Source organism: Peromyscus leucopus, chromosome 5 (assembly GCF_004664715.2).
Source record: "Peromyscus leucopus breed LL Stock chromosome 5, UCI_PerLeu_2.1, whole genome shotgun sequence".
NCBI lineage: Eukaryota > Metazoa > Chordata > Mammalia > Rodentia > Cricetidae > Peromyscus > Peromyscus leucopus.
This window is the reverse complement of record NC_051067.1, coordinates 119,540,030-119,683,479: the sequence shown is the minus strand read 5'-3', so window position 1 is coordinate 119,683,479 and position 143,450 is coordinate 119,540,030. Positions and strand designations below refer to the sequence as shown.

At 48.8% G+C, this 143,450-nt stretch overlaps 3 protein-coding genes across 4 annotated transcripts in view; 1 reads left to right on the top strand and 2 right to left on the bottom strand.

Annotated features, from left to right (window-relative positions):
* Window positions 1–38,840, bottom strand: part of Bco1 (beta-carotene oxygenase 1) — a 39,752-nt gene extending 912 nt beyond the window's left edge. Inside the window, exons 1-11 of the mRNA XM_028875696.2 lie at window positions 38,625–38,840; window positions 36,788–36,916; window positions 29,853–29,982; window positions 27,515–27,662; window positions 25,332–25,479; window positions 22,223–22,446; window positions 18,548–18,805; window positions 9,204–9,309; window positions 7,470–7,564; window positions 5,755–5,866; window positions 1–3,297 (exon numbers count right to left, since the gene is read on the bottom strand). The exon at window positions 1–3,297 is cut by the window's left edge and continues 912 nt beyond it. Of these exons, the coding sequence (XP_028731529.1) occupies window positions 3,068–3,297; window positions 5,755–5,866; window positions 7,470–7,564; window positions 9,204–9,309; window positions 18,548–18,805; window positions 22,223–22,446; window positions 25,332–25,479; window positions 27,515–27,662; window positions 29,853–29,982; window positions 36,788–36,916; window positions 38,625–38,733 (1,689 nt within the window). The 5' untranslated portion in view covers window positions 38,734–38,840 and the 3' untranslated portion in view covers window positions 1–3,067. The remainder of the gene's footprint in view (window positions 3,298–5,754; window positions 5,867–7,469; window positions 7,565–9,203; window positions 9,310–18,547; window positions 18,806–22,222; window positions 22,447–25,331; window positions 25,480–27,514; window positions 27,663–29,852; window positions 29,983–36,787; window positions 36,917–38,624) is intronic.
* LOC114697446 (40S ribosomal protein S24-like) lies at window positions 11,274–11,877 on the bottom strand. Its single transcript, XM_028875700.1, is given in 2 exon segments — window positions 11,274–11,675; window positions 11,812–11,877. Coding segments are annotated over 2 exon segments (468 nt in total).
* A 12,513-nt stretch (window positions 38,841–51,353) lies between the features above and the next one.
* Window positions 51,354–141,633, top strand: Pkd1l2 (polycystin 1 like 2). Of its 2 annotated transcripts, XM_028875695.2 has the most exons (44): window positions 51,354–51,648; window positions 52,365–52,529; window positions 52,936–53,121; window positions 58,190–58,300; window positions 62,037–62,184; window positions 65,478–65,707; window positions 68,382–68,786; window positions 69,342–69,419; window positions 70,217–70,266; window positions 75,218–75,335; window positions 77,305–77,512; window positions 78,521–78,641; window positions 79,469–79,610; window positions 80,636–80,812; window positions 83,628–83,773; window positions 84,382–84,573; window positions 85,528–85,659; window positions 87,573–87,755; window positions 88,061–88,063; window positions 89,727–89,851; window positions 91,041–91,161; window positions 92,562–92,693; window positions 93,500–93,719; window positions 94,878–95,071; window positions 100,403–100,633; window positions 103,809–103,910; window positions 104,246–104,424; window positions 106,181–106,327; window positions 109,045–109,244; window positions 110,266–110,471; window positions 112,762–112,978; window positions 116,544–116,772; window positions 119,316–119,520; window positions 121,045–121,138; window positions 123,041–123,178; window positions 125,310–125,495; window positions 127,137–127,464; window positions 128,321–128,454; window positions 130,139–130,266; window positions 132,277–132,437; window positions 137,812–138,022; window positions 138,927–139,028; window positions 139,496–139,627; window positions 141,317–141,633. In XM_028875695.2, the coding sequence occupies exons 1-44, from the start codon at window positions 51,354–51,356 to the stop codon at window positions 141,476–141,478; spliced, it is 7,374 nt and encodes a 2,457-aa protein (XP_028731528.1). In that variant the 3' UTR covers window positions 141,479–141,633. The 2 variants fall into 2 exon arrangements, with proteins under 2 accessions (XP_028731528.1, XP_028731527.1); XM_028875694.2 differs by lacking the exon at window positions 88,061–88,063.
* Window positions 141,634–143,450: the final 1,817 nt, after the last annotated feature.

Genomic DNA, 143,450 nt, shown 5'->3' with positions numbered 1-143,450 from the left:
CTCCTTCTTGGGAACTTGGCTACCCTCAATTTGTTCAGCCATCCACATCTACCTCTATCCTAATCTCAAGCTGCAACCTCCACTTGCAGGAGCAGCCCTCTGTGAGTCCCTCAAAGGTCTTTTCAGGGGGCTCCAGAAGTCCCACCCATCCCAGATGCTTTTGTCAATCACCAGGGAATTCTTGTTCATCTTCATCCTGCCTGGATACAATGCTATATACCTCTGAGATCCTGTGACCAAGAAAATACTCTGCTTCTTGGCTGGGACTCAGCCTTGAGGGATGCTTCTCAAGATGTCCCTGTGTGATAGTGGACATGAGTGTAAAGGGAAGATGAAGCATTGGGGTCCTCGAGGTGTCTCTCTGCTGTCAGGTGGTATAGATGGCGAAGGCTTTTTCACGTGTGTCCTGATTTGCCACAGGAAAGACTTCTGGGCATTTAAAAACCACCCAAGAAATCTTCAAACAGTATAAGAAGGGACCAAATGTGTTTTGACTTATCCTGGATCAGCAGCCTGTCCCAAGCTGTGAGCCCTGCACCCGTAACTTGGTCCTGAGGAAACAAGTGTGAATCAACAGTGGGAACGTGGCCCCAAGGCATGAAGGTTTCTCATGAGCTGATTTGCCCAGCAACCCGTCCAGCTTTGTCCCGGCACTGGACTCACACCGGAGAAACCTGCTGTGGACGCAGCCAACACCTGTGAGCCCTCACCGCACCTGACACTCCGGGCTTGGAACTCTCCAGGAAGTAGCTCTTGATGAGAGCAATAAATGAACCCAGAGGTTCTCTCCCAGAACTTCCTGTTTGTTCATCTTGCCCACCCACACGCTTCATAACCAGGAAGGCTGGGAGGAGAATGAGGACTGTTTTTGTGATCCTTTGGAGAAAGGAGTGTGCATGGGGTTCGGATCGAAGTGCCCTGGCCTGGGCCTGTCCGAAATGTAATAGGATTATCGAACACTGGACCCAGACAAATCGCATACCCTGTCGGCAATCTTCAGTGTTTTTTCGAAACTGAGACAGCAGGCTCTGGTGTGCCAGCCTCCATCACCAGTATGGTATCCCAGCTGTCATCTTAAACAAGGTCAACAAAACACCTCCCCGCAGAACTGGGCCCTTTCTTGAGAAGAGGTCTGGGTGCTGTTTGGCAATTGGGAGCATAGAGGTGGGGACACATTGCATTCCACTCTTCCCTCAGACATCCAAAGCAGAAGTGTGAGTGGGTGAGTGGCTGTCCCATTTGTCACAGCCTTTCTGCCACCCAAGCCCAGGCTCTGATCACGTCTCCTTTCGTCCCCTGTAGCTGACCTTCCCAACCTGCCAGGGGCCGAAGGACTGAGATGCCCGCAGGACATGGTGGGGAAGGACTTCACTCTGCCACCTGCTTTAGGTACCCACTAGACTCGAAAGGCGAGGCTCAGATCTCCAGGGGGCTCCCAGTAATCAGGTGGGAGGCCGTTTGGCTGGCTTGTTTCCAACCTCCTCCATCCCAGTCACTATCTTGCATGGGGACCGCCTTCCTCTGCCCCCATGTCTGGTCCGCCTTGAAGTACACACAGTTCAGGGAGGGTGTCTCCTTTCCCTTCAGATGCTGATGTGCTCTGGTTTTCAGGCCAGCCTGGCCTTGGTCCTCCACCCCGAACTCTGGCCCTTTGGCCATGGTTCATCTGGTCAACACCAGGTCAGTGTCCCCCTCCTGCAGAGAGAGGGCCCACTCAAATCTGTCAGTCACTGATCATACAATCGGGCCTCTTGCAGGCCAGGAAAGGTGAAGTCCCACAGCCCTATTTTATGGGCTCAGGAGAACTCACAGAGGCAGCCATATAAAAATCAAATGAGCTCTGAACAGACTTTCAAGTTGTTTTTTTTTCTTTTATATCCTGTGTGGGATGACTGCAAAGCACCGTGCCCTCCTGGTCACATGACTTATAAACAGGGCGTGGCTGAGAAGGCCAGAAGCCACACCCACAACCTAGTCCTTTAGAAAGGTGGGGGGGGGAGAGGCAGATGGAGGAAGGAGCAGTGATGACCCCCCACCTTTCCTCACGTTCACGACTGCTTGTTCTAAGAACAGTGATAACACGGTTAATGTAATTCCTGATTCATGTTCAAGGTCTTTTGCATGTATATGTGTATGCACGTGTGTGTGTGTGTGTGTGTGTGTGTGTGTGTGTGTGTGTACATATATGTGTAGAGTGAAGTGGACATTGGGTATTTCCCTCCATCCTGCCCCACCTTATTTTCTGAGTCAGGGTCCCTCACTATTTGCTGAGTGTGCCAATTCAGTTAGACTATCTGGCCATCAAGCCCCGGAGAGCTTCCTGCCTCCGCCTCCCCAGAGCCTGGGTTATAGGCACATGCTGCCATGTCCAGCGTTTATGCGGGTAACTATGGGAGGGGGCAGGGGACCTGAACTTAGGTTCTCACGTGCAGCCAGTGTTCTCGCCAAATGAGCCACCTTCCCAGTCCCTCGAGGCCTTCAGAAGAAAAGAAAGGGCTTTCTCAACTATACCAGAACCGACTGCTAAATACTTCATTTTCCCACAAGGATTCTAATACAATGGAACCAGAGCTGTCTTTGTGAATCATTGTGGAATGTGCACAATAAATAACAGCAAGATGAAGCACCTGGCCACCTCCACCCAGAGAGAGGTGTAAGCTTACGCACTGTCCCATTGCCGGGACAAGGTACCTGACAGACACTATGTAAGGAAGGGAGGGTTAGTTTGGCTCTCAGGTGCAGGTCCAGTCGATCACGGAGAGGAAGCATCATGTCAGGAGGCCGCTGGTCGAGCTGCATCCGCAGTCAGGAAGCAGATGGATGCTGGTGTCCAGCTGGCCTTTTCCTTTTCACTCAGTCCGTACCTCAGTTTATGGGATGGTGCTGCCCACATTCAAGGATCTTCCTTGCACCGTTAACCCAGTATAGAAACTCTCACAGACAGGCCCAGAAGTTTGTTTCCTAAGAGATCCTAAGACGCTGTCAAGTTGACAGTGTCAACAATCACACTTACTGTCCCCAGGTCCCGCCAGTGAAGTCTCTCTTCCTGTGGCCCAATCCTGTGCCATCAGGCCCGTGGGGTGACAGGGGCATCTGAATTTTCATCCTCTGGAGTCTCGGCAGGGGTCTGCTTCACGGCACTCCAGTCTGCATCCGGGATAAATAAGCCATGCAGGTCTAGGTGCATGTCGGCATCAACAGAGGCACGAGCCAATTCCGTAAAATTCTTGGCATCCAGAATAAGCAAAAAGGGCGACTTTTGGGGGTCGGTAGAGACAATGGCTGATAAGATGACTCCTACAGGGAGACGAACAAAACCCAGTTAATTCTCACAATGTACATTCTGACAATGTAAGGCAGGGCCTTCCTGCAGGTTAAGGCAGCTACTCAGCCAACGAGCTCCATCCCGGCTCCTAAGAGATACCTAACAGTGTTCAAAGTATAGCTTTGTGTGCCCTCCACCTGGAGGGGGCCATTTCTCCGAGGTGTCTCTCTGTCCTCTCTCAACTCACTCTCAACCCTAACAGGAGGGAAGAGAATACAGGACATTCTGTTGGCGGAGGAGAAGTCCAGGACTGGAATGAGAACACTACTCCAGGATGGCCACTTTGCCTTGCTGAACCTTATCTCATCCCTGCAGTGGAGATCATTCCTCCCAGCCTCCAACCTCATGGAGTGCGAGGAGGTCTTCAGGGTGGGTTCTGGAAACACGTTCTTCATTTTCGCGTGTATTGAAGAATGGCCCCTTTTCTATTGTTTGAATCTGAGTATGGAGAGACCCAGCCAGTTCTGGGAGGTCACGTGGACTAAGATGGGCCACTCAGCTGAGCGGGGACTTCTTGAGTTGCAAAAACATTTGCATATTTGTGCTGTTGTTGTTTTGTTTTGAAACACGTCTTACAAAGTAGCCCAGGCTGGCCTTAAACTCATATCTCCCTCCTCCACCTCTCCGGATGCTGGGATTACAGACCACGTGTTGCCATGCCTTGCTCGTGGCAGCACTGGAATGAATCCAACTCGTCTCTTGGTTAGATTGGCAACCCCAACTTTTGCCTGTGAATCGGAATGTTCTCCATCCTCTGTACTCACAAGGTACAGTGGGGTTAAGGAAGCTTTTAGTAAGTGCCCGAGAGTCCTCCCCAAAGGACCTTGGGGTAGCCTTACGTGGGTGACGTCAGATTGGCCTGGATTCAAATCCAGCCTCTGCATACGGGGTGCATGACTTTGGTCAATTTGCCTCACTCTGAGCCTCCCCTTGATGAAATGAGGACAGTGTCACCCCACACCCATGGAGAGAAGGCGTGAGAAGCAGTTGCCCCGCCAAGTAGGGGATTGGTCTCAGTAGGAGTGGGTGCTAACAGTCCCTTGCCTCGGAGATGGCGGTGACATGGGATCCCCCTGCCTGTGTGCCAGGCCACAGTCTGTAGGAAGCCAAGGCCAGGTGGAAAGCCACTCCCTCCCACCTGAAGGAAGAAGCTGGCAGCCTCAGTGGGATGGCCTGCCCTCCCCTGCAGGTGTGGGCAGCTCCATCACTGGCTTGGCCGGGGTGGGTCCCCACCCATAGTTATTACCCTCCCTAGCATCCCCAAGGCTGTGGGCAGGGCATCTTTGAGGCAAAGGGGGATAAGATGATTTGGCTATGTGGAAACCAACATTTCCCAGGTCCTATGAAAACTTCCCATGCTTGTATGAGAGGTCACTTGAGATTTGGGGCCAGCTCTTACAATGAATTTTAAAACTAAAGCTGCACACCCTAAGAGAGAGGATGTCACTCAGTAGAAAGATACAGGTTCTGTGTAGTAGAAAGTTTAAAGACCTTGCCCAAAGAAGGTCTGGCCTTTGTCACAGTCTTACCTATGAGACTGTTTTCAGAGGCTGTGGGCTATGCCAGGTATTGTATTCTAACACTGTCATCCTTCCTTCCTTCCTTCCTTCCTTCCTTCCATCCATCCATCCTTCCTTCCTTCCTTCCATCCACCATCCAATCACCTACCTACCTACCTACTTATCTATCTACCTATCTTCTTGCTGTTGTGTTTTGAGACAGGGTCTCAGTAGTTTGAATTCTCTGTGTAGATGAGAATGACCTTAGACCCCTGGTTGTCTTCTCTCCATCACCCAAAAGATGAAATTCCAGACATATACACCATGCCTGGCTGACAATGTGATATATGATGGATGCTAGGACCACATGGTCCCTGCTTGGCTTCTGAGAAGCTGAACACTGAGGTCATCTGCACAGGGTATATCAATCATGCCATGTGAGTGAGCCATGATAAAACCTCTGGATACAGAAGCTCAGGCATGCTTCCATGGCTGGAAACACTTGGTTGTCAGAGGTTGACACTATGGGCAGATCCACTGGGAAAGGATGGCCCAGGGCTCTGTCCTAGTCTCTCCTGCATCCCATCCTGTGTGTCCACTCCAGACTTTTGTTAATTTTAGTCTGTAATCGTTCACTGCGATAAGGCATGGCCTTAAGAATAATGGCTGTCCATGAGCTCTGGGGGGTCCTAGTGAATTACAGAATGTGGTGGTGAGAGCCCACGACCCTATGGGCCTGTCCTACTGCACTCGAGCTCACACTTGACATCAGAAGCAAATGTGGTCTTGGGCAGTTTTTAATGTGGTTTTACCACGGACACACCTAGACTCCTCATCAGGCCACCCACCTGTGGGATGCTCCTGGATGGTGCCTCTGTTTGATGGGTGATCAGAAGTGTGGCCACACGGGCTCCCTCCCCCCACTCTTACCATCATCCTCATCCTTGGCACCTGGCGTGGGTACAAACAGGGGTTCCGCCGGCCAGCAGCACTCCTCACCCCACGTTAAGGAGGACTTTGTGAGAATGTCATATTTCAGTATCTGTATATGCAGAGAAGAGGACGTTGGGATCCCGTGTCTGCAAGCACGCTGACTCCCTGGGAGCAGGAGGGCATGAAGGCCAGCAAGGGGAGACTGAGCCCTTAAACCTATACTTGTGACATCACCTCCGATGACACCTGTCCCAGGCAGCACAACCATAGAAAGGGAAGAGCCAAACATCCCCCTCCCCCTCCAAAGTCCAGTGCAAGTCTCCTGGCCCACATCGGGCTGAGATCCTACAATCCTGAATTTTTCTGGTATTTGGCACTATATCACAATGTTTTACATTATATAACTAAGATGTTTAGTGCCACTAACTGAAATATGATACAATTCTTTTGTTGCTTTGAAAGTGAAAGCCCTGGACTATGTCTGGAGTTGTGGTGAAGCCCCTGCCCAGAACCTGAGATTCTGGTTTGAGTCCCAGCATCCAAAACAAGAACTAAAAAAACAAAAAGACAAAAAAAAAAAAAAAAAAAAAAAAACAAAAAAAAAAAAAACAAAAAAAAAAAAAAAAAAAAAAAACAAAGCAACACAACAAATGAAAGGGAAAATTTCCACAAGCTCTCACAGGCCCGTTCCTGTAGCAGATAGAGTTAGTGGGAGTGGCGGAGAGTGTGTTGTGTGTGTGTATAGACCTTAATTTTTGCCCGTCAGTATTTTTGTACCATAGATATTTAAATTTTTAAAATTATTTTTAATTTATTGTTTTATTTTTACTGTATGCTTTTTTTTTTTTTTTACAGTTAGTGTGTGTGGAGGGGCATGCCTCATTGCATCATGCCACCTCACGCATGTGGCAGAGGACAGGAGTTGGTGCTCTCCCTCTTACCATGTGGGTTCCTGGGATCACACTCACGTTGTCAAGCTTGACGACACACCCCCTTACCCACTGAGCTACTACTATCTCATCTGCTCTGCATTTTTTTAAAATGCAAATAAAAATATTGAAATGAAAGAAAAGTGGTGTGTGTCTGGCCAGCACTTTGGACAGCACCAGACTATAGTAAATACTGACAGTTGCTTAAAAACAAAATGAATCCTAGAAGTCCCAGGAACACCCTTCCTGCTGGAGAAGGCAAGCTGGCTGCTGGAGGCAGCACTCCCCGACGACTCCTTTGCCCTCAGGGCCCACCACAGTGTGCCACATAACTGGGGCTCACAGTGGAGATGGAACACAGAACTCATATGGTGTATGGATTACATTGACAGATTTTCGTATGTTGAACCATCCTTGCATCCCTGGGATGAAGCCTACTTGGTCATGGTGGGTAATTTTTTTTGATGTGTTCTTGGATTCGGTTTGCCAATATTTTGTTGAGTATTTTTACATCAATGTTCATGAGGGAGATTGGTCTGTAAAAATCTTTCTTTGTTGTGTCTTTGTGTGGTGTGGGTATCAGGTTAACTGCAGCCTCATAAAAAGAGTTTGGTAACGTTCCTTCTGTTTCTATTGGGAACACAGAACCCATACTTGAGATTCATTGCAGCTGACTTCCCTCCTGAATCCCTTTTCCCAGTCTTAAGCTTTGCAGGCATTCAGTTGGGTCCAGAGAAAGCCAGTCTTCTCGCACAGGGACTTGCAGGATGCAGGGGACAGTACCTTGGTTGGGATTGGACTCCACTGAACCTCAGCCGCAAAGACGTAGCGATATGGCTTCCCGTTGTGAGCATAATTTATCCGAGGGAGCTCTAGGCCTTGAAAAGACGGGACACTGATGAAACTCCATCACTGGGGAGGGGAACTTCCCCCTTCATGCCAAACTGGGCCTTGTTCCATAGGAACAGTTCCCAAGTACCACCCCTGACCTTGATTCAGACCCAGATTACATCAAAGGTGGTCACAGGTAGGGAGGGACCTCTGATAATGATGCTGGCCCTGCCAGAAGGTTGGGGGGGGTGAGGTACCATAGACCAGGGGGCTCTAACTGCCTAAGTACCTGTAATTATCCACGATAGAAATCAGAAGTACAGATTTAAATCACAGGCTGCTGCAATTTTTAAAAAGCGCTCTAAATATACTGTGTGTGTGTGTGTGTGTGTGTGTGTGTGTGTGTGTGTGTGTAAGCAAACATGGGTATGAAAAGAGACTTCAGGAGTGGGAGGAGTGTCATTGCACAATCTAAAATAACTCTGGTTCCTAGGTTGGTGCAGTCCCTGGGCAAGCACCAGGGGATACTGAGGCAACAGGATCACGGCCAGTTCAAAGCCAGCCTGGCCTGCAGAGTGAGATCTTGACTAAAAAAAATAAAATAAAACAAAATCGGTAAATCCTATTATAATATGTATAAAAAAGGATGTTCACAAAGGATTTTCATAACATGGGAAATGTCTGCGTGATCAGGTTAAGTGTCAAAGGCTGGTGCTAGGGCTGTGTCCCTTATGTCACAAAGAGAGCGTTCAGAAGCATTGCTGGGATCAGGACTGCCTGCTGGCTGACCCTCCATCTCGCAGCTTTCAGTATTTCTGTTGCTTTTCCGCCCAGTCCTTGTGCTTGTTTTTATGTTTACTTCAAGACAAGACCTCTTAGAGCCTGTGCGGGCCTTTAACTCACCATGGAGTCGTCGAAGAAGACCTTAATCACTCCCCCACCCCCATCTCCCAAGAGCTGGGGTCCCAGGCATATAATTTGTTTTTTTTTTTTTTTGTTTGTTTTTTGAGACAGAGTATGTGGCTCAGGCTAGCCAGGTACTCACAGCAATACTCCTGCCTCCGCCTCCTGATACTGGGATTACGGGCATGTACTGCCACACCCAGCCTCATTGTACACTTGGAAGTATGAAATGCCGATTTCTCTACACCAGGCTTTGTGCCACGTCCTGTGGTACACTGAGCACAGAAACAGCCCTGTGGGACAGTGGCACTTCCCGGAGAGCTTGTGGCTGGCTCCTGTTTAGGGTGAGGGCTATTTGGCATCCAGGGATGTTTCTGCACATCCTCTAGTACCAGCACTGCCCTACCGCAAAGAATACCTGCCCCGAATGTCACCAGGGCTGATGAACGTGGGCCTATGGGTGTGGCTCCTGCCCTGTGGCTGGCACTCTGTGTGTAGCCCAGCATCTCCCAGGCCCAGTGGGAGATTCCCACTTTGTGGGACTTGTGACAATGTGGAGAAACAGGAACCTACCATGCCTGTTTAATACATCACAGCCATTTGCATACATCAACTGTGCATGCCATCCATCCAAGGACCAGAAGTGTTGGAAGCTATCCAAGAAAAATCCCCAAATTCTTTTCCTGGGGTCTCAAGAGCCTTCCCTGCTCTTCCCTGTTCCTGCATAGAAGGGTATCACAGAGAGGGGCTTTGGGCATCTCTGTGAGAAAGGATGTATTCTACCTTCATAGAGGACCTCGGGCTGGCAGTAAACATGGCTGTCTTTCTCCTTCAGGGCTGTTGCTCTTGTAGATGCCACTTTGATTAAATTTGAGCCCACTTCTGCATTCTGAAAAGAATAAGTTAAAAACAACAACAAAAAGAAAAGGTTATTCCCACAAACCCTTGCTTTACCATCTGCACTCGAACAGAGCTTCAAGACAGAGCACCTTGCTTGGCCTCTCAGTAACCACAGGAAGCAGCTGTCTCATTGCTGTTATTCTCAATTAAAAATAAGAGGTTCTCTGGGCAGTTGGGGGTGCACGCCTTTAATCCCAGCACTCAGGGGGCAGAGGCAGGTGGATCTCTGTGAGTTTGAGGCCAGCCTGGTCTACAGAGGGAGTTCCAGGACAGCCAGAGCTACACAGAGAAACACTGTCTCAAAAAAAAAAACCAGTAATAATAATGTAATAATAATAATAATAATAATAATAATAATAATAATAATAATAATAAGGATTGGGGCCTAGCTTTTCCAGAGGACCTGAGTTCGAGTCCTAGCAACACAAGGTGGTTCACAAACATTTGTTAACTCCAGTCCCAGGGATCCAATGCCCTCTCCTGGCCGCCAATGAGGCACTCTATACAGAAGTGCACAGACAAAAAATGCAGACAAATCACCTCCTGTACACATTAAATAAATGCATTTAAAGATGCAACCATCACTTTAAGAATAATGAGGATTGGCAACAGGAACAGACTCTCCCAAGACCACAGAGCTGGTGGGCAATACAGTCAGGACCTACCTAGGCTCTTCATCTTTTTTTTTTTTTTCTTTTTGGCTCTTTATCTCTTTAAGGGAACATTTATATGCTCCAAAGAGTATGTTTTCCCTTTTCAAATGCTGGGCGATTCACCTGTTAAAAAGTTGTTTCCATCATCCAATGGGTGTTTGTGTGGCGTCTACGGTAACAGATATGCTCAGGACATAACAGTGAGTAGAAACTTTGGACAAACTGCACACACGGTCTGAACCCAACCAAGTGTGCTAATGGAGTACACTAGGATGAGAGTGTGAGAAATCTCACAGATATGAACAACAGAGCAGGTGGTGGAGGAGACTCCCCTATTTTCCACATACTGAGCATGAGACTTTGGGCAAGCAGTTAGCTTCTCTGTGCTCCAGTTTCCTTCTGTGTATCATGAAGATAATAGTATGCACGTCTTCAACTGATTGCAAAGATTAAGTGACATCATCTGCCAAATGGTTTGCAATAGGACCCAGATAAACACTTTGTTGATGACGACATCTTTGCAGTGACACAGGAGGTCTATGATATAGTACTCACTCTCAGAGAATTCATTCCAAACCCTCAATGATGCCCTGAAACTCCGATAACACTGAACACTTGGTGTAAGTGTTGCAACCAACAGCATTGACCTGATAACTGAGACAATTACAGAATGACTAACAGGTGGGTAGCATATGCAGAATGGATACTTTGTACAAAATGATGTGTTACGTTCTGAACAAGTCTGAGATCTTGGACTGTTAATCAGAACAGCATGCAATCTAAGAATTGTTTCTTTAGAGAGGGCCTTTCTTCCTTCCTTTTTTTTTTTTTCTTTTTTTTTTTTCTTTTTTTTTTTGAGACAGGGTTTCTCTGTGTAGCTTTGAAGCCTATCCTGGATCTTGCTCTGTAGACCAGGCTGGCCTCAAACTCACAGAGATCCTCCTGCCTCTGCCTCCTGAGTGCTGGGTTTAAAGGCATGCACCACCACCACCTGGCTAGAAGGGGCTTTCATTGAGTATTTGTGGAGCACACTTGATTCTAAGTCACTATATGGGTAGAAAGAGAAACCAGATAAAGGAATACTAGTATATTATTATTACTATGTCTGATTTCTCTGTCCAATTTTTCAATGTCATTTTTAACATTAAAAAACACCTGTTTCTTCTTTTGGGGCTTGTGTATGTGTCAACTGTGTGTGTGCTTGTGTATGGAGGCCTTTGGTGTCTTACTCAATCACATTCCCATTTTATTATTTGTCTTCAAAAGGCAGTTTTAAGTTTTTAGGAATCACAGCAGAATCCTACGCCTTTTGCTTTTCGGCAGCACCAGCAATGGCCTTTGCAGCCGTTCCCCCCCCCCCCATCTTCCTCATTCTCTTCCCACTTTCCTTTCATTGCCTCCTGGAAGTCATCTTCTAGAAAAGCTCAAGTCTTGCAAGTCTGTGTTTAGACTCGTTCTTCTTTGCATAACCCAAAGAATCATTGATCACACCGAAGCCGGTCATCTTGACACCACCAAAGTGGGTTCTGAATTCAAATACGAAGATGATAGCTGGTGTTGTCTCGTACATTGTGGCTATCTTTTCCTGCATTTCTGTCTTTGGTACTGTTGTCTTCCCAGGAACATCAAAGACCATGTGTTTCCTCTGAAGCAAAAGGTTAGTCATGAACTTCCTGATGAGGACCGTTAGATCATTACTGTGCTATTCATGATGGGGGGGTCCTTGAGCATCCAAGGAGGAAAAGAAGACTCCACCTCTTTCTTTCTCTCTCCCCCTCTCTCTCTTTGATACAGGTCTTACTGAACCTGGGATCCACCAATTAGCTTTACTGGCTGACCAGACAGCTTTCAGATCTGCTTGTCTCTACACCTCCAGAGCTGGGATCACAGGTACTCAGTGCCATGCTTGTATTTCCTGTGGATACTGGGGATGGAGCCCAGGTCCTCACGCTTGCATAGGAAGCACTTCAGGGACTGAGTCATCTTCCCAGCCTCCCCCCGAATCCCCCCCCCACTGCAACAACCTATTTTAATGATAGCAGCTCTTTTGCTGGGAAAGTGAGAAAGTGAGCCGCATCATGGTAGCTGAATTGAAGGGGTCCTTAGAGGTTATTCATCTAGTTCAGTCCCTTGATTGTTAGAAGAGAAAGCAGAGGCCAAGAGATGGGAATCACATCGAGACTCTCCCAGAAGCAAGAGCATTTGGGGCAGAGGGCAGAGCGAGGGGCCCTTTCCCACCCTGTAGGTCTCAGCTCAAATATCCTCTTCCCTAACCACTCAACCTGAACCTGCCATGTCCTGGAGGCAGCGGTCACAGGCTCTGTTTCATTCATGAAGCTTTGCCCTTCCTTGTGGTCATTTTCTCCGTGATGTCGGAGACCAGATTTTCTTCAGTGCATGGCACCCAGGAAGTGAATACATGAGTTAATAAGTCCCCCCTGCCTCCACAGCCCCCCCACCCCCCACATGCACTTTCAGTGGTCAAGGGACAAAGAACATGCCTGCTCTGCAGTTTGGTTGAAGAGTCTAATGAAACCCAGTCTGTGAACCAAGCAGCCCCACGCTGGGTGCTCTATAGTGGCTTACACTGTGCCTGTGGCTTGCTAGACACGTGACAGCGGCACCCCGCACCAGCCGCTCCCCGCCCAAGGCATGTCCAACCTTGACTCACAGGGAGTTGGTCTCCAGAGACTGTTCTAGCTCCAGCCTGAAACTGGTCAGACTGGTTAAGGGATAAACTTCTAATTTTCCACACACAGCAGTAACCTAACATGACTCGGCTGCTTTCAGCAGTCAACCTTGCTCAGCGTTGAGGAGAAATTGGCCAGAATTTAGTGAAAACCCCAGAATTTAACTTGCTTGTAATCCTGATGCCAGAGGGAACTTCCGGGGTGGGTGGGGGTCAGGGGGAGCAGTGAGCTCAGAAATCTGCCCACCTGCTGCCATGGAAGCACCAGCTTCCATGTGGAGTCAGAATTCCTAACTTGCTATGTGAGTTTGAAAAGACCCTTCACCCCACTGGGTTGGCTTTCCTGTCTATAAATGGGGTGCTGGGGGGAGCACAGTGCTTTCTGCCTGATCCCAGAAAAGTTATGGTTATGTAAGCATCTGGTCCCAGGCCAGAGGCACTGTAGTTAACAACAGACATGAATTCAAATCCTGACACAATCCCAACGATGAGTCTTTGATGTTGGGCAAGCTACTTTCCCTCTTAACTGTAGACTCCGGGATAAAGAATAACTCAGAGGGTTGCATTATGAATTGGCAAAGCGGTTAACAGTCCTCAAAATTTGCAGGGCCTGGAGCAATAGCCCAAGTTGAGGCCCACGGGCCCTAGGCCCAAGTGCCGCAAGCTGATTACGTGAGACTAAATCACTCTCCTACCCAGACACGTGGGCCTTTGTCATGGAGAACTGCTCTGTCTAATGCACTAGGACTAAAAACAGCCTATTTCAATGATAGCAGCTCTTATTTTTTTCTGAAAAGAAGAGAAAGTTCCTTGCATTTCCATAGTTGGATTGCAGGGGTCTTTAAAGATGGGCCCAGTTCACATCCCTCAGTCTATAGCAAAGGAAGCTGAGGCCGAGAGACAGAAATGACTCAGAGAAGAGCCCTGTGTGGCTACTGAGACTTTACAATAAGGTAAAGTGAGGTTGAAAATTCCATGGACCCTAATGCTGGGAACATCTCGAGCACTCCACTGCCTCACTGGTGGTTGGCAGCTACTGTGATGGACAGAGAACATTCCAGCAGTACAGCAGGTTCTGTCTCATAGGCTGCCCTGGAAGGAGGAGTAGGGCTTTAGTTCCCCGCCAGATGAAATGGCGTGGTGAGAGCTTCCTACTCCAGGCTCTGCCTGGAGCTACCCAGATGCCCCACCCAGAAGCCTCAGGCCCAGCCAGTCCTAGAGACCTCATAGGCACACCGGCAACAGTCTGCTCTTAGGGGGGAAAGAGGCAGTCTCTCCATCAGGTTGGTACCCCGGTTAGCCTAAGCATGGGTAGGTGCGATGGAGAGATGCCTTTCTTGTTAGGCATGACCCTTTGGCCCTTCTTATCTTATGGAGAAGGGGCCATGCTGGAGGCAGAAGGGACAGATTGAGGCCTCTAAAGTGACAATCTCAGAGAAGCTTCCTGTCGCCAAAGTCTCAGAGCAGAAAAGCTATTGGCCACAAGACCCACACTCAGCACACCCTCCATGAATACTACTTTGTCTTAGCCTCAGAGATTCATGTCTGCATTTGGAGAGAAACCCCAAATCTGCTGCTCCAGGATCCGAAGCCACACCATGTAGCTTTAGCATGCCTCCTCCTTGTGACAGCCTCTCTGACCCATGACAGCGAATGCTCACAGACCTATCTCTGACGCGCTGCGGCACCCTTCAGGGTGAAGGCAGGGCAGCTGCCCCACTGTCTGGACATGCCTAGGTTCCTCCCTGCCACTCCTCCTCCTCCTCCTCTGCAGAGCCCCACCTCAAGAGCCCGCAGCCCTATATAATCAGCAGGGGTTGGGGGGGGGCATTCCACACTGTCTTCCTTTGACCTCAGCTGGTCTGAGCATCAGGGGTGACCAGGAGCTCCTAGACCTCTGAGAATAATCTCCCATTTTCTGCTCTGGGTGTAAAGCATGGCTCACTGGGAAACGTTATGAATGCTAACAGGAGAACTGTGTCCTCTTAGAGACTTTGCTTCATGTTTTTCATTCATTCATTCATTCATTCATTCATTCATTCATTCATCTATTCATTCATTCATTCCCCATATTTAAGAGTTTTTAAATGCAAGGATGACCTGTTGCAAAAAGGAGTCCCTGCCCTCTAGGAGCCTGTATCTCAGCAGCAAGAGGGGAACCAAACAAGCTTGTCACGTTGGAGTTGAGTGTCACCCTAGGGGTGCCACAGCATACACACGCCCCTGAGGGGGTGATGGCACAGAGGCCCAAAGGATGAAGGGCTCTCAAGGCCCAGAGAGCCACTTCAGCATGTATTACAATCCCTCAGGATTCTCCAGTCCATTGGTACAGTAGCAGGGAGGTCCGGCTGACACTGTCCTGAGTGTGGGCTGGGAAAGAGCTGCAGATGACGCCGAGCTGCCACTAGGGAGAGTAGAGAGCACTCCAGGATAGGCCGGCGGGGCAGGCGGAGGCGGCATTGATGGGCAAAGGCCCCTGAGTGAGGGCATTTGAGAAGGGACAACTTTCCTAACCCAAGGTTAAGATGGAGCCAGGCCCTGGGAGCAGGGTGTGTGTGTGGCTGTGTCCACCTACCCAACTTTCCCATTTGTGTCCATCCAGGCAGCTGAGTGACTTGAAAGCCAAGAAGCCATCTTTAAGGGACAATAAACAGCAATTAAGCAGCGTGGCCAGAGCCACCCATCCGAGAGTTTGCTCTTCTTTGCTGATTTCAAAGCACCCGGTGGCTACAGGGTGGCTTTTAAAGACACACGCACACAAACCATCCAAGCTTGGTTCTGAGGAAGTAGCCATTTCTCCCCTGTGATCAAAGGGTGTAAAACCTTAGGTGGGGGCAGGGAGAGAACATGTCCCTCTTCTGGCATCAGCCCTGGGCTGAGTTCAGCCTCGTGACTCATGCCCTGTGTGCTCTGTGACACCCTGTTCTTCCTGGACCAGAAGACAGTCCTCAGTGTTGCGTTGTGGCTTTCCCAGTATGAAGGGTGCAGAGGCCAGGGATGGGGTGATTTTATGTGGTGCCAGTGACCACCCAAATAGCCCTTATCATGAGGGTGGGAAGCTAATGCCTTCTGATACTTTTAAGTGCCCTCCCCCGCCTACATTTTAGTAGAACTGTGAAACAATTGAACCTAGGGCCTCATGTGTGCTGGGCAAGCATACTGCCATGGAGCTATACTAAACCTCTGTCCTGATTTTTAGATTTATTTTTATTTTGAGGTAGAGTCTCACTGAGCTGCTTAAGTTTGTTCTTTAAACTTCAGATTTTCCTGCCTCAGCCTCCTGAGTAGCTGGGATTACAGCACCATGAGTCCTACTTCCCTCCTTTTTTTCCAATGAAAACAACAACAAAAAAAAATCTTTTAAGAAGGTCTCACCAGTTCGTCTACTGACCTAGGCTTGACCTTGCAACCCTCCTGCCTCAGTCTCCCGAGTGCTGGGGTTACAGGCATGGGTCACCATGCCCGGCTGTTTGGCTCCTTTCTTTCTTGTCCAGTGTCACAGCAGGGATCAAACTCAGAGCCTCACTGGATAAGCATTCTTCTTACCCCTGACTAACACCTCTGTCCTGGCTAGGTTTATGTCACCTTGACACACATTAGAGCAATCTGAAAGGAGGGAACCTCAGTTGAGAAAATGCCTCCATAAGATCTGGCTGTAAGGCATTTTCTTAATTAGTGATTTAGTGGGGGCGGGCCCCGCCCATGGTGGGCGGTGCCATCCCTGGGCTCTATAAGGTGGTCCTGGGTTCTGTAAGAAAGCAGGCTGAGCAAGCCATGGGGAGCAAGCCGGTAGGCAGCAGCCCTCCACAGCCTCTGCATCAGCTCCTGCCTCCAGGTTCCTGCCCTGTTTGAGTTCCTGTCCTGACTTCCTTCAATGATGGACTATGATGTGGAAGTGCAGTCAAAAAACAAAAACAAAAAACAAAAAAACCTTTCATCTTCAACTTGACTTTTCGTCGCAGCAATAGAAACCTCAGCTAGGACAACCCCCAACCCTAAATTTATTTTCCAAAGTCAGGCCTTGGGAGGAGGCAGCCCTAACTGGAACTACAGACCCCCTCTGGACTCTCAGATCTCATTTGTACGCTCCTCTCCACTTTACAGCAGACGGTGCTGCTTTCCCTGGGGAGTGACATGTTCCCTTTCACATGGCTTAATTACCAGGGAGTTGATTAAAACAACAACAAAGATGTTATGGATGTGAAATGTGAGTTATGTGAGATGTGGCACCAGCTACGGCAGAGACACATGACAGAGCAAAGTGTTAGAGAGGAAAGAGCCAGAATTTGGAGACACACAAACCTGGGGACAAACTCTGACTCTTCTGCCCCATGAACAGGAGTTGGGCTGAATCCCTGTACTACAGAAACCCAGAGGTGAGGGTGGGAAAAAGCTCCCTGGGTTGTGGAGAACTGCTCTCCAGGTGTAAGGCCTGCAGGCTGAACAACCAAATTCCTGTCTCTTCACAGTTATAGAGACACCTTTAGGGACTGGTCCAGGTTCTAACCTTGCACTGTGGCCTGGGACACATTCCTTTATCTCTTTGATTCTCAGTTTTTTCAACTGTAAATCAAGGCTTTCAACCTTTCCCATAAATTGTTTTGGTCATTAAGTGATGTAAAATAAACAAAGAGATAAAACGCACAGCCAAGCACCTGGCACACAGCTCTCCTTTAGTTAAACGGGAGCCGCCACATTTTAATTGAGTTCAATTTGGTTCCATTTAAATTAATTATATCATGAAGTCAGTGAGTTCTGGGGCTAGAAGCTTCCTTCTGCTCAGAGCCGTGACAGCATCACCCTGATTGAGGAGGACTCCTGTCCTGGGGGTCAGGCACCGTGTTAAGAACGATAGTTCATCAGCAGGGAAATCATGCAAGCTGGCAATGATGGATCCCTGCCCTGGACCATTAGCTGAATATTTAAGATGAGAGCATAGAGGTGCCCCAGTGTATAATTAATATAAAAGGCAGAAGGCAAGGCATCATGCACACACTTGGCCACGAGAGAAAACGGCATGTGGATACACACTGCCATAGGGGCAAAGCAGAAAACACCGCTGAGTGAGAGAAGCCAGTAGAGCCTGGCCGGGTGCCATCACAGTCTGCCAGCATAATGTGTTTGGACAGGCGATGCCTTGAAGGCTGGGAGGAGATCCATGGTTGCCTGGGGTCAGGGGAGAGTTTCTGGGAGATGGTGGCCAAGGGGTCAAGGGTATGGGATTTCTCTAAGGGTGGGAAATGTTCAAAACTGAGGATGGGGATGGATGCTCAACTCTGACTATAGCAAAGGGCGATGAATTGAATAAATGGATGAAGTCTGTAGTGTGTGGATTATCTCTCAATAAAACTGTTAAAAAGATGCAATTAAAATATACATATACACATGTGTATGTATCTATACACATATGTAATATGTATCCAAAGAGACTGGAGTTGACACAAACGCATCCACAGTGACCATCTTGCATGGTGGGTTTAATGAGGATTATTCGTTTGTTTGAGACAAGGTCTGGCTATGTAGTCGAGGCTGACCTCAACCTCCCCAGTGCTGGCAACACAGCCTATGTTACCACTCCCAGCCAGGTTGAAAAGGACTTTCCTTTTTTCTTACTTATATTTTCTAATGTTTCTACAGAACATAGCTGCTTTTAGAAAAACAATGAAAAAAAATTTCAAATAATTCAGGGCTGGGGCAGGGATATATTGCCCAAGAAGAATTTGTCTGTTATGTGTGAGGCCCTGGGTTCCATCCTTTGTACTTCAAAGCAAAGCAAAACAACAACAACAACAAAAACAAAGCTCAGTTAGTTCATTTGGAAATTCAGTGCCAAGGAAAATTTTCGCCCAGGTTCAGGGCTGTCCAGAAAACAGAGAACACACTACCTTGTCCACATGGAGGGGCACAGCAAACCTCCTGAGGGTGGGCATTGAGGTCATCTTGCAATTCTCCTCGAAGTTCTGGTTCAGGTTGGCCAGGTAGAAGAGCTGATAGAGGCTACTGTCCTCATAGGCGATGACGTCAAACAGGACACAGCCATCCTCCTCATAGGCGTTGACATGATGAAAGACCACCATGGGGTCCGTGTAGAACTTGGTTGGCACAGGCTTTCTGGTCCTCTGGTCGATGATGTGAATGTAAGTCTGAAAGAAGACACCCTCCCACTGGTCAGCTCACTCTCTGTTATACGGTGACGCCACAACACCCAGGCCTGCCCTCACTTGTGGCTATGTGGATAACCCTTTCTCCATTCTGAGCCCTGTACCCACCTCAAATGCCAGGAAGTGCTATTCACAATGGCTAAATTGTGAAATCAGCCAAGCTGTCCATACATAGATGAAGTTTTATTTTCCACATTTATGTATTTTGTGTATGTGAATGAAAGTAGAGAGTGAGCAGGGGATGAACAGAGTCCAAGTACAGGATACTGTTGAGTGAAAATATCGGTATAAATCCATCACTTTATATGATGAGTGTTGGTTAATAAAAGTGAAGACAAGGGGCTGGGGAGATGGCTCAGGTGATAAAGAGCTTGCTGTGCAAGCCTGAGGACGTGAGTGTGAGCCCTAGCACACACGTGTAAAAGCCAGGAGTGGTGGTGCACACCTGGAATCCCAGTGCTTGGGCTGGAGCAGAGACACCCAGATCCCCCATCCATGGTGCTTTCTGGCTTAATTAGCAAGCCACAGGCCAGTAAGAGACACTGTTTCAAAAAACAAGGTAGGTGGCATCCTAAGGTATCACAGACATGCGCGCGCGCGCGTGCGCACACGCGCGCACCCCCCCCCCCCCAGGAACACACATACACAATTAAATAAGTAAAAATCAAAAGAAAACAAAAAAATCCTGCCAAACTGACTGGCAGGTAAGAGCCTTCAGTGAATGGAACCACCCTGTGGCATTTCTGTGACATCCAGGCCACAGGAGGGCAGCTCTACCACCAAGGTCCCCGGGCAGCCTTTGGGGAGGGTCCCAAGAGTGTACTGCTGTGGTTCTAGTGACAGAGCCGCTCCCTGGGAATAATCCTGCTGGTGGGACCTGTAGGGGTGCAGGGCGGACCTGCTACGCGCCGACTCCATCGGAGGCTAGAGTCCTCAGACTCCGCTCTTCGGTCCCCTCTCCTGCACGGCACGGGGCAGTGCACAGCCCACTTCCCAGGGCTGCTGGTCACACCCACCCGACCTGTCCTCAGGGCTGCAGTGGAGTAGGGCCCATGTCTGGCTAGGGGGCTGCATCTGCCCCCCGTGGCCTGGCTGTGTACCCCAGGCTAGAATCACCGCCCCCCCCCCGGGGGGGGGCGGTAATTAGCTAGCTCTGCAGGTCAGTTGTCTGATACAACACCCCCCTCTGTCTCTCTCTGTCTCTGTCTCTGTCTCTGTCTCTCCCTCCCTCCCCCTCTCTCTGTCTCTCTCTGTGTCTGTCTCTCTCTGTTTCTCTCTCTCTCTGTTTCTCTGTCTCTCTGTCTCTCTCTCTCTCCCTCCCTCCCTCCCCCCTCTCTCTGTCTCTGTCTCTCTTTCTCTGTCTCTGTCTCTCTCTCCCTCCCCCCTCTCTCTGTCTCTCTCTGTGTCTGTCTCTCTCTCTCTGTCTCTGTCTCTCTCTCTCTCCCTCCCTCCCCCCTCTCTCTGTCTCTCTCTGTGTCTGTCTCTCTCTGTTCTCTTTTGGCAGGTCTGGCTTCACTTCCTTCCTGAAGGCGGAGGTGGCTTATTTGGGCTGGTTGTTTTCTTCCCTCTCCCAGAGGCCCGAGGAGAGCTCTGACATCATGAGGGGTGGGGAGTGTCAATGGGGACAGGTGAGCATGGGGGTGATTGGTTTAGGCATGGTCTTCCCTGTGACCCTAGCCCCAGGCCAGACACTTTTTTTTTTTTTAATAAAAGTGTTTACTCTCAACTGACTTCGAGAGCCTGGGACCCTCTAGCCCAGGGCCTCCCCAGAGCCACAGATTTCAGGCTTACAGGTCTCCAAGCTCCTGGCAGTAGGAGAGCTCTGGTGTCTCTGGAGATGCTGTAGGGTATGTATTCAACTTGAGCTGGCTTCTCTGTCCTGTTCATTCATGCTACAAATACAGAAACCCTTCTGAGTACCTGGCACTTCTTTGGGAACCATAGAGACAAAGTGACGTAGAGACAAAAAGCCAGTCCTCTCAAGAACTGTGTAGATGAGTGAGGTGGAACCCACAAGAAACATAACATCTGTAACACATGAAGGGCATGCTCAAGAAAAATGCAGTTGTGGTGGGAACTAGGGAAAGCCCGTGTGGGATTTCCTGCCCATAGGCTCAGGAAAGAAGGCTTTGGGAGCTAGACCAGTGAGGGAGGAAGCCATCTTATTCCAGGAGAAACAGAAGACGCGGAGGCCCTTAGCAGGGTGTAGAAGGGGACTGAGGTCTGGTGAATGGAGCCCTTGAATGTTATTCTGAGAAATATGAGAAACTGCTAGAAGGTTTAAGCAGCAGTGGACCTTATCTACCTCATTCTCCTCCTGACGAGGCAGAGGATGGGCCTTAGAGGGGGTGGCTAGCCGCCACATTTGCACCTGTAAATGAAAGTGGGTGTGAGTGTCTGGAAAACTCCAGTGTGGACAGTCAACGGAGAAGGGTGACTTTCTCCAGATGGGGAGCAGGAAGGGAGAGGAGGAGGAGGGACGGTGGTGGTGGGGTCTGGTGAGAAGGGGATTTAAAAATATATATATATAATTTTGAAACAAGGTCTCATGTAGCCCAAGCTAGCCTTGAACATGCTGTGTAGCTGAGGATGACCCTAAACTCCCAATCCTCTTGTCTCCACCTCCTCTGAGAGCTGGGATTACAGGCATGCACCACCATGCCCAATTCATACAGTACTGGGAATTGAACCCAGGGCTTCATGTACACCAGGCAAGCACTCTACCAGCTGAACTACATTTCTAGCCCAGGAAAGGGATTTTATATTCGGCTTTCTATACTTATTATTTGAACAGATAACACTGAGAATTACCGGACATTTGTCAAGAGTAGCAACAGCAAATAAATACATATATAAGTACATATACATATATATACTTATCCATTCATACATGCACACACATGCACACACTCATGTATGTACACATGCATGCATGGAACACTCATGTGTCTCTCACTGAAGGAGATGTTTCCACTCAACATCTGTGGAACCCAGGGTTATCCTGATATCTACGCTCACTGATACCCCGACTCACTATGCCAACATAGTATGAAAAGAGCAGAGGTGAGGTGCTGAGTGGATGACAGAGGCTGGGCAGGCCCTAGCTATGGATAGGGTCTTGGTCCTATAGCGAGCGGCTGTGCATGTGGAGATGGTTTGGGGTGGGGGGAAGTTTGTTTGCCCAAGATCACATCCTGTTCCCAGGACAGTCTGCATTTAGGAGTAGGGATGTTCTCACTCAGGACCACTTTAATGAACCCATCCCAGCTCTAGAACGCTCCAGACGGTGGCAGCTGCCCGCGGAGCCACTAAACGGTAGCTAATGTTCTGCCAGCATCCCTCAGGGTGGCCTCCTCCTCAGTGATCCTGGCATGGGGTAGATAGACAGGAAGGTCTCACCTTGTCCTCCCCGTGGAAGGACATGCAGGAAGCCCAGCTCACCCCCCGCACATACGCGGTGGCCATCTTGAGGATATCCAACTTAAAAGGCTGCTCCAGAAAGATCACGTAGTTCTCTGTGACGCCAAAGCTGTGGTAGTAGCTGGGGGAGAGGAGCGAGCGAGTGGGGATGGAGCAGAATACTTCCATGTGCTTCAAGGGGCTCTTCCCTTTCTTCTTGGTGCCTGGAGAAGAGCAAACCTGAGAACGTAGCAGGACAGCACTATCACCTACATGCCAACCGTGTCCTCAGGAGAACCTTTGATGAAGAGCCCACAAGACCAGGTACCAGGACTTGAGAGACTCACCCTAGAGCCCACTTGCCAGAGTGAACTCTGGGTCTCCAGCCTGAAAAACCACTACCTCACCCAGGGAGACCCTGGGGATCCAAAGGTCCCTACTCCAGCCTGGGGAACTAAACTAAGCCTCCCGCTGCTTTTACAAATACAGTCTTACGCAGAACACGGCCACACCCACTGCCTTCTGTGCCGGCTGACTGTTTCTGCTTCCAGGGACAGTAGCCCAGCTGAGCCTCTGTGACTGACACCAGGGAGGTGGTCCTCAGGACCTTAAATAGTTTCCTGATGGTCATTTGGCAGAAATAGAAGCTGCGGAGCCCTGCCGCGGAACCATGTTTCTCATGTTTGAACGTACCTGTGAATCTTGGGATGGTGATTAAATGCAGAGTTTAATGTGTTCCTGGGGCCAGGCCCCAGGCTGCATGTCTACCAAGTCTCCCAGGGCACGTGAACTTCCCAGGCTTAAGCCCCTGTGTTTTGGGGGGAGCCAGCACACACAACGCGTTCCACGGGATTTCTACCCATTGTTCTAACACTACCCATAACAAAACACACAGCACAGGACTAGCTAGCTACCCATTGTGAGGCTCCTCTGTGTCTCAGAGGGGAAGCAGGTGTGTGCGCGCATGCACAGGCCCAGAGGACGACCTGAGCTGTCTGTCATTCCTTCTGAGGCATGTCCTCCCTGCTTTTTCCCCCGACAGGGATTCTCACTAGGACCTGGAGCCCACACATTAGACCAGTGAGCCCTAGGAATTCACCCATCTCTGCCTCTCCAGTGCTAAGATGACTCGACTGGTGTGTGTCACTACATCTGGCTTTCTACACAGGCTCTGGGGACCAAACTCAAATCCTCACACTTGCAAGGCTAGGTTCTCCTGACAGGGCCGTGCCTCCATCCAGCCGTGAGGGACTTTTACACCTACTGTGCCATTTAAGCAAAACTGTGCCATGCCCACTTCACACACGGGCAAATGAGGTGAATGGTCTACGATCCAAGTCATGGCCTTGACTTTCTATGTTACTAGGGAGAAATACACCCAGAAAAGCAAAAAACAAAACAAAACAACAACAACAACAACAACAACACACACACACACACACACAAAACGAGGCATGGGGCAGGGGTGGGAAGGTCCATGCCCACCGCCAGTTCTAACTGCAGTTCACAAGTTCACAGTTCACAACGTCAGTTCTCCTGGCACTTGAGGCCATTGCTGTGTGTGTGTTCTGTTTTTTGAGTCCTTTGTGAGCATGAATCAGCCTTGGGCACAAGGCTTCCCCACCCAGTCCTGGGGCTGATTTATAATGAGATCCCTGTCAATGTCCCCACCTCTCTGCGGCCACCTGTGCACACTGTGAACAGCTGGCCGGTGGGAGGGGATGCTGTGAGGTTGTGGGCTGGTTTTCTCCAGCAAGGAAGAACACGGATGAAAGGCCCTGCTCTGGGATGCAGAGCAGGGATGCCCCTGCACCAGCAGGAAGTCGAGACTGCCTCTGGCATGATGGCTGGGCTCCTGTAAGCCATGTGACCCACACCATGTCACTGTCACCTAATCTGCTGAGCCTCACGGTCCCTTGTCATATGAGGTAACAAATAAAAAATGCCCAGAAGACCCCAGCTGACACTCTAGAATGCAGGACTGGATCACACATCCTTTGCCAGCCCAAGTAACTTCAGTTTCACTTAATAATATTCATGCCACCCTTTGACCTTGGGGGGGGGGGGAGCTCGGGTGCTGTGTTTCCAGCTTCTGGCACAGCCTGATAGTTTTCTACAAACTGTAGGGGTAGGGAGCAGGCAGTGACTTTCAGGGTCACAGACAGAAACTCCTCGCCTAGGCCAGAAGGTCAGGTCAAACACCCTTTAAGGCCTCATCGGCTGGGTGCGGCAACCAGGAGGGTCCTAGACAAACATAGGTTGGGAGCCTCACCCTCTTCCCCCTCAGGAACATGCAATCACTGGCTTGGGCTTTGCTCCAGGACCCGGCCCTAAGAGGAGGAGGAGGAGGTCCAGAAGGCCCCGGGAACAGGGTGTGGATCTGGAGTGGATCCCAGCAGGGCTAAGCACTCCAACTCTAAGCCCTGGGAGCCTAGCTCCAGGTTGGAGGGGGTGGCATGATCTTGGCATATAAAAGTTTGTCAGGAGACTTTGAAAAATGACTAGTTCATACCTAGAGAAAAAGTTAGAATATGCTAAATTGATGGATGGATAGGTAGATGATTGAGTACACAGAAGTGGATAAATGGAAAGATGGATGGATGGTTTAGTTGGTAGGTGCACAGATGGGTAAATGGATGGTTGAGTGACAGGTGAGTAGATGAATGGATAGATGAATGGGTGGATAAATAAATAGATGGATGGATAAACGAATGGTTGGATAGATGGGTGGATGGATGGGTGATTGAGTGGGTAGGTGAGTAGATGAATGGGTAGATGGATGGATAAATAGGTGAATAGACGAGTAGGTAGAAAATTAAATAATGAACTCATGAATTGGAGCCTAAAAACCAAGAGGTTAAAAATAGTGACAGGATTTCCTTTATCCGAAATAACCTCAGAAATGTCTCTTTCATGTTAAAGGAGGAAACTGAGCTATTCCCAAAAGAATTTTTTAATTTGCCTGAATGACAAAACTGAATTTAAGGTCATCTGAATAATCTGTGAAGGAAAGTTCTGCACTGAGCAGTGTGTCACAAACACAAATCGGAACTCATCAGAAAGGATCTCTCAATTGTCTTTGATTTGTTAGACTTCCAGGGCCACCTACCTGGTGCTGCGGCAGGGATCTTGAATATTACATATTTTGTCCGTCCTTTGTCCACAATGGATGTGCCCATGTTAAGGACATTTCCAGCTGCATCATAATGAGGGTGTGAGGTTGCCAGGTTTACAGCCACATACTTCCGGTAATCAACCTGTAAAATACAATAGCCACTTACTCCATTTTCAGAAGAAGAGAAGATGGAATACCATGAGCACCTGACTAAGCCTAGGTCTAGAAAGGTGGATCTCCTGTATATCTCCTGACTGAAAATAAAGGCATAATTTGCCTTGAAAGAGATGTCTTAGCCAGGTGGTGGTGGTGGTGGCACACAACTTTAATTCCAGCACTCAAGGTAGGCAGATCTCTGTGAGTTCTAGGCCAGTCTGGTCTGCAGAGATAGTTCTAGGATGGCCAAGGCTACATGATGAAACCCTGTCTGGAAAAAATAAAACAAAACAAAACAAAAAAAAAGAGATGTCTAGTCTCATGACCTGATGTGACCTTGCATTAGGAGGTGCTTCTGCAACTAATCAGTTGAGAGAAGCTAGTGAGCAGGCTTGCGTGCATGCGTGCGTGCGTGCGTGCGTGCGCGTGTGCGTGTGCGTGTGTCTGTGTCTGTGTCTGTGTCTGTGAGTGCCTGTGGTTCCCATCCCATATTCTGGTCTTGTCAGGATCCTCAGCACAGTGACAGGTCATAATCCTCATGACAGAAGGCTCCAAACAATGATCAGGGCAGGTAGATTTTCATCTTCCCATTTCAGCCACTGCTCTGTGCTGATCCCATTAAGTCATTTAAATTCACCCCTGCTGGAGCCCACAGAGGCAGAGAGGCAGCTAGCTCTCCAGGCCTCTCATGGTGCTACTCTGGAAACAGAGGCTATAAAACCATTTACTAAAAATCATGAATTCTACTAACAAGTTGAACTATGAACCCTGCTCAGAACAGACCACAGACAAAGAACAACAGGATGGCCAGGGACTAGCTGTTTGCCCTTCTTCTCCAGAATAACGCAGCCAGCCAAGCATTAGGCAGGACTCTGGCCCTTTGGGTATTTCCCAGCATGCCTCAGTTGGGCCCTTGCCACCTAGTTTACACGGAACGGGACGTAATTTCCCAGCTAAGAAAAGTGTTCAATTTAGCAGATCGTTCAAATGCCTTATGACAACATTGTGGCTTTGAAGAACCAACTGGAGCAAACTGAAACAGGGTATATTGATTTTCACGAGAACATTGGCCCAGTGCTTCCCAGGAAGCGGTCCTGTCTCCGGTGCCCTTGCTCTCTGAGTAATACCTCCCTCTGCAGGTCACTGTGGGTAGAACCTCTGGGTCCTAAGAACTATGGTTCTGAGTGCCTTCCAAACAGACAGGAGGAAGTTCCTAACCCAAAGGGCCGTGAATGGGACCTCACTTTGCAGTAGCATATTTGAATGTGTAATCACAAGATGATGTCATACCATAAGAGAGCAGGCTGTGACCTCATGACTTGTGTGCTCATAGAACATGGGAAATCGGAGCACACAGACACAAAGGGAATAATACCACGGGACCCAGGAGATGGAGACTAAAGTGATGAGTCTATGAGCTGAGGAACATTGAGGATTGGAAATAAGTTGAGCTGGGAAACACAGGAAGGATACTCCTCTACAAACTGTCAGAGCCTGGCCCTACTGACAGCTTGAATTTAGAATTGTGGCCTCTATAAATGCAACACAGCAAGTCTCTGTTATTTTAAGCCAGTTTGTCTGCACCACTTTTAGGGATGGGGATATGTTCTAAAGATTTATTTTTAAAATTGTGTGTGTGTGTGCATGTGTGTATATGCATACATATGAGTGCAGTACCCATGCAGGCCAGAAGGGGGCACCCAATTCCCCTCAAGTTGGAGCTACAAATGGTTGTAATCCACCCAACCTGGATGCTCAGAACTGAACTCAGATTATCTATAAGAGCAGTACATGCTTTTAACCACTGAGCCATCTCTCCAGCCCCATGGGGACACATGAGAAAGGCATCCTGAGGAGATTTCACTGCGTGGACATCATAGAGTTTATCCAATAAGATGGCTAGAGCGTCAGTAGGTGGAATCATCTTTGGGACCCCCATCATGCATGTGTTCCCCCTGGGGGTGGGGAGTGGGCTTCCTTTCCTGGGTCCGAAATGGATGCTGACTGTAAGCCTGTGATACCTTCTCCAGGGTCTCAAGAGTCTGGGGGTTGATTTTCCTGATGTAGTTGGTCTCTGTGGTGGCATAGAAGTCATCTCCGCACTTCATGATATTGATCAGGCAGTTGTCCGTGAAATCGGGGATGGTGTGGGACAAGTAGGAGAAAGCTCTGCGAAGAAAGGGGGTTGTGTTAGTGGCTGTGTCTGGGGAGCCCTGCTCTCTGCGACCCGCCTTCTCACCGTTTAACACGTTCTGCTTCAGCGATGGAGAAAAGACTGTGGGTCTCAAGGGGTCACCCGAGGAATCTGGAGGACTCAGGTATCAGGTTCCCCACACATTCCACAACCTGGACTCACCAGCAAGTGAGGTGCTGGGGCAATGTGGTCACGTGACACTCCTCCCGGGTGTCAAAAGTGCAGGGTGTTCTTCACCTTGAGCCAGCAGGAGCTGATGGGCTCCCAACTACTTTAAGCAGCCATACAGATATCAGACACGTACCCATAATACCCACCCCAGACCTAGCAAAAACAGTGAATCTCTGCTTTGGCAGAACCTGAGTTTTCACTGAGTAGCTCAAATTTGTCAAGAAGTTACATGTGGTTTTTTGTTTTTGATTGTTTTTCTTTTGAAACAAGGGTTCATTTGTCCCAGGCTAGCCTCAAACTCGCTATGTGCCCAAGGATGTCCTTGAACTTCTGACCATCCTGCTGCCACCGCTTGGCTAGGCATGGTCACACACACGCCTGCAACCCAAGAGCTGTGTGAGGGGGAGACAAGAGGATTCTCAGGGACTCGCCTGCTCAGCTAGCTCTGTCTTCAGTGAGAGACTCTGTCCAGACATAGAGCATTGGTCCATCACATCTGGTTTAAGCTTGTGCTGGGATTGAACCCAGGGCTTTGTGTAAACACTCTACTACCTGAGCTACATCCTCAGCCCTGGAATTAGTTTTGGCAAAAAAGAAAACAAACTCATGTTAGTTAAGACTCATGGTTCATTTTGCCAAATTGCAAACAGGAAGAAAGAGAATCCAAGGCGGTTTATCGGTACAACTGGTAACACTGAACATAAGTGTTGAATGGTGCTCCGCCTAGCGACCGAGGAGGTAACTGCAGGGATCCCGCTCAGGTGTGGATTTGAAGTCCTTCCAGCCCACTCCCTTTTCTCTGTTGACACCTCCCCAGCTCAGCCTGTCTGCAAGGGCGACTCGCCCTGTGGTAGGGACGGATGATGTCAGCCCTGGAAAAGCAGAAGCAGCCTTCCTATCTTTGGCCAGCCCACCCCGAATCTTTCCACAGCTCTCTGTCTGAAGTGTGTCTGACTCTAGCCAAGGATTTAATCGTTGAGTGTGTAACACATGCATCTGCTTCATAACCCAAATGGATTCAGGTGTGTCCCAGAAAAATCTCCCCACCCTCTCATTCGTCAGCTTCCCACAGCTGATGGCTTTATGCCCGGTGGAAGCAAAAAGACACCTAGACTTCGTTCTTTTTTTCTCCCTGAACAGAGAACACATTGATGAACCTTGCTTAAAAAAATGTGTGCAGTTCAGCACATGTGTGTGTACAGGTGCATGTACCCATGTGTGTGCACAGTGGGCCAGAGGAGACATCAGGTGTCCTGCGTCTCACTTTCTACCATACTCTCTTGAGGCAAGGTCTCTCTTTAGAGCTGGAGTTCGGCTGGCACTCTGTAAATCCCTGCAATCTATCTGTCTCCTTCTCACACTATGCTAGGGTTACAGGCACGCTTGTGACTGTACTTAGCAGTTCTGGGGATTTGAAGTCAAGACTTCACGCTTTCTCTCAACAAGTGCTCTCACCCACTAGCCATCTCCTCAGCCCTGCCCTGACTTAAACAAACAAACAAACAACTTTTTAACTTAATGCCTCTTAGAATGTTTTTGTACAGCATGGCCAGCAGCCTCACTTCTTCTCTGCCCGACTGGGGCATTTTTGTATGCCTTTTTAGTGTCATGTGATCAACCAGACTTCTGGCAATGACGTTTGGGTTGTTTGCAGCTTGTATCATAACAAATGACGCAGCCAGGAATAACTTTGGCCATTTGTCATTGCAGACACGAGCAAGTGTATCTCTAGACCAAAGGGAACACACATTTGTAATTTTGATTGATAATGTCCCAGCGCTCTCCTACCAGCTGGGCAGGAGAACATCTGACAATTTGTCAACTGCCCTTGGCCTCCAATGATCACGAATCACACAGCATCCACGGTCACAGGTCAGCCACATGGAGTTTATCTACCCTGAAGAAAACTACTAGAGGAGAAAATATGGGCTGTTTTGACCACCAAAGATATCAAAAAAGCATGACATTTGCTGAGACTCAGAAGGGGACGTTACTTGGAGAAGATGTTTTTGCAGGGGTCTGGGTAGGCCATCGTTCCGAACTCGGACACCACGATTTTGTTGGCCTCGATGTTGGCGCAGTAGGTGTCGCTCTGCAAGTATTTGCTCCTGTAGAAGACTTCCCCTGAAACGGAAGAAGCAGACGCTGGTCAGCCTGGCACCTTCGGGGGCTTTGAAGTTGGTGTCAGCCATTCTAGGAGCTTTCCTGGAGGGCCGGAAAGAGGTTTGTCACCCAGACAGGCCTCTTCCATGAGAGTGCATAACTACAGTAAAAAGAGAATTTGGAGTGTAAGTTCATTTACATTAAAAAATGTGGTGGTGTCGCCGAGCGGTGGTGGCGCATGCCTTTAGTTCCAGCACTCGGGAGGCAGAGGCAGGCGGATCTCTGTGAGTTCGAGGCCAGCCTGGTCTACCAAGTGAGTTCCAGGAAAGGCGTAAAACTGCACAGAGAAACCCTGTCTTGAAAAACAAAACAAAACAAAAATGTGGCGGTGTTATGGTGCGTGCATGCTGTGTGGGGGTGTCTTATGTAGCCCAGGCAGACCTTGAACTTACTATAGCCAAGGATGACCTTGAACTCCTGATCCTCCTACCTCTATCTCCCAAGTGCTAGGATGACAAGCCCATGCTGCTAGGCCATGTTTATGTGGTGCTGGAAATAAACCCAGGACTCTGTGTATGCTAGGGGGGCACTCTACTAAGAGCTGTATCTCCAACCCACACCACTTAGAGCATCACTGGAGACTCATAAGAAGATGGTAAGTGTGCCTGTTTACACCCCATTTCCACACGAGGGAACTGAGGCTCAGGAACAGTCACCTTGCCCAGTATGGCCTAGCCATTGGCAATGCCTTCCACCATGGTGGTGTTTGTGTGGGAAAGACACAGATTTGGAGCACTGGTTGGGAAGGCTGTGCTGAGCCCTGAGGCCTCATTCACAGCTGGGGGACCTACCTTCAGAAGCCAGTGTCAGCAATCTCAGCCTCCTGGAGAAATATTTCGTATCTGTTGCATCCAGGTGTAGGGGAGTGACATAACACCCAGTTCTGTGTATCCACAGAGGGTCAGAACTCCCCCAGGCCCATCATCAGGACCCAGAACCACACTAGCTCCCTGCATAGAAGCAGTGTCTCCTTGTTCAGCCGTAAGTGGGACAGCTATACTACACCCTTTCCCCTCAAGACTTGGGGAACATTGAGGAAGAGTCACCACCCTCAAGACTCGGGGAACATTGAGGACGAGTCAGCACCCTCAAAACTCGGGGAACATTGAGGACGAGTCAGCACCCTCAAAACTCGGGGAACATTGAGGACAAGTCACCACCCTCAAGACTCGGGGAACACTGAGGAAGGGTCAGCAGAAAAAGTTTTTGAGCTGGAAACTGGGGAGGACAGAGCTGAAACAGGGTCTTCTGGACTCAGTAGACCTGGGGCACTCACAGACTCCACAGCTATGCTAGCCTGCATGATGTCAAGCCAGTCAACATGTGCAGAGGTGACCTCACAAACCCTCCCCCTCCCACTCCCAGCTGAAGAGCTACTGGCAGTTGTTAGCTGCAAGCGGAGTCCGTTCTCTGTAGAGGTGTGATCCCTGTAGGTGTCCCAGGCTCCAGTGGACGGCCCCACACCTATGCACATAGGGGCCTTGTGATTTAGACTCAGTGGGTTATAAAAATAAAATAAAGGATGGGGAGGGGGTGATGGGGGAAATGGCTCAGTGCATAAAGTACCTGCTGGCAAATCTGATGACCCAAGTTTGATGCCCAGAACCTACATGGCGGAAGGAGAGAACAGACCGCGCCCCCCCACCATGTCCTTGGTGCATGCATGCACTTGTGTTGACACACACATACACACAAATAAATCAATATAAAAAGAAATGTCCTGAATAAACAGAAACTAACATTTCTGTTAGTTGCCAAGCAACAGCAACATCAGAGAAGTTATAACACTTTGAATGCAAAATTTCTTAGCACATAAAGTACAAATGCAACCACAGGTCCATTCTCACCCAATAAAACTGACGTGTCGAGAGGTTAAATGTCTTAAGTTATACAACTAGTGCGTAGTCAATGGATTCCTAGACTGGTAATGAACATAGAAATGGCCCCTCTTAGGCAGGGTCTTAACACAGCCATACAGTCAGTTTGACTCTACTAAAAATACACTCCATATGCGCAGCTGGGTAGAGTTTTATGAATGGACCATCTCATACAGGTGATATCTCAGTTAAGAAAGGGGATATGAGGCCTAACACCCACACACCGACAAGCCCTCTCCCTGATAATCCTTCAAATGACTTCTAACAGCACCAATGGCTCCCCCCCCCCGTATATTTTTATCTTTCTCCAAAGGACTGAGTATACGTTTCAATGAAAACCACGTCCGTTCTCCACCTAAGGGGAAATGATGACCATGTTAGCAACACGAGCCGTCCTGAGATTGTGGCTGACTTCAGGTAGCCCTCTCCCAGCTCCCAGAGTCAGCATTTCCATGAGATGCTGTGAGGCATCTGGCTGCAGGGTACACAGCATACATGTGTTCACCTTCACCATCAACTTCAGGATCATTCAGAGACACGCCTCTGGACAGATCTTAGAGGCTGTCTCCGGAGAGGCTTGACTGAGGATGGAAGAGCCATTCTGAATGTGGGTAAGAGCACCCTGTGGGCTGGAGTCTTGAGCCCGTGGAAGCAGCATGGCGGTGTGCTTCTCTCTCCAGCCACCAATCTTTCCAAGATGAACTGTGAGTCCAACAGGAATTCTTCCTTCCACTGTAAGTTCTTCCGTCAGGTATTCATCGAAATGATAAAAGTGACTTACACAAGTGTGTTGGCTGCTGAAATTCTGGATGGTCAAGGAAAACCCTTGATATTTAAAACTGGAAGCTTGCCTGGAGGGTGAGCCTGGTGTCGGTCTCTAGCCAAGCGCCGCACGGCACCAAGACCCACTTTAGAGCCAGCCTGTCCTTCTTTGGTCACTCTCTCTGGATGCCACCCTCCACACGCACTGGCTAAGGGCCTTTGGGCCCCAGTGCTTGGCTTGAAAGGTGAATTCTTTTCACTTGAAATGTAAACTCTTGGGCCAGGCCACCCACTTCCTATAAACAGGGAGCTGTGGGATCCCAGAGTACTGGAGGCCGGGAGAGAAAGTAGCTCTGGAAATGCTCAAGGCTGACGCTGGACAACGAGTGTGAGATTAAAGTATATCAGCGACTGCCTACCCTGCTCTCCTGAGCCCCCGGCAGCCGCATCCCATCTGAAGGGACAGAGTAAACAGCAATCTTCTGCCTAGTGTCTTCAAGAACTGGGTCAAATCTGATAGTTTTGTGATTAAGGTAGGCATGAGGGTGTGTATCCACATATACATCATAAGCCAAACACACATGTGCACCCACACACTCTGACACACACCACACACACTTGTGTACACCCATCTACTTCAACACACAACCACACACACACACACACACACACACATTCTGCAACATGTGCTCACACACATGTGTACATACCCACATACTTTGACAATGCACCATACACACTTGTGTGCACTCACACACTCCAATATACACCACACATACTGTGTATACCACATATCCTGAAACACACCACAATACTGTGTGTCTACATACACCCCAACATACATCACACATACATGTGTACTCCCACACCCCCCAACATGCACCACACATACATGTATGCACACACACTATACACACTTGTGTGTACCCATACACCCTGACACACATCACATGCACATGCACACAATACAAACCCCTGTACACATACCACACACACTCTCACACATGCATGTGCATACGATTATTCAAATCCTAGTGGGATGACTTTATCTCCTAGAAACAGTCTCTCTGCTGACAGAGACCTGGCATCACTCACCATCACTACTTTAAACAAAACTTTCTATTTTGAAGTCCTTTTAGATTTAGACAAAGGAACCTATTCTCTACCCTTCTCCAACTTTCCTCTTCTCTGCTCCTTCTCTTTTACCCAGTCTTTGATGGATTTTATTTTTATTTTTAATTTAATTTAATTAATTTTTTTTTTGAGACAGGGTCTCACTCTGTAGACCAGGCTGGCCTTGAACTTAAAGTGATCCGCCTGCCCCTGCCTCTCCAAGCATTGGGATTAATGGTGTGCACCATCATGCTTGGTCTTTGCTGTTTTTTAAAGCATTAACTTCTGTTGGTCTCTGGGGAAGACCACAGACCTTTTGTCTGCCTGTTCACTTTTTAAAATGTTTATTTATGTGTGGGAGTGTTTGTAGGCATGTATGTATGTGACACACACTCATGCAGCTTCCATAATGAGAGGGCATCAAATCCTTTGGAACAGGTATTATGGATGGCTGGAACCATCACGTGGGTGCTGGGAACTGAACTCAGTCTTTCACCAGAGTAACAAGTGCTCTTAACTACTGAGCCATCTTTCTAGCTCCTCTCTATTTCTTCCTTCCTTCCTTCCTTCCTTCCTTCCTTCCTTCCTTCCTTCCTTCCTCCCTCCCTCCCTCCCTCCCTCCCTCCCTCCCTCCCTCCCTTCCTTCCTTTCCTTTTTTGGTTTTTTGTTTGAGACAAGGTGTCACTATGTAGCCCTGGCTGTCCTGGAACTTGCTCCGTAAGACCAGGCAGGTCTCAAACTCACAGAGATTTTCCTGCTTCTGTCTCCTAAGTGCTGAGATTAAAGGTGTGCACCGCCATGCCCATTGTGCCCTACACTTCCTTAGAGAAATAAGTGGGCTAATAAAATGATCAGGTGGTTTGCAAAGCATGAAATACCAACATAAAATGCCAGTAATCATATGAAAAGATGTCCAACCTCACTAACCATCAGAGGAATAAAATTCAAAGCTACACTGACACTGCATCTCACCCCGGTGAGCTTGGCGGTCGTGAAATCGAGTCCTGGCCAGGATCCACTCCTGTGGGAATGAAAACTAGTCCAACCACTTTAGAAGTCGGTTGGTGGTTTCTCAAAAACCAAAAATAAGGACTGGAGAGATGGATCCATAGTTAAGAGTGCTTTCTGTTCTTACAGACGACCTGAGTTCACTTCCCAGCACCCACGTTGGGTGGCTCCCAACCACCTCTAACTTGAGCTCAAGGTGATCCACCACCCTCTCCTGGACTCCTTGGGTACTGCATTCACATGCACATACCCACACACAGATGCAGTAGCATACACATAATTAAAGATAAATCTTAAAAAAAAAAAACCCACAAAACTAAACTAAAACTAGATCTACCATGTGACGTTATACCACTCCTGGTATTTACCCAAAGGACTCTAAGGCAACACATCCAGGGGACACTGTACACCCATGTTTACTGCACCTCCCTTCACAATAGCTGTTATGGAGCCTGCCTAGGTGTCCGACAACAGAAGACTGGGTAAAGAAAACACGGTATGTGTATACAATTCAATTTTCTTTCAACTGTAGAGAATGAAGTTGGGTCGTTTTCAGGAAGATGGCTGGAGGTGGGATTATTATATAAGAGAATTGAGTCGGACTCAGGGAGATAAATATTGTATGTTTTCTCTCATTTGTGGCTCCTAGATATAGTTACATAAAATTACATATGTATATATATAATATATACAATATATAGATACAATTATGCATGTATTTATATATATATATGGAGAGAGAGAGAGAGAGAGAAAGAGAGAGAGAGAGAGAGAGAGAGAGAGAGAGAGAGAGAGAGGATGTAGAAGTGAAACTGTCTAGGGGAACAAGTGGGGTAAGAGAGAGGGGGAAAAAGAGCATATAGAGGGATATGAGGATAGGTTCAACATCTGATACATGCCTACCTGAGAACTAAAATAAAAGGAACAAAAATCTACAGAATGAAAGTTCCACCATAAAATGCACAAAACAAAATGGACAACAACCTGCATTTCCTTCTTTACCCCCCAACCCCAATTTCTCCGCACATGCGGGGCGGGGGGGAGTTTGGGGGGACGCAGACGCTGACATCCCGTGTTTCCACCTCCACTGTTACACAATGGGGGCGGGGCAGGATGGTGACTGAAGGCTTCAGAGGAGATGAGAGGCCTGGGTGGCAATCTGAAGACACTTGGAGGGTTGGGTGGCAGACGTGGGAGGCCCTGATAGGAGGGGGCCCAGGACATGACGGTTAGGGCAAGCACTGTGCTCAGCTGGCTTCTTCTCAGCCTGCCCTCCTCCTGTTTGGATCAGAGGCATGTCTGAGTTCCCAGCCTGTCACCTTCCCTGTCATTGCTTATCCCATGGCAGATTCGATCCTAAGTGGAAATGACAGAGATCCTTGGGCATCTTCCCAGAGGTGTTGGCAGTAGGCTGGGTGATGCTCTCCCCAAGATCAGCCTGCATCCGGGCCCCTGCAGAACCAGTGTGGTGGAAGGGACTTGGTGGGCCTTACTCCGTTAAAGCATTGGGGTTACCTGACTGGGCATGGTGGCGTTATAGAGTCCTTGAAAGAGGGAGACGGGGGCGGGGGGGAGGGGATGGTCAACGAGGTTGTACTGATGAGTGGAGAGAGTGAGAGAGAGCAAGAAGTGGAGGAAAAAAGAGGAGGAGAGGGTGGGAAGAAGAAAAGGAGGAGGAAGATAGGAGAGGAGAGGGGGAGGAGAAGAAAGAGAGAGACAGAGAGGTTGAAAAAACATACAGGATGCTATGAGACAGGGATGGGGCCACAAGCCAAGGGCACAGGCAGCGTCTGAAATCTTGCGAAGCAAGGCAATGGGTTCTCCCCAGAGCTTCCAGAAGGAAAGAAACCCTGCCAATACTTTGACGTTACCCCCAGTGTGATCAGTTTCAGACTTCTGACACCCCCTCCCTCCAAGGAAAGAGAATAAACTCCTGTTGTTTCAGGCCCTGGAGTCTGCCTTGTGTTTGTTGCCACGGCAACAGCAAACTCATGCTGGGGTCTCACCATCTCTGATGGAGAAGCTGTGGAGAAGGGCCAGGCCATCAAACCAATGGTTATATTTGCTGTCCCCAACTGTGTGCATCCCAGGTCCATTTCGAAGCAGGGTCCCCTGCAGCCATGCTGGAATTGTGCCTGTTAAAAGATAAATGGTTTAGTTGCCAGATGAACTCTTTAGATTCCACGACCAAACTGAAAAACTCCAAAAGAGGGGGAAGCAGGGGAGGGGGGCTTTGGGAAGAAACTGAGTGCCTAGAGTTAATTACTACTCATTGTCTGTCCATTTACTCCACGGTCCTTTCTAGAAATGGTGCAATAGGGCTGGTAGTTTGCTGACATTGAGGATGACCAAGAAGAATAGATGCCATCCCAAGCCTGAAGTTGCTCACGGTCCATTAAGGAGATGAAAGAATAGATGCTCCAAACACACTTTGCTAGGGGCAGTGCTGCAGCCCAATGCTGCCCTACAGTCTTGAGGAAGCACATTTGCCTCACTAAGGCATGGAAGAATACTCTAGAATCTAGGGGATGGCTCCAAAAGTACTCATCACCCAAGAAGGAGGTGCTGAGCTTGGCTCCCAGAACACATATAAAAAACCCAGGCGTAATGGCACATGCTTGTGACCCCAGGGCTGGGGAGGTGGAGACGGTAGATCCCTGAGACTCCTCAGCCAGTCTAGCCAAACGGGCAAGCTCCAGGCCAGGGAGAGATCTTGTTTCAAAAAAACGAAGTGGATGGCATCTTGAGAATGACACCCAAGGCTGACTTTTGTCCTCAGTGTGTGTGGAGTTCAGAGGACAACTTTCAGGGGTCAGCTCTCTCCTTTCACTGTCCATGAAGAGCAAGCCATGGGGAGCAAGCCAGGAAGCTGCACGGCCTCTCCATGGCTTCTGCATCAGCTCCTGCCTCCAGGTTCCTGCCCTGTTTGAGTTCCTGGTCTGCTTCCTCCGATGATGACGAACTGTGATGTGGAAGTGTAAGCCAAATACACCCTTTCCTTCCCAACTTGGTTTGGTCATGGTGTTTCATCACAGCATTAGTAGCCCTGACTAAGACATCTGACTTATGAAAACTTGAGAGGATCTGGAAAGATGGTGCAGTGGTTAGGAGCACACACTGCCCTTCCAGCTCTAGAGGACCCGAGTTTGATTCCTGGTACCCACTGTAGCTCATAACCACCTGTAAGTCCAGCTCCAGGGCATCTAACAGGTCTGGTTTTCCCAGATACCTCTACTCATATTTACATACCCGAACACAGATACAGACATATACGCACGATTTAAGATAATAAAAGCTTAAAAACGTGAGGGGAATACACTCAGATAATGATACATTAAATCTGCCTTTTGTATTTAAATATTCACCTAAATGTTGTATACAATTTAACATAGATACATTGAATAGTACCATGATAATCACAGAACATATACAAAAAAGCTGGGAAGGTTTCCATCAACGTCTAAGGTAATTCCTCAATTAAAAAACGCCACCTGAGGGCCAACAAAATGTCATAGCAGGTAAAGACCCTTGCATCCAAGCCGGACACCCGGCTTCAATTTCTGGGACCCACATGGTGGAAAGACCCCCACTCCTGTAAGCTGTCCTTGGGTCTCCCCACTTGCACTGTGGCTATCAGAGCATTCCCGGTATCCTTTGGGAGACATGGAGAAGGAACGGCTTTCTCCCTGGAAACTGAGTTACCCTGTGCAAACACACCCAGTTTACCACAGAGATGGTTTTGGGATCTTGGCTTATCTTGTCCCCATAAATGGGTTTCCAGGCTTCCAAAAGCAGCTTATAATACAGAAAAAAAAGATGCCCATCTAAACCCAGAAGTCTCACCTGTCACTCTGGCTGACACTGGCTCCAGCTGTTCTTTCTTATTCCTGCCAAATATCATCTCCATGGAACTGGAGGATGGCAGTGAGGAGGATGTTACCGGAGTGGACATGATGCCCTGTGTGCTCCTGTCTTCCTGCCCTCTGTTCCTTTACATCTGTTCCTCCACACTCCCTCTCTTCTCTGCCTCCTTCTTCTCTGAAAGTCAGTGTTTCTGCCTGCTGCCAGAAACTGCTGGGTAATTTATACAACGTTTGGTCAAAGGTCAGTTCCCAAGCCATGTGTTACTGCTAATCTTTAACCCTGTTAGTGTTTTTCCAACTCTTCCTCTCTGCTTTCACTTTTAGCTTAACCAAGGAAGGCTCTGCTTAAAGTTGACAGAGAGGATTCGGTACGCTCTGCTGAGTTAGGTTGCCTGAGCTAGCCCATCCTGAGAACTGGATGTGTTTATGGTTGAAGCAGGGAGATGATCAGGATCAGCCAAGGCTCTTCAAACTAGGGGACCATCAAATGCATTGATCACACTGCTGCATGGTGTGGGTTGGTGACATCTTCACCTTCTGCAAACACAATTGTGGCAGGTGTGTGTGTGTGTGTGTGTGTGTGTGTGTGTGTGTGTGTGTTTAACCAAGGGCCTAGTTACTTCTCACTCTTAAAAAATCATATGAATGGACACTTGATTGGTTTTCTTTTTGGAAAAAGCGCACAAAAAATGTGTCACATTTAAAAACAAAGACAGGGAAGAAAAGGCTTTTTATCAAGAACCAAAGAATAATTAAAACACCAAACAACTTCAGGGCCTGGGGACATGGCTTGTTGTGTAGGCATGAGCACCTGAGTTCCCCTGAAGCACCCACATAAATCCCAGCACTGGGGAACAGAGACAGGAGGATCTTTGGGGCTTGCTGGACAGCCAGCCCAGCTGAAACCCTTCAATTCAACTTGGGCTGTCAAGAGGGAGAGGCCATGACTGTCTTTGGCTCTAGGGTGTCCCTGACGTTCACATACCCTGATATGATGCCATTGCCTAAAACCTACATTGAATTTTTCAGAGCACTGGGTGGGAATTGAAATCTTGATTCCTGCTGCTCAGAGTGATGCCCTCAGAGTAACAGAAGGCTAGGATCAAGCTGGGTTCCACACTGCACGACACGTGGAGAGATCTCCTAAGCATCACGGGACACCTCACATGTGTACAATTTCTATGTTTTATGTAATGAAATAGAATTCTAAAATAAAGATGATTTGGGGTTGGGGAGATGGATTGGTCAGTGAAGTATTCGACTTGCAAACATGAGACCGACCTTGAGTTCAATCCCCAGAACTCATGTTACCTGAGTATGTATTATATTATGCCTGTTTATAATCCCGGTGCTACGGAGGTGGAGGCAGGCGGCTCCCTAGCTGTGGGCCAACCAGTTTAGCCTCCTTGGTGAGTTCCAGGCTAAGGAGAGACCGTGTTTCAAAAATAAATAAATAAATAAATAAGGTAGACAGTGCCTGAGAAGGCAACTGCCAAAACTGCCCTCTGGCCTACACACGTGATGGCATACCCACTCACCTGCAAACACACAGACACAGACAGGCAGACAGACAGACAGACAGACAGACAGACACACACACACACACACACACACACACACACACACGATTTGGGGAGAGAGAGGAAGAGAGGGGTCCATGGTGCCTGCCTTCACATACCCAGCTGTGGAGGAGGGTGGGGGCTGAGCTGAGAGCCACCATTCAGGGTTTCGGAGAGTTCTAGAACAGGCTGTGCTTCCTCCCCTGCCTATGGAGAGCTTGCAAAGTGCTGGTGCTGGGCTGGGCTCCAGACCCTCTGACTCAGAATCTCAGCGGAGCCAGAGGCCAGTGTTCTAGTAACGTCTCCAGATGACTCTGCTGCGCACAGCCGGAGCTGAGGAGCCCATCCGCAGGAAGAGCCGGAGTGCTTGACTGACACTGGCCTGGAGTGTCTGCGGGCCTGGTCACGTTCCTCTCTCTGAGCCTCCTTTTCCCTAGCTCTGAAGTGGAGTGCATTGACGTCAGAATCCCAAAGCCCATTATCTTTTCTCCCTTCTCTTAGAAAGCACTCCTCTCTACCCCACATTTTTAGTAAGTCCCTTGATAACCTATCTGTTTATGCTGCTGTCATATCCAAACACATGCATGCATCCATGCCAGAATTATTTATTCCACACTGTGAAAGTTACATCCTTGTACAGGTATCTGGGATACACCAGGAGCTCAGGGGAAAAAAAAAAACGACACTATTGGGTGAGAAGAGAAGGCTTTCTGTTAAAAGATAGAAGACTTGGGTTTGAAGCTCCCAGCCTGAGCTTTAATAATTGTGGCCCTTGCGTGATGACCTGGGTTCAATCTCCAGGGCCCACATGGTGGAAAGAGAGACCCGACTCCCACAAGTTGTCCCCCAGCCTCCATGTGTGCACTGTGCATGTATACCCTCCCACACAACAAATAAACCAAAAAGTAAGTACACAAGTAAATAAATAAATTCAAAGATAAAAATAAAAAAATAACTGCAGCCCCTTGAGACCTCAATTTACCCTGCAAAGCATGGAAGCCAGTTCCCATGTTAGCAGCACGTTGTGCACATACAAACATGGCCATGCTCTTTTTTTTGTTGTTGTTTTTGTCCCCACTTTACAGCAGTGGCCATCACCCACTGAGCACTCTCTATGAGTCAGTTCTTCAGGGGAGCCGTAGGGGCAGTGCCTTGCCCTGGCCTGACAGACCCATGAGATGGGTACTCTCAGCAGCTGGCATTGAACCACCGTAGCTTAACTCTGTCCGAACTTGAGTCTCTACTTCCTCTGGGATGAGAGAGGAAGTGGCTAGGACTGGACCAGACAGGCTTTGTAGAAATTTAAGTCATAAGCAATGAGATCTAAGTTGGGAGACAATGTCCAGTGCAGGCACTCAGGTGACAGCCAGTCGCCAACTGTGGCCGTTCAATTTGAATATAGATGAATTGCAGTGAGGGATGGGGATGTTCCCAGGTCCAGTGCTTGCCTAGTGTGTGTGTATGAACCCCTGGCTTTGAGTTCCAGCACCACATAAACTGAGTGCGATGGTGTATGTCTGTAATCCCACCACTGGGGAAGGGGAGGCGGGAAGTAGGTGTTCTTGGTCAACCTTAGTTCCATAGAGAACTTTGGTTCAGTCTGGACTACATGAAACTCTCTCAAAGAGAAAGAAAGAAGGACTCATAATGGAATTAAATTAAAAAGTCACTTCCTGATTCATACCAACCATGTTTCAAGGGATCTGGATCCACCCATTGGACGGTCACAGAATATTTTCAGAAAGTTCTGTTGATAGTGCTGAGCTAACAGAAGAGCTATTAAGATAACATTGACATGTGATTAAGGGGGCAGAGGCAATTATGACTAACCCGTAGTGTAGGGGATACAATGTCTAAGGCCAAGAATGACAGAAGTGTGCATTGGCCCACACATTCAGTCACTCATTCATTAGTTCCACGAGTATGGGCCACTCCTGTCCAGCGAGAGTGGACAGAGAAAAGGAAAGGAGTGGGAAATCCACAAGCCTGTAAGTGCACGGTGAGGACAAGGACCAACACAGAGGGCCTCCACGAGGACCAGCAGGAGCCGAGACCTGCCGGGTGATTGATTAGGTGCAGCCCACTGGAGGAGATGAGGAGGGAGGTCCTAACAGAGGAAGAGCTGGGCTATCTCAGGTGTCCCCTAGCACAGCCCCCACACAGGGGACTCTGACCATGAGAGGCGTGTTGTGAGGCTGTAGCAGGAGATAATGGCTGACAGGAAAGGAAGGGAGAAGGGAGAGGAGAATTGTCAACAGGTCAAAGGTGTGAAGGCTGGCGTTGCTCAAAGGGAAATGAGAAGAACAGAGAGGAAGACGCATTGCACAGAGCGTCTCATGCCAGGACCTCCCGTAGGTTGTTTGATGCAATGTCTTAACTTAGGCACGACATATGTGGGCCGGCAATGGCTCAGTGGTGTAAAGGCACTTGCCACCAAGTCTGAGGTCAATCCCTGGGACCCACACGATAGGAGAGAACTGACTCCCAGAAGTTGTCTTCTGACTCTACATGTGATATTTGGCGCGCGCGCGCGCGCGCGCGCACACACACACACACACACACACGCACACACACACACACACACACACACACAAACATAATATAAAAGCATTTCCTGAGAGTCACGAACAAATGTCCATTCAACCCAGAAAGGATCATGTGATTCTAGCTTGGTGAGCCCATGATTTTAGGAGTGTGGATGGGCCCCCAGCTACATCACCAAAGAGCTCTGTGAAGCATGGATGACAGTTTCCCTTAAGATGCTTGGACAGGCTCCGCACTACAGCTAATCTTCTACCTTCTCAATACTACTGCACCACCCGAGATCACGTGCAGCTAGAAAAGAATTGCAGGCAGTTGGTAAGAGGGTGCAGGAGGGAGGGAGTGCCTGCAACCTCAAGTGGGGGTAGGTGTCTAGTGACACCCAACCTCTCCCTCTGTGAAGGAACGACCACAGCCTGACCTTGCTGAGGACTGCTTGCAGGTAGACACAGCTGCTCTAAGATGGCAATGGCAGTTATGCTCGGAGGACAGAAAATCCCAGCAGTTGGGGATCGCTTGGGCTTCCTCCACAGTCTTGATGGACAGACAGAGAGGTCTCACTGGGATCTGCCTCTGCAAGAGGCATGGCTTGGCATGTACAAAGCCCGGGTTTGCCCTGGAAGGGGCAGGTATTCACAGGGGTAGCCAGCAGCCTCCACCAACTCCCTTTGGAAGGGAAATTTGAACCCTGGGGCTAACGGAAGGAGATTCACATTCAGTGACCTGGTGTCTGCACTCTGCATACATCACATCTCATCCCCTTATAGCCAGTGCTTTATGAGGCTTGTTGACTTGTGCTTGTGGATGGGGATCATACTCCGTGGTGAAGTAGAGAGTTTGAACATAGGAACAGTGGGAGGGGTGGGGTGTATGTACGTGCCCGTGTGTGTGTGTGTGTGTGTGTGTGTGTGTGTGTGTGTGTGTGTGTCCCATTTCATGGGACAGCCTATCCCACAGGATGGATTCACGAGGTTAACAAGTATACATGGCAGGCTGGGGAGATGGCTCACAGCAAAGGGCTGGTCATGTAATCATTAGGATCTAATCCAATGCCCAGAACTCACATTAAAAAACTGGGTATGAAGCTGAGCAGTGGCGGTGCACACACTTAATCTCAGCACTAGGGAGGCAAGGCAGGCAGATCTGTGTGAGTTCAAGGCCAGCCTGGTCTACAGAGTGAGTTCCAGGACAGCTGGAGGGGCAGAGACAGGGGGATCCCTGAGACTCACTGGCAACCCAGACTAGCCTAGTTGGTGAACTCCAGGCTAAAGAGACCCTGTCTCAAAAATCAAGTGGAACATCACCCAAGATTGACTTCTGGCCTGTACATGCGTGTACTCACTCATATATAAGCACATACATATTGCTAAAATTCCTTCCATGGGGGAGATGCCCACAATGACAAACCCAGGAGCCGATCCACCCACGTTCACTCTGGGGAGCCAATGAGTGTATCAGGTTGAACATTGGGTGAGGGGTGACAGTTACAGACAGGAGGGTGGGTGACCTTAAAGTGGCCACCCTGGAAGGTCTGTCCCCAGGATGATGGTGCTCCTTCCTCTAATCCCCACCTGCATCCTTTTGCCTCTCTCAGAGACCTTGAGGCCATGAGCAGTTAGGGCATAATTACATACAGCTTGTTGGGAGGGGGGTGGATACTCAGCTGAGGGTCTCACAACCCTCCTTGTCCTCTGCTTCCAAGAAGGGACATCGAGAGTCAACGAGCCCTGCTGTGATAATCTTTTTGGGAGCAGGCCCATCCTGAAGATTGTGGCAGCTGGGCTCAGAGGATAGTCCTGTACAACAGCAACAGCAATAATAACACACACACACACACACACACACACACACACACACACACACACACACACGGTGTGCACACACGCGCATGCACACACAGGAAGTAAAAGTTGAAATCAACAAAAAATACAAACTGTGTTACCAAAAAAACCCAACAGTCTTATTTTGCAACTCTGTATCTCTTTCTAGAAGTCCTTGCCCATCTCCAGTGACTGTCTCCTTGTTGGAGATAGTGTTATCATATCTAAATTACTTTGCAGTTTTCCAATTAAGTTAAGTTCTAGGTGGTGCTGCTAATTAGGCAGGGCGATAAGCTGGGCAGATAATGTCCACATCTTGGTTTTCAGGTTTAAAGGTGAAAGGCAAAGTCCCCACAGAGGTGGCAGTTTGCCGTATGGAAGGAGAATGGTGTGTGTGGCACACAGGAGGTGTTCAACAGATACTCAGTGAATAGACACGTGTAGCTCATCGTGCTGTGGCCACTGTACGTGGGTCCTTGGGTGCCCTGTACAGAACACCACAGACTGGTCAGCTTAAACACAGGAACTGATCTTCCACTCTGGAGGCCACAAGTTGGAGATCAGGGGTCAGGGCCATGATCTTTTGGAGGGTTTTGATGATTGTCCCTTCTGGGTCTCCCAGCTTCTACCACGTTCCTGAGATCTTGGTGCTCCTTGGTGTATAAATGCGGTGCTCCAATTTCTGCCTCCACGGCCATGTGGCAATCTTTCTTTTTTTTTTTTTTTTTGGAACATGGTATTTCTCTGGTTTGAAACTTGCCAATTTTGCTAGGTTTGCTGGCCAGTGAGAGCCAGAGATCCGCCTGTCTCTGGTGTCCTTGGCACTTGGATTACAAGCAGTCCTCACCACACCCAACCACTGTCTCCTTCTGTATGATTGGTCTTTCAAAGTCCAGGTTATCCTGTGAAATCTGCCAGCAAACACACGCTAGCAAGCCTAGAGGGCTCATCTACACAGGGGTCTTTAAAATACACACACACACACACACACACACACACACACACACACACACACACACATACACAGGGCCAATGAGATGACTCAACCACCAAACCCAATGGCCTGAGCTTGATCTCTAGGAGAGATAAACAACTCCTGTAAGCTGTGTTCTGACATCCACATATGTGCTATCACACACACACACACACACACACACACACACACACACACACACACACAACGTAGGCTGGAGAGATGGCTCAGCAGTTAAGAGCACATTCTGTTCCCAGAACTCACATGGTAGCTCATTACTACATGTAACTCCAGTTTGAGGGACTCTGATGCTCTCTTTTGTCATTTGCAGGCACCAGGCTCACATGTGACACACAGACACAAATGTAAGCAAAACACTCATACATACAAAATAAAGATACACTTTTTTAATGTTAAAAATAATCAAGAGAATTCCACTCACTATCCCAATGGCTGAGGTTGGTACCAGTTGCTCTTCAGAGATGGTTCCCAAATATTGAATCAAAGAAAACAGGAGGGCACCCCCAAACACCACCTAGCTGGGAAGCATGCTTCCTAGGACCAATCCACCAAGGCGAGTCTTGAAGTGGGGTTGGTGACTCAGCCGCAGTGGGGAGTTAATTGGTTTAAATGGAGCGTTGAGTTCATGGCGAGAATCACAGGGGCGATCTAGCTAGGTGGTCTCAGTGTCCCAGGTCTGGCAGTATGCCTGTGTGAATACGTCACTCCGATCCCTGCCAGAAGTCGGCCCCAAAGACAAAAGATTTCTTCAGAGGAGAACCCAGGAGAGCCCAGCAGTGGGCTGAGGAAGTGAATCAGGGCAAGTGATCATCAGTAACAAAACGATGACAGAGCGAGCGCTGTGACATTATAAATGGCCCTTAGAGGTTGCTGTCTGTAAGACACTGTAAATAACAATGGCAAGAAGACAGCCAGGGCCAGGCGGTGGTGGCGCACGCCTTTAATCCCAGCACTCGGGAGGCAGAGCCAGGTGGATCTCTGTGAGTTCCAGGCCAGCCTGGTCTACAGCAGGAGATCCAGGGCAGGCACCAAAACTACACAGAAAAACCCTATCTCGAAAAACCAAAACAAAACAAAAGAAGAAGAGGAAAAAGAGGAGGAAGAAGAAGATAGCAAGGATACATTGTTAGGTCATACGCTCCCAGGCTCTGGAGGTGTGCATGAGTATGCCTCACGTGAGTCTGGAGGGAGTCGTTATCAGTTCCCTTCCCCAGGGCAGTGATGAAGTTCCTGACAGAAATACCTAAGGAAGGGAAGTGTTCCTTTCAGCTCACAGTTTGAAGGTGCAGACCATCATGGTGGGGAAGTCATGGCTGCAGGGGCATGAGGCGGCTGGTGACTTGGCGTCCACAGTCAGGAAGCAGAGAGAGGTGAATGGGGTACCCAGCTCACTTTCTCCTCTGTGTTTGATTCTGGACCCCAGCCCATGGGATGGTGCTGCCCACATTTAAAATGGGTCTTCCCCCTGTCAATCAACCTAATCTAGATCATCTCTCCCAGACACACCCGGAGATTTGTCTCCTGGGAGATTCTAGAACTTGTCAAGCTGACACTATTAACCATCAGACACGGTAACTGTCTGCTAACTCTGACTGGTCATGTGTTCTCCTAAGAGATGCTGACTTCTGGTCCTTCCGTTCTGTCACACATGAGGAGGGAGGCCAAGAATCCAGTGTTTGTCTGCAGAAGCCCCCCATAGGGGTGAAGTTAGGGCAGGGCCTGACAGAGCCCTGTACAGTGCCTGAGAGAGTCATCTTCCCAGGTGAAAGGGTTTGTTCAAGATGTTTATGGTGGTGTTTTCTGGACAGCAAAGCCAAACAACGAACAGGTGAACAAGAACCCCATACATACAATCGAGAGAAGAGAGGCTTGGCATCACCATGGAAACAACCGTGACCAAGATCTTTAACAACATGGAGAAGACTTGCAGACTGTGCTGGATGGAAATGCAGAGCACAATGTGGGACACACACACACTCGTGTCTGGGTAGCACCTGTCCTCCAGAGAACATATACATGGACCCCTCCCTGCCCCCTATGAGGCAACATCTTAGGGTGATGAAGAATCCGAGAGACTCTATGATCAATAAACAGTGGAGAGTCTGCCAGTAATTTCTGGGTCTCCTCCTGCTTAGATTGTTTGCAATAAATCCTCACCTGTGTTGGTTTCAGGGGAATGAAATACTGGGGCCATGGAGTGCACGTATTATAATGGTTCTTTTTGCGTGTTTGTGTATGCTCATGTACATGGGTATGGAAACCAGAGGACAACTTTGATGTTGCCCACCTCTTTTTTTTTTTTTTTTTCCTTTTTTAGACCAGGCTAGAATTCTCTCACTGACCTGGAGCTCACAAAAATAATCCAGTCCGGCTGGCCAGTGAGTCCCAGGTGTCTGTCTGTTTCTCTCTCTCCAGGGCTGGGATTATATTCACATAGCACCATGCCTGTCTTTTTTACCTAGGTGCTGGGGACCAAGCTCAGCGCTCACATTTGTTGGCAAAGGATTTCACCCATGAAGTCATCTCCCCAATGCCTCTTTAGAGTTCTCCTTATGGACCCAATGCTTCATTTAAAGCAAACATGCTATCTTTCTTTTTTCATGTAGCTGAATCCACCTACAGGCTTAGATGGCTGACCGGGTCACTAGAAATATGCTCACATGAGGCCAGTTGTGTCCTGGTTTACCAGACATGTGGGCCTCACAGACACAGAGGCTGAGAGACATTGAAAGCTGATAAACCCGCCAAGATGAACCCCAAGGCTGATAGCCTACACTATCAGAATTCAAAGAATTTGAAGATGGAATTTAGCCTGCAGATTTCTACATGCCATCTGATGTCCCCAAGCTCATCTCATTAGAAGTATAAACTAGGCCTTTCCCCAGGAGATACACTATCATTGCGTGCAGCCTTTCACATAGTTTGCTGATGGAAGTCACCAGAAGTTTGGCCTCTGCAGATAACAGGCCAGTTCTGCCCAGTCTGAATTCCAGCCTCTGAGTCACGCAGTGACACCACATGCTGTCCCGTTCCCATCTCTGTCCCTCCTCTATCTGGCAGCGCCACTCCTAGGACTCTGTGAGGTTTGTAGGAATGGGGGTGGAGGGCAAGGACCAGCCCCAGAAACTGACAGCTGGGGCCAAGTGGACATCCCCTGAACCCTCCAAAGAGCCGGTCACAGGATAGATGACGTTAAAGAGACGCTGTCCCATGCCCCAGGAAATGCACAGAGAAGTGGAGCCTGACTCTCCTCTACCTGAAGATGCAGCCGGTGAGGTCTATCCCTGTCAGGGTTGCAGAGACTTAAAAAGGAGAGCAGGATGAGGTGTATCCAAGCAGCGGCCTAGGCTGTGTGCTACTGAGGATGGCTATGAATGTGGTCCCGCATAGAACCATAAGCTTTGGGGCCAGCAAGATGGTTCAGTAGATAAAGGAGCTTGCTGCTCAAGCCTGATGACCTGAGTTTGATCCCTGGAATACATGGAAAGGTAGAACTGACTCCACAAAGTTGTCCTCCGACCTCTACATGTGTGGTGGCGTGTGCACCCCCACACTACCACCACCACCAGCACCAGCACTAGCACAGGTACCAGCACCAGCACCACCACCACCACCACTAAATTTAGGGCCAGGAAGATGGTTCAGTAGAAGGAAGCTTGCTACCATGTCTGACCACCTGAATTCAACCCCCACCCCCAGGACTCTCATAGATGAAGGAGAGAAACAGCTCCCCAAAGTTGCCCCCTGACCACCACACTCAAGCTGTGGTACACGAATGTGCACAAACATGCACACAAAGTAAATAATAAATAAATATAAAATTAAAAATACATAAATCTAAGGCAATATAATTTTGCTTAAGTATTGTATGATTTTTCTTTTCGCAATATTTTTATATTTTTGTGACACACTGAGGAAGTTCCTTACTGATGACTTTTTTTTTTTTTTTTTTTTTTTGCGTCTGTTTTTATGGTATTGGGGATGGAACTCGGGGCCTTCCGCTTTCTAGGCAAGTAAGCCTTCTACATCCCCACCTGAGTGTGAGCGCTGTAGACTACAGAGTCATGTGACAGTGTCAAAATGGTGGAGGTGCCTGTGCGTACACACCACGACATGGGTGAGCCCAGAGAGCGTGACGCTCAGTGAGAGAAGCCAGACACAGCACGTGACGAACTGGAAGATTCCGTTTGCAGGAAATGTTCAGAACGGGCAAATCTAGCGGCAGAAATGTAGGTTTGTAGTTGCCAGGGGGTGGGGCGGGGAGGATGGAGATGAAAGACAATAGTCACCTTATGGATGGGGAGACACCTCAGTTGGCAAAGTACTTGCCACAGAAGCGTGAGGACCTGAGGTCTGCTCCCCCAAACCACGCTAGGGCTGAGGGTAGAGATGCGTGTCTGTTAAACCCAGCACTGGGAAGGTGGAGACAGGAGGATTTTTGGGGGTGGGGGTGGGTGGTCACTGGCCAGCCAGTCTAGCCAGTGAACTCCAAGTTCTGTGAGAGGGTGGGAGGCTGGAGAGACGGTTCGGTGAGTAAAGGCTCACGTGCAAGGAGGAGAGAGCTGCTTGTTCGCGCTGTTCTCTGCTCAAGCCTGATGGCTTGAGTTTGATCCCTTGAAACCATGTAAAGGTGAAAACCACACACACACACACACACACACACACACACACACACACACACACACACACACAGAGAGAGAGACAGAGAGACAGAGACAGAGAGACAGAGAGACAGAGAGACAGAGGGGAGAGAGAGACAGAGGAGTAGAGACAGAGGAAGGAGGGAGGGAGCAGAGGTGTAACAAATGTCTTTTTTAAGGAAAGCTGGGGCAGCAGAGAGAGCTTGGCAGTTAAGAATGCACACTGCTCTTGACCTGTCCCTACTTCCCAGCTTGCTGTAGGAGCGCTGGGATTAAATACGCACAGCGCCACCTCTGGATTATTACAGTGGTTCTGGGGATCAAACCCAGGCTTGTGTGTTTCTGCTCTTACCCACTGAGGCCTCTCCCCAGCCTTGGGAAGTAGTATTGAATTAATTTGTAGAGAGTTAGTAGGTAGATAGGAAGGACTGAAATATTGTCAGGGGCCAGACTAAACAGAGCCTTGTGTTCAAAGATAAGACATTCAAATTTTAGCCAAAGATCCTGGACGCTCACCAGATGGTTTAGGTGATGGGTGAGGATGGGTAGGTCTGAGTTTTGAACAAAAGGTTATATGATGACATGAAATAAATTTTGTAGGGATGTTTTATCCTCCAGGAGGTGTAAGTGATAACATGGTGAGTCAGAAGGGGAACTGTTTGTCCCATCAGCTTCTGGCCACACCAGGGGAAGACACTTATCATCTGGGCACAGATGTCCTTCCTCACAATGGGATTGTATATGGGTACCACTCTGTATGTGTGCCATCCCATAACTAACTTTCATGCCAGTTTTATCACATACCTCCCACATGCTGATGGCTTTTCTGGGAACATTGGGCACTCAGGTAATGGCAAAAAAAAAAAATGGTAAAAATAATCTATCAAATTTGCATCATAGCAACTTTATCTTTCTCTGGAAAAAAATTCTAATATGAATCGGTTTTCAAACAGGCATTGAACAGAGTTGTGTGAAGCCAGACACCTTCATCCCTGAGTCTTTTGTCTCATAAACCAAAGAGAGTTATTATTTGGTGCAGAGAGGGGCGGGAAGATGGATGGTGCTTGTGGGGATGGCAGAATATGAAGGCGTGAGGAACGCGCTCCATTCTGCAGTGCTCCATTCTGCAGCCCCGGCTGTGGTGCTAGGATGAGCATGGCAGGTGTGGTGCTCCTGGGGCTTGCCCTGAGCACTGGGGCTGCTGGGGCCAAGTTAGAAGGAAGCCACCTCTGCTTAAGGAGCCAAGTGTTCTTCAGAGACACTTGCTACGAGTTCGTGCCGCTGGGGCACACCTTCCCCGGTGCCCAGAGCTGGTGTGAAGGGCACGGAGGCCATCTGGTCTTCATTCGAGATGAAGACACCCAGCAGCTCCTGCAGAAGCATATTACCCAGGACCGAGACTGGTGGATTGGACTCACAGGACCCTCGGCCCCCAGTGAGACTGTGGGAGGTAGGTGTTGCGGAGCTGTGTCTGATGCGAAGCTTGTGCTAAAAATTCTTACCGCTGCTTTTGACCCACAACTCCCTGGGGCAAATGAACATGTCCTAATTTTCATGGTAAGGAGACCCTTCTCTTTAGTCGTTGGGTGGATCAGGTAAAATAATTTATGTACAGTCACTAGCAGAGAGACGGTCTAAAAACATGCTTGTATTCCTCTTGTTCTGGGGTCCATGCTCTCTGGGGCATGGCAGAAGCCCAGGGAGCCTCAGGGGGATACAGATGTGCCTCTGTTCATTCTGAGGGGAAACCTTCCCTGGAAGGTTGCCGAGTCTCACACCCGAATAGTTCCAGCCATCTTCTCAAGTCTCTAGAAACTTCTGAAGCAATGCAAACCACTTCTGTGTGAACTCAACCCATGCCCAGACACATCTGCAGACACCCTGCTCAGGAGTCATCTACCTGTGAACATCATGGCATGCTCTGGGCTCTGCATTTTGCCACGCCTAGGTAGCAGCAACTTTTACGGGCTTTCATTATGGGTGTCTAGTTATGTCTGAGTGTTTGAAACTAGTGATGAGGACACACCCATTCTCTGGCATATGAAAGAGAAGCATTGATTGAGCACCAATGGCATACTAGGAGTTGAGTTAGGGCAAGCCCTTCACATAAGGGAGGATGGGGGGGGGGACACCTTCCAAGCCCTGCTGCATTTGTTTCCAATCCAGGCTCTGGGACCTGGCTGGACACTACAAATGTGATCTATAGCAACTGGCATGGAGGGCAGGTCACACCCGCCCCGGGGACCTGTGGCTACATCAGGAGTGGCCCTGCGTCTCAGTGGGCTGCCTTGGGGGACTGCACCCAGGCCTTTGCCTTCATCTGCGAGTTTGGTGAGCTGGTCCGGCGGGGGCCCTCTCCCTGTCCCTCCCTTTCTCCCTGCCTGCCTGCTTCTCTCCCTTCCTGCCTGCCTTCTTCTTCCCCCTTCATCCCCAACTCTCTGTCCTTCTCTCTTCATCGACCTCCATCTCTCTAAGTTTCGTGTGGCCTTTCGTCCTCCTAACTCATTCTCTCTGTGTGTTTCTCTGTGTGTCTCTCTCTTTCATCTCTCTTTGGTGTTGCCTCTCTGAATCTCTCGTCTCTGGGTCTCTCTACCTCCTGTTCCCCCCCTCTCTATCTCTCCAGGACTCCCCTCCTCTCCAGCCGGCCCCACTCCCACCCCGTCCTTGTATCTCACAGTCCTGACCCAGCACTTACCCAGCTGTGTATTCCTAAGCTGTCACTTTCCCTTTGTTGCAGGGGTCGGCCGCAGCCTGGCCTGTGAGGGCCACAACGCCACCATGCACTGTGGCTCCGGAGAGGTCATCCAGGTCCAGGAGGCTTTCTACGGGCGCCAGACCCCCTATTTTTGCACCCAGGGCATCTGGCCTCCCTCAGATCTGGAGGGGGAATGTGGCTGGGTCAGCGTCAAGGATGAGGTGGCAGGTAGGCCCCCAGTGCTCCATGGCTCTGCTTGAAGCAGAGGGCAGTTGCTGGTCTTCTAGACATATCCTAGGGTCCTGAAAGATTCTGATGTTCTTCAGCTATGGCCTGGGCCTACTCTATGTGGGGAAGCCAGCCAGTCTCTGTCCACAGCGCCAAGCTCTTGAACAGGACATTGAGGCAGGCCCACCATGGTCATCAAACCCAGTTCCTGGGTCAGGAAGGCTTCTGATCCCCTACCCTTCCTGGGTGTGGAGAATATCAACTTAATTAACCCAATTTCTGAAATTATGAAACATTTCAAACTCTCAGGCAAGAGTAAAGAGAGCTAGATTGTAGATGTAACCAACAGTTTTATTAAATAAGGAACACAGAAACAATGTAAAAGAGAAAGCCGAGAGGTCAGAGCTCAGAGCTAAAATCTCACCCTTCCTCCTGCGGTGTCCCAGCTTCCCGAAAAAGAGCTATATCCTGTCTGTCCGTCTTTTTATAGTATTTTGTTTTGCCTTCTCATTGGTTGTAAACCCAAACACGTGACTGCCTCTTCACTGTCTGAATGTACAGCCCCCCAGGTCTTAAAGGTGTATGTCTCAAATGCTGGCTGTATCCCTGAACACACAGAGATCTATGGGATTAAAGGCATGTGCCACCACCGCCACACTCTTGCTATGGCTCTAATAGCTCTGACCCCCGGGTAACTTTATTTATTAACATGCAATCAAAATCACATTTCAGTACAATTAGAATACCACCACACCTGTCTCAAGCAAGTAAACAAGCAAAGAATAAAGAATGCTGTGAGAGGCTCCCAGGGAGCCACTGCCCACCTTTGTCCAGTCTTAAAACCACGTGACATTGTAGGATTAGCTGAAGATTTAGTCATAAAGAATTCAGCATAGGGCTCTCGCACAGCGTCCCGGGCCTGTTGCCGCTGGGAACTCGGTGTTTACTAATCATGCGCCTGGTCCTCGGTCCTGCCTCCTTCCTGCACATCCCTAAGCCTGTGTCATCTCGGTTATGTAAAAATGTTGTCTTCTGTGTGTCATTCTGCAGCATGTTTTTTTTTTTTTTTTCAACTGTTAGCTTTTTGCAGCGTCACGCTTAACATGGTTTTGTTTTTCAAGATGTGTGCTCTCTCTTGGTTGGTGGTGTTCTAGGTTATTTAGCTTGTCTTTTATACAACTCTTCCTCTTCTCCTTGCCCCACCCCCACCCCGTGTGTGTAGGTCAGAGGATGACCTTAGGTGTCATTTCTCTGGGTTCATCTACCTTGTTTCTCTTGAGACAGGGTATCTCACTGGACTGGAGCTCACTTACACTAGGTTAGACCAGGCTGGCTAGCCAGTGATCCTCAGGGACAGGTCTCCAAGTCCCCAGTGCCAGGATTATAAATTTGTACCACTACACACTGCTTTTTTTATGTGGGTTCTGGGGGCTGAACTAGGGTCCTTGTGTTGGCACCGTGGGCACTTTGCTGACTGGGTCATCTTCCTAGTCCTTAGAGCAGACATTTCTGATGCCATCTCCTGTGTATGTGGCAGTTTCTCTAGGGCTTCCCCCTCCCCTGCCCCAAATCAGACTAAATCTCCTCTGATCCATACTTACTCCATCAAAGGACTCAGTTTTGGGGCTTCCTAGGGCTTCCCCAGGTTTCCTTGTGAGGTCTGCAGACCCTTCCTTTATCCAGGAGGTCAGGGAATCTGTTGCAGTGACCACTGTCCAGACACCAGAGACCTGGGCAGGGAGGTGGTCTTAACTCCTCAGCTAATGAGGACACATCAGTGCGTGGCCAGCCTGGGAGCCCTGGAGCCACGGGCTCACCCTCTCCCGGTTTGCCTGTTAGCATTTCTCCTCTGAGGCTTCGTCTCTAACCAAAGACCTGTGATGATTGTGGGGTGCAGAATGCTCCCTGAGCCTCCTCCTTCTGGGGAGATCATGTCTCTTCTCCCTCGGAATTCCCCTTTGCTCCACTCCTTTTTCCCCTACATATTCATGTTGTCCACGTGGTAGAAAATACTGAAATCAGTTGCAGTTCTCAACAACTCTCTTCTGAGTTCCAGCGCTCCTGGGCTGTGTCCTCCAAGATGGAAGGGGCCTAGCTGGACAAGCCAAGGGGGGCTTCCTCCCCACAGTACACTGGAGCTGGGCAGGCTGCTTCCCCAAAGGTTCAGCTGTAAGTTGTGGAAACATGGCTACCACACCCCAGAGAGCACATTGGAAGGGAGACTTGGATCCCACTGGGAAGGGTGAGAGAACCTAGCCGGGCCCCAACATCTGATTGTATTTAAGTGACCGATCACTCAATCATCCAGTGGCCAATAAACATTTATTGAAGACCAATAGTGCTATGTACTACCCTGGGCTCTGGATAAATCAAACTATCTGCTTTCAAAGAGCTCAGAGTCCAGCAGGGAGGCAGATAAATGCTGCCCTGCAAGGGGGCAAAAGGCACTATGCATTGACTCATGCAAAATGTGCTTTATACCCACCACGGGCCAGCCGTGTGTGGAAGACCCAGCAGCACACGGAACATTTAAACTAGTTCCGGGCCTTTAGAGACTACCGTCCACGGCTATGGGTGCTCGTAGGAGTATGTAACCAGACGGAGGGACATCACCAACTAGGCCTCCTTGGGAATTATGCTGAGAGCTAGGGGCATGCTCAGTGCAGACTGCCTGTCTAGCGTGTGAGAGACCTTAGGTTTAATTACTAGAAATATCTCCCACAGCCATTTCCCCCCTCCTCCCGCCTCCTCCGAGAAAGAACCAAGACTTCAGTTTTGAGTCGGATGCTGTGGCCTCCACCAACTGTCCCAGCAACTCAGGAAGTGGAGACAAGAAGATTGTTTGAGGTCAAAGATTAAGGTCAACCTAAACAGCAAAGTGAAACTCCACCCATCCCCCCTCAAAAAACATTAATCAGTCAGATGTGGTGGTGTACCCTTTTAACCTCAGCTCTTGGAAGGTAGAGGCAGGTGGATCTCTCTGAGTTCAAGGCCAGTCTGCTCTACACAGAGAGTTCTGGTCCAGTTAAGGTCTTCCTAGTAAGACCCTGTCTCAAAAAAAGAAAAGCATAGAAACAAAGGAAGGAAGGATGAGAGGAGGGAGGGAGAGGAGGAGAAGGGAGCGGAGGGGGAGAAAAGGGAAGGGAAAGAAGGAAAGGGAGGGGAGGAAATCAATCATCAATCAATCAATCAATCAATCAATCAATCATGTTAGGTCTTTCAACAGAGGGTTTTAATCCAGGGAGCCGTTTTCCAAAGCCCTGGCAGTTCTGAGAAACCAGACTGCTTCTTACATCTCCCTAATCCCTAGAACAGTGGGGGTGATGTGCGGGGGCTCAGAAAGCCACCCATGAGGCACAGGGACTTTGCAGATGTTCTTAAGGTCACCAGTCACCTGACTTGAGGATGGAGAGGTTCTCCAGGACTGTCCAGTTGAGATCAGTGTAAACACACAAGCCCCTCTATCTCTGGATGGAAACCGAAGGAGCGGGGGTGGGGGGGTGGTGGGGGGTGGGGGTGGGGGGGTGGGGAGGGAGGGGTGTTGCGGGGAAGAAGCCAGCGAGGTTCCAGGTGGGAGCAGGGCACACGCACTGTGGTGGCTTGGAAAGGCCTCATTCAAGGATGAAGGAGAAACTGTGAGCATCTGAGGACTGGACTCTGCCTCAGGAATGGTATTGGCCGTAGTCTTTCCCAGAGCCCCAAGAAGGGAAAGCAGCCCAGCCCAGCCCACCCAGCTTTCTGACCTTTAGAACGGAGACGCAAGAGTCTGTGTTGTTCTGAGCCACTGTTTGAGCAGCTGGAGAGGAACGTGTGTCCTCCACATGCGCTTGGACTAGGGAGTCTGGGAAATGAGATTGGTTGTAATGTGCCACAGAGTCGGGTGAGGAGACATGTGGGCAAGGAGAACAAGGGCCTATTGACTGCTTGACTCCCCAGAGCAGGTGAGAGGTAAGAGGCTACCCGGAAAAGCACAGGTCGGGGGCTGGGGAAGTGGGAAGGGAGGGTGTGGAGTCCTGCAGGAAGAAGGAATTTGGTGGTCCAGGGAACTTCAGAATGTGTGGTATGTCTCCAGCACACAGGGAGACAGGAGATCCATCCAAAGAGCCAGGACCTCTGCCCCCTCCTGCCCACCCCCCACCCCCACCCCACCGCCACCGCCGCCCACAGCTAGGAATGGATGGAGGCTGCTGGGCAGGGGGAACCTGGAAGTTGTTTTTAAAGCCACCCCAAGCTGCTGTGAGTGCCTTGTGTGTGCTAGAAGACACAGTGAGGCTGATTATCTAAAACCTAGATGGGGTATGCAGGCAGCACAGGGGTATTTGAGAACTGGAGAGAGTCTAGACACAGAAGCCAGCCTGGTGGTATTGCTCACAGGCGGGAGTTCAGGATGCTGTGACATGTCGGCCTCGGACCACTCTGTGTCCTGAGGTCCATAAGGCTGAAGGAGAGGATAAGAGAGGAAGGGCCCCACGTGGGGAAAGAAGAGGGAAAGCAGTGTCGCAGACATGTCAAAACTGAGACCTCAAATGGGGGGGGGGTGTCAAATAACAGACATTTATTCTCTAACAATTATGGAGGTCAGAACCCAAGATCAAGATACCATGCCCCTCTGAAAGCCGTGAGAGAGAAGCCTTCCCCGCCCCCTCTAGCTGTTTTCTGGTATTCCTTGGTGTCCTTGGCTTATGGGACCATCACTCTCTATTTCTGTTTCTACAATCTGTAGAGCAGAGAATCACGCCCCCTTGGCTGCTTTGAACCCCATGGTTCAAATAGTGAAGAAAGGAGGAATCCTGGCCCAGGATAGTTTCTGGAGACTGGGGGCGGGTGGGTAATGTGTCTTGCTGGCAAAACAACCACATGGACATTTAAATATGTCACAGCTTAGAGAAACACACAGGTGGCTTTCCTGTCCTCTTAGTTCTAGCCCAGGGTCTGGAGGTGCCCACGGCCATTGGGTGATCATGTGGTGGGGGAGTAACTGAGTGACACATCTGTGAGGCTTTGCTGAGTTTCTGTCCTCTTGTCTCCAACACCCTTCCCATCTCCGTGCAATGTGGATGTCTCCCAGGCCAGTGCCAGGGGCTGCAGGCATGCCAGGTAGCAGCAGATGGGACCTACTTTGGAGATCTGTGCCCGACCAAAAGCAGCTACCTGTGGGTGCAGTACCAGTGTCTGGAAGGTGAGTCTCCAACTGGGTGGGCATGGGAACTTCCTTCTTATTTCCGCTGCATGCCAGCCTGGAGTTACACCCCCCCCCCCCGCCATGTGACAGATCGGCTGTGTGCAGAGAACGTCCCTACAATAACTTCCCTGTATGTAACCAGATGTTCCTGCCTCCTGGCCTGCTCCCTTGGTCCCTTGGAGTCGCAAGCACGCATGTGTACATGCACACACACACACACACACACACACCCTTTTTTTAAAAATAGAATTTTTGAAAAATGATTTTTATTTTATGTGCATGAATGTTTTGCTCACATGTATGTATGTGTGTCACATGCGTCTAGTGCCTGCAGAGGTCAGAAGAGGGTGACGGATCACATGGAATGGCAGTTACAGATGCTGTGAGCCACCAATTAAGAGCTGGGAAACGAGCTCAGATCCTCTTTAAGAGCAACAAGAGCTCCTAACCACTGAGCCATCTCTCCAGCCCTAAAATTAAAATCTTAAAAGTCATGAAATAACTCACATCATCATAATTTGTAAAGAAAATTTATAATAAAGAAGGGAAAATCTTACCCTTCAACTTGAAAGCCCTATTCCTCTTAAGGAAATGCTATTAATTATTGAGAGGATTTTTCTCTACTTTTAAAGATGTTTGCAGACATGACTATGAGTGAATAGATATGCATTTTTGAACTGAAATGTAATCATATAGAACATTAATCTTTGGCTTGACTCTTTTCATTTTATTTCCTAAAACTTGTTCTATAGACCACGCTGACCTTGAACTCACAGAGATCTGCCTGTCCCTGCCTCCTCAGTGCTGGGGTCAAAGGCGTGCACCACCACTCCTGGCTTTGTTTTCATTTTATAATACATCCCAGACATGTCTCTAAGTCACTTCCCTACACTCTGAATGGCTGCGCGGTATTGCAGCATTTGACCATGTTAGAGCTCCCTTACGGGTGGACACGGAGGCTGCTCCCAGCTTTTCTCTGTTTCCTGTCACACTGAAAAGTCCGCCCTGGTGCACTCCTCTCTTTAAGAAATCCTTCATTAATTTCATTCTGTTCATACTCACTCCCATTCTCTTTTATCTCCCTCCCACTCTTTCCCACCCTCCTTTTCCTCTCAACAAATCCTCCTCCACGTTCATGCCTTTACATTTTGGAGGAAGGGCTGGCTTGGTTTTGTGACCCACTGATTTTAACCAGGGCCTTGGGTGTGAGCATGGCTGTGCCACTGTCTGTCTATGCCACACGGGAGACAGTGACTCCCCTCACTCAGCAGCCTTCCACTGCCCATGGCTCCCTAGTAAAAGTTGGGGTCCCACGAGACTCTTCACATCGTGTGATTGAATGCTGCTCAGATGGTGGTGTGCAGGCTACTGTCACTGTGCACGTCTGTCTTGACGTAAACCTAGGATCATTTTCAGAAAAGACATTGCTCATAATTGGAATGCTAAGTGCATTTTAAGAGCCGGTAGACAGGACTAAATTACCCTCCCAAAGAGATGCATTAATTCACTTTCCTACAAAGAAGGATGAGTATGCCAATTTCCCTTAAGGGTGAGACACTGCATTGTGCCACCCTGTGACGAATCACTCAGAAAAGCAACTTCTGCCCGGGGCATGAGCAACAGGGACCTGAGGGAAAAGATGAGTCAGAGCGGGCAGGGTTCCGGTGACGTCTAGCACAGCAGAGCGGAGGCTGTTGGAGGGCAGGTACAGAAGGGGAGGGTGCTGGCTGACAGGCTTTACCCATGAAACAAGACAATGGGAGAGTGATTCTGCCTCTCCTATTGTTGGGGAAGAGCAGGCCATAGGCTGTGGCACCTCCTTCTGTTTGGTGGTTTTGCTAGTGGACAAAGAGTGTCTTTTGGAGATCTGTCAGCCACGGTGTGCTACTGAAGTCTGCGGCTTAGGGCAGATGTGTAGGGTGTGGTGACCACATTTCATCCTGTCCCTGTGAACCAGTGTGTTCTGAGCAGAGCCCTCCTCTGACTCACGAAGACAGAGTCAGTGCCCCGCTCCTGTACACAAAGGTCACAGCTGTACCCTGAGCACCCCTGACAGGTCACAGCTGTACCCCGAGCACCCCTGACAGGTCACAGCTGTACCCCGAGCACCCCTGACAGGTCACAGCTGTACCCCGAGCACCCCTGACAGGTCACAGCTGTACCCTGAGCACCCCTCACAGGTCCCACTGCACCTGAGCACCCCTCACAGCTGAAAGTGAGACTCCAGTGGCTTTCTGCTCCTCTCCAGAGTCTTCCCGCTCAGAGTTCAGTGTCCGGGCCCCGGAAGGCTACAGTGTATGGTTTAGCACAGGGCTGTGTGGAGCCCCAGCTAATTCTCTCACCCCACCCACCCCACCACAGCTTTGAAGGCCAAGCCTTATAAAGTTTAATACGAAGTGGCTTACAGCGACCCATCTGCTGCCTTAGCCAAGTAGAGTTTCTTACAGGAGCATTTTTGCTTTACTGGTTTTCGCCATCATAAAATAGATCTGGAACATTGGTGTCCTGCTTGAATAAATTAGGGTGTATTATGCAGCTGTTAAAAAGGAAAGCCCCGGACTGGAGAGATGGCTCAGAGGTTAAGAGCACTGGCTGCTCTTCCGGAGGTCCTGAGTTCAATTCCCAGCAGCCACATGGTGGCTCACAGCCATCTATAATGAGATCTGGTTCCCTCTTCTGGCTAATAGGCATATGTGCAGACAGAAGACTCTACACAAAATAAAAATTAAAAAAAAAAAAGATATCTTGTTAATAAATAAATAAATAAATAAATAAAAAGGAAAGCCCAGCTCTAGGACTGTCACACACCCCAATCTCTGATACATTCAGTTACCATGCCATGTATTTATACCTGTGGTTATCCATGCCAGGTGCTGCATAGGAAACCGCCTGTGCCATCTGTGCAAATAAAGGAGCATGCCTGTTTGTGTGTGCTTGTGTGCCTGCAGCTCCCTCTGCAAGGCAGCCCAGGACTGTGGTGACAACGGCTGCCACTGAGGGCTGTGTGTGCTTCCAGGGGCCTGAGGCGTTTGCCTCGTATGTGAGAGGCCCCGGGTTTGATCCCCAACACCACCTATACCCAGACATAGTAGTGCATGCTAGTAATTTTGGCATTCAGGAGGCTCAGAATTTCAAGGTCATCCACCACTACATATTGTTTTGGAGGGCTGGGATATATAGACCCTGTCTCCAAAACAAAGTTATGTGTATAATTTAAAAGGCCAGAGAGATGGCGCAGCAGTGGAGGCTCTTGCAGCCTGACGACCTGAACTCGGTCCCTGAAACTCACATGGTGAAAAGAGAGAACTGACTCTTGCAAGCTGTGCTCTAACCTTCACATACATGAACATACATGCTTGTGTATGCAGGCGTGGGTGCATGCACGCTCATGAGTGCACGCGGGCACGCGAACACACACACACACACACACACACACACACACACACACACACACACACACACCAAACAAGAAGATAAATAAATCTTTCAAAAGTAAAAATCATCAGGAGGCAGTGGCAGGTGGGTCTCTGTGAGTTTGAGGCCAGCCTGGTCTATAGAGCGAGGTCCAGGTCACCTAGGGCTTTGTGAAGAGACTCTGTCTCAAAATAAAATAAAATAATAAAATAAATGCCTTATATAAATAACGGCCACATGGGTGGAAGGAGCTGAGTCTTAAGCAGGAACCCACACCTTTGGTTCACAAATTCACATTACGTCGCGCTTGGGTCTGCAGGCCTGCGGCTGGTGGCGCCCGATGGGAGCTTCGTCTTGGACAACGTCACCGTCTCCCTGACGTGGCTCCTTTCTCCCTACACTGGAAACTTGTCCTGCGTACTCAGCATGGGGGATGGCCACACTTTTGACCCCTACTACCCTTCCAGGTAAGAGTGACCTCTGACCCTCAATGAAGGTTGTATTGGTCAGCTCTTGCTGCACCACAAGCCACCCACAAGCCTAATGACTGGAACCGTACTTTTCATTTCTCATGGTTCTGGGGAAGGCCGGGTGGATTTCCTGGCTGGGCTTACCCTGCAGGTGGTGACTGACCAAGGAAGGCTGCACTCTTGAGATCACCTGCCCCATGGTCAAGTGAATGTCCACTGAAGGCATGTGCCGATCATCATCACAAGGCCGGCCTGGGCTCGATCCCATGTGTGACAAGGGGATTGCAGAATTGAGAATCAAGTGTTATGAGTGATGTCGAACTGTTTTTTGTCAGATCGGTGTGATAGCTCAGCTGTAGGATGCTGCCAGGCACAGTGTGCTCCGGCTCCATCCCGGCATTCTGTGTCATCCTCCCCTCCCTCTGATCACCCGAGCTTGGTCACACAGTCCTGGTTTGCATCACCGCGGGGGGCCCCCCCCCGCCCCAGTCTGTGTGCTTCGGGCCATGTCCTACCTCTCCAGGCCTCAATGGCTTTGTCCATGAACACAAGATGATAGGGCTGGGGAGAGCTCGGTGGTAAAGGACCTGAGTTTGGTTCTCTGGCAACCATGTAAAGACCCCAAACCCACACCCAGCCAGGCACAGTGGTCTACCCTGTCACCCCAGGGCAGGGCTGCAGAAGCAGACACAGGGAGACCCTCTTAGCCTACTGGATGAGTTCTAGGTTAATGAGAGACCCTGTCTCAAAAAATAAGTGGACAAGACCTGAAGAATGGCATCTGAGGTTTTCCTCTTACCTCTACATACACATACACATGTATGTGTGTGTGCATGTGTGTGTACATGTGCACATGTACATGAACCAATCTGGCACATAAGCAATGCTTTCTCCCTGACACCTGTCTGGGCAGCAGCTCTGAGCAAAAGTCACTTTTAAGAGAAATAGATGGCAGCATGTCCCTCGGCCATCACCCCAATTGAGTGATCCAATTTCATACGCTTTAACGATCCGTTGGAACTTGAAATTATCCAGCCTGTTCAGTCACTTTCATTCATACAAGGATAGTCCCTTCTCATGCTTTCTCGGTTTTGCCATTAGCAAATTAGCTCGCAGTGTGGATAACGACATGAGTTTTTTTAATTACACAGAAGCCATACTGTACAAACACCATTGTGCTTGCCTCCCCCTCTTCCTCTCCTTCCCATCCCCTCTTCCTTCCTTCCTCCCTCCCTCCCTCCCTCCCTCCTTCCCTCCCTTAATTCCGCCCTTTGTTTTTATTTCTTCTTCTTCTTTTTTTTTTTTTCTTGTGCCACATGCATGTGTGGAGGCCAGAGGACAGGTTTGAAGACTTGGCTGTCTCCCTCCACCTCGTGACTTCTGAGGCTGGAACTCAGATCACCAGTCTTGACAGCAAGGGCCCTTACCCACTGAGCCATCTTGCTGTAGTTTCCCTTCTGGATAGAACCTCATTCTGTATTCACTAGGCATGCCAGGCTGGTCTTGAACTTCTGATCCTTTTGCCTCATACCAAGTGCTTGGATTACAGGTATGAGCCGCTCTACCACCCACCCCACCCCCACATTTGTTTGCAATGCTGGGGTTTGAACCCAGGGTCTCATACAAGCTAAGGTAGCACTCTACAGCTAAGCTAAGACTCTGAGTTGTGCCTCGCTGCCTGTTAGTCTAAGAGGCATAAACTTTAAAACCGGACCCCATTCCTATCATGGATACCGACACGAGCTGAAGGGAGAATCCTGCCTTGTACAGGAAGCACCCTTTTTGCCTTTGCATTTGATGTCCTTGTTCCTACATCTCTGACCTAGAAAATCTCCTCATATCTGAGATTGGATTATGGTTCTTATGGGACCATTTATTTAAGACCAACTTTGTCCAAACCCAGAATTGGATAATCATGTGCCCCCTACTGGTGCAACTGGGGATTGACTGTTTTTCTGTGCCCATGGGGGGCTGCCTCTATACCTAGGGTGCCTTGGGGTAACAATCTTGTTGAGAAAATGCTAAAACACAAGGTAACCAGAGCCTTGGGGAGCAGTGGATGCACACAGGGCACGCGGAGGCCCAGGGGAAGGTGACAGCTGGAGAGCGCTCCAAAGCTGCTGTCTTTCGGGTTCGGGTGTAGAAGCGGAAGATCTAGAGCGGTGGCTCTCACTCAGCCTTCCTACTGCTGCGACCCTTTAATACACTTCCTCATGTCCTGGTGACCCCCACCCATAAAACTATTTTCATTGAGACTTCAGAACTGTAATTTTGTTACTGTTGTGAATCGTAATGTATCTGTGTTTTCCAATGGTCTCAGCAGACCCCGGTGAAAGGGTCGTTCAACTCCAAAGGGGTCTCGATCCACAGGTTGAGAAACTCTGATCTAGTGAAAGGGACCTGAAGAAACAGGTCATACCCTGCAAACCGCTCATTCTCCCTGGTGCTCAGGGGTGTGAGGGAAGCTGAGAGATCCTGGAAAGCTTAACAGTGCCCCAGTCAGGAAGAGCCATGAAAGCTTTCCGGTCTGAGGAAACTGCTCCTAGGAGATGGAGGCTGAAAGGACTTGCAGAGTCTGGGGAGACAGCTCAGCCAGTAAAGATCTTGCAGTGTAAGCATGAGGACCTGAGTTTGGTCCCTAGCGTCCTCATAAAGTGACAGGCATGATGGCATGCACCTGTAATCCCAGGACTGAGCGGCTGAGACAAGAGATCCCTGGAACTCACTGGACTCCTGAAGAACGTCACCCAAGGTTGACCCCTAGCCTCCACACACATGTACACACAGGTGAGCATACACACACATCCACATAGACACACACACACACACACACACACACACACACACACACACACACGCACACACGCACGTGCACACTAAACGATAAAATAAGTAATTGTTTTCAAAGGAACGGCAGCTGACATTTTCCAAGACTGATCAATGCTATTTCTATTTCTGAGGTGCCGCTGAGTTGTCACGGTGTGACTTCTCTTGACACAGAAAGCAGGGTGTCAGTTGAGGCTGGTCTCAAAATCACTATGTAGCAGAGGATGGCCTTGACCTTCCGATCTTCTGCCTCCCCCTGCTGGGTGCTGGGACCACAAACGTGCATTATCACACGCAGTTAATGGAGTGTTGGAGATCAAACTCAGAGCTTCATGCATGCTAGGCAAGCCCTCCTCCCTTCCCAGCAACACTCCCAACACCCCCCCCAACTTGTCCTTGCAGAGCATGGGAGTTGTGAGTCCGTGTGTGACTGCTGAAGCTTGTCTTCCCCTCGCCCCTCACAGTGTGTCCAGCAACGTGACCCACCAGTTCACCTCTCCTGGGGAGTTCACCGTGTTCGCTGAGTGCACTACCAGTGAGTGGCACGTGACTGCTCAGAAACAAGTGATGCTGCGAGACAGGATGGAGACGCTCCAGATCACTGGGTGCACTGGCCTCTCTGGATCTGGAGCCAGCCTTCTCTGTCAGGCTGTCTTTGGGGAACCTCTGTGGATTCAGGTGGATCTGGAGGGAGGTGAGTCTGCAGGATGGAGCCGGTTGAGGCAAACGGGAGGATCGGCCTCCTCCAAATCTGTCTAGCTAACTCGAAGCTTCAGTGTCTTAGCTACCGTCTGTTCATATATTTAACACCCATGGTGTCTTCACTGCCCTAGGTGCCTGTCCTATAATGGCCCACTCAGGATAGACTCCATGTTAATTTGCCCCAGGTCAGAAGGTTAGTGAGCCAGTGAGAACCTCCACCTTCTCCAGGCTCTTTCTGCATGTCCACATCCCCTCTGGGGGGATTTCAATAGGAAGAGGTAAGACTGGGAGGGTTGCCAGCTGGGCCCAAGCCCTTCTCCCACAGGCAATGCTAGCAACGAGTGTGGCACCATCCTGCGGCCAGGAGGCCTGGCAATATTCAGCTGTACACACTGCTACAAGCCTTTCAACAGTTCTGGCTAGGGCATGCTCTGATTGGACACAGTGTCTTCTAATTACTCCAGAGGCCATTTTGATGGGTTCCAACATCTACTTTGATTAGTCAAGGTTCCCACACTGATTGGTCCCAGCATCCATTCTAATTATTACAGAAATCGCTCTAGTTTGCCACGGTATCCACTCTTCCTCAGCACATCCATCCTAACTGGCTGGGACTTGGATGGTTTCCATCAATATTTTCAGTAGGGCCTCTTCTGTCCACAGAGACCTCCTGCCTTATCCACAGCAGCATTTTCCCACAAGCACAGTCCAGTTAGAGATCTGAACTGAGCCCTGTTAAATTATGCAGCACCGAGCTAAGATGATGATGATGATGATGATGGTGATGATGATGGTGGTGATGGTGATGGTAGTGGTAATGATCATCAGATGAGGAAGGATCTAACTCAGTATGACCTCCGTCACTTGGACAGAGACTTAATGGGATTATGATGGGTTCTGACACAGCACTCATGAGATTCCTTTCTGCTCTTGTGTGTCTATTGCCTAATGATGGCTGATATGTGTGCCTGGGGTAAATTAAATAATCCTTCATTGATTTATTTAGTCACCCTACAAATATAATTGTGTGTAAGGTCTTTGCCCAGTGTGGGGGAGGCAGGAATACACATGAAAGTTAAGGGTCCTGCTCCTATAGGGCTTTATATTATCACTACCACCATCACCAAATGATCATCACCACCATTATTATCACCATTATTATCACCACTGTTTTAGTTAGGGTTTCTATTGCTGTGAAGAGGCACCATGACCATGGCCACTCTTATAAAGTAAAACATTTAATTGGGGGATCACTTAAAGTTTTAGAGGTTCAGTTCATTATCATCATGGTGGGGAGCATGGCAATGTGCAGGCAGACATGGTGCTGGGGACGTAGCTGGTGCTGGGGACGTAGCTGGGAATCCTACATCTTTCAGGCAACAGGAAGTTGACTGAGACACTGGGTGTTATCTTGAGCATAGGGAACCCCAAAGCCCACCTCCACAATGATGCACTCCCTCCAACAAGGCCACACCCACCCCAACAAAGCCACATCTCCTAGTAGTGCCACTCCATATGAACTTATGGGGGCCAATTACATTCAAACTACCACAACCACATTAGCAAATGATCACCACCACCAGTACTTCCTCTTCCTTCTCTTCCTCTTTTTTCCCCTCTTTTTTTCAATCATTATCCAAACAAGAAATGTATTCGGCATGGCATCTACTGGAAAGAATACCATTTGGTTGCATACATCACATTTTCAGCCAACAACAATATTTGGCATCTAACTAGGACAATCATCTGCAGACTGCAAGGAAGGTCCCACTTTGTGGAGAACAGGTTGACTTCCATAGTGATCGGTCCCAGGAGGTCATCGGTGGATGTTGAAGGAAACCCCTCCACATGCTTTGGCTTACAAGACTTGAGGTTCATTCTCATGCATCAAAATCCCAATGTCTGTCCAGAGATGTCTCTTTTTCAGACCACCCCAGGAGTGTCTCTATCATCAAAATGTCCTAAGCATTTGTTATAAATGTCTAGGTTCAAGGGTATAAATAAATAATGAGGGGTCTGGGGCTGCAGCTCACTCAGTAGAATACTTGCCAATTAAGAAACGCTGGGTTTGATGTCCAGAACCATATAAACTGGGCATGGTGGTGCTTGCCTGTAATCCTAACATTTGAGAGGTTCAGGCGGGAAAATCAAGAATTCAAGGCCAGTTTCTGCTACATGGTGAGGTCAATGCCAGCCTGGACTAAATTAGACCCTGTCTCAAAAACAAATAAACAAACAAAGTAAAAATGAGCAGAGCTGGGGGGGGGGGTGGATCACCCCTTGAATCCCAGCACTGGGGGCGAGGGGGGGGCAGAGGCAAGTGGGTTTCTGAGTTCAGGGCCAGCCTGCTCTACAGAGGGAGTTCTGGGATAGCCAGGGCTATCCAGAGAGAGCCTATCTCGGAAAAAATAAATAAATAAAATAAAACAAACAAACAAAAAATAGAGAGGACCCAGAAAGAAAATAGAAAATCGCTTATTGTGTCAATATTCAGAAATAATTACAGTTAGCATTTAGGGTGGGGGTGTCCATCTTTAGGTATTTATTTGGACCCATATCTTTATGTCTACCCCAGAATTTGACATCAGAGCTCAGTCTGAACTATCTTAGCATGCTAGGCTGCATGGTTGGTAACAGGCTTCCTAAATTTCCCTTACCCCACCTAGGAGCCGGGGTGACTTACGCTGTGCTTTCGGGTAATATAACTCTGGCTGAGTTCACCACCGAGCATGGCTTGAGACCTTACAATCTGACTCTGGACAGAGAAACCCAGGAGCTGCTGGGCCCTGGGAGGCACCACCTGAACATCCGAGCTGTTGGCAACAGCACTGCCTCCGCCCCCTCTGGAAACATCACTGTCCACTTGGTGGAGCTGCTGTCGGGGCTGCAGGCCTCCTGGGCTTCTGACCACGTGGAGCTTGGGTGCGACCTGTTGGTCAATGTCTCAGTGGCTCGGGGCACCCCGGAGGAGGTGACCTTGGAGGTGGCAGGACTCAATGCAAACTTCTCCCAGAAGGAAGAGAGTGGTGGGCAGTCATCTGGGACCTACCACGTGGCGATTCCTGTTGAAGGTACTGGGGTTGGTAGCTTCCCCTTCCAGGTCCCCTTTTTATATTTCTGAATTGGTGGCATCAGTTTTTCAGACTCCTGGGTACAACGATGGCTTACCTGGTGACCCTGCCTGAGACCCTCCTCAGTAAGGGGACACATACTGTCTGCTGCCCTTAGAGTTTGCAGCTGTCTGCAGGGGCCCTCAGCCTGGACACTTCTCGTGTCATTTATATTGTTTCCTTTTCTAATTATTCTTTGATAATATCATATATGCAGACAATACATTTTTATCATATTTATCCATCATTATTACCCTCTCAGACGCCTCTCAGTGCCAACCCTTGTCATGGTGTGACGCCTCGGACCTACACGTATATTAAGTGTCATGTTCCTTCATCTGCGTGTTCCCAGAGCCTTGCCCAGGCCTGATATATCGTAGGACTCATAAGTGTGTAAGAGGCTGAGCGATTCCAGGGCTGCCACAGGCAGTCAGACAGGCACACCTAGGGAGAGCTGTCTCCGCTTGTGTCGCACAGGTGTGACAATGTCAGTGACTCTTTCCCTTTGCATTGCAGGCAACTTTCTGGTCACCGTGCATGTGCGGAATGCTCTCTCAGACTTGAGCTTGGACATGGGGAGCGTCACAGTCACAGGCAAGGTGTTTCCACACTTAGGAGTCCAGGGCACTGAACCTGCCTGGAGCCTAGCAAGGGGCCTTTAAGACAGGACTCTGAACTTGGAGTCCATTCCACAGTCTCAGAACCTCTGGGTGCTTTATAAACACAGTCACAGAAAGTACCAGAAAAGTTCGGCACCGAATGTGCACAGATGAACTCCTTGAACTGCACCGTGCAGTGCTCAGACATGATGTTCATAGTATCTCAGGCATTCGGACGTAGAGAAGTGCCTGAAGTGGGCTGAAGCCTTCACACCTCTCCGAGGGTGTGGCTCAGTGGTAGAATTCTTCTTTAGCTCACAGAAGCCCTGGGTCCCGCCCCTAGTGCTGTGAAAACAATAACAAAAATATCCCAGCCGAGGGCTGGGGAGGTGACTCAGTGGGTCGGAGCTTGATGTGGCGGTGTGAGCACCTGAGGTCAGAGCCCCAGAACTCATGCAAAAGCCAGGTGAGGCAGCCACACATCTCTCACCCGCCGAGCCTTGTCACCTGTGTGTCTGTCACCCGAATGGGTTTCTCCACGTTCCTGGAACCATTTACAAAGACATCTCAGGGCACGCTCAACACAATCTTCTCTTTGTTTATCATAGTTTTTTTTTTTTTTTTTTTTTTTTTGAGAGGGGTCTTACTTGTGTTGTCTAGACTTGCTCCCCCAACCCCCACCCCAAGCTGGGACCTTGAGTGTGCGCCACAATCCCTGCAGGACTCTGCCTTGGACAACTATGCACAACATTCTCCAACAACCTTTAATGCTTGTTCTCATCACATTCACAGCCCCTTCCGGTCTCCAAGAACCACCTGGAATGAACGCTGAAGCAAAGAACGTGAGCATCTTTACAACATTTAACTTCACAAGAAAAAGACATCCAACCGCTTTGCTTTCAGTTTGGGGTTTAGGATAGAGACAGGGTGCCCCCAGGAATTCCCAGGCTCTCTTCCATTTGGAAAGAGGTCTAGAAGAGTGTTCTCTAACTACAACAGGGTTAGGTTGTAAAAAATAAGACACTGGGTCATGTAGGTAGGCCTTAGGAAGTAAGTAGCACACTTCTGTTAAAAAAAAAAAATAGGTGAAATAGGAAACCAGAGGGGAAATTAGAAACTATTTCTTTTTTAAGATTTATTTATTTATTATGCATACAGTGTTCTGCCTGCACATATGCCTGCAGGTGTGCCTGCACTCCAGAAGAGGGCACCAGACCTCATTACAGATGGTTGTGAGCCACCATGTGGTAGCTGGGAATTGAACTCAGGACCTCTGGAAGACCAGTCAGTACTCTTAACCTCTGAGCCATCTCTCCAGCCCCTAGAAACTATTTCTAACTAAAATTATAATGGCGATACAGTGGATCCACGTCTGTGGCTGTGGCTGAAGCAGTACTCTGAGGGAAATTCATAGCTGTTAGCACTTATTTTGCAACAGGCTTGTGTTCGTCAGTGTTTATGCCAGAGTCTTCAGATCCTTCCCCCTGACACTGTTGATGCGTGTGTTTACCGAATAACAAAGACCTACTGTGCATTTACAGTGTTCAGGGATTGGCATTAGGGGCTGAGGGTGTGATGTGGGAAAGGCGGATTGTGCTCTCTCTGCCTTCGTGAAGCTCAGAGATAGACAGAGGAGAAGAAGGAAGAAACTGAGAATTGTGTGTCTACCAAGAACCCCTCGGGTGTGCTGATGGCAACGGTCAGAGTGTGGTCTCACAGATGTGCTCCGAGGAGACATGAGGACGGAGAGGGTGGGTGGCTCAGTGGGTAAGGCTCTTACTACACGGTGTAAGCGGGACATGATAGCAAGCACCTGAAATCCCGGTGCTCTTACAAGATGGAAAGTGGAGACAGGAGAATTCCTGGGAGGACAAAAGCCAGTCAGCCAGGTCTGTGCAGAGGAGGTTAAGAGCCTGGGTCCCAAACAAAGTGGAAGGCCAGGACTGACACCTGAGGTGTCCTCAGACCTCCACACACTCACGGCATGCACAGCCCAGCAGAGGTTGAGTTTCACTGTAGCCTTGTGTTATTCTGGGTCAAGATGTGAACAAGAGGACCCATAGCTAGGTCGTTTAACAGGCCCTATCAGCAATTACTCCCAGAATTCACCTTGGGACTCTGATTCCTCTCCCAGGACTGACACGTTCTCCACTGTTGCCTAGCCAGCCCTCTCTCCTCTTCCTTTCTGTGCTTCTGGGAGACCATCCCAAAGGCAGCTTCCCTGGCTCTGTCCAGGGAGAGTCAGATGCTAACAAGTCCTCAGTGAGACAGAGACTTAGAACATGGCTGGAGGACACAGGCTCATGACCCACTCTGTCTTGTTAGTTGTTTTTGCTCTTTTAGGGGGTCCACCACCCAGCTCCCAAATAAATCACACATGGAGGCTTATTCTTAATTATAAATGCCCGTCCTTAGCTTAGCTTGTTTCTTGTCTGCTTTTCTTAACTTAAATTCGCCCATCTACCTTTTGCCTCTGGGCTTTTACCTTTTTCCATTTCTGTACATCTTTCTTTCTTACTTGGTTGCTGGTTGTATAGCTGGGTGGCTGGCCCCTGGGTCTTCCTCTTTCTCTCACTCCTTATTCTCTCCTCCCAGATTTCTCCTTTTATTTATTCTCTCTACCTGCCAGCCCTGCTTATCCTTTCTCCTGCCTCACTAATGGCCATTCATCTCTTTATTAGACCATCAGGTGTTTAAGACAGGCAAAGCAACACAGCTTCACAGAATTAAAAAAAATGCAACAGAAAAGAATGCAACACATCTTTGCATCATTAAACCAATATTCCACACTACAAACAAATGTAACATACCTTAAAATAATATTCTACAGCATTTCCCCCTTTTTGTCTAAATAAAAATTTTTTCACTCTAACATAGTAAAACCATACATGACAAAAACAGTTATCAAGTAAGAATTACATTTACAATATTCTGTCCATTTGTAGTCTGTATATTCAGAGAAAATAATGCATTATCTATCTTATCTTAGTGAATCCAAAGTTTTACATCTAATTTACTTTCTATCATAACTAAGGAAAATTGCTTCTATAACTATCTAGTTTTGAACTCCATCAAAGACCCAGAAGGATGTAACATTATCCAACAACAGAGACATTTGGCTACCTGGAAAGTCACCCAAAGTTCCTCTGCAATGTTGAGGCATCCATCTTCAGCCTACAGGCCCAGAGTATCCAGCAGACTTTTCAGTGAAGCAGGAAATTTGAAACACTGTCCTACCTTGTACTGACAAAGTTTGTCAGTTGCTTTCTTCTGTGTCCTGCAGAATGTCTGGCAGACTCTTCTGTGAAGCAGGAATTTTGAAGTACTGTCCTGGCTTGTTTTGGAAAAGTTCAACAGTCTTTTTTCTGTGTGTCCTGCATGTTCAGTCTGTGCAGCACTTTGTCAGCAGTCAAAGGGAAAAAGCAGTTTCTTTGCCCAGTGGCTAACCTTGCCTTAATGTAAGCAAACTTTATAAGGAGTTTCTTTGATGCCAATCATCTCTGAAGTAAATTGGTGCTTCCAGGAGCAGATGTGTCTCATTGTCACAAAAAAACTTAGATTAGCAAAACATTTTAAAGGTCATATTCTATAGGTCTTTGAAGTGTTTGAAGACCATCTATCTATCTAAAATATACCTAAATAACCTAAAAAACATATCTAATATGACTACAAGTTTGATTATTATAGATTTACTACTAACTTAATTTTTATTATACATTGCATTTTTAAATGAACTGCATAAACACAATACCTCAAGAGTAGAAACATATATGCTGTGTAACAAAATTAAGTTTAAGTTTGTATCAATATTCCAAAATCCATGCCAATGCAAATATCTGATATTAATAGTTGTCTTTTTTCCTATATTCCTATATTCCCCTAAATTATAACAAACATCCATAAGCCACCAATTAAGCAAAAGCCTTCCACACCCCTCTTGGATGTGGGTGCCATGTTCTCCAAACTGCTTCCTGCTGTCTGTGGACAAAGGCATCTTTAGGGTCCCTGAGAATATTTGAGATAATGGCCAAGTCCTGGGGAGACCAGCTATAATCTTTGTTGATAGATATCACCTGTCAAGATTCAGGAGGCCTCCTTTGATCAAACTTGACCCATATTAATCTGGAAATGAATCCACAGCCTCTTGTTTCCTGTGGAAACAAAAGCAAAACCACTTCTCCAAAGCATTTTTGACTTTTGGTTTGACAAATACTTTTTTTTACTTCTATTTTAAAGTTAAGGCATTCTTAAAATATCTAGATTGGTTCAATTTAGCAGTGTAGTTCACAATCCTGTGCCTCTTAGCAGATATTGTCGGCTTGTCAGCATTCAAAAACATTTAAAATCAACACAATACTAAATAGGATTCAGACTCCCTGTATATTTCCCATCTCTACATGGCTTATTCTTTTTTATATTACTTTATTTCTCTCTTTAAAGACTTAATTTTTTAAATATTCATTTTTTCCATGACTATACCCTTTTTCTTTTCTCAAGCCTATGCACATTATTAAACACACTGTAACCTATTTAGAGGTTTTTCCTTCTGAACCTCTTTTACTGTGTATCTTTTAGCCTGTTTTGACCACAGTAGCAAATTTTAGACTGCTAAGCTACACCTAGATCCTCTATGTGGCTCTTGGCTGGCTCTGCCTGTGTTTCACTTCTTTTTGTTTGTTTGTTTGTTTGTTTTTTCAAGACAGGGTTTTTCTGTGTAACTTTGTGCCTATCCTGGAACTCGCTTTGTAGATCAGGCTGGCCTTGAACTCACAGAGATCCGCCTTCTTCTGCCTCCTGAGTGTTGGGATGAAAGGTGTGCACCACCACCGCCCAGCCTGCTTTTCACTTCTTGGGTCATGAAAGCCAAGCCTAAAGCTTGGGCCCAGTTGGAACTGCTTTCAACCTTCCTAGCTGTAGGAAGCTGGTACCTGGACTGCCACAAGTGGTTTCTATTTAACTTGCTGTTCTTTTATTCAGTGCTGCCCTGCAGGCTGAACAGCAGTGCCTCTTAAAGGAGCCATGTCCTTTTTCTTAAAAAGAAATTTTTTTTTTCAACTTTATCAGGTCCAACATGGAAATATGAGCCCCATGTTGGTATGCCAAAATGTTGGTTTTGGTTTTTTTACTCTTTACTCTTTTGGGGGGCCTGTCACACAGCTCCAAAATAAACCACATACAGATAGATGCTTATCCAGTGAGCCTCAGAGATCCATTTGTCTCATCTCTCCAAGGCTGGTATTACAAGCACATGTTGCTGCCCTCAGTGGGTTTGGGAGTTGAATTCAGGTCAACACACTTGCAAAGCAAAGGCCTTACAAACTGCGCCATCTCTCCCCAAGCCCCTCAAGGGATTCTTAACTGACGGCCTCCATCTTCCACATCCTCCTGCTTCCTCTAAGTGAATACCCTCTAATCAAGCACAGGTAGTGCCTTGAGTTTTAAGTGACCATTAATGTCGCTGTCTTTCCTATCTACCTTAAGGGCAACAGTTGGGTCTCTCATGTCTCCAGTCACCAGCACAGGGCCTGGCTCAGAATGGCTTCTGTCCATGCAGTTGACTGCACAGTGAGTCCTAAGCCTACACTGGAGGTAAAGCTACCCAGTGAGTCTTAGGAAGGCTTTCCATGCTCCTGAGGGAAACCCCAGAGCAGAGGACCATCCAGAACGTTCTCTGCTCTGAGCCTCACCCTGCGGCCACTGTCAGCACACACTGCTCTGGGGGGAGGGTAGGTTGGCAGGACTCTACAGTGAAGCTGAACAGTGTTGTCTCACCGGTGGTCACTTCCTCTGCAGGGAGACACAGGGGACGTGAAGGTGTTTATTGAGCCTGAACTGTACGTGGACCCTTTCACAGAAGTCACGCTGGGCTGGCCAGATGACGACCCAGACTTGGGCTTCCACTGGTCCTGTGGTAGGTGGTGTAAACCTGATCCTGATCCCCTCCCCCATCACTGATGAGTGAGTATTGTCGGGTTTGCCTGTTCTCGTCTTCATCTGACACGATTCATGGCTGACACTGTCCACCTGTGTGTGCCAGAGCGTAAACCACAGCAATGGGTGTGGAAGAGTAACAGCAAACCAAGGAGGGTTGGTGGCCCTGAACACGGAGGACAGGGGCAGGGGGAGATTTAAAAAAGTAACAAAACATAAAAAGCCATTCTGCTTTGTTAATTGACACCATGCACTGGCAAGTCCAGAAAAGGTCCATTACCAGATAGTCCCCCTCTGAGAGGGTCATTCCCTCCTAACACACAGCACCATAAGCACACACATGTGCACCACACATACACATTCCACACACACACATACACCACCCATACACACACAGAGCATTACTTACCACACACATAAACATTCCACACACACATACAAATACATAGACACACATATGCACCACACACACACAGCATAACTTACCTCACACATACAAATATTCCACACACACACATAAAAATACATAAACACGCCGGGCGGTGGTGGCACACACCTTTAATCCCAGCACACGGAAGGCAGAGCCAGGTGGATCTCTGTGAGTTTGAGGCCAGCCTGGTCTACAGAGCAAGATCCAGGAAAGGTGCAAAGCTACACAGAGAATCCCTACCTCAAAAAACCAAAAAAAAAAAAAAAAAAAAAAAGAACATAAACACATACATACACCACACATACACACAGCATAACATACCTCACACACATACACCAGACACACACACACACACACACACACACACACACCTCACCAGGGAGAGTCCAGGCACCTTTCTTCAAAGATGGTAGCACATACTTCCAAAAGGAGGTGTCTCCCTTTTATAGGGCTGTACCCTAGCTACACACTCCTTTTAGAAATAAAATGCTGTGAGCGTTGCTGCTGTCTTTTTTTGTTTTGTTTTGCTTTTCGTTGAATCACACGTCCTGAGCACTTGGGAGGTAGAAGATGGAGGCTCAGGAGTTCAAGTTCAACTATACATGGATTCGAGGTCAGTTGGTTCTATATGAGACCCTGGCTTGAAAATCCCAAACAACAACAATAATCCTCTGCATGTTTAAAAAAAAAAATTGTGTATGTCTTTTGCCTGTATGCATGTATGTGCACCATATGTGTGCCTGGTGCCCACAGAGGTCAAAAGAGGATGTTGGATCTCTTGGACCTGGAGTTACAGACAGTTATGAGCTGCCATGTGGGTGCTGGGAATTGAACCTGGGTCCTCTGCAAGAGCAGCCAGTGCTCTTAGTTGCTGAGTCAGCTCATCTTAACACCGCAGTATCTCCCTGTCCATCCTGATTTCATAATTGTAGCACAGCAGAGAGCCGGGTCACAGTGTAGTCGTTGTTGACATTTGGGTTTTTTACTTCTCTGCTCTGATAAACAACCCTGCCAGTCTTCATCTTCTGTGGCTACTTTTACAACTAAAATTTCTAAAAATGGAGTAATTGGGGCTTGTGAGATGGCTCAGCAGGTAAAAGCACATGCTGCCAAGCCTAACAACCCAAGTTCAATCCCTGGAACCCACACAGTGGAGGGGAAAATGGACTCCTTCAAGTGGTCCTCTGCCCTCTACATGCACCCATGACATGTGTGCCCATGCACATGTGCAGGTGCGTGCGCGTACATACACACGTATGTATGCACGTGTACACACACCCCAAAACCAAAATAAAATGGGATAACTGGAGGTTGGGCATGGTGGCTCAAGCCCTGTAACCCTAGCACCCAGGAGGCAGGAGCAGGAAGATGATCTGGTTGAAGCTAGCTCAGGCTGTGCAGCCAGATCCTGTCTCAACAAAACCAAACCACCACCCACAAAAACCCTCGCTCAACCAGAAAGTCCACGGTGTGTCGGGTTCAGGGATGCTGTGCACAGGTGTCTGCCCATCTCTCTCAGGACGCTGCTGGGCTCAGTGGAGCGACTGTGTGGAGAGGCAACTGCTCCACACAGACCAAAGGATGCTGGCGCTCCACACCTCCTGTCTGCCACCGCTCAACTCGGCTGTCACCCTGCACTTGGCCGTCCTGAGGGGCCAGGAACTGGAGAAAGAGACAGAACAATGCCTCTATGTGTTTTCTCCGCTGGACCTTGGGCCTCAAATCAGGTGAGGCATGTGGGCATGTTCTTCATCAGCAAGCACCACTCAGGGGTGGGACCTGCAGGGCAGGTCTCACCTGTGCTCCCATTGGGGTGGCAACCTGGGGATCAACAATAAATAGCATGAAGAGTCAGCAGAGGTTCAGTGATGACTTCTTCATCCAGGAACCAGAAAGGGCTTCCCATAGGAGGTGGAACTCAACAGAGACCTGGAGGAGGGATATGGAGAGAGGAGGAAGAGTGAGGCAGGGTCTTGCAGGTCATGCCAGATTTAGGTCTTTCACCTCGGAGTCTCTAGGGAAAGCTACTTGTCTTAGTCAGGGTCACCACTGCTGTGATGAAACACCACGACCAAAGAACAAGTTGGGGAGGAAAGGGTTTATCTGGCTGACACTTCCACAGCACTGTTCATCATCAAAGGAAGTCAGGACAGGAACTCAAACAAGGCAGGATCCTGGAAGCAGGAGCTGATGCAGAGGCCATGGAGGAGGCCATGGAGAGGTAGAGAGAGAGCTGGGACCAATGCCGCAAGTCCTCGGAGCCTGGCATGCTCACAAGTGCTCTAGGAGTTGTGACATGTCACTCTCAGAACTGCTCTCATCGTTCACTGTATGGTGCCATCTGCCACCTTTATCAACACTGAAGAGAATCTCAGAAGTTATTTGGCTTTCCCCGCTTCCTTTGCAGCTAGGGAAGCCAAGACTTAGAGGTTAAGTGACGCATACAAGGAGAGCCTTCCTAAGTGACAGAATTGGGATTGGAAGCCAGGGCCCTGTCCTGCCCCCACCCCCTCCTCCACATCACTGCAAGTAGAGTGACATGGGAATCTGGTCATGTCCTGACTCTCTTCACCTGCTTGCAGACCAGGGTCTGTCCTGGTTAGGTTAGAACATTGGTGGCTTTTAGTCCATCTTTCATTTGGCCACATCCTACCCTCTTTGCAGGTCTTTAAAGACTAGGCAAGTGGTCATGATGCCTGAGGGAGCTTTCTCTCTTTATTCTCTGTACCTTCCAGCTGTGAGAAGAACTGCCAGCCAGTGAAAGTCAACCAAGACGTTCTGCTCACAGTTACTGTGGGAGATGAAAGCCCGATGGCCATGTTCAGCTGGTACTTAGATGATACCTCATCAGAGAAGGTGAGATGCCACAGCCACTCAGGAGAAACTGTCTCCTCCGAGAGGATCAGACGTACGCTGCAGGCCAGGTCCTGAGCCAGGGTGGACCAACCCCACTTGGAGCCAGTGCGGGAGTCAGGAAGATTTGGGGACATGCTTCAGAAGGGCCTGAGGGAATTCTAACAGGTGAATGGATACAAAGGAGCCAGGTCTATGGGGGAGGCAGACACTGTTGCCCTCAGCTAAAGCCCCCTGCCAGGATGCATGCATCCCTCAACTGCTACATAGGGGCCTGATGGCCTACAACTGATGAACAGGAAAGTCAAACAGCCTAGCATCCTTGCCCCAAAGACATTTCTGTGGCATACCTCACATGGTTGAGGTCCCTCAGGGCCACACTGAGAAGGATGCTTCTTAAAACTGCTTGCTCTCACTCCCTTCTCTGCCCTGTTTACTTGCTGATTCCCCTGAGAGTTCACCCTCCATAAGTGACCTCACATACTGCTCCTCAGACTCCTCCCTCTATTGATGAAATTATTAAGGCCACTCCACATAGTTAAAAGGGAGGTTTATTTTGTGGGGAACTTACAAGTGAAGGGATAGGTCGGTTGCCTCAGGCTCCCCCCTCTGTAAGTGATCTGCATACACTTTTCCTCAGACTCTTTTTCTGGGAACCTAACCTCAGACAAGATACAAGGCTGGAAACAGACTATTTACTGACCTTCTAGGAAGCAGCAATGCCTTTACTCATCAGAGTCTATCAGTCTCAGGGATGGAAGCCATGGGACTAAGGATGTCCAGGTTCCTACCCAACAGACTTTAAGGCCCTCAGTGCTATTCCCTTGCAGGCTGAGCCCCTCCCTGATGCCTGCAGACTCCGAGGATTTTGGCCACGCTCACTGACCCTCCTTCACCACAATTCCTCCGTGTTGCTGCTGAACAGCAGCTTCCTGCAGACCTGGGGACCTGTTGTTCGAATCCGGGTCACAGGTGAGAAGCAGCCGCCTCATCTCTTGTCACAGAGACAAGATGGACTCAGAAAGGCTAAAATAAGGATCTTTGGCCTGGCATGGGGCCAGAGTATGGGCTTTCTACCTAGGAGACTTTGGGCAAACGATTGACTGTTGTTGTCTCAGCTCCCTCCCATGTAAATCTGGGGTGGTCTAAATACCTGCCCTGGAATTATTATCACAAACGATGGTTGGCAGAGTGCCATGGAGACAAGAGGGCCACCCTAAGTCAACCTGTGTGTCCTACCAGGAGAAGTCAGAGTTACTCACTGAAAATGAGCCCAGTGCTCAGAGAGACACAAAACAAAGACTGTATGCTTTCTAAGAACACTTCCTTTGACTCTCCATTTCCTCAGTGCTAGGGCTGCAGGCAGGTGCCGCCTGGGCCGGCTGTTGATTCTGTATTCCCTAAGGCGCCCACAGCCAGACAAACTGAGGCACTGGTTCAGTAGGCGCTCCTGCTCTACCTCAGGCCTTCCCAACTGAGTGAAGCCAAGACGCTACATGTCACCAAATGAGATTCTCCTTTGCTCAGCTCTGGCAGCCATGAGCTCTTTTTGAAGCAGGTGTGGTGGCTCATTGCTGCAGGATAGACCGGGGCTCATGGCTGAGGGTGTGAGGATGGGAAGAGATGGCTTCCGGGTAAGCTGCTCATGACGTCGCTATAAGGAAGTTGTTGTTGGCTCCACCTTACAGAAGACAGGGGTCAAGTCCAAGGCCACTCGGATAGTGAATAGCAGAACTAGAATTCCAGCTCCACATCTGCCTGAGTCTCTCCTCTCTTCTCTGCCCATTTTCTCAAAGCGAGCACCAGAGCCTTGCATTGGAGACAATTGTTAGATATGAGTATTTTGGGGCCTACCCCAGAATCTCCAGAGAGGTCAGAGGGTTCGGGGCTGCAGAGGCCCAGAAATCTTTGTCCAACAAGCTCCCCAGGTCATCCTGAAGAGGGGTTATGTTTTTGGACACACTGTCCCCTAAGCACAATGAATCTTCACTTCCCAGCACTGACCAGCCATGCCTACGGGGAGGATACCTATGTGATCAGCATGCTACCTCGACCGGAGGTGCCTGCCTGTGCAATCGTCCCGGAGGAGGGTACTACATTGACGAGCTTCGCTGTCTTCTGCGCCGCCTCCACAGCCCCAGGGCCGCTGGAGTACTGCTTCTGTCTGCAGTCAGGTACCAGCTAAAGATGGCTCTTCCCCCAGCCCCCAGGATCATCTTCTCCAGGAACGGGGACTGTCCCCGTCAGGTTGCTGCAATAGAATATGTTCTAGAATGGGTGGAGGCTGACAGGATGAGGGGCTCCTAAGCCTTGGTCATCCCCAAAGCACTGGCCTCGTCATCACACCAGAAGGGCAGCATACACTAGCAGCATCTGCCCCAGCCCAGAGGACACAATGGCTGTCCCAGGGTAAGGTATATGAAAGGGTTTAATGGATGAAGAGACCCAACAGGTAGGGACATACCAGGTCATAGTCCTAGACACACAGACACACACAGACACACACACACACACACACACACACACGAGAGAGAGAGGGGGGGGAGGGGAAGAGAGAGAGAGAAGGAGAGGGGGAGGGAGGCAGAGGCACTGTGACTCTTTGAAAGGCCGGAGCTAGAGCTACCTTGAAAGACAAAGCTCGATCTGGTTCATAGAAGCTTCAACACTTTCACTGACCTCCATTTGTAAGTGGCAGCAGAGAATGACAATGTCCCAAGACAAGCAAATCTCAAAGAACATTTTTTTTTGCAAAGGTTCACAGAGGGTGACCATCAAATACCCTACCTACAATGTCAGTCACGTCAGTCATGACAACCACACCCAAAACAGCAGTGAATATGAAGATATGTGTGGCTTGGGGCAGCTCACTCCATTTATTATTCCATTTTGGTGGCTGTTAGTTCTCCCTGTGGCCTTGAGCATTTGGGGACTGCCACATGAGCTCTATGTGGGCCTTAGCCCAAGTGAAACTTCCATCCAAACCGGGGCACCATGAGTGGAGCTGGCATACTCTGCCATATCCTGCCCCAGACACCACAAACATAAACAATGTACCTTGACTAGGGACAGGTGGGTGTAAGCCCTTCTAGGGAGTATAGTGTTCATGGGGTGCCCTGTCAAGGAATTGGCAAACACGGGGCTGTTAAGAAGGCAATGACTGGGTCTGAGTGTGGAAAGAAAAAGAAAACCCAAGCAAGGCAAGTAGGCTTCATTCCCAAACACCTCCCCTCTGCACCCAGAGGGAGAGGCCAGATTTTCCCCCCTTTGTCTCCAGCCTCCATCTCACACAGGTGAGCAAGAAGGAAGTGTGGCCGCACAACAGTGAGTGTTCGGTTGTGAGCCAATAGCTTCATGAACGTCTGCACACTACACTGTGACTGGAGACTCCCGTGATGTGTGGGTCTCCTTTACGGAACAAAAGATATTCAACCATTCCCTTACGATTACAACAGATACATGTCCAACTGCAGGCTGTGTTCTGAGTGCTAGGTATGTACCCGTGAACACGACAGAGAAAAATCCTTAACTTCATGATCTTCAACGTCTAGTGGCAGAGACATCTGGTAAACCATGGCATGTACCACAGGGGGTGTTGCTGGAGACAGAGACTGGGAACTTCTCTGTAGGTGCTGTGGGCAGGGTGAAGGGCTGCAGGAGAGGAGAGTGCTTGTCTGGAGTGCTTACACATAGGAGGCCCTGGACTCCATCCCCACACTGTAAAACCAAACCCCAAACCAACACCGACGCCAAGGGTGGTGGCTCATGTCCACGGTCCCAGCACTTGAGAGTCTAGGGCAGGAGGACTGTGGTGAGTTTAAGACCAGCCGGGGCTCTATGGTGGGTTCTAGGCCAGGCTGGACTACAGAGTGAGACGTTGTCTCAGAAAAAAATAAACCAAGAACAATGAAAAACCCCAAGCAAATAACAATGAACAACAAACACTGGGCTGGCTCGGTGTCTCAGTGGGTACAGGGGCTTGCTGCTCTTGTTGGGACTTGAGTTTAATCCTCAGACACACCACCTTAATGGTGGTAGGAGAGAACCAACACTATGAAGTTATCCCCTGTCCTCCATACATGTGCTGTGGCACACAGGTATAAACACATATACACACACATCACACACATACACACATCATAGACACACATTACATACACACATATGAATATTAAAATGAACAAACAAAACATACCCACCTAACTCACGTTGCTGACTCCTAAAGGGGTGCAGAGTTTTCAGGGGCTAGGTGGAGTTTTGGGGGACTATTCCTCTTCTTCCTCTTGCTCTTTCTTTCTCTCCCCACACTCACTACCTTCTTTTTCTTCATGTTGTAATCTGATTTACCATATTATGAAAACAAAAACATCAAAACTCAAACAAGCCAGCCCAGGGCTGCAGAGACGGCTCAGCAGTTAAGAGCACGTGTTGCTCTTCCAGAGGACCCAGGTTCTACTCCCAGTACCTACATGGTAGTTCACAACCATTTGTAGCTCCAGTTCCAGGGGATTCATCATTTTCTTCTGGACCCTTTAGGGACCAGGCATGCCTGTAGTGCACATATATACACGTGGACAAAACAACTATATACATAAAATAAAAATAAATAAATCTTGGGCTGGAGAGGTGACTCAACAGTTAAGAGCACTGGCCGCTCTTCCAGCGGTCCTAAATTCAATTCTCAGCAACCACATGGTGGCTCACAACCATCTATAATGGGATCTGGCAAGCAGAGGCACATGCAGACAGAGCACTCATATAAATAAATCTTTAAAAATGTTTTAGTTTAACCACCATAAGAAACAAAAACCCACTTGCAAATAGGGAGAAGGTCCTTCAATTCTTCATACACTTTAGGGAAGTGATTCAAAAGGTACAGCCACCTGTGGATTCCCAGAATGGCTGCCACACCTACAGTAGCTGGGGTTTCTCTGTCCCTGTGACAAGGAGCTTGGCTCTGCCCTCCTGATTGCTTCGTTTCCGCTTGGCCAGGTTCCTGCCTCCACTGTGGCCTTGAACCAGCGCTCCCTGCTCTGTACTTACCACTTGGGAAAGAGAAGGATGGTTTCGTCTTGACCGTGGTCATCTCTGTCACCAATCAGGCAGGAGACAGAGAGCAGACCCAAGTGGCGGTTAAGGTGGGTGATGGTGATGGCTGGTGTTTCTGTGCCGGGCAATGTCTCCACCCAGCTGAGCCTCAGGAACTACAAGGCATGTGGAGGCAGCTGAGGGCATGGGTGATGACTAGCCTATTCACTCATTCCTTCCACAAACATTTACAGAGCACCCATCCACCATGTGCCAAGTGCTGAGGAGACAGCCGTGTGGACACATGGATACAGCCTCCACCTTTGTGTGTCTTATGATTTAGTAGCCAGAGCATAGGGAGGTCCTGGGAGCAGGGGCAAGTTGAAACAGAAGAACTCACGCATGAACTAGGCCTGAGCTCAGCCAACAGAACCCAGCGGGGATCCTGGAGAGATCTCAAGAGAAGTTCCTGGCTGGGAGGCAGGTGCAGGTGGGGGGTGGCTGGGATAAGGAAGGCAGCTGAAGGTGGGGGGGGTGTTTGCCCAAGATGTGCTGTTGGAAGCTATCAGCTACCTAGTGCCAATGGGTCCAGGTGCCCTCCAGCCTCAGGAAGGGCCAGCGAGCTCTTCTTCTAGGCCTGCTCTGCTCCCAGACCCATGGCTTAGGAGCCAGCTTCTTGAACAAAGATCACTGCGCCCATTTCTGGTTTCTTTGGCAGGTGGGACATGGTAACACAGGTGGTGACAACGTGACATTCCAAGCTATTGTGTCAGAGAGAATCACCGCAGCTCTGCAAGATGAGCATGGCCATGAACAGCTTCTCCTATTTGCCAAGGCTGTGTCCTCTGAACTTAATCAGGAGGACCAGAGCCCAGGCTCTGGGCAACTTAGAACAGATATCAAGTGGGAGGTTCGTGAAGAGGGTCCTTTAAAATCTGCATGCGGCTTCTTGGGCTGGGGCAGTGCTCGTGAATCAGAGAAGCCTTGAATGTCTCCCGGTGGTCACTGTCACTCTTGGCTTTAGTTCTTTCCAATCAGTGGCATAAAATGAAGAACATATCTTCTTTGTTGGTAACCCACTTTCTCTGCCCAACACCGTGGAGTCACAGCTTTCTGGAAGCTGAAGGGAATTGGAGAGCCTCACTCCAGCTCCCTCACACTGAAGATGACAAAGCCAAGGACCAGAGGAAGAAAGACATCAGGCTGCCTAGGCAAGGCTGAGAACTCTCTGGAGGCTGTAGGGGAGAATCTACTTCTTAGTTTTTCCAGCTTCTAGGTCATCATCAGTCCTGGGCTCCTACCCCCCCCTTTTCTCTCTGTGTGTGTGTGTGTGTGTGTGTGTGTGTGTGTGTGTGTGTGTGTGTGTGTGTGTATTTATAGGCTTTGGGGATGGATCCTCATTCTTGCATTCTAAGTACTTAACTAACTGAGCCAGCACCTCAGCACCCCCTTCCCAGATTTTTGAAACCCTCTCCTCTCCACATATCCTCTCCCCATCTCTGCACTCATCACCCGTCTCCTTCCTCAGTGTTCCCACCACTCTCTTATGGAGACCCTTGCAATTACAGCGCTCCCACTCATAACTGCTGAAGGATCTCCCCATGGGAAGGCACCGAGCTGAACTCTATCTTCAGAATGACTTTGTCAAATTACCTTTCCTTTCTTTCTGTGAGGCAATATGGTCACAGGTTTCCAAGACCCAGATGTGGGTATCTTTTGGCCATTTTCCTGTCTGCCATATATATCCAGGTCTACAGAGCCCGGATGAGCCCAGTCATTCCTAAGACCCCCAATTCTCCTGCAAGGCCTTCACAGAGGCTTTGAAATATAGGTCCTTTCTTGGCCTTTCTCCCTCTGTGCCAAGGTCCGAGAGCTCGTGCTGAGATCACTGTCCGTGCTCGCCACTGGCCTGGAGAGCATGCAGAGGGTGCAGGGTTTGGCTGAGGCTCTGAGAGAAGTGACTCACTGCAGCGAGGAGCTCACCCCTGTGGCCCAGGTAAGAATTTCCGCTGGCTGATCCAGGCCTCAGCACACATTCCTCCATGCTGTGGGGGTGGCAACCCATTAGGGTATAGATCAAAGAAGTCCCTCAGTTATGGTGCTGTCCTGGGGCTACAAGACTTCTGCCATCTTCTTTCCTAGAGTCCTTCATGGGTCCATGACAGATCCCAGTGCCTCTCTCTGAGTTTATGGCCTGTATGCTTACTGCTCACTGGTGGGCACCAGAGGGAGTTCTGGATCCTGTTCATCTTGGGTCCCAACTGTGTGTCCAGATATTGCTGCTGACCCACTGTGTGTTAGCCTAACTCACAGCTGCTGGCTCCCACCTTTCTAGCCTGGGGTCTCCCTGATCCCCAAGCTTCCCCACCTGCTCACGTGACAGGGGATGGGGCACAAGTACCTCAGCTCCCAGACACTCTTGGTGAGGAAGCCCTGAGCAGGACTGAGTTCCAGGTAACAGGCTTGTACCTTCTGCATTGACCTCTGACCCTTCCCTCTCTCACCTCCCCACTCCCTTAGAATGTTCCCTGGATTCACCTTCAAACCAATGACTCACACTCATACTTTTGCTTCAGGATCATCTTCCTGAAGAATCATAGCCAAGGACCATGTTCCCAGAATATGGCAGCCCAGGGTCAAAATGAAGTCACAAAGTCATGGAGAGGGAGAAGTGCCCTGGTCCTGCCCAGCTGCTCTGCCTGGGGTTGGGGGGTGCTATCCTCACAGATCTCCTGGCCTGAAGTCAGCAAGGATAGATGTAACCGGATGTAGAGCTTTCTGTCCCATATGCCCAGTTATACCCGGCAGTTGCTTCCCAAATTACCATATAGAGGCTTATATTAATTATAAATGCTTGGCCAATGGCTCGGGCTTATTACTAGTTCTTACATTTAAATGAACCCATATTTCTTATCTATGCTTTGCCTCATGCTTGTTACCTCATTTTCTACATGTCTCGCTTCCTTAGTGGCTGGCTGGCATCTGCCCCAACTCCACCCTTCTTCATCTCCATCCTTAGTTTGATTGTACCACCTAACCTTATCTTGCCTTGCCATTGGCCAAACTGCTTTATTATCAACCAATGAGAGCAACACACATTCACAGTGTGCAGAAAGACATCCCACAGCAGTTGGAACTATTCCAGGGCCCTGTGCTGTTGATGAGACACTTCCTGTGCCTACCTCATCTGCTCATTTGTCTGTTTTATGCACACCTGCCTAAACACACCCCTCTAGACATCCCCCACTACCCACTTCTGTGCATTTGTGCTTACATTAATTTAATAATTCTACAAATGCTTCTTGAATGCCTGTGTGCCAGTGTTGAACTCACTCACACATGGACCTGCCCTCATGGTACTTCCAGGCTACTGGGGCATCTAGACATTAAACAAATGATTTCACAAACACAAATAAAATTACAAAATTAGGATGAGTGTTATATCCAACTATCTACCATCCATCCACCTATGCATTCTTTCTCCATACAGACATTCTTTCTCAGTCTCTCACCCATTCTCCATTTACCTTCCCCCTATTTTTCATCCATCCATCCTCAATCCATCTGTTGTCCACCTGTCATCCATCTGTCTATCTATCCTCCACCTGTCCTCCACCCATCATTTTCCTCACATCCATATTTTATCCCTCTGGTCGGTAAATGTTACCAAACACCTGTTATGTGTAGGATATTGTGCAAAGTACTCTGGGGAAGGTGAGGGGCAAACCAGGTTACTCTCCTGGTGAAGAAGGAGGAGCCAGTTTTAAGTCAGGCTGCTTATGTCAGGCTCTGCTCTACCTCTTCCCTGGCTTGGGCCTCCTGTGCGCCCCTCCAATACAATCCTTATTCTCTGAATGGTGCGTCCCAGGCAGGGGTTCACACTGTTTCTCTTTCTTTGGGTGAGCCCAGTGGGAGGCCAGCCAGGTCCTGCAGCATGCCACAGAAGCTCTGTTGACAGCCAGTGCCAAGGTTCATCCTGAGGATCAGAGACGCCAGGAAGCCACCAGGGCCCTGTTTCAGGCTGTGGGGAGTGTGCTGGAAGCTTCCCTCAGCCACGGATCAGCAGAGCCTATGGAGGCCAACAGCAGCCAGGTGGGTGCCCTGACCAGAGGCAGAGCTCACCCACACTGCATGCCCAGCTTATGCTAGTGTTGCAAATGGATCCTTCTCCACAGCCTACAGACGGGGAAGCAGGGGCAAAGGTTACAGTGCTTCTTGGGAGCTGGGAGGAAGGTTCTTGAAAGCAGAGTGTAGGTTAGCACACAGAACAGGGGTGCTGCACTCAGTGAACCCCGCCTGTCATTTGGGAGCCAAGTCCCCCAAGTTCTCTAAGCCTCCTTGCCTCATCTCTGGCTGGAGGCACTTGGCCTCATCCTCAGCAACTGTCCACTGGACAGGTTGTATGACCCACTCTGCAAGTTTGGGCAATATCCTGGTTCTTGTATCCAAGAATACAGAATGTCTTTGGGAGTCAGGCACCCAGAGCAAGAAAGGAGGGATAGATGTGACTTCCAGAGTCACTGGTGGGCCTTGACAGTACTGCCTCTCGGGACAGCATCATGGCAGAGCCACAAAGCCTAATGGTAGCTGCTCCACAGTCCTTCGTCCCATGGGCTTCCTTTCCTATTCAAAGAGAGCTGAAGGACAGACACGTGCAAAGATGCAAAGTCATAGGGCTGGAGAGATGGCTCAGCGGTTAAGAGCACTGGCTGTTCCTCCTGAGGTCCTGAGTTCAATTCCTAACACCCACATGACAGCTAACAACTGTCTGTAACTCCAAGATCTGACACCCTCACACAGACATACATTCAGGCAAAACACCAATATAAAAGAATAAAAAATAAATTTTAAAAAGATGCAAAGTTATACCCTTACTTGTGTCCACATGTTCAGATACTAAACAGACTCCTATGCTCATCCTTATACACTCATACATACACACCCTTCACAATTACGCATGAACACCCACACAGGCACATGGCCATACACTTGTGCACATACCTGGAAGCCCCCAAACATACCTTCAAGCACATATGCACAGACGTAGATTTACATTCTCAAGTGGCAGTGCAGTGGCAAATAGACTCTTAGAGTTGGTTTCAGCAATACATCAAGCTGCCCATGCATACTCAAACATACTTAAATACATACCCTCAGATCAACACCCAAATTCAGTCCTATACACTCACATTTTCACACGCTAGTGCTCACACTGACTTGCATGTACACACTCAAACATACATATACAAAGTCACATCTCAAATACAGTCATGGATACACACAAACATAAACATAAATACACAGACAGACAGACACACATGCACACACACACACACACACACACACACACACACACACACACACAGAGCCTATGAGGTCTTCCACTAAGTCCCTACCCGAGCTTTGTTTTTCATCATGAGGATGTGTCTAAAATTTTGTAAACATTTATTTATTTGAAGGGCACACATGCCACAGTATGCATGTGGAGGTCAGAGGACAACCCATGAAAATTGATTCTCCCCTTCTACCATGTGGGCCCCCTGGGATGGAACTCAGGTCGTCAGGTTTAGTTGCAAGCACCTTACCCTCTGAGCCAACTAAGTGGTACCTAATGTGTCTTATCTGGGGGTTTGGATGGGGCAGGGAGCTGAGCTTGCCTTGCCTGTGGCTCTTACCTCTCCCGGAGCAAGATGTAGGCTATGTATACACACCCGAAGCACAGCCACACAGTACAATGGCCCTTCATATGAATCCTGGAGCCAGGTTTCCCAAGAGCCTTGGTTCGTCTCACCAATATGTGACTTTCTCTTCTCTGTGTTCTTTCCTCTCCCCTTCTGCCAAGGGGCTGGAAAGCACCCGCTTCCCGGGGCTGCCCTGAGGGTGGAAGAGCCCATGGGAGTCAGGCATGTGGATGCCCGCTTTGCCCGTGACCTGCAGGGCTGACTCTGTCCATCACATCCCCATCCTCTCCCCGTCCCTGCCAGGAGTCCCACACTAACCTGGTGACAGCAACCAAGGGGGCCTATGGTGACAGTCCGCAGTAGTGTTCTGTTTCCTTTCCAGGCTCACGTTGTGGCCCAGCTACTTCAGGTTGTAGACCATTTGCAGACTGCCCTCCTGCTGGGGACATTGCCAGGGGGCCTTCCAGCCATCCTGGTCACCCCCTCCATCTCTGTGTACACAAACAGGTACTGAGCTGCACTGTGCATGCGCAAGAAAGTTGATGCCCTAACCCACATCCCAAGCTACCCAAGGCAGGGCCCAGAGGCCGGTCTTAGGACTGGAGAAGCATTGGGACCCAGGCCTGGTGTGTGGGTGTAGTGGAGTCTTTCCACCATGGAGGTGTTTGTTTGGGGCAGAAAGAGAATTGTGGAGGGCTAAGCCCGGTGTTTGAGTCACCTGAATGAGTCTTGAGAAAGTCCCAGCAGAACTGTGCGGGTAAGGGGGCAAATAAGTGGGACCACCTCCTCTCACATGCTACTCCCACTGTGTCCTGGGTGGTCTTGGCTATCCCATTGTTTATAGAGAGCCTGTGGGGATCCCAGACATACTTATCTCAGTGAGCACTGACCAGGGCTTTGAGATACTTCCTGTTGTGCGTGTTTCCCAGGGGAGTTACTTTGATGTATTTATTTGTTGACATACGGTCTCGCTGTGCAGCCTTGGCTGACCTGGGACTAGATATGTAGACCAGGCTGGCCTCAGATTCCCAGCAATGATTACCTGCTTATATATCTTGGGGAATGAAGGGGTCTTATGTGTCCCCTGAGCCTCACAAGCCTTGTGACCTTTCTTGTCCTTTCACAGTGGAATGTTAATGGGCCATCTTAGAGCCATTAACGCATCACAGTTACTCCGATACACGATAGCGAAGATCTCGTCCAACTCAGAGGAAACAGACACACACACATCGATGCCACTTCCTGGCCAGTAGGCAGGAGGGGGGCTCCCTCACTCTGCCCCAGTCCTTGGCTCCTCAGACCAGGGTTGCTCTCTTGGGTCCCAGTGACAGATTCCATAAGGGGACAAGGTCAATGGTAGGAAAAGATGAGGCTGGAAGCTCATGGCTTCAAAGGTCAAGGCAGGTAGGGGGAGAAACTTGGAGAAATGATTCGCCAGCCACCGGTTAAGTACTGAGGCTACTCTAGGGATTGAGAGTCAGTTCTAAACAACTCTGTGTGTTCTTGGACCTCCCATCCACACGGGGGCACCAGCAGCTTTTGATGCTGCTTCTGTTTGAAACACAGAAACTGCTAAACACAAACCACAGCCATCTCTGACAGTAAAGTGGAGCCCCACCCCCTCCTCCCAGTGCACAATGGGGGTTCTTCCTCAAACACTGACTTTCTTTTCTTCCTATTCTCACCTTGTGGTCAGAATACAGGCACGGAGTTGGCAAGGCTCTTCAGTGCACACCGCTGACTCTGTGACCTTCACCCTGCCTGCCGCCACCTCCCTCTGGCCTATGGAGGACAGCCAGGAGCCTGTGGACATAAGGGTAACCCAGCAATGCCTCCTCCAAGACAACCTTTCTAGTGGGTATTTGCTCACTGATGATACTAGCAGCCCCATCCATTCCGGATGAGGTTCAGTATCTCATCAAAGCCACACAAGTGGGACTTACACCCCACAGCTCTGGACACCCAAATCCATTTTTTTCCCAGTGGGTTGCAAGTTTCCTCCAGTGGCCTTGGCTTTGTGAGTTGTTGTGAAGCAAGCTCTCCAGGCTCCCATCTGTGACTCATACAAAGACCAGGGTCCCTTTCATCCCAGACTGAGGCACATCTGAGTCTCCTGAGTGCTAGTGAAAATAGACCAACATCTTTCTCTTAGTTTCTTCTTCTTCTTCTTCTCCTCCTCCTCCTCCTCCTCTTCCTCCTCCTCCTTCCTCCTCCTCCTCCTCTTCCTCCTCCTCCTCCTTCCTCCTCCTCCTCCTCTTCCTCCTCCTCCTCTTCTTCTTCCTCTTCTTCTTCTCCTCCTCCTTCTCCACTTTTTGTTTTGTTTTATTTTGTTTTGTTGCTCTGTGTAGTTTTGGTGCCTGTCCTGGGTCTCGCTCTGTAGACCAAGGTTGTCCTTGAACTCACAGAGATCTTCCTGGCTCTGCCTCCCAAGTGCTGGGATTAAAGGCATGTGCCACCACCACCCGGCTCTTCGACACTTCTTACCACCCCTGGTAGCCATGAGGTTGTTTTTAGGATGCCTGTGAGCAGGAGTTTCAAATCTGTGGCTCCTCAGTCCTTCATATAACATGGTATGGTAGTTACATAAACCAATGCACAGCTTCACATGTACATAAAATATATGTAAGTATATGCATATATATTATATATGGAGAGGAGGGAAGGTAAGAAGGGAAAGACTCACTGTGTAGTCTTGACTGGCGTGGAATTCACTGTATAGACCAAGCTGGCTTTGAACTCACAGAGATCTGCCTGTTTCAGCCTCCTGATTGCTAGGGTTAAAAACACTGCCACCATGCTCAGCCTACACCTCTGCATATACTTTAAATAAAGTCAAGGTTGCTTGTAACAGTTGATACAATGTACATGCTACACAAATAGTTAATGAAAAACGTGTTATTTTTGGAGAATGGCAAGAAAAATTCGTACCCATACAGATGCAATTTTTTCAAATATTTTCAGTCCACATTTAGCTGAGTCCACAGACACAAAACTAAAGAAATGGAGATCTGACTATATCGACTCTGGGTGAAGAAAGACGGGCTGACTCCCAGGGCCAGCCCTCTGAGACCACATCTCTGGAAACCACCATCAGTTACAGGCTTCTACATCCATCCCAAAGAGCAAGGCCTGTTCACCCAGTCTCGGGATTCACTGTTCACGCGGGAGCCTGTTCATCTCCCACCCCTCATCAGTTTCTCTTGCTCTTGGCTTTCAGATGGTGAGTTTCTCACAGAACCCCTTCCTCTCCCGAAGCCGATTTGAAGTCAGTGGAACTGTTGGTGGACTCCGTCTGACCAGCTCCAGTGGTCATCCCATCCCCGTGAAGAACCTGTCGCAGAATATCGAGGTAGGCACTGGGGTGTCCTCAGAAGTCAGGTGGCACTTGGCCCTCTCTTCAGCTTGGTTTGGGACCGAATGGACCAGTTGTGAAAACAACAGAGAAATCATTCAAAGTACCCCTTACGCGATTAAACACCGTATTCTACTGAAAATCGTGCATATGTGACCATTCACACATCTTTGGTGTATGACAAGTTTTCCTGGGAATGTAAATCTGTTCGGTGAAATTCTAATCATTACACAACCAAATGTTCATTTCAAAGGCCCATAGTGTGGCCTCCAAAATGCCGTTAGGTTTTCTTTGAACATAAGCAAGAATGCTAACATGCCATGGTGCAATGGGCACTTAGACTCCTTTAACAGTTCACTGGCTTTTCTCCTAGTCATCTACCTTTTTCTCTCAGTGGCTGATTAGCATTTTGCAGGGGTGCCTCCATCCTCATCCATGGCACCTGTGAATGTGCTACCAGGGAACTTGGCAGATAAGATGCAGTGAAGGACCTGGAGATGGGCAGTTGCGTCTGGATTGCTCAGGGGCCCAATGAAGTCACAAGGGGCCCCAGAAGAGGGAAGCAGAAGGGGTGTCGATGACCTCTGATGACAGAGAGAGAGGTTGGGGTGATGGGAGGAACAGACAAGAAGCCTAGGACCACAGGTGGCCTGTAGAACTCAGAGGGATGGGAAGACAAGCCCCGCCCCCCAGAACCTGCCACAGAGCTCTTCCTGTCCACATCGGCCCTCTGACACCTTAGGGCTTGCACATCGCTGGCCCTGCCCCTCTGCCTGGCTCTAACTCTTTGTTCCTGAAAACAGATCCTGTTGCCCCGGATTTCAGAACACAGCAAGCCGACGATGCTGAGCCTGGCCACCCCGGAAGCTCTATGGGTGAATGTGACCGCAGGGGAGGCAGCTCTGGGGATACAGCTGCACTGGGGACCTGGAGTCCCACTCACACTCAGCCTGGGCTACGGCTACCATCCCAATGAGACCAGCTACGATGTGCAAACACACCTGCCTCCTGGGGCTGCCACAGGTACTCAGCCTCCTGGGCTGTTTCTTGAGCGGTGTCCTGAGTGTGGCCAGCTTCAAGCTAAGGTGTCAAAGGAAAAAAAAGAATCAAATAACGAGGCCCGGGAGATGGCTCAGTCATTAAAACATGAGGAGCAGAGTCCAATCCTGAGAAACCACATAAAAAGTTTGATGTAGTAGCCTGTGCCTGTGATCCCAGTCCTCGGAGCGGGGAGGATCCGAGATGGGCGTGTCCCTGGGGTTCACTGACTGCCAGCCTCACTGAATCTGAAGCTGTGGGTTTTAGTGAAAGACCTTGTCTCAAAAAAAAAAAAAATGGCATGGAGAGATGGCTCAGCAGTCCAGGGCACACATTGCACTTGCAGAGGTCCCCATCATTCATGCTGGGAGGTTCACAATCCCCCTGTAACCCCAGCTCCAGGAGGACTCATGCCTCTGGCCTCTGTGGGCACCAGAACTCACATTCACATACCCCACCCCCAGTGCACATAATTAATAATAATAAGAATAAGTCATCTTTAAAAAAATAGGGTAGAGAAGCATTGAGGAAGACATCCAGTGTCAGCCTCTGCTCTCACAATGTACACATGTGTATGCACACCCACACACAAACACACTCAAAGTTAGTTAATTGAAAAGCAAAGAACAAACTGCTTGCCTTCTTCAGCAGCTTTCCTGGGCTGATGTTATTGGTGTTATTTACTCCCCCCTTAGGTAAACATTTAGTACATGCCATGAAGATGTGAATGAGCCCATAAAGAACCTTCTGGGGCCACCTGTAGAAATCTCCATGTTCCAGATATGAGCAGAGAGGGTTAAGCCAGGTGAAGAGCAGTCCCAGAACTTGGGAGCTGAGACAGGAGGACCAATAGGGCCAGTAGGGCCAGCCTTCACTGCATAGCAAGTTTGAGGCTAGCCTGGGCTATATAAGACCCTGCTTCAAAACTAGAAAACAAATTAAAAAAGAACATAGAAGTTCAATAACCAGTCTGATATCACACAGCCAATAAGAAACAGTTGTGAGCCCTTCATGTCCTGCCATGCCCCTGAATATTGAGCAAGGGTACTCCTGGGATAATGGAGAGACCTTGAGGTCTATGTTCCCGCCATGTCATCTTGGTGTCCTCTAATTTCAATAAGACCAGAGCCTTGTTTCTTGTAGGTGAGCTACCCACCTGGATCCTGGGCCCAGAGGACCTGCCCTTTGGGGAAGGAATCTACTATTTGAGGGTGATCCCCAAGGATGACCTGGAGTCTGCCTCTGGCAGGAACCTCACAGTTGGCATTACCACCTTCTTGTCACATTGTGTGTTCTGGGATGAAACCCAGGAGACCTGGGACAACGCTGGGTGCCAGGTAAGGAAGAGAGGTAAGCTGGGAGGTTAGGTAGAGTGTGTCCTTTGGAGCCCCTGGTACAACATCTCATGCTTCTCCATGGTGTTCTGCACATGTGGTTCCTGTGCTCAGAGTGTCCTCCTTGCCCATCTTCTTGAGAAAACTTCATGGCCCCGACTAGGTCAGACTCCTGCTGGGTGCCCTCTCTCTGCCTCACCCTGCTTAGCAGTGTGCTCCCCAACCTCTCTCCCGAGGCCATCCCAGGAGCCAGGAGTCTGGAACCACTGATCACTGAATAAGAATAGGACTGATTCAGAAGGCTGCCCACCGTGTGTGGGGCGGGGCAGGCCAGGGTGTCACTTCCCAGAAAATGACCTCAGCTGTGTCCTGTGTTCACCTTTCCCAGCAGTTTCTCATCAGTGCTTCAGATAGCCCCAGGGGAGCAGAGCGGTGGTTCCCATTTCACAGGCAAGGAGACAGTGGGTCTGGAAACTTGATGGACTGCCCCCAAACCTCACACACATTAAAGCCAGGTCTGTCCGTGGCCATATCATCACCATGACAACACTACTTCCCCAAATGCTGAGATTTAGAATGGCTTTATTAATTGTAATTCTTTTTTTTTTAAGTATTGGACACCCTTAGTTGTTGTTTATTAAGAGATTTTCTATTCGTTTTACATATCAGCCACGGAATCCCCTGTCCTCCCTCCTCCCACCCCCCAATCCCATCCCCCATTCCCACCTCCCCCAAGGCAAGGTCTCCCCTGGGGAGTCTGCAGAGCCTGGTACATTCAGTTGAGGCAGGTCCAAGCCCCTCCCCCCTGCACAGAAGCTGAGCAAAGTGTCCCAGCATAGGCACTAGGTTCCAAAAAGCCGGCTCATGCACCAAGGACAGGTCCCCGTCCCACTGCCTGGGGACCTCCTAAACAGTTCAAGCTAAACAACTGTCTCACTTATCCAGAGGGCCTAGAATGCAAATCAAAACGACTCTAAGATACCATCTTACACCTGTCAGAATGGCTAAGATCAAAAACACCAATGACAGTCAATGTTGGAGAGGATGTGGAGCAAAGGGAACACTCCTCCACTGTTGGTGGGAATGCAAACTTGTACAACCACTTTGGAAATCCATATGGCACTTCCTTAGAAAATTGGGAATCAACCTCCCTCAAGACTCAGCTATACCACTCTTGGGCAGATACCCAAGGAATGCTCAATCATACCACAAGGACACATGCTCAACTATGTTCATATCAGCACTACTTGTAAAAGCCAGAACCTGGAAACAACCTAGATGCCCTTCAACTGAAGAATAGATAAAGAAATGTGGTTATGTATACACAATGGAGTGCTACTCAGCAGAGAAAAACAATGACATCATGAGGTTTGCAGGCAAATGGATAGAACTAGAAAATATCATCCTGAGTGAGGTAACCCAGACTCAGAAAGACAAACATGATATGTACCCACTCATCTGGATATTAGATGTAAAGCAAAGGATAACCAAACCGCAATCACAACTCCAGGGAGGTTACCTAGTAAATAGGACCCTAGGAAATACACAGGGATCACCCAGCGACATAGAAATGGATGAGATCTACATGAGCAAACTGGGAGTGAGGGAGGATTAATGGAGGCAAGGGTCAGGGGAAAGAGAGCTTAGGGCAGCGGGAGGCCCTTGCTGGATCAGGAACAGAATAGAAGAACAAGGAAAGAGATACCATGATAAATGAAGACTCCATGGGAATAGGAAGAAGCAGACTGCTAGAGAGGTTCCCAGAAATCCACAAAGATGATTCCACTATAGACTATTGGCAATGGTCAAGAGGGTGCCTGTCCCAGTGGTGGGGTAGATGGGTGAGAAAAACCAGTGAATAAGAAGTCTAGCTGAGGGCACAGGCCTGAAGCGAGACACACCTAAGAACCACGTCACCCTAGAGCTCTGGAAGGAGGACACTGAGGGTGAACAGCTTCTGGGCTGTAGAGGCTGTAGTAACAGCTCTGTTGTTACTTTCCACCCTGGCTTCTGGCTGCCACACTCAAGGCCCAGGGAGGAGGATGGCACAAAGATACTCCTAAGGGACAGAAGGTGCCCAAGCTCCAGGCACCAGCCTTGGCATCTCAGGAACAGGCCTGGGGGGGTGGCGGTCTCCCAAAGCACTCGCTCCCCAAAGCCACCTTATGTGGCTGGCGTGGCTTGCCCCTGCACCCTGGGGTTCATGGTGGTGTAGGGGTTGGGGATGTGGAGTCTGCCACAAAACAGACTTGGGTTTAGTTCCTCTACTCACTGGGTAAATGTTAGTTGCCCCACCTCTCTGAGATTTACCACCCTAAAATGGGGATAGAATCGAGTGGGGCTCAGGGCTACAAGGAACTAGGCACAATGCCTAACTCACAGAGTGGCTCTGCTTGTCAAAAGGGATCCCCATGTTCAACCCTCTGGCTGTAAAGGGGACAACATTTTCTATAGGAAGCCAAGGACTGAGGATCAGGATGTGGCACGGAGACAGCAGGAGACCTAAGTTTCAGAGTACAGAATGTTTATGACTCCATTTAAAACATGGTTCTGGGCTTGCAGAGGTGGTCCAGTTGAAAAGTGCTTGATTTGTAAACACAGGACCTGGGGTAGGTCCCCAGAACCCATATGAAGGTGCCAGACATGCTATCACTTGCGGAGAGGCAGTCTAGTGGCTCCCTGGGCCTCCCTGACTGTTTAGCCTAAATGGTGAGCTCCAGACCAATGAAAGACCCTGTGTCAGAGGAGGTGGACAGATTTCCTGAGGATGGCAAGGGAGGCTATACCCTGGCCTCCACATTCATGAACACATCTGCACACAAGTGTGCACTCACCTACACACACACACACACACACACACACACACACACACACACATATTTTTAAAACTACATGGGATTGTGAGATGGTTCAGTGGGTCAAGGAGTTTGCCATACTAGGGTGATAGCTTGAATTTGATCTCTTGAGCCCACATAAAAGTGGAACGAGAAAACCAATTTTACAAAATTGTCACATGCACATGGAACATTCAACCCCCTCCCTGGACACAAACGATAATTTTAGAAGTTTTGTTTATTTATTTATTGTATGTGTGTGCACACATGCCATGGCATTCATGTGGAGGTCAGAGGAAAACATGGATGTGGAAGTTGATTCTCTCCTCCTACCACATGGGATCCAGGGATTGGAGGCAGATGGTCAAACATGCCAGCAAGTGCCTTAAACCTGCTGAACCATCTCGCTGGCACACAGATATATGTATTTTAAAGAATTAAAAAAAAAATAAACAACTTCTCCTTGGCTGGGGTGTACCTCAATTGTAGAATACTTGCCTGTCATTCAGGAGTCAGTGACCAGCACCTCCATGCCCCCCAAAAAGGTTCTGGCATGCTGGGAGAGGTTGGGAGAGCCACTGAAACCTGGGACAAAACCTGAGCGTAAACAGAGATGGCTCCCTACTCGGTTTTCTCCTCTGGAAGCAGCTTCACCCCCCCTTCTGGGTTTAGCAGGTGTTCCCATACCATGCATCCCTCTGTGCCAAATGCCCTCCAGGATTAGAAAAGAGTAAAAACAGCTCAGAGGGAACAGAAGGAAGACCTACCTGAAATTCGGAATAAACAGCTGGTGTCTGGCCTGTCTGTGGGATGAGCCTTGGCAGAACTGGGCAGCAGGAGGCTCTCTCACTAAGTGCTTGAGCAGAGAAATTTCCAGAAGCCACTCCTTTCTGTTGGGTCTGTCTTCATCATCTGGAATGAAGATGGAGCTGGACCCTGGAGCCGAGTTAAGCTCCTTCACTTACCAAATGTCCTGGGGACAGAGAGCAAGAACAGCCGCATGGGTGGGGTTGCCTGCCCTGGCCTCCCTGATTCCTTGCTGAGCACCCAAAGGCTGCACAAGCCAAACCCATCCTCACCTTGCTGGAGCTGAGACCCTGCCTAGGGGGTTAACAGTTGCCTTTCTCCCTTCCAGAGGCTTTCCAGACTGGCACTTTCTCTTCAGCATGGGTCAATCACCCATTCCAGTTCGCTGCAGGCTGAGAGGATTCCTGGGGCCCAGCACATTCAGTTGAAAACCAGGGAGTCCTGGAAAACTGAGACAAGTTGGCCACTAGATGTTTTTGGCCTGGCCAATTGATGGGCAAGTGTCAGTACCCAGCACACGCCCCTCCATGAATGAGTCTTAAGTAGGCAAAGGACAGGAGGGCTGTAGGTCATGTTTGTGGTGCTGGGTGCTGCTGGGACCAGTAATGATGGAGACTCCAAATTCACCTGCAGTACTTCTCTGACACAGACAGAGCGGCCTGCAAATTGTTCAGCGCCCTCACTGTGAAGGACAGAAGTGAAACTCTGTTAAAAATAATATGTACAAGCCCGGTGTGGTAGTGCACACCTTTGATTCCAGCACCTGGCAGGCAGATCTCTGTCAATTTGAGACCATCCTGGTCTACATAGAAGCTCCAGGACAGCCAGGGCTACATAGTGACAACCTGTCTAAAAAACCAGAACAAACAACAAACAAACAAAACCCTGCTGGGAAGGTCCAGGTTCAATCCCAGCACATGAAAAGGAAATAATATTCTCTGAATTTTAAAATGAATTTTCATTTTCAAGTGTGTGTGTGTATGCATTTTTGAGTGTGGATGAATGCATATGCACTTGTGTATAAAGGCCAGAGGCTGACATTAGGAATCATCCTCCATTTTCCCACCCTATTCAATAAGGCAGGATGTCTCAGTCAAACCCACAGCTCGATGATATGGCTAGTCTCAGTTGCCAGCTTTCTCTGGGGAGCCTGTCTCCACCTTCCGAGGCTGGAATTACTAGCAGGTTAACAGGCCTGCTTTCATGCATCCACATGGGTTCTGGACTCTGATCCTCACTGCCTTTGCAGAGAAGCCAAATCCAGTTCCCAGCACTTACATCACCTTGTTCACAGGCACTTATAACTCCAACTGCAGAGGGACTACCTAGATAGCCAGTCAGCCAGAGTCTCATGTAGCCCAGACTAGCCTTGAATATATGGCAGGGGATGACCTTGAACTCCTGATCCTCCTCCTATGGGCACCTTCTGACACTAGGATCACGGGTGTGTGACACCATATCCAGTTTATTCGATGTTCATTAAACCCAGGGCTCCATACATGCTGGGCAAGCTCTCTACCAACTGAGTCACATCCCAGCCCTAAAAACATGTCATTTCTACCAGAGGACTGGTTGGCTGAATCTGTGGATCTGAAAGGCTGACTGAGTAACGTCCACATTGGAGTGTTCATCATTTCTCGCCATTGAGCTGAAGCAGGTGCATTTCCAAACATGGTCTCTTTGGGGTTTACAGGTGGGGCCTCGAACCACCACCTCCCAGACACACTGCCTTTGCAACCACCTCACCTTCTTCGGAAGTACATTCCTGGTGATGCCCAATGCCATCGACGTCCACCAGACTGCAGAGCTCTTTGCCACCTTCGAGGACAACCCTGTGGTGGTTACCACAGTGGGCTGCCTCTGCGTGGTCTACGTGCTGGTGGTGATCTGGGCCAGGAGAAAGGACATACAGGACCAGGGCAAGGTGAGGCACTATGTTTCTGGGAATAGGAGAATAGGGACTGTAAAGGACAGAGCCCAGGGGTCTGTGGAGAGGCCAGTTGTTTGTCCAGGCTTTAACCCCTGGGGTCATCTCGGGCAAGCTGGCCACTAGCCTAGCATTTACAAAACATCCCTTTTCATCAAATTATCAGGAAGAGTGTGCTATTGACCATCAACTGAATACTCATTAAATACCAGGCACAATCCCATTTATGTACACAGCAGCCCTTGGAGAAAGGTACCTGTGTTAGGATGGGAGGTCACAAGGCCACCCTTGTATCAGTAATTTGCTAAAAGGACTCAGAATTCAGAACAGCAATTGAAGTGATGGTGATGGTTTTATTATTTTTGTTTGTAAGTATGTGTATGTGTGAACCTGTGTGTGTAGGTGTCTGTGTGATGTGCATGCATATTCATGTATGTCCATCTGAAGGCCAGATGTCAACATCATGTGTTGTTTATCAGGAACTGCCCTCCTTAGGTTTTGAGACAGGGTCTCTCACTAGGACCTGGGGTTCACCAAACAGGCCAGACTGACTGATCAGTGAGCCCCAGGAATGCCCTCTCCAGTATGTGTCACCATGCCTGGTTTTTTATGTCAATCAAAAACTCAGGTCCTCATGGTCATGTGGCACTTTGTCAACTGGGCCATCTCCTCATGGTTGATCTACTGAGAGGACTCAGGAGAGACCTGTCTTGGTTTCTGTTTGTTCTGGTGATGTCTACAGAGGGTGCTTAATTATCTCTGAGACAACACCTAGCAAATATTGCCAACCAGAAGCTCCTGTGAGCTTTGGTGTCCTGGGTTTGATTGGGAGTTGGGCACGGAGGTAGGAGGAGCCCACTTGACCAACCTTGGTTATGTAGTCTCCCGCCTCAAACACACAGTGTGACCTGAAGTCCCACCATAAATCACATTGCTCTCCTAGACTGCGTGGCTTGGCCAGGGCTTCAGGTATGCAAAAGCTGCCTTATGTAGGACGCACAGAAGTCACCTCTAAGGATATGGACAGTGGGCACACAGGCTATAAGGACAGCCCTCTCATTTGTTTGTTTGTGGGGTGTCTTCCCTTATTCTTTAAACTATGTCTCATGTAGCCCAGGCTGACCTCAAACTCACTATATATCTGAGGGTATCTTCAAACTCCTAACAGTCCCCTGCCTCAGCCTCCTGAGTACTGGGATTGCAGGAAGGCTCCCCTTGCTCAGTTCCAGTCCTTCCTTTGGTTTGGACACCTCAAGTTCAGTGAGCATACCCCTGTATGTCATTCCACCCATCATCTTAAAGAGGAGGAGGCAACCAGGGATCAAGAGGTCAGTTAATTGGCCTGAAGCTGTTAGAGAGAAGGCAGAATTTCAACCCAGATGGGCCTCAGGGCAGACACAGACTGAACAAAAACTGTGCAAGGAATTGTTTGCAACAACAATTAATAAAGTCTTACAGAACACAGATTGGCCTTCAGGAAGTGTTCATGGACGTCTGAGGGAATACATACGGGAGTGCAAGGGCACAGTGTGGCAGAGCTTGGAGCTGTCCATCTCTCACTCTCTCCTCCCTGGCAGCACCACCAGGGATGCCAATACAGAGTGAAGTGTTATCAGATGACAGCCAGCATTCATACTGTGTCTTTGATTCTTCCATGAGACCAAGCATTGACATTTAAACACAGGGTTGGGGCTGGAGAGACAGCTTAGTAGTTAAGAGCATACACTGCTGGGCCTAGCATAGTGGAGCGTGCCTTTAATCCCAGCACTTGGAGGCAGAGGCAGGAGATAGGCCAGCCAGGGTTACATAATGAGACCTTGTCTCAAAAATCAACAACAAAAACAAAACCACAAAAATGGGGCTTGAGAGATGGTTCAGTGATTAAGAGGACTTGTTGCTATGGCAGAGGACATGGGTTCTGTTCTGAGAACTTGCATGGTGATTCACAACCATCTCTAACTTTAACAACTCCAGTTCCAGGGAATTCAATGCCCTTTGAGGGCACCAGGCACATATGCATGCGCATACATGCATACAAGCAGACAAAATACACATGCACATAAAACAAATAACTAAAAAAGCATGTACTGTTTTTGCAGAGGAACCAAGTTCAAGATCCATTCCCAAAATCCACATCAAGCAGCTCACAACCACATGTAACCCCAATTCCAGAGGATCTGATCCTTTATTTTGGCCTCCTTGGACACTGTGGCCATGTGTACAACCCCCATGCCCAACATATACTCATAATTAATTTTAAAATATAAAAGCTGGGTATAATGACACATACATGTAATCTCAGTACTTAGGAGGCTGAGGCATGTGGATCTCTATGAATTCAAGGCCAGCCTGGTCTACATTGAGAACTCCAAGCCAGCCAAGGCTACCTAGTGAGCTCCTGTCTCAAAAAAAAGGAACATTTATATACATATATAATATATACAATAAATCTTAAATGCCTCAGGGCTCCCAGAAAGCATGCTTTAAGATGGAATTAAAGGGTGTTTTCTAAGAGGAACCTTTAGGGTGAGCCCCTGTGGAGTTGGCAGGATGCTAATGCAGCATTGAGAGCCCCGCCAGTCCCTGGAGAGTGGGACTGAGCTGGGCTGAGCTGCCCAGGTTTTAATCACATCCAGATACCTCCTAGATGGGTCATTGGCTGTCCGCTGCCACGAGAGCACACCCTTGACAGAGATGACTCCACATTCTTGACAGTGGAGCCTCAGCAGCCGATGTGAGCCTTTCACAGGAAAGAGAGCTGAGCAGCGCATCCCAGAGGCCCCCCCATCCCCAACTAACTCGGGCCACTTGATGCTTTCACTAAAAGATTCCTTCTGAATTCCCTGGGAAACAAAGCTGGTCGTATAAACACACTTTATACACTCACCACACCGAACACTGAACGTTCTCAGTTTAACGCCAAGCTCGTTTCCAACTTAACTCCACAGGCTCACACTTAACAGGGAGAGAGGGCACTTTGTGCTTCTGCTCTCTTGCTACTATTTTTCCTGAAGCCCAACTTCCACACAGGACAGTTCTCACCAGATGAGATAATAATGATTGTAATTTTTTTTTGCATGTTAATTGGCATTGATGCCCAACTCATTCTTAGCTGCTGGGTGGTGGGTGAGCTCACTGAGTAGGGTCCCCCTAACACTATCCTTCTATCTAGGTAAAAGTCATCGTGCTGGAGGACAACGAGCCTTTTGCCCAGTATCACTACCTGGTGACAGTCTACACAGGACACCGGCGAGGGGCAGCCACGTCTTCAAAGGTACCTGTTGGCTGGTGGGTGTGTCTCTCCCGGGGCAGTACTGGCTCTGTCGCTGTGGGGTGTCTCTGGCTCCCTGGATTTGTGTTTCTGTGTACCCTATTTGTTTCATTTTGTATTTTAGAGGAGGGAATATTCTTAGTTAAAAAAAATTACATTATGCATTGTGTGTGTGTGTGTGTGTGTGTGTGTGTGTGTGTGTGTGTGTGTGAGTGGGCATGCATGTGTCTGCACGCCTAGTTTTGTGCAGTGCTGGCATCAAGCACAGATCTTCCGAATGCTGGGCAGACACTCTATTGACTGAGCTGCCGTGCCAGCCTCTGGTCTCTGGGTTCCAGGTGACTCTCACCCTGTATGGCTCAGACGGAGAGAGTGAACCCCACCACTTGTCAGACCCTGACGCTGCGGTCTTTGAGCGAGGAGGGGTGGATGTCTTCCTGCTTTCCACTCTCTTCCCCCTGGGAGAACTGCAGAGCCTCAGGCTGTGGCATGACAACTCTGGGGACCGGCCATCGTGGTGAGTTGGGAGACGGCAAATGACCAGGCTGGGGGCCAGGCACCCGTTTCCTGGCTTGCAGGAGCTGCTACAGACACACAGAATGGTTCTCCACGGCACAAGTGAGACAACCATTCAGAGAGGCCCCTGGCTCATGGTCCACACAAACTAGACCAGAAAGGAGGAGGACTGAAGTCCAGCCCTGACGTCCAGCACTGGGCCCACCCCTGGCCTTTCTAGAGCTCCAGCTTAAGACTTGCCCAAGGTCACGCACAGCTACAAGTTCAGAACAAGGTCCTGTCCATTCTCCCTGAGACCAAAACTAGTGACTCAGACAAATAGTGTCAGTGTGACCAGCTATCAGCAGGCAGTCCCTTCAGAAAAACAGCATCATCGGGCACAGTGAGCACATGTGCAGTCCTAGTGTTTGGGAAGGTGAGGCGTGAAGAGTGCTACAAGTTCTGGGGTAGCCTAGGGTACATAGTGAGCTCCATGCCAGCCTGGGCTAGAGTGTGAGACTTCATCACGAAAAGGCTAGGCATGCCGGGTGTATTGAACACCAATAATCCCAGCACTTGAAAGGCAGGATGATAGGAGTTCAAAGTCATCATCCTTGACTCCAAAGACAATTCAGGACAAGCCTGTGCTACACAAGACCCTGTCTCAAAAAACAAAAGGGGTGGGGAGCCGGGTGATAGTGGCACACACCTTTAATCCAAGCACTCGGAGGCAGAGGCAGGCAGATCTCTGAGTTTGAGGCCAGCCTGGTCTACAGAGCGAGTTCCATGACAGGCTCCAAAGCTACACAGAGAAACCCTGTCTCGAAAATAAAAAAAAAAAAAAGTGGGGGGGGTACTTACACTGCTTAGGTTTTAGCTTTTTTAGCAGAGGGTCTCACTTGGTAGCCTAGGCTAGCCTTGAGCTTCTGGCAGTCTCTTGTCTCAGCCTGTAAGAGCTGGCATAGGGCACCCCACCAAGCTTACTGCTGTCTAACACACCAGATTCCCAGGAAGCAGACTCTGAGAGGCAGATGAGCATGTCGGGTGTCTATTAAAGGAGTTCGAGTGTCGGCTCCTGGGGAGGGAGGCCAGGCCTGGGATAAGCAGAGGGACGTGTCAAATGTGGTGCAAGCCGGTGACAGCCCCACCAACTCTTATGGCTCCCTGAAGGTGTCCCAAGTTGGATCAAAATATCCAGGTCCTGGATCACTGGATGTCTGTCACCCAGGAGGGCCATGGCCTGGACATAGGTGGCCTTTGCATCCCTGATGGAGCTGTGCTCATGGAAACGAGGGACATGGGTAGAGCACAGTGCCTGTTATATAGCGAGCACTCAGGGAAGAGCAGCTTTGCCATCATGGCTGTGCCTGTTGGCTACACAGTTACAGAAAAGCTGCAGTAGCCTGCACCTCTCAATCAGGCAAGATGACACCTCCTTCTCTGAGGCTTCGAAACAGCTTGCCGGAGCATACTTTCAGCCTGGCTTCTCTTTTTTATGGCTGGGGGTTCTGAGTAAGGGGTTCAGAGTTTTCAAATGTGTTTTCCTGCACATTCCTGCTGCTTCCCTGTGAACAAGCAGCTGCCTTCAAAGCTGAGGCGGCTCTCTGAGCTGGCTGACCTCCCAACAGGAGGCCAGATGTCACCCAGACACCAAGTGAAGAGCATGCATGTGCTTTTCCAGGTACTTGGAGCTCATTTCTGAAGGCTTTATCCCTGTGGTATCCCGGGGAGTCCCACCCCCTACACCTAATCCTCAGAGCTGCATCTCCTTTCTCCAGGTATGTGAGCCGGGTGCTGGTCTATGACCCTGTGTTGGACCGGAAATGGTATTTCCTCTGCAACTCGTGGCTGTCCATCGATGTGGGAGACTGTGTCCTCGACAAGGTGTTTCCTGTGGCCACAGAGCAGGACAGGAAGCAGTTTAGGTACTTCCCTTCTGTCTTTTTAATCTTAGGAAAATAACCTCACAGCCCAGGCATGCTAATGAAAGCATATATCCACAGTGGCCTGGGCATCTTTGAGCATGTGACACTGATGGACAAATGTCCTGTTGGGATGAGGACACTGGCAGGATTGGCAAGAAGTCTGTTGCAGGTGGTGAGGACGTGGAAACAGTCACCTCTATTACCCGATGAATGTTGCAGGATATTCTCTCTCATCAGTCATGGTGTTTTGAATGGTGTGATGGCTAGTTTTATGTCAGTGTGACGGAAGCTGGAGTCATTGGGGAAGAGGGAACCTCAGTTGAGAAAAATGCCACCACCAGATTGGCCTGGTGGGGGAGCCTATGGTGTACTGTCTTGATGATGATTGATGAGGGAGAGCCCAGCTCACCATGGGCAGCAGCATCCCCGGGAGGTGGTCCTGGGCACTGGAAGAAAGAAGGCTGACTAAGCACCTCTGACATGGCCTGAGTTCCTTCTCCTAGGGGAGGCAAGCAGGTAGGCAGCCCTCCTCCAGTTCTCCCCTCCAGGTTCCTGCCTTGAGTTCCTGCCCTGACTTCCCTGGGTGATAAGCGGTCAGATGGAATAAAGCCTTTTCTCCCCCATGGTGTTCTATCACAGCAACAGAAACCCTAACCAGGACAAATGTTGATTCAGTTGCTGGCCCTGTGCGGCCCTCTTCTGTGTTTACTGCCCATGGGTCTTCAGCCCATCCTTCCCTTCAGTTTATGTATTTCTCCGTACCCTGATGTGCTTACTTCCACACTGGTCTGCAAACACATATGAACAGACATTAATATGCACATGTACACACACACACACACACACAAATACATTGTTGTTTTATGTGTGTGCACGCGCATGCACGTGTGTTCTATCTGCATGTATGACTTTATGCCAGAGTAGGGCATCAGATTGCAGTAGAGATGGTTGTGAGCCTCCATGTAGTTGCTGGGAATTGAACTCAGAACCTCTGGAAGAGCAGCAGGTGCTCTTAACCTCTGAGCCATCTCTCCTTGTTTCTAAGGCAGGATCTCTGCTGCTTACTTGAAATCTTCTGTCTGCACCTCCCATGCTGTCTTAGGAGTGCCAGGGGTTACAGACTGTCTGTGGTCGTGTCAGAGGAGCTGCAGGCAGTAATGGAGCTTATGGGATACAACCCAGAGGATAGCAGAGCTGCTCTGGTGCATCCTGGAGCATAAAGCCCCGGGAGGATTGTCCCCAGAGTGCCCCTTGCTTCTGCTGTGCTTCCTCCTGCTTGCTGCTGCCGAGTTCCTGCTGTATTTGGCATGGGGGGTTACCATGTGAAGAATCCCACTGTATCTAGTACAGTGTGACTGTTTCCTGGGGAAACCCACTCCTCACTGGGCAGTTTACTTGCAGAGCATAATGCAAGTGATTTTTATAAGAGCAATGATTAGTTAGAGCTGTGATTTAATTGGATTTTCTGAGTTAGCCTAAAAGATATAGGTAGTTAGGACAGTTAGTTAAGACGATTAAGGAGATGGTTTAGGTTATTCTGCCAATTGCACCAATAAGAGATACTAAAAAAGGCAAATATAGGCTAAAAGTTACCTTCCCCATTGTTAGATATGAGACTTACAGAAGATGAAAACAAGTTTCATGTATTAAAAACCCATGAATTCTGCCTGTGGAAAAACAGGTTGATGATCAAAGAAAACAATTATGTCCCTACATCCAGGGTTTGACCTGAATTCCTTGGTCGTATAACTTACAGAATTAATCACAGGCCCTAGTATGCACCTTGAAAAAACAAAGTTGTGAAAGGAAATTAAATGATCCTATTGTGTGTAAAGGAAAATAGATGGTGAACTGACCACTTGTTTAATGTTCCTCTAGAGTAGAAAATGGAAATCTACTACACAGAACTGCAGACAGCCGCCTGCCGGTACAAAAGGAACTGGCTGAAATAGATTTAACTTGCTTAAAACTTTGTTAATCAGTTATAAAGAAGGTGTTGGGGTAAAGATATTATGATGAGAAAATTAATACAAAGAAAATCATTTAACTACTTGTGGGCTCTAAGAAAAACATGTAACTTGTGCTCTTAATGTGATCTCCTCTTATGTAAAGATTTCACTTTGTTTTGGGAAAATATGTAACTTGTGGTTATGAGGTAATCTTTTCTTGCATGGAAATCTTTGTATTAGGAAGCATAAGAGGGATACGAGGAAAATAAGAGCTAGAAGAAGGAAAGATGTAGAAGGAAAAACATCAGAAAAGAAACAGAAGGGAACCATCAGGGATGAAACAAAAAGGAGAACACCAGGAAAGATCTAGAAGGAGAATGGGAAGAAGAAAGAAAACATCAAGGTAGAGAACAGCCCAAAAGAGAACAGAGTAAGAACAACCAGCCGAGAGAAAAATGAAATGAATTCAGCTTTGGCTCTCAGATAAAGTTCCCGTGTGTGTCTGTTGTCTGTCCAGTAGTTCACCTACTCCACATTTCCTCTCCAGTTTCTCTGACCTGCTGGAAGCTACTGGAATCATCTACTCCAGCTTTTTAAAAACGTGGTTCATAGTTGTGCTGTAGTAAGGGTTTTTGCCCCCTGAACCAGCTTGCCGGCCCCCAAACATCCTAAATCTTACAGGTGAATCACAGTTTGCTCTTAAGAGACCAGTCCTTCTGCTTACCTGTCTCCCTAAGGGCCCGTCTCTCTCATCTGCCCTGCCCACAGCCACCTGTTTTTCACAAAAACCTCCACGGGCTTCCAGGACGGACACATCTGGTATTCAGTCTTCTGTAACTCTCCCCGGAGCAGCTTCACACGTGTGCAGAGGGTATCCTGCTGCTTCTCACTGCTTCTCTGCACCATGCTGACCAGCATCATGTTCTGGGGTGTCCCCAAGAACCCAGCTGAGCAGAAGATGGACTTGGGTAAATCTCAGCATTACTGATGGCTGTGCCTGCTGGGTACCAGTCTCACTGACCCAGCAAGGCCGCTTCAATCTAGAGGAGGTTTTTTTTTTTTTTTTAGTTTTGTTTGATTGGTTTGATATTCTGAGTCAAAGTCTTATTCTGTGGACCAAGCTGGTCTCAGACTCACTCACTAACCATTATAGGTGTGTGCCACCATGCCTGACTTGTCTTTGTCTTGTGTGCACATGTGCATGCACACATGTGTCCATGCACATGGAAATCCGAGTTCAGCCTTGGGTGTTGTTCTTCAGGATCTGGTCACCTCATTTTTTTTTCCCCCGAGACAGGGTTTCTCTGTGAAGTTTTGGTGCCTGTCCTGGATCTCGCTCTGTAGACCAGGCTGGCCTGGAACTCACAGAGATCCTTCTGGCTCTGCCTCCTGAGTGCTGGGATTAAAGGCGTGGGCCACCGCTGCCCGGCTCAGTCACCTCATTTTTGCAGACAGGGGCCTTAAGCTTGCCACTTGGGCTACACTGGCTGGCTAAAATGTCCCAGGGATCTGCCTGTTCTTCCTCTCAGCACTGGGATTACAAGCAGGTGCCACCACCCCTGGCTTTTTACAGTGGTGCTTGGGATCCAGGGGTTCGGGTCCCCATGCTTGCATGCTAAGTACCTTACAGACTGCACTGTCTCCTCCGCCCCCTTGATTTAGTCTTCATTGGGACCAAATAGATGTGGTTGGCCATGTACCTGCACAGCTGACCTTAGCCTCTGGGCCCCTCAAAGAGTAAGCTGAGCCACGTGGCCCAGGCTCTTGTAAACTGCCTGGTCAGTGTGGACTGTCTGGCTTGACCCACAATCCCGGGTAAGCTAAGGGCCTATTAGGGGCTGGGTAGACATTGAATGGCTTACAGGTGACCTCCCAGGAGTTGGGCTTGGTTGGTCCTTCGCTGTGTAGCCGCCTTCTGCTGAGAGGGTGGAGGGGACTGGACTTTGGGCATGTCTCCATTTGACCTCTCCTTCCCTCCTTCTTCCGCAGGCAAAATTGAGTTCACTTGGCGGGAGGTGATGATTGGGCTGGAGAGCTCCATCCTTATGTTCCCCATCAACCTCCTGATTGTCCAGATCTTTCGGAATACCCGGCCTCGGCTCCCCCCGGAGAAGGATGGGAAACAGGAGCAGGGACCCCCCCACCTGACTCCCTCACCGCAGCCCATGGAGGAGGGACTTCTGACACCTGAAACAGTGACGGAGGCATGTCCTCAGCCTCGGCTTGTACAGGAATGGAGGGACTCTCTAAAGCTGGTAGTAGAGGAGGGCAGGCTGGTGCATGGTGCCTGGCAGCCTGGACCGCCTGACAGGTGCCAGGATTTACCAGCTGAAAACATGCAGACTGACATGCATATCACATACACACATGGGTTCACATACAGGCACACTTTTTGAGCATCTATTGTGTGTAAGATATACTACCCAGCTGGAAACTCTGTTGCTAAAATTCCTTCTCTGGGGGAGACATAAGCAATATTCACCCTCCTCTGAGGCTCCAATGACAAACCAAAGTAGGAGGCCATCAAAATTCACCTGGGGAGAGCAATGAGTCCATTAGGCACATTTATAGAGCAATGGGGAGGGGGTTACAGACAGGAGCATGTGACCTTAAAGCAGGCGGCAGTGACAATGGCTTCTTCATGGCTGTGTAGATGGAGCCCCCTCCCCTCCTTCCTTGCCAGTATCCTCTAGCCCCTCCCCCCAGGATCATAGCACTTATGCCAGAATTGCATGGGGTTGCTTGGGAATGGAGAGCCCCATGTCCCTCCCTACCGGTCCTTCAGCTAGGGAAGGTAAGAGTCGACAGGGCAGCTGTTGGTGCTCCGTTGTGAGCAGGCCCAGAAGAACTGAAGACAGCAGCACGGTGGTTCTAAGGAGAGTGCTGTATTGCAGCCCCACCCCCACCCCCAGGCTAGAAGCTCATAAAAGAGACATGTTTTCCCTGCACTCGTGCGCTTGATAATCTTTTATAGAATGCTTCCTGTGTGCAGTCGTTTGAGTAATGCAGCCTGGGCTGAGTCTATTCAAGTCCCAGAAGAGATATTTTAGGGGTTGCAGATCTTCATGCCTCAGAGGGTGGAGCTAACGAGGACTATCGGGGTCCAGCCCCTCAGTAGTCCCCTCCCAGGGTCCAGGAAGAATCTACAACCAGCTGATAATTTAATCTTTGATGATATGAAATGAATATACTTACACAAAACTCCTTAGTCCATACACTTTATATCCTCAGTCAGTTCTCTCTCTACACAGCATCTATTCTGCTCTCGTGCCTAGCTCCTTTCTTGCCTGATTTCTCTTTATAATTATCTTCTGTCCTCTCTATTTTAATTCTCTCAACTTAGTTCTGCCCCATCTAGGTTCTCATCCATCTAGTTCTTTCCCATATCAGCTCCTCTCTCATCTCCTTCTTTCTCATCTTCTTCCTCATCTTGTCCTTCCCCATCTGGCTCTTCCTCATGTTCATCTTGTTCCTCTAGTATTCTCTTTTAGCCCTTTAATCTAGTTCTTCCCATCTAGTCCGTTCCTCTCCAGTTCTTACCCACCTAGTTCTTCCATTCTCTTTTCTCTTCTCTATCTAGTCCTCAATTTTATCTTCAAAATCTTCCTCTCTCTCCTTATATCTCTCCTCCTTTCAAGTCTCTGAGGTGTTCAGTTATAAAACCCAAACAATAGCCATCCTCTGGCAGAGGAAGGTCACCAGACTTGAATTCTTACAGGGTCATAAAGGCAGATAAGAGTTTTCCTCAGACAGTGACCACCAGGCTTTCTTTTACAACCCAAAAGGGGAGTGGTAAAGGAGGAGGTCAATTTGAGAGCTAATGATCATGATCAGTCAGTATATCAGAAAAGGGGAATTTGTGTGTTCAAACTACATTCCTAGAAGTGGTTAGTAAGAAGTTAGGAGTCTGGCCAGGCGGTGGTGGTGCATGCCTTTTATCCCAGCACTCGGGAGGCAGAGGCAGGCAGGTCTCTGTGAGTTCGAGGCCAGCCTGGTCTCCAAAGCGAGTTCCAGGAAAGGCTCAAAGCTACACAGAGAAAAAAAAAAAAGAAGAAGAAGTTAGGAGTCTATAATGTTAGTAATAGAAAAGGAGGGTCTCAGGTCACACAAGAAAGAAGGTTATCTGCCTGAAGAGATCATTTGGCCTTGGATGCTTGAATAGGTATTTTAGATAAATACAGTTAGGAGTTCTTGGAAGCATACCTAGCATTACAAGAAAATCATTGCAGGAACCAGCTAATATATATACAAAAGCTAAAATATCACCGAGACTTCTTAAGCCATGGCTTGACCTTTGGAAAGGTCCTTGACTTTTCCAAGTAGTAGCTTTTGTGATAGTAACTGAATTCCATTACATTTTCCTGCAGCTTGGAGCACAGAGCTATAGTTCAACACAGATCGCACACTCAGCTCAGGGCACATGCTCTTGGCTTTTATGCCACAGGCCCTTGCTCATGTCCCCTCACCTCCCTGGGCCTTTTGCAGGGTTTATGGAATCTCCTCAGGTCACTGTTCAAAGCTCTGAAGGTACCGCCCCCAGCCTCAGGCTGGGACTCTTTGAACCGGATGGACATTAACCACCTCCTGGCCTTAATGGGAGACCTTGTCTGTCCAGAGAGCACAACAGGACAGGGGTTCTGGGAGGAAGCCAAAGAGAGAGAGGACCCTTTCACCTCCCCACATGGGTCTGTACAACTGAAAGGTAAGTCCTTCCCTGTCCTGTGCCAAAGGAAGTGGTTGTGTGGAACGGGGCAGTAGCCGGGAAATCAGGAGCTTGCCTTCATCTCCCAAATGCCGGGGGTTGCAGGCGTGTACAAGCACACACAGCTTCACAGTCCTTTAGAACATGATTACATTTATTGTTGTCTGAGGTAAGATCATGCTTTGATGTCAGAGAACAGTTTGTGTGATTGGTCCCTCTACCATGTGGGTCACAGGGAGCAAACTGGGGTCATGGAGCTTGGCAGCAGGGATCTGTGTCCCCGAACCATTTCCTCGACCCTTGTTTTGTTCCTGATTATAAATATGTTACTTCTGTGATTTGAAAAAAACAAGAAAAAGAGACAGTTAAGCATTTTTTTAGGCTGGTATGGTGGTGAATGCCTAAAATCCCAGCATTTAGCACTCAGGGGTGAAGGAAGAGGTCAGGGTTATTCTTGGCAACATCAAGAGCACTCTCAAAGACAAAATAACAGTAATAAAAACACACTTTTGGAGGAGTTGGGAATGGAGGCAGAGCTTGATGGGAGAGCATGACCAATCCCTGGATTCTATCCCCAGCACTGAGAGAAATATTGAGAACCTGAAATTTCAACAAACCAGCTGTAGAAAAACAGTAAGGGGGGGGGGTGAGTAAAGATGCTTGCCTCCACTCCTGACTACCTGAGTTCAGTCCCTGAACCCACACAGTGAAAGGAGAGAATCAGTTCCCACAAGTTGTCCTCTGGTTGCCACATCCACCTGGCAAGTGCGCGCGCGCGCGCGCGCGCGCGCGCGCGCGCGCACACACACACACACACACACACACACACACACACACACACACACACACCAGGCAGAGATATAGTGTCTTAGTTAGGGTTTCTATTGCTGTGATGAAACACTGTGACCAAAAAGCAAGTTGCGGAGGAAAGGCTTACAGCTCTCGATTGCTGTTCATCACCAAAGGAAGTCAGGACAGAACTCCAGCAGGGCAAGAACCTGGAGGCAGAAACTGATGCAGAGCCCCATGGAGGGGACCTGCTTACTGTCTTGCTTCCCATGGCTTGCTCAGCCTGCTTTCTTATAGAACCCAGGACCACAGCCCAGGGATGGCACCACCCACAACAGGCTAGGCCCTCCTCCATTGATCACTAATTGAGAAAATGCCCCACAGCTGGATCTCACTGAGGCATTTTCTCAACTGAGGCTCCTTTCTCTCTGATGACTGTAGCTTGTGTCAAGTTGACATACAAAACCAGCCAGTACAGACGGACAGACGGACGGACGGACAGACAGACTCATGAAAGTCAGACATTGTTGCACATGCCTATAATCCCAGCACTCAGGAGGCTAAAGCAAGAGGATTACCAGTTTCGAGCCAGCCTGGGCTACATAGCGAAATCCTATGCAGAAAGAAGAGGGGAAGGAGGAGGAAAAGGAGGAAGGAACAAGGACGGAACAGAGGGAGGAAGGAGACATCAAAATGGCTCAGAAGGTGGAGGCATTTGCCACCCAGCCTGACAGTTTAGGTCAGGTCCCTGGACCCCACACAGTGGAGGAAGATAAGCAAATCCCACAAGTTATGCTCTGGCTTTCACGTGTGTGCCCTGGCACACACATACACATTAGACAAATAATAAATGTTAAAACATCTTTTAAAGACAAGGGGCCGGGAGTGATGGTACACGCCTTTAATCCCAGCACTTGGGAGGCAGAGGCGGGCGGATCTCTGTGAGTTCAAGGACAGCCTGGTCTACAAAGGGAGTTCTGGGACAGCCAAAGCTACACAGAGAAACCCTGTCTTGAAAAACCAAAAAAATAAAAGAGGAGAAGGAAGAGGAGGAGATCAGCTCCTAATATAATCAGGGAAAATGACCATTGGTTGGATATTTGATGGGATTATTGTTAAGCATCTTAAACACTCATGCTATTACAGCTTTTTATTATATATTTTTATTTTGATGTTAATGTGCAGCCTCCCAACCCCACCCCCTTTTCTTTCTCCCTCTCTCCCTCTCTCCCTCTCTCCCTCTCTCCCTCTCTCCCCCTCTCCCTCTCCCTCTCCCTCTCCCTCTCCCTCTCCCTCCCTCCCTCCCTCCCTCCCTCCCTCCCTCCCTCTCTCCCTCCCTCTCTCCCTCCCTCTCTCCCTCCCTCTCTCCCTCCCTCTCTCCCTCCCTCTCTCCCTCCCTCTCTCCCTCTCTCTCTCTCTCTCTCTCTCTCTCTCTCTCTCTCTCTCTCTCTCTCTCTCTCTCTCTCTCATTTTTTTTGAGACAGGGTTTCTCTGTGTAGCCTTGGCTAGCCTGGAACTCACTCTGCAGACCAGTCTGGCCTTGAACGTGGAAATCTGTCTGCCTCTTCCAACCAAGTGCTGGGATTAAAGCATGCACCACGCCTGCCCAGCATGGATCGTGCAGCCTTTTGAAGCCTTCATCTCAGACAGAGATGCAATAATTTACTTCATGAGATGGTCTGAGGTGCTGAATGTGCTGCCAAGTCGCCTGATGTGGTGGTACAAGCCTGTAACCCCAGGACTCAGGAGGCTGATGCAGGAGGATGCTGAGTTCCAGGCCATCCTGGGCATTTCAGACAGTAAACCCATGTGGAAAGGCCACGTGGAAGCCTGGAGACAGGGCATGCTGTTCCAAATCTTTCTCTCTTCTGGATGTTTGAAATGGTGTTTGTTTTGTGAGACAGGTCTCACTACGTAGCTCAGGCTGACCTGGAATTGTTATTACAGGCATGCAAGCACCACCACACATGGTCCATTTAACAGGTTTCATGTTTTTTTTTTTTTTTTTTTTTTAAAAAAAAATTAGGGAAAGCAAGGCTGGCAAGATTGCTCAGTGGATGAGTGTCTGCTGCTCTTGGATCCAAATACTGTTCCCAGAATCCATGTTACAGCTGCCTGTAACTCTAGTTCCGTGGGTGCCAATGCCCTCTTCTGGCCTCTATAGCACTCACACATGTGTGGCAAACACACACTCATATATATGAGAAAAAACAATAAAAATAAATGTTTTGAAAACGTGAGAACAGAAGACTGAGACTTACCCATCTTTGGCACTGGGCAAAACTGGACTTAAATTTAAGGCTAACCACATAGAAGGCAAAGACTCCAGATGGGGAGCCAGTGAGATGGCCTGACGACCTGAGTTCAATCCTCAGGACCCACATGGTGGAGGAGTGTCTTTGTTAGGGCTTTTATTGCTGTGAAGAGACACCATTACCACAGCAACTCTTATAAGGAAAACATTTAATTGAGGGGACTCACAGTCCACTGAGAGAGAGAGAGAGAGAGAGAGAGAGAGAGAGAGAGAGAGAAGGTAAATGGATGTAATTTAATGGTCACTTGCAGTCATTGCTGAAGCAAAGTGCACTCTTCTCTTTGTAAGCAAGGGCTTTTTCAAACTGTCCCTGATAAAAAGCCACGACCCCCTACCTGGCTGTTTGAGTCCAGCCCCAGTGTGTGCTGCAGGTGAGCTCAAAACTGCTGCTAGTGTTGTTTTTATTGTAGCTGGTTCGTTGTCACTCACCACTATCTGGTCACCTTCCCCTTTGTCCCCCAGAGAGCACATGGCACCCCAAGCCCAAGCTGGCGGTGAGTGGACTTTGGAAGGACAGCATCTCCAGGCAGTGTCTCTACCTTCAACTGGAGCACGTGGAGAGGGAGCTGCGGCTGGTGGGGCCCCAAGGCTTCCTGCATCACCATAGTCATGCCCAGGCCCTCAAACAGCTGCGTGTCCTGAAGGGCCACCTCTGGGGACAGCCTGGCACCCCAGCCATAGCACATGCCAGGTAATCTACTTCCCAGGGTGCTGAATGGACGCCTGCCCTCTCCTGCCTGGGGCTGTGGGCTGGGGCACCTTGACCAGCCTTGGAAAGCTGTCCACTCAGACCATGCAAGCAAGAGGGACTCAGGACTCCCTTGAGTACCCTCAAAGCCAGCAGGGGTTAATGGGACAAGGCTATTTGCTGGAAGATACTCAGCCTTTGCACACAACTTTGCAGTTCATGACCATATTCATGTCAGTTCTTCCCCAGTCTGCAGTGTTGGAGCAGGGCCTCCGTCTTTCAGAGCCTCAGTTGCACTATCTGATTGAAATGCATAGCTCCTAGTTCAAACTGCAAGGATATTTTCTTTTATTTATTTGATTTTTGTTTGTTTGTTTGTTGCGGTACTGGGGGGTTGAATCTCATCCTTGTGCATGCCAGGGAATCTCTCTGCAAGTTGTCTTTTCTTTTCCCCCCGAGACAGGGTTTCTCTGTGTAGCTTTGCATCTTTCCTGGAACTCACTTGGTAGTCCAGGCTAGCCTCGAACTCACAGAGATCCACTTGACTCTGCCTCCTGAGTGCTGGGATTAAAGGCGTGCACTACCACCACCCGGCTTTCTTTCTTTCTTTCTTCCTTCCTTCCTTCCTTTCTTTCTTCCTTCCTTTTTTTTTTTTTTTTTTTAATAATCAGTAAAGTCAGGTGGTGGTGGTACACACCTTTAATCCCAGCACTCGGGAGGCAGAGGCAGGCAGATCTTTGTGAGTTTAAGGCCAGCCTGGTCTACAAAGCTAGTTCCAGGACAGCCAGGGCTATACAGTGAAACCCTGCCTCAAAAACCAAACAAAAATAATCAGTAAACTCGAAGACAGGTTATTTGATGACAGTAGTCAGTGGACCAGGCCTGATATACAATCCTATAATCCCAAATACTAGGGAGGCTGAAGCAGGAAGATGCAAAGCCAGCTTGAGCTACACAGTAAATTCAAGGCCGACACCTGAGTGTCCTAGTCAGGGTTACTACTGCTGTGACAAAACACCGTGACCCAAAGCAAACTGGGGAGGAAAGGGTTTATTGGCTTACATTTCCACTTTGCTGCTCATCACTGGAGGAAGTCAGGACAGGAACTCAGGACAGGATCCTGGAGGCAGGAGCTGATGCAGAAGCCACGGAGGGGACCTGCTTACTGGCTTGCTCTTCATGGCTTGCTCAGCCTGCTTTCTTATAGAATCTGAGACCACCAGCCCAGGGATGGCACCACCTGCAATGGGCTGAGCCCTCCCCCATCATCACTAATTAAGAAAATGTCCTACAGGCTTGCTACAGCTCTTATGGAGGCATTTTCTCAGTTGAGGTTCCCTCTGATGACTCTAGCTTGTGTCAAGTTGACATAAAACTAGCCAGTGGGTTTTTTCTTTTGTTTTGTTTTTGCCTGTACTTAGTGTCTGTGCCCCCAGTTTATGTGCCAGAAGAGGGCTTTGGGAGTCATAGTCAGTTGTGAGCCATCATTTAGGTGCTGTATAGAATCCAGGACCTCTGGAAGAACAGCCAGTCTCCTTAACCACTGAGCCATATCTCCAGCACCTAAATTCCTGGGTTTTTTGTTGTTGTTGTTGTTGTTGTTTCCATTGTTTTGAGACATGGTCTCTCTCTATGGCCCTGGGTGTTCTAGAACTCACTATGTAGACAAGGCTGGCCTCAAACTTACAGAGATGCTGCACCTGCCTCTGCCTCCTGAGTCCTGGGATCTACCACATCTGGCTCTGTGTTCCTTTTCAATTTGTTCCTATATTCCTTTTTTATAGATTTATTTTGTTTTATTTATATATGTGTTTGTGTTTTTATGAATGCCCAGAGGCTAGAGCAGAGTGTTGAATCCTTTAGAGCTGGAGTTACAAGTGTTTGTGAGGCACCTGGCGTAGCTGCTGAGACCTGAAAACTCCAGTCTGTTGCTAGAGCCGGGAAGTGTTTTAACCACTGAGCCATCTCTCCAGCCTGATCCTGGGCAATTTAGTGAGACCTTTTCTCAGTGTGTGTGTGTGTGTGTGTGTGTGTGTGTGTGTGTGTGTGTGTGTGTGTGTGTGTTTTGGATATAGCTCCGTGGTAACAGACTCACCTAGGATGCTGGAGGCCCAAGGGCTGTCTTTCCATAGCTCACACACACATAGTTTTTGGTGGTCAACAACAAAAATTCTTAGGTGGAACAATAGTATGATAATTTAGTCAGAAAATGACCCTTCTTGAGATGCATTCTGAGGTAGTCTGGGGTGATTTTGGATTATGTCCAGAATGTGTTTTTAATATCCTTCCTCCAAAAGGAAAAAAGAGGGTGTGGAACTGATGAAATACGCCAGACAAGATAGGGACAGTTGTTGAAACCAGCTGATGAGTGCCTGGGGCAGCCTAGAGAACTGCTCTTCCAGGCAGGCACAAGCTACAGAGGAGAAACAGACAGCCCGAGGTTAAGCAGCTTGCCCGAGGCCACCTGGAGGATGCGGGCAGAGTGGGATTTGAACATGGGTCTTCGGGTGCCACCCTGACTGTATCAACTCTCTCCTCTTTTGCAGCACTCCTCGGGCCAGCAAGTCCGCTCACGGCCTGCCCTGGTGGTGTGTCCTGGTGGGCTGGCTCCTGGTGGCGGCCACCAGCGGCGTGGCGGCCTTCTTCACTATGCTCTACGGCCTGCACTACGGAAGGGCCAGCTCTCTCAGGTGGCTCATGTCCACGGCTGTGTCCTTTGTGGAGAGCGTGTTCATCACCCAGCCCCTGAAGGTCAGAACACCCCCTTTCAAAATGGCTGCCCATGTCCTTTTCATCTACCTCTACTCTCTTGTGAGCAGTTCATTTTCAAGCAAAGCTGTTATGTCTTTTATTCACTTAACAAATACATGAGATGCTACCTCTGTGCTGGATAGTGGAGATAGTAATCATAATAGCCCAAAGGACTTGTCACTGAGTACAGGGGCTGTACTGGGGAGCTAATACTTCACCATCACCATCACCCTGAGGATTGTGGGAAAATTTATAGGTGAGAAGTCATACAGCTGGGGATGTCGCTCAGAAGTAGAGAGTTTGCACAGCATGTGCAAGGTCTTGGGTCCTGCCCCCAGCACTTCCACCAAAAAGATCACGGACATCTCTCCATAACCCATACGTGTGTGTGTATCTCAATCCTCAGGTACTTCTGATTCTGAGACAGGATTGCAATGTAGAGGGTGCACCCTTCAGACACTTGCTCCTATTCCTGAAATAAAGAGTTATGTGGTAGCATATTAGACTTGGATCTAGCGGGGAGCAGGGACAGACCTGCCTCGGGAAGGGTCTGGCAGTTGGCAGTCATCAGGGAACCAGGGCACTGTAAGAGGAGAGTGACCATTAAGGGACTCTGTAATGTTTGGTTACTTAGTTTTGCAACAGGGTCTTCCCATGCAGCCCTGGCTAGCCTGGGACTCAGTATGTAGTCCAGGCTCTCTTTGAATTGATGGCGGTCCTCCTGCCTCAGCTACCCAGGTGCTGAAACTAGAGATATGCCCTACTGTCATAACCAGCTACTGGAATCTTTCCTCCTGTAGGGCATCTCAAACCCCTCCCCCACCTACCCTTTGACTCTCGCTCTACCCTGAGTTATGTGTATGTATTTATTTATAGATAAGGTCCTGTAGCCCAAGGTGGTCACAGATTAGTTAGCTGAGGCTGGCCTCGAACTTCTGATTTGCCTGCTCCACCTCCCTAACGCTGGGATTCTGGGTATGTGCCATCCTGCTCTGTTGATGTAGAATGCTAGAGGTCAAATCAGGGCTCTGTGCATGCTAGGCAAGCCCTCTGCCTCCTGAGCTACATCTGCAGTCCTGAATGGTCTTTCTGGTAAGATTCAAAAGCCTCTGTGACAATTCCACTAGCCAAGGCTGGAAGACCAGTAAGAGCGGCAGTAAGAGCGGGGTGTGTCCTGAGTGTTCCTAACCGAACCACAGGATCTCTTTTGCTTGGACATAGCCGACGCAGACATGACAGGCTGCAAAGTCAGCTGATGCAGGGGTACAGGGATGGGGTGAGGCGGAGGCAGTAATTCTTCAGAGTTAGAAGTGAGAGGTGCTCGGGGCAGCTGGGCAGCAAGTGGGAAGTTCTGGGAAGTTTAGAGATGTGTCAGCCTTTCTGACAGGTGGCAGCCCTCCCTCTTCATAATGACCTCCCTCTGTGGGGATGGCTGGTTCCCACCTGACTGCTTATCCCTCAGTCCCTATCTCTCAGGCCTTGAGAAATCTCTTCAGGTTGGGGCTCACACAGGGTGATTTCCAGGTCCTGGGCTTCGCTGCTTTCTTTGCGCTGGTCTTGAAGAGAGAGGATGATGAAGAGACTTTGCCCTCGTTGCCAGGACATCTGTCTGGTCCAGGTAATAGGACCCTGGTATGTAGAGACAGGGGCCCAACCACCCAGTAGTCTGGCAAGGCTGAGTAGGCCTGCAGAGAACGTCTAGGCACTCCCCAGAACTTATTCCCCACCAGCCTCCACACAGGTTTTATCAGCCATCCCAAACTAGCCAGAGAAGAGACACCCTGACTAGTCCCTGAGCAGTCTTATTCCTTCCCTTCCATCCTTTCTTTCTGATAACTCAGCACACGCAACCCATTAGCCAGCGGCGTGCCCTTGGGGACCAGGTGGGACCCTTTGGCCAGGGATGTGCCCTTGGGGTCAGGCAGGTTGTATTATTCTTTCTAGAGATAGAACCACACATAGCCTGGACTGGCCTTGGAATTGGTATGTTACTGAGATTGACTCTGTACTTTAGATCCCCTACCTCCCTGCACTGCCACCTCCAGGCATGTGCCACCAAGCTAGTTTATGTGGTGCTGGCACAGAACCCAGGGCAAGCACAAGTTAGGCAGGCACTCAGACAAAGGAGCTACATCCTCAGCCCCAAACCACATTCTTTACCAAGATGTGGGTCTCTGAGATTTCCAGTGGAAACCAAGCATTCCGTCAGCTCACCGGCAGGCTGCAGAAAGAGGCTGTAAATTAGACTCCTGGGACAAAATGTCTGCAGTCTATAACCAAGGGGCCCAACTGTCCCTGTTGGTTTTGGTAAATAAAGATTTATGGAAACAGCTATGCTGAACTCTGGTCTAAGAGGCCCCTGGTTAGTGCCCTCTTCCCAGTGAAACTCTCAAAGGACCTTGAGAAGAGCTTTTCTCAGACAGATGAGCAAACAAAACAGAATCAATAACTGACCTTGGCCTCAGGGAAGATAAACCAGGAGCTAGTACACTCATGAGCGTGAAGAGGTTCACCCTGTCCCAGACTTGTAATCTTCCACTCTAGGCTAAAATTTTGTCTTCTCACACTTCCAAAAAAAAAGCCCATTTCTCAAAAAAAAAAAAAAAAAAAAAGTCTTTTCTCAACAAAAGAATAATTTCTCTCTGAAGCGATACCAGCTTCCAGACCCACCAGATACTCACTCCGTCATTCAGTTGGCGATTCTTCAAGGAGAGCTGGCTGTGTTTCAGGCAGTGACAGCTTCAGAACATAATTGACATAAAATTCACTCACTGTTGGATGTAATTCCGTGAGTCTAGTAAATTTAGAGGGTTATGTAATCATCATGGTTGTGATTGAGATTTAAAACATTTCATCCCCCACCCCCCAAAGGTCTCCTTTGTTCATTTTAAGTCTGTCCATGATCCCAAGCACACACATCCCTGGGCAAGTGGTACTGGCTGAATGGAATAGGTCACAGTCCCGGCAGGTATAGACCATGTGTGGGAAGTATGTTAATGCATAAGCAGCCATCTAAGGAAGCCTGATGAGGACAGGGCTGGAAAGGAATAAGACCCTCAGGCTTCCCCAGACGTCCCTTGAGGATATGGGGAGGAAAGACTAGCCTTAGATGCCTGCAAAGGCCTTGAGGTGAACAGAACTGCTCATTCTGTAGCGATTACTAACGGTATGGCAGGAGCTCAGGAAGTCGTGTTGAAGGAATTGGCTCGTGGAGAGGGTGGAGAGCGTTGGGGAGCAGGGCATGCAGGGACCGGGAGGGTCTGGAGATTGAAAACAGGAGAGTGGGCCTCTCGGCCTTGTCATTTTACAGAGGTCACTGGCGTTGCTCCTGGAGACACACACAGGTGTGAGGTCATAAGTGGAAATGTGGAGACCAGCGGGGAGGTAGACGGCAGAAGCTGGGGAGGGTGGGCGGGAGGGCATGAACACAAAAGACAGATGGGCTGTAGTGTACCTGTCAGAACGGCAATACCTGGCTTCCCTGTCACACGGGGGACCGCTCTGTGTCCTGTGTCCACAGGCCCCTATGCCTTGCTCCGAACGCGAAGACACAGCAGCAAGAATGCTTACCAGCCTCCTCTCGCCGCTGCCGTGGAACAGATGAAAACCACTCGCCTCCAGGAGCAGAAAGCGTTCGCTCTCATCAGAGAAATCCTGGGTGGGCAGCTCCCCGTACCTGGGCCCTCAGCACATCCTGGAGCAGACACACCGACTGTCCTTTGATGAGTCCTCTGCTGTTTCTAGGCCTCAGTTTCTCTTCTCGCTTTTGCCTGAAACCCCTCAAGCTCTGGGGATGAAGTCTGAGCTCCCTCCTGTGGTCTACCCCTTGAGTCCCTTCTCCTGGCTCCCAGTGCCCTGAGTTCAGGACTGGCTTCTGTGGCTCCTGGGATCCTGTGTCTCGGTTGTGCCTGGGCCTTTTGATCTGTTCCATCATCCCAGCTGGCCTGGAATGTGCCCATCCTTCTTCCCACCTTTCCTTCTGGCTGATTCTTCCTAGTCTTTAACTCTTAGTTCAGTATTGTGTCTTTAGAGAGAATTCCATCCCCCATTGCTCAGGCCAGGGGCTCTCAAACCCCGGTGTTTATCTGCCTGATTCCCCCCAAAGCAGAGCTGGGTGGACATATGTCACTAGCAAGGTGGTCCCGGGAAGAGAGGTGGGAGGAAAGTGCAGTGGGTGGGGTCAGGGGGGGAGCCATGAAATAGAGTCAATGGTTCGGTTCTGCCGGAAACCTTGGAGAGAATGGGAACACACACACACACACACACACACACACACACACACACACACACACACACACAGAGTTAACCTATGCATTATCATCATTGGTGTCCATCCAGGCCCACCATGGGACTCGGTGGTGGTGGTGCCTCATGGTGCAGATCCCAAGCCCATGCCTGGAAGTTCTGGTTCAGTAGGAATCTACACCCCTGGTTGGATTGTTATGTGTGACTTTTTTTTGTTTTTTTGTTTTTCGAGACAGGGTTTCTCTGTGTAGCTTTGGAGCCTGTCCTGGAACTCACTCTGTAGGCCAGGCTGGCCTTGAACTCACAGATATACTTGTGTCTGCCTCCTGAGTGCTGGGATTAATGGCGTGCATTACTACAACCCTGCTATGTGTGACTTTCTGATCTAAATCTTTTTACACAAAGGGACCCTTCCAGGCTTCCAACACTCCTAACTGGTCTCCAGCAAGTGGGTGAATGCCATGAGCACAGGGACCATATCTGTTTGCTCCAATGCTGCATTGTTTCTAACAGGACAGGTGTCCAGTTTTGACAATTCTATCTTAAAAACATGAATAGGGATCTGGAGAGAGCTCTACTTTGCAAGCATGAGGCCCTGAGTTTGGATTCCCAGCACCCACATAAAAATCCAGATGTGATTGCATGTACCAGTAACCCTGGTGCGATGGGAGGCACTAGGGCTTGTTAGCTGCCAGCCTAGCTATGGATTCAGTGCCAGGCGCTGTCTCAAGGGAACAGGTGGAGAGTGATAGAGTGGGACAGGGGACATCATCCTCTGGTGCACTCATACATGTGTGCATACATGGCACACACATGAAGAAAGTGAAAAGGAAGCCTAACAGTTCAGGGGTTTAGCTCAGTGGGAGAGTCCTCGCCCAGCAGGCACATGCCTTGCAGACAATCCCCAGCACGAGTGAGCCTAGCAATTTGCTGCCCAAGTCTGATTATTCGAGTTCACTCTCTAAAATCCATGGTAGAAGGAGGAAATGGACTCCTTCATGCTAACCTCTGACCTACACACGAGCCATGGCCCATGCATGTCCACACTCTCTCACACACACCCAAGAATAATAAAAGTTTTTAAAAAGAAAATCAAGCACAGCAGATCAAACCTATAATCCCAACACTAGGAGGGTCAGGAATTCCTACCCAGTCTCATCTATGTAGCAAGTTCAATGCCAGCCTGGGACATAGACCCTGTCTCAAAAGAAACACAGAGTGTGACTCCCTGGTTGGGTCTTGTTCTAAATGCTTTATAAACGTTAGCTGATCTTCCCACCACAATCCCAGGTCTTAAAATTATTATCTGAATGATGAGGAATCATCCACAGAGGGGTCGAACCATTCATGAAGGGCACGTGGAGAGGAAGTGGCCAGGCCTGCCTCCTAGCCTGTGCACCTCCCTCCTCTCGGCTGTTTCTGTTGCCAGAGTGGCAGGGGCTGAGCTGCAGCCCGCCACTGCTCTGAGCTATGTGTGTTCCTTTTCCTCTTTGAACTCGGTGGGAGGCAAGGACCTGCCTGACCAGGCTGTGCATCCTTTCCAGCTTACCTGGGCTTCCTGTGGATGCTGCTGCTCGTGGCCTATGGGCAAAGGGACCCCAGTGCTTACCACTTCAACAGACATCTGGAGCACAGCTTCACTCAAGGCTTCTCAGCTGTGCTGGGGTTCAGAGAGTTCTTCAAATGGGCCAACACCACTCTTGTGAAGAACCTATATGGTCATCACCCAGGTAGTCCCCACGCCATGAGGCAGTGTGTCAGGCCCCTTTGTGCATGTAAACGTGTGGGAAAGAAGTGTGGGAAGTGTGTGCACGTAAGTGTGTAAGTCACTGAGAGCATAAAAACACGATAGCCTCATGACCACACGCTTTGACAAGCTATGAGAAAGGAGGCTGCTGTGAACTGACGAGCATCTTGCATGGGAGGTAGGAAACATAAACTCCCTAGGAAAACGCGTGAGACTCGCCAAGCCACCACACCATGGGACTGCCAGGTCCCTGCCACTGTAAAACACTCAGACTGGCCACTGTCGGGTATCTGAGTGAAGGACTGCTGTGAAGTTGTGTGGAAGAAAGAGACAGGGAGACAAGGCTATGACGGAGCTCTAAAGATCACATTTATCCTCCTGGAGAAGAGGCACCGTGGAGGAGTCTACACAAGGCAGCCTCCCCCTGGAAGTGTGTGGAGGTTGGAGTGAAGGGTATTGGAGCCAGGATGCTAGAGAGATCTGAGGGGACTGGTGGGGGCAGAGACACTGGGGTGTGGTGGCTGTTTGGGAGTGAGGGTCGGGGAGAAGGACACAGATGGTGTTCAGACTGACAGAGTGGTGGGGTACAGTCCCCAGAGAGAGTTCATGTACAGCATGGAGTCCGTCCAAGAGGGCGAAGTGGTGAGGTCAGGATGGACGTATTAAATACATTCGTGATAGCGTGGCAGTGGTTGGTCCAGGAAAGGAAGCTGACACATATTCACCCTTCAGCCATGAGGTTCCTTCAGAAAAATGGGCCTCAAGACCATGACTGGCCCCAAGATAGGGGGAGAATATTAGACAGAAAAGGGTACCATATATGGGAGAGCCAAGCCCGACGAGGGCCTTAAAGGGAAGGAGGACTTCCTTTTAAAACCTGGAGAGCAGCTTCATTAGGAAGGAGAATGAAGCCGGGTAGTGGTGGCACACGCCTTTAATCCCAGCATTTATGGGCAGGGGCAGGTGAATCTCTGTGAGTTCGAGGCCAGTCCCGTCTACAGAGTGAGTTTCAGTTCAGGACAGCCAGGGCTTCACAGAGAGACCATGGAGAGAGGGAGAAGGAAAGGGAGAGAGAGAGGGAGAGAGAGAGAAAGAGCTGGGTGAGGGACACCATGAGAAGGATGGCGGGGGCCAAGGAGGAGACCAGAGGAGTGCCTTCAGAGAGAATCTGGGCTCAGTCTCCCTGAGGAGTCTTCTCAGAAATCTGCAGGGCAAGCCCCAGAACATAGGGCATATCAGACTCTAGGATGTTAGGGGGTGGGAAGTTTTGTGTAATGTGATTTAGTGCAGAATAGCATGCAGGACAAAGAGCATGGAGGAGCCAAATACTGGTTAGGACCATAAGCCACAGCACAGAATAACTTCTCAATTCTGTTCCAGAGAGAGCTGCATGGAGGTGTGGCCTAATCCCTTCAAGCTGTAGGCTCTGGCCTCTCTAGAGTGATCAGGGTCTTAAAGGGTCAGGTCCATGTTCTAACAAAGCAGCCTGCGGTTGGGCATGAGCTGCTCTGGCTATGTCTCTAATGGGCCTACCTATGATCGTATTCCCATCTGGGTCGGGAAGCATGGGATGTGTTAGGATGCTTTCAAATGCCACACTTGCCCTCCTGGTTCTCATCTCTAGGCTTTGTCACTGACGGGAACTCCAAGTTGGTTGGCAGTGCCCACATTCGCCAAGTGAGGGTCCAGGAAGGCTCTTGCCCTGTTGCCCAGCAGCTACGGGCTTCTTTTGATGGATGCCATGCACCATACTCCCTGGATGTTGAAGACCTGGCGGACTATGGAGAAGGCTGGAACGCCTCTGCCCACAATAACAGCAATGGCTTCCCTCAGGTGTGGCAATACCAGAGCCAGAGCCAACGCCAGGGTTATCCCATGTGGGGCAAACTTACCGTGTATGGGGGAGGAGGCTATGTGGTCACCTTGGGAGCTGATCGCCAAAGTGCCTCAAGGTAAGGACGGACTTGATTCTTTTCTAACTCAGTGAAGCTGTTTGCCAGAGTGCAGCCTTCAAAATAAGGCAAGGGCCAAGTTCATTCATGCCACTGTGGGAGGGGACAGGCAAATACGAATCATTCAGGTAGTATTTTCAGGCCCCTAGAAACTGTCCATCTCTAGGCTTGAAGGGAAAGGCCCTCTGCAGCTATTATTCATGAGCATACATGCATGTGCACACGCATAATTTCATGTTCTCTATGTGGAGGCATTGGTGCTTACCACCACTGTGAATGAGGAGACCAAGGCCTGAAGAAATTATCTTGCCCAAGAGGCAGTTGGGATTTGAACTCAATTCCCTCTTCTACCCCAGGACACATTGTGCTTTTTATCACACCAGGCTGAGTTCTCTGGGACCTGGTCCCATGTAAGGTGACATCCCAGAGGATCTCCACAGCTGCAGCTACTGCCTGCCTGAAGCCCAGTGTTTCACAAGGTTCCTCTAACATGATGCTCTTTGACTTAAAAAAGCATTCCACCCTCCTGGAAGGGGCACGTCCAAGCATACATTCCTGAGCCCTGACCTAGCTTTTCTGATGCATGTGACCCAGAGCTTCACAGTCTGTATTTGCAATATGCTACAATGTTGATTGGGGACCCCCTTTGACAAACTCTGTTCTAATGCTCAGGAGACCATAAGCCAACAGCACCATGTGGCTGGCCAATGGTGACTGTCCCCAGGAGCTAGCTGTGTGGCCCGGGGGGGAGCAGAGCAGAGTAGAAGGGGTAGACAGTAAGCCTGAGCCTCATGCGGTGGTTCACAGGCAGGGAGCCTCCTGAGAAAGAGGACACCCAAGTGCTCTTCTTCCACAGGATTCTCCAGTATCTCTTTGACAACAGCTGGCTGGACACCCTGACCAGAGCCGTGTTTGTGGAATTCACTGTCTACAATGCCAACGTCAACCTATTCTGCATTGTCACACTCACACTGGAGAATAGTGGCCTGGGTGAGCCATCTCTCCTGGAAATCCTCATCCTGGGTTGTGCCTCTAACCTAGCTGAGTCCTGCTGCCTCAGGGACTGGGGTCCAGGGAAGTTGGGGTGCGGTCTGGGTTCAGCCTGCAATGGGTCATGAATCCCTGGGTCCCCGAAGGCAAAGCATCAATGCTATTCTAGCCTGTCTTTCTTCTCTACTGTGGGCTGGTTTCTTTCACGATCTTAAGGGAATCCAGTTGGTGAAGGTAACTTGTCCACCTCTTCATCCCACAGTGGGGAGCACATTGACATCACCATCCAACCGCACTCACACAACTGAGACCAGAGATTCACACATAATATTCACACTCACCTCCCTGATGGGCTTTTATACTTCCTGTTCATTCTTTCTCCCCATCTGCCATCTTTTAAAAATGTTAATTACAAGCTACCAAGACCGAAATCAACCTAAAGCCTCCTCAGCTAATACTCAATTTGCCTAGAACTCAGCTTCCTCTCTGTTAAACACTGAACATTTAAAAGCATTCAACTGCTATTTTATTTGTTTGCTTGTTTTGAGACATGCTTGTTGCATGTAGCCCAGGCAGGCTTCCAACTGATCTTACTGTTTCTACTTTCTGACTACTGAGACCACAGGGTGAGCACACTCAGCCTAAAATTTAAAGACTTTATTCTTTCAGAATTTTAGACATGCATGCAGTATCATGCATACAGTGTATTTTTTTTATAAGATCCACACTCACTAAATTTTAAAATATATACACAGGATTTTGCTACAAGGCCTCTGTTGGCCTGGAACTTAATTTCAATCTGTCTTTCTGTCACCCTGAGGGCTAGCTTTACATTCACAGGCAATAATAGCTTTACTTGTCAAACTGGCTTAAAATGTTGTCTCATAAGCCAGGTACCTAAGGAGGTAAAGGCCTGTGCTCCCAGTACTCAGGAGCCAGAGGTGGAGAATCAAGATCTCAAGGTCATCCTTGATTACATAGCAAGTTCAAGGACAGCCTGGGATACGTTAGTCTGTTTCAAAAAGCAAAAATATCATTTTTCACTCAAATAATTTAAATGGAAAAAAATAAAAACAAAACTAGAAAGAATGTAAGGAAAAGACACAGTATGGTATGGTGGTGCATGCTTTTAATTCCAGCACTCGGGAGGCAGAGGCAGGTGGATCTCTGTGAGTTCGAGGCCAGCTTGGTCTCTATAGGGAGTTCCAGGTCAGCTAGGGGTACAGTGAGATCATATCTTGAAAGAAAAAAAGAAAGATTTATAAGCAGATGACAACTCATAGGTGTTGCTGAAGTTTTCCTGTGTCCCCATCTGGCCACATAGGAAGGTTGACTTGCTTGGCACATTGGCTATTAAATGATCTTCAGGGAAGCTCTGTGGGGGAAACAGCATAAATGAGCAATATGGGGAGGCTGGTAGAAGATTCTGGGTGGATGGGCTCGGCAGAGGTGCTGTGCACATAAACCAACCCCAGAGATTGGGGGTCTCAAGGACCTTCTGGGGCAGCTCCTTCTGTCCCTTCTGGATTGTCCACTGTCATTGGCAGCTTGCCCACATCTAACTTTGTCCATTGTATCTCCTTGTCCTAAGGACATTAGTCTTCTTGCTTGAGTTATGTGATGTGAGTCTGGGCAGAAGCTGGGGCTCCAACAGGCAGGTGAACAGAGGCACTTTTCTCCCCAGGTACCTTCTTCTCACACGCGTCCCTGCAAAGCCTGCGCCTGTATCCCTTCACAGATGGCTGGCACCCCTTCGTGGTAGCAGCTGAGCTCATTTACTTCCTCTTCCTCTTCTACTACATGGTGGTGCAGGTGAGGGGGGTGAGGGCTCAGTGGGCAGAGATGGATGGACTCATCATTTTGCCTTCCCACCTCCTATGGTAGAGCCTGAGGCAGCAGGGAAAGGTGGTTTGTTTTTTTGTTTTGTTTGTTTTTGTTTTTGTTTTTGTTTTTTTGCCCCAGGTGCTTGGCAGGCAGACCTTCTGTTGGTCCTGAGAGCCAATCCAGGCTGTTGCAGGAAGGACTAGGGTTGGTATTGTCCAGGAACTGAACTGACATCTCAGTGTTGGTCCTTCCAAGGGTTAGGTGGATCTGGGTCGGTATTATGGCTTCTGACTTTAGTCCTTCCAAAAGGCTTAGGTTAAGGGATGTATCTTAGTTAGGGTTTCTATTGCTGTGAAGAGACACCATGACCTGGCAACTCTTATAAAGGAACCATTTAACTGGGGCTGGCTTACAGTTCAGAGGTGTAATCCATTATCACCATGGTGGAACATAGCAGCATGCAGGCAGACATGGTGCTGGAGAAGGAGCTGAGTGTTAATACATCTTGATCTGCAGGCAACAGGAAGTGGTCTGAGACACTGGGCGTGCCTTGAGCATATATGAGACCTCAAAGTTCACCCCATAGTGACACACTTCCTCCAACAAGGCTATACCTATTCCAACAAAGACACATCTCCTAATAGTGCCACTCCCTATGAGCTTATGGGGGCCAATTACATTCCAACTACCACAGATGTTATGTTCTTTCTAAACAAGAGAAAGGTCCTTTGACTCCAGCATTCAGAGGATGACACTAAGGCCCAGAGACCTCATTTACCAAGGTCAACTGGATCCAAGGCCACCTACATGCTAGACAAGTGTTTATCAGTGAGCTGCATTCTCAGTCCCCAAATCCAAAACTTGAATTGAGACCCATAGTCTGTCACCTGACCTTCACCCTAACCTCCCATAATTCAACATGACCTCTTACAGCAGGGCACCCAACTGGATGTGGCACATACCTGTAATCCCAGAACTTGGGGAGCAGAGGCAGGAAGATTGTTGGTGCAAGGGCAGCCTAGGCTACAGAGCTTAAAAAAAAATTTTTTTTTTTTTTGGTTTTTTTCGAGACAGGGTTTCTCTGTGTAGTTTTGGTGCCTGTCCTGGATCTCACTCTGTAGACCAGGCTGAACTCACAGAGATCCACCTGCCTCTGCCTCCTGAGTGCTGGGATTAAAGGCGTGGGCCACCACCACCCGGCAAGACCCTATCTTAAGAAAAAGTAAAAGATGGCTGTTGTGGACTATTACTTTAACTATGTAGAGATGTGTTACATTTGTTTATGTGGCAGAATATGACTTTAACTATGCAAAGGCATATTGCTTTTGTTCATGCTGCACTTGTTTAATTAGATAACGATGTGTTACTCTTTCACCTTGCCTGCCTAAGGTCTAATAAAAAGCTGAACGACCGATAGCTCAGCAGAGGAGGGATAGGCAGGGCTGGCAGGCAGAGAGAATAAATAGAGAAGGGAGAAGAGAAGGAGGGAGAAAGAAAGGGAGACTCCTGGGCTAGGCAGCCAGGCAGCGCCAGACAGACAGACACGGAATAGACATACAGAATGAAAAAAAAAAAATGTAAAAAGCCCCAAGGCAAAACATAGATGAAGAGAAACAGGTTAAGTTATAAGAGCTAGTGGGACAAGCATAAGAAGGCTGAGCATTCATAATTAATAATAAGTCTCCGTGTCATGATTTGGGAGCTGGATGGTGGCCTAAAAGAAAGCCTGCTATACATGGCTGATGATATAACTCAGTGGCAGACTGCTTGCCTAGAATGCTTAAGGCCCCTGGCTCAATCCCTAGTAGCACACGCATACATGTACATGCACACATTCTTAGCTATTGTATTTACAGCCTCAAGTCTGGCAGCCGAGTTAGTGGTGGGATCTCCAGGGACTCTGTATGTGGGGCAGGGTAACATCCTGCCAGAGGTCTTTGGTTTGAAGGGGTAGATACTGCCATAGCCTTAGGTAGAATCTCTGGACCCTTTTCCTAGGGCAAGCTCATGAGGAAGCAGAAATGGGGTTACTTTTGCAGCAAGTGGAATCTTCTCGAACTGACCATCATCCTCACCAGCTGGAGCGCTCTGGTGGTGTTTGTGAAGAGGGCTATCCTGGCAGATCGTGACCTCCAGCGCTACCGGAAGCACAGGGGCGAGTATGTAGCTGCTTCTTGGCTTCCCTGACCCTGCCCTACCTCTCCATCCTATAACTCCTTCAGGGGAAGGCTTTGGAAACCCTGCCCACCCTGAGTGGATGGAGGGCAGTCCTTGAAGATATAACCTCAGCTGCTCTTAGATTCACCCTCAGGGTCTGGAACTTATGAAATTGCAAAGGTTTCTTTCATTTTGTATTTTAAATTAGCATGTATTAATTACTAAAATTATACATTTGTTATAAATACAAAATAATGGGTTTCATTGTGGCATTTTCATACATGCATCTAACACACTTTGATCATATTCACACATGCACACGTACACACACACACACACACACACCATTACCCTCTCTTGCTGTTCTATATCTAGGTAGAGAGGAATCTTTAATACAAAATACAGTAACAGGGCTGGAAGATGATTCAGTGGTTAAGAACATTAGCTGCTCATGCAGATGAGCATGAACTCTGGTCCTCCTGCTTCTGTCTCCCTAGTGCTGGGATTACAGACATGTGCCACCATGCCCTGCTACAAATAAAGTTTTATTACAATATGGGTGGGCACACCCGTTTGCTCACACACCGCCTATGGCTGCTTTTCTGCTACAGTGGCAATGTTGAGTCACTGAGACAGGAACCATCTGGCTCATGTAGCCCCAAGTGTGGACTCTCTGGCCTTTCCACAAAGAGCTGGCCATCCAGAGAACAAAGGCTGGGTTCCCAGAGGAACAATGCGGAGTGTGTGACAGGTGGCCCATGAGATCATACATACACCACAGTGTTTTGACAAATGTATTCCTTCCTCCCTTCACCTCATACTTCATTCTTGACATCCACAGTTTATTATTTTCTTGGGTCTTGAACCGACTTAGACAGTTCTCTTTTTATAGTGGATGTCAGAAAAAATATAAAAAAGAAATCTTCCAGTTTTCAGAAACCTAAGTCAAGTCTGAATTAATTTTTTAAAAGACTTTTTTATTCATGCGTCTGTGTGTGTGTGAGTGCCTGCCACATGTGTGTAGATGCATGCAGAAGCCAGAAGAGGACATTAGTTCCCCCAGAGCAAAAGTTACGGGAGGGTATGGGCTGAACAATGTGGTTGCTGGGAACCAAACCTGGGTCCTTTGGAAGGGCAGTAAGCACACCTTACTGTTCAGCCATCTCTCTAGCCCTTGGGTTTTGTTTGTTTGTTTTTTGAGACAGAGTATCTCTGTGTAACAGCCTTCACTTTGTAGACCAGACTGGCCTCTTCCTTCCGAGTGCTGGTATTAACAGCATTTGTCACCACACCCAGCTTGCTCTTTTTTTTTTTTTTTTTTTTTTTTTTTTTTTTTTTTTTTTTGGTGATGTGGTGCTGAGAATCAAACCCTTAAATCCAGGGCTTCACTCTTTCTAAAAATTGCTCTACTACTGAGCTATGAGCTTTTTAAGTAAAACTAAGACTGGAATCTTAGATTTTAAGTAAAACTAAGACTGGGTAAAACTTAGCCAACCTAAGTGCAGTTAAGCTTCAGTTTGAAGATTAATTTGAAATCCTTAGTTGAATTTAATAATTTTATTAATCTATCAACCAAAGATTTTTAGCTTCTGTTTTTCAGTGCTAGGGCTTGAACCCAGAACCTCACACATACTAGGCAAGTGGTTTACCAGTGAACCACACCCCCATCCCAGGGAACCATACCCCCATCCCAGTGAACAACACCCCATCCCAGGGAACCACACCCCATCCCAGGGAACCACACCCCCACCCCAGTCTTAGTTTTACTTAAAAAGAACTGAGTCAGGGTCTCAAAGAGTCACCCAGGCTGACTTTGAACTAATTCTACAGTCTATACAGGTCTTAAACTTCCAACCTTCCTGCCTTGGCTCCTCAAATAGTTGGGATTAACAGGTCTATGCTGCCAGATCATTTTAAGTAAAGTCATGTTTTCTTTTTTAATCTTTTTCAGAAGCCTATACAAATTTTTATTATTTTGTCTTTTTTTTTTTCCCCAGAGCTGAGGACCAAACCCAGGGCCTTGCGCTTGCTAGGCAAGTGCTCTACCACTGAGCTAAATCCCCAACCCCTATATACAAATTTTTAAATAGATAAGCTTTTATTTTTCTACAAGAACCTACCTGATTCCTTCTCCCTCCGTCCCTCCTAACTCCCCCCTCCCATTTCCTTCTTTTTGCTGGGGATCAAACCCAGGGTCTTGCTATATGCTAAGTACATACTCTACTACTGAGATAAGCCCCTAGCCCAAGTCCTGAATTTTAATAAAATATTTTTATTTATTTTTAAAAATATTTTTATTTGGCTGGATAATGCTTAAACATATGTCTGTGCACTGCATGTGTGCCTGATGGTGCCCAAGGAGGCCAGAAGACAGTGCTGGATTCCCTGGCACTGGAGTTAGAGTGCTTCCAGCCACCATGCAGGTGCTAGGAATTGAACCTGGGTCCTGTGGAAGAGTAGCCAGTGCTCCTAACCTCAGAGCTCCAACCCATTAATAAAATACCTTTTAAGACCAAGTGGTTTGCAACCAAGTGGTCCTCAGCCCTGGTTCTCCAGTTGGATTCTGGAAGGAAGGGAGCCAGCCCTGTGGGCTGCCTCCCAGACTTGCTTGTGATGTCCAGAGATGGCACTCCAGCACCAGTATTTTATCATTCCTCTGGCTTATTCCAATATGTAGCCACAGTTGAGAGGCATAATATAATGAAGCTAATTGCCTCCTCAGACAAGGGCTGGGAATTATTATTGTTTCCACATATTGAGCAATTCAATGACATGAAAGGGATTTGGTATTTTATTTTGCTAATTATACTTATTTATTTATTTTGTGTGGGGGGGGGGCATGCATGTGGACATCAAAGAACAACTTGAAAGAGCCAGCTCTCTCCTTCTGTCATGTAGGTCTCCAAGATCAACCTCAGGTCATCAGGCTTGCCAGTGAGCGCCTTTCCCCATGAAGCCATCTTGCCGACTCAGGAGTAGGGGTCGGAAAATGCTCAAAGACGCCAAAGAGGAAGTAGCCATCCATACCAGGACTCCAGTTTGTTCAGAGAGGGGGAAGATTCTGGAAGGCTGGAGACTTTTGTAGTAGGCCTGACTAGGACAGACTAGGACCTAAAGGGGCAAAGTCAGTCCATGCCTACCTATGCTCCCTATAGAAAGCTGCCCTGGTGGGTGGCTAAAGCCAGCAAGTGTAAGGGAAAGCTTGACAGAGGCAGGCTCTGGGCCTGTTCAGCAGGACTGCTTCTGTAAAGTAGCTGTAATTTTTTCAATAAATGAGAAACGTGGTATGTCTACCTAAAACTTAAAATACCGATTAGAAAAACAGACTTTAAAAGCTATAAACCGTGCTTAGTTGCTGGTGCTTATGTAAGCAACCCTAAGTAAAATCATTGGCTCGCCAAAACAAAAATGAAGAGGGCATGGAAGGAGGAGAACGGATTAGGAAGGGGTCAGCACGAGTGGGGTTAAGGGGACCAGGGAGGTTAATAGGGCTGAGTCAAAACACATCATATGCATGTATGGAACTATCTTGGTGAAACCCATTATTATGTAATTAATATAAGCTGATAGAGAAAGCTATACATTAGAGCTGGCTTGGGCACAGTGGTATACATTGGAAATCTTAACACCTATGAGGCTGAGGTAAGAGGTTAGGAAGCTTAAGGTCATCCTCAGCCACATAGTGAGTATGAGGCCACCCTGGGCAACCAACATGAGAACCTGTTTCAAAACAATAAAATGTCACACCAGTGTTTAGACTTAATTGGAATACATCGGCTCCAAAGGAGAATGGAGGGCTTGAAACCAGACACACCTGGATTCCAACTCGTTCCTCCTCTCACAAGCTGTGTACATCACCAGCTGAGTGATCTTGTGCCAACTCTCGGTTCTTATCTTGAAGCTGGAGATAGCAAGACCTGCTCCATCTCCGAAGTTCGGAGACACAAAGCAAATCAGATTCTCGCTTAGCACAACAAACAGATGACAGCTCTATGCTTCTTTCAATATGAAGGCAGCTGGGAATGCACACTCAAATAAGTGTGCAGGAGGGAGTGGCATTTAGTGACCCCAGAGCAGGGAGGTCAAGACTCACAAAAGACTCTCTCTTCATCCTCCCAACCCCCTACCCCAATATATTCCTCTTTTGTCATCCTTCTATAGCTCTGTAGCCATTAATCAAAACCGCTGGTTAAAGGCCCAGAGAATAAGCCACTGATTCTTCAAGGTCATGTTATCATCCTCATCACCATCATCAGCTTCTCATCATCATTGTTATCATCCTCATCAATACCATCATCATCAGCTTCTCATCATCATCCTCATCACCATCATCATCAGCTTCTCATCATCATCATTATCATCCTCATCACCATCATCATCAGCTTCTCATCATCATTGTTATCATCCTCATCAATACCACCATCATCAGCTTCTCATCGTTATCATCATCATCAATACCATTATCATCAGCATTCTCATCAGCATTGTTATCTTCATCACTCTCACTCTTCTCATCCCCCTCATCATCATGATCACCACCATCACCACCAGCATCACCTTCATCCTAATCATCACTGTTGTCACCATTACTACATCTCCATCACTCCATCATCACCAATGTCATCATCACTGCCGACACCATGATCATTCTTCTATTTTAACTTATTTTGACTTTTTGTTTTGCTTGTTTGTTTTTTTTTTTTTTTTTTTTTTTTTTTTTTTTTTGAGGCAGGTCTCTGTACATAGCCCTGGCTGTTCTGGGACTCACTCTGTAGACCAGGCTGGATCTGAACTCACAGAGATCTGCCTGCCTCTGCCTCCCAAATACTGGATTAAAGGCATCACCACCACATCTAGCATATTTTATTTATGAGTATTGGGGGGGGGTAGAGGGAGAGAGGGAGACAGAGATACACACACACACACACACACACACACACACACACACACACACTCACACAGAGGGGGCCGGGCAGACAGACAGACAGAGAGAGCAGGCACAAACATGCCACAGCACGTGTGGAGACCATAGGACAGTTTTCAGGAGTTGGTTCTCTCCTTCCACCTTCCCCACATTTACATGGGTTCTGGGACCCACTCAGGTGACCAGGCTTGCCTGGAAATTACTTTTACCCACTGAGCCATCTTATTGGTACATCTACTACTATCACTCTTATCACCATCATCATCAACAAGAATAACAACATGCTCCTCGATATCACCACCACCGTCATCACCTGACTGGGGGGAATTGGAATTACTCCCAGACCTATTTCAGGATGTGTTGACCTTGGATGTCACAGTAAATATAACCCTGTGTCTGGATGGACTCCAGCCATGCTGGTATCTGAGAGGGCTTTCCCGTTGTTCCCACAGGGGGATCAGTTTCAGTGAGACAGCAGCAACTGATGCTGTGCTTGGTTACATCATTGCCTTCCTGGTCCTGCTGTCCACAGTGAAGCTTTGGCACCTGCTCCGCTTGAATCCCAAAATGAACATGATCACATCAGCACTACGCCGGGCCTGGGGTGACATTTCAGGCTTTGTCACCGTCATCCTTATCATGCTCCTGGCTTATTCCATTGCAGTGAGTGGGAAAACCTCAGGGCAGGGCTTGATGGAAGTAAGGCTACTTGGTACTGTGAAGGGGACCGTCAGGGTTAGTGGGGGACTGGGATTCCCAGGGGAAGGACAGTGCTTGTGAATCCAGGATCTCTTAGCTGAGACCTTGGGAAATGTCCACCTCCAAGAACAAAGACAGGACCTCAGTAGAACGGGAGTGAGGCAGAACAAGGTCTGAGACCAGAAGGGCGCAGTGGCCTCTCATGATGGGCTGCTTTCTGCAGCCGGCCCTGCTCAGGCGGCCAATTCTGATACCTCAATTGCTTAGAAGCCTCATGGCTACTTTCCAGGCATGAACAGTGAGCACCTACTGTGCTCATGAATGAATTGGCCCACCCTCTCCTTGAGCTAGGGCAGAGGTGGAAAGGTCAGGGTGCAGTCCTAAATACTTGGACTCAGGAGGGCCAATATTGTTTCATTCAGCTGCTTAACACTGCATGTTGACAGTTAACATCTGTTTGTCACTAGGGAAAAAAAAAAGCCAACAACCAACCATGACCAACACTGACCCTTCAACTCTTTCTTATTATCAAGTACTAAGAAAAAGGCTTCTGGCCTCTTCCTGCTCTCTATCCAAATGCCCATTCCAACCCTGAGGCACAATAGGTCCATGATTTTCCAACGTAGTTCTGGGTAGCCTTTGTCTTTGACCTTTAGCCCTGCTTGGGTCATCTCTCACCCCAGCTTTGTCCAGTTTCACACCTCCCAGCACTCACAGGCCACATGCACCAGCAGCCCATGTGTCCTTGTCTGCATTCCATTTGAATCCTTCACCCGCTCTGTATATCCCAGTCACCATCTCAGCAGCAGGACTAGGGGAGGGGCTTTGCCCTTTCTTTCCCTGTTCATGAAGACTCTTTCCCTGACAGTCGAATTTAATATTTGGTTGGAAACTCCGTTCCTACAAAACCCTCTTTGACGCAGCCGAGACAATGATCAGCCTGCAGCTGGGGATCTTCAACTATGAAGAGGTAATGGGAGAAGGGGATGGGTGGGCGTGGCCACTGCGATCTGTGCCGAATCTGCCTTAAAAGCACTCCCTGCCCACCTTCCCCAGTACTACCCCGGGTGTAGTGCAGAGCCTGGCAAGCACAGGGCTTCTCTAGACCAATAAAACTGTTTCCCCACCTTTAGACAGCCTACTCTGGGGGCTTCTGCTTACAGAAGAACGCTAGACCCTGAGGAGGGCCATGTTGGGTTGCAGAAATTCCCGGCCCTAGCTAGAAATGGTGCCTGTTTTTAGAGGAAGCAGTGATCGGCAGTGGTGCAGCCAATACCCTTCTGGGCCAGCTCTGGGGAGCCCAGTCCATGCTCCCAGCCCCAGGCACAGAGCATCTTCCTGACTCTACTCAGCTCAAAGGACCTGATTGACTGCTGAGGGGTTCTCAGGGGGATGGCGGCTACAGGAGATGGGAATGACGGGCTTTCTTCCTGGCAGGTCCTGGACTACAGCCCAGTTCTTGGCTCCTTCCTCATTGGCTCCTGCATAGTTTTTATGACATTTGTGGTACTGAATCTGTTTATCTCTGTCATTCTGGTGGCCTTCAGTGAGGAGCAAAAATATGACCAGGTGAACTCACTCTTCACTTATTCTTCATATAAATGGGATCATATATGAATGTGAATGAGTGCTTTTGCCTCTGGCTACTTCCTCTTAGGACAATATTATTTTATTTACTACTTATTCTTTTATCTATTTATTTATTTTGTGTATGTGTGTGTGCCTGTGTGTTTGTATGTGTATCACTACCTGCTTGCAGTTCCTGTGAAGGCCAGAACTGGAATTCCCCGGAACTGGAGTTACAGATGGTTATGAGCTGCCCAGTGTGGGTGCTAGCAATGGAACCTGGGGCTTCAGCAAGAAGAGCAAGTGCTTTTAACTGCCATCTCTCCAGCCTGAGGACACTATTTTTGAGGCTTATCCATGTTGTGGTATCTATCAGTAACTCACTCTTTTAAAAAAAAAAAAAAAAAGTAGATCAGGCTGGCCTTGTAACACACAGACCAACCAGCCTCTGCCTCCTAGGTGATGGAATCTAAGGTGTGTGTCACCACACCGGGCCTACATAATCTTTTGCAACTAAATATTGCCTATGTTTTCACTGTCTAAGAAGCTTTTTTGAGGGGGGTTAGCAGCTGTTATGAATTGAAATTTTGTCCTCTAAAAAAATAGGTCAAAATGCCAAGCCCCACTACTTCCATATACGACCATATTGGAGAGTAGAGTGGGTGTTGATGTAATTGGTTACGTGGTGTTACTCTGGATCCCTAATCCAATAGGACGGCTTTGTTGATATATGTACAGTTTTGCTGTTTGTTTTAGGCAAGATCTCATGGATCTCAGTCTGGCCTTGAACTCCTGATCCTCCTGCCTCCGCCTCCAAGTGCTGGGATTATAGACATGTTCTACCATGTCTATGTGACTCTACCTACAGCCTTTAAGTATGGCCTGCCATTCTTATGTCCTACAATCTGTTTTTGCTTTGCTTTATTTGTTTATGAATGAGACAGGATTGTGATATGCAGCTCAGGCTGGATTTTGTCTTAGCCTCTAAAGGATGAGGTTACGGGTGTGTGTGTCACTATGCCTTTTTCTTTAGTTTAGAGCCCTGCCTGTCTGTCTTTCTATCTAGCTACCTAGCTACCTATCACCTATCTCCCTACCTATCATCCATCTGCTTATGGTTAAGTATGGGAAAGGTATAGTGAGAAACGCCTATGCAGTTTTTCATGCCCCAGATATCCCAATCCCTCCCATGCTGGGCTAGACCGAGAGGTGGGCAGAGGAGACAAGTGAAATGGTAACACGGGCAAAGCGCCACGGCAGAGCTGAGTGAGGTGGGTGACCGCCATCTCTGAAAGGTGTCCGGTGCTTAAATTCAGGTGCAGTAACCAGCCAAGGTTTCTCTGTCCAGTTTGGGATGGAAAGCCCTGCCAGGAAAACCCAGACATGCTCAACACAGAGGAAGAGGGCCCACTGGAGACAACACAAAGAACACCCCCTACCCCCGCCCACCCCGGTAGAGGTAGAGTCCCAGAAGTGTATCATCTGAACCCTAGGACAACCTAGTGACTTTAGGCTTGGAACCAACAGGCTGCTTCTGTTGGTTTGTGGTGTTGGGGATAAAACCCAGAGCCTTGAGCTTATTAGCCACGTACTCTACCACCAGGCCGTAGTAGCCTCAGCCCCGGGAGCGACCAGGACAGTAAAATCTTGGGATGGTTCCAGATAATATCACTTGGTCCTTTCTTCTTGCAGCTGTCAGAGGAAGGAGAGATTGCGGAATTGCTCCTGATGAAAATCCTCAGCTTTTTGGGTGTCAGATATAAAAGGGAAGAGCCTCAGAGCAGCAATGAGCAGCCAGAGCCATCCTCCCAGGCTCTCTCCCCTCAACCAGCACAAGCTTTGCCCCGGATTTAATCTGTATATCCACATGTGGGAGAAGGCCCAAGCGTCCAGCCTGCACTTGCCGGCAGTGACTCCGGAGTCTCACGGGAGGACTGACTTTGCTTTCTATAGAGGAGTTCTGGAACTCCCGTAGTAAAATCGTCACAATACATACATTTATAATGGTGTCACCGTGTGAGAGCCTGCTTGTTCAAATGTATTTCCTCCTAGAAATAAAACATACATATATGGAAAAGAATATTCTCTACGGAACGATTAATTCACCAGTTTGATCGTTGACAGTTGCCTTTGAATGATTCCCAAAACTTCTCCAAATGCTAATAGGTGTCCTGTTAGCTTTCTGGGACCAAGAATGACAAATTGAGTGATTTAAAAATCAGGAAGAGTGCTGGGCGGCGGCGGCGGTGGTGGTGGTGGTGGTGGTGGTGCACGCCTTTAATCCTAGTATTTGTGAGGCAAAGGCAGATGGATCTCTGTAAATGTGTGGCCAGCCTGGTCTACTGAGCGAGTTTCAGGACAGCCAGGAACCTTGTCTCAGAAAACCAAAAACCAAGCCAAACCAAACAAACAAAAAACACAAACCAGGAAGAGCACTATTACTCTCTAGGGTTTTGCTTTTGTTTTGTTTCCTTGAGATAAAATTTCTCTGTATAACCCTGGATGTCCGGGAACTCTCTTTGTAGATCAGGCTGACCTTGAACTCAGAGATCAGCCTGCTTCTGCCTCCAAATGCTGGGATCAAAGTTGTGCACCACCACATCCAGCTCCTCTGGGGGTCTTCCCCCACCCCCAGACAGGGTTTCTCGGTGTAGCTTTGCACCTTTCCTGGAACTCACTTGGTAGCCCAGGCTGGTCTCGAACTCACAGAGATGCACCTGTCTCTGCCTCCTGAGTGCTGGGATTAAAGGCGTTTGCCACCACCGCCCAGCCTAGGGGTCTTGATTGGTTTTGTTTTCACTGCTAAATAATTAAGAAGCAGGAAACAGTCTCTACAGGTGGCATCTGAGAAATCTTGAACACAGTAAACAGGAGCAAACAGAAATCAGCAGTTGAAGAAAGGTTTTTTATTGGGGTTGGGGAGGGGGACACAGGCATGCAGAAAAAAAAAGACCCTTTATAAAGCAGAGGGGGGATTCCAGTCTCTTCTGGAGGGCTGTTTATTGTTGTTTGCTTTTGTCTCTGAAGGGGCTTCCCTATAAGGGTTGACTGGTTGGCCCTCAACTGTTGTGTAAATGAATCCTGATGTGGCCTTGAACTTACCAAGCCAGTCCTTGCAGCAGGGGACCCTGCTGGCAGGAGAAAAAGCCCACACCGGCTTTAAGTTGCCAGCCTTTTGTCTCAGGTCAGGAGGGTGAGGGAGAAGCTGGCCATCTTGGAAGCTAACCACCTCTGTTACCTAGTCATGGCCCTTTTCCCTGTCTGCCTACAAGGGAGTCTGTCTAGCTCCTACTTTCTCCTCACCAGCAGCCAGGAGTGAGCATCTAGCACAGCTTCTGGTATGTCTTGTCCCTCCCTCTTTCCCGAATCCACTGTAGCGACCCTGGGGGTTCCCTGCCCCACACCCATCCCATGCTTTCCTCTTGGCTAAGCGAAACTGACCCTTTTCAGGGAGCCCTCTCTCCCCCTTCTCCCGCAGGACTTCTGCAGCCACCACAAGGTAAATCCTGGTTTGTCTTGGTTATGGCAACCCAGTTCCCTGGACAGTGAAGAGTTTAGAGAAGCCAGGTTGATGCCGGTAAGGAATGGAGGTCTCTGACTTGATAATCAACCCTGAGGATGGGCAACTCCTACTTTCTAGCTGGATATTAAAAATCTTAGGGGGCTGAGAAGTGAGTCAGTGGTTAAGTGTGCTTGTTGCTCTTGCAGAGGACCCAGGTTCATTCAGCAGCTGTGATCACAGATTGTACTAGGCCCCCATAAACTGCATGATTCTCTCTTTCCCTTGGGGATAAGAGTCTCTGACCCACTTGGGATCTGTAAACTG

Excerpts from the sequence above, each read along its gene's own strand:
- Pkd1l2 (XM_028875695.2), top strand. The coding sequence starts at position 51,354 with ATGGCAGGTGTGGTGCTCCTGGGGCTTGCCCTGAGCACTGGGGCTGCT. Across the intron at positions 83,774-84,381 it reads AGACCCAAGTGGCGGTTAAG|GTGGGACATGGTAACACAGG; the intron begins GTGGGTGATGGT and ends TTTCTTTGGCAG. Across the intron at positions 127,465-128,320 it reads GATCGCCAAAGTGCCTCAAG|GATTCTCCAGTATCTCTTTG; the intron begins GTAAGGACGGAC and ends CTTCTTCCACAG.